Here is a 121,896-nt window from a genome sequence, read left to right as displayed (position 1 = left end):
AAAGAACCTTAAATACCACCACCTTTCACATCACACATCGGTCTCCCGCCCTCCTCTCTCTGTGTTTTTTCATACGCTCCCTCGGTTCGGTAAGGCTGACAGTCACTTCCCAGTAAGAAGGAAACAGTGGGAGTGGTGAACAGCACGCCCCCTCACAGTGAATCAACACATAATAGTTTCTGAGGAAAACCATCTGACTGGTCCTGCCCCCTGTTCCCATAAAGTAAGCAGGGGAAAGGCTTGGTCTACTCGAGGAACCAGGAATTCCCCCACAGGCTATGAACAGCTGTCGAGACGAGAGCCGATGACGAAGCGGACGCACTGGAAGTTTGCCGCTCGGGTATATGCAAACAGAAACTATGTATGGTGTGTTGCAAGTGTGCAGTTCAACACTACTGTATATTTACGTATGTAAGTGGAAATTCTATCCGTGTGTCGTGGGTTTTTGAAATGCATCGTCATATTTGAGTCGGTGACACTGTGTTTCCTAGAAAAGTGTTATCGTCTTTGCTAAATATTTATCAGAAGGGCAGTGTGCAACACTTGCGTCACGGGCGTGTTTATGATGAGATCGATTCATGTGAATATTTGAGTAGCTGGAGTTGTTTATTCAGGTGAGGTTTGATAGGCATGTATTCAATAGCACAGCCTTTCTTAAACAACTCTGTTTGCTCTCTGGTCTTTGTCAAACATGACAGGGATGTGATACCAATTGTATTAAATCAGATGAACATGAGGGGGACTGGGACAGCAGGGTAAAACTAGTTGTATTACAAGCCAGCTGACAGTACTAGACACAGGTTTGTTCAGTGACGATGTGAAAAGAAATAGGTCAGATATCTGCATCCTCATTAACTAGTCAAATACGAGAAACTCGTGTGGATTTCACTTCCTCAGGCAAAAAGTCCTGCCAGAGTAATTGAATTGATTTCCTTGATGTGGCCGAAAAAGGGGATTCCACACGGTGCTGGAACAATTACCGCATAGTTCCCTTCCTGTACTTGGATGTGTATTTGCACATATTTCCTGGATGTACACCGTCATTCTAATGTGTCATGTCGTTCTGTTTCGCAATGGACCACACCCAGATTATGTAGCAACATTAACTTAATGTAAAAAAAACCCGACAGAATCAAGAGGAGCCATTAGTTGAATAAGAGGTACAGAGACCCCATAGAGTCCCACCAATGATGTGCAGTGACTCTAGAATCCACTTTCATACTACATCCTTGGGCTGGTAGGATAAGTTGCAATTGACATTTTGTGCTGGACTTCAGAAACAAGCCTGGCTTTCATGCTGCTGTTTGAACACTGGGGAAATCACTCGCAAAAGGTCACTGAGCCCATTTCCTTTCTTCCCTCCCCATGCATCTAAAGACCTGTAACAGCCCCTTTCAACTGCACTTCTCTTACTGGCAGGCATATTCAAATTTCTATATGGGAAGTGAAAGAAGGTATACAGGTAACCAAATAGCAAATAGGGGATGAGACATTATATTTTATTACAGCTTTTCCTTGTTTTACCACTGTTGCCGAAACACACAACTAAGCAAGCAAATAAAGGACATTCATTTATCGTATTCCATTAAACTGTGCATCTAACCCTTTACTTATTCAAGTACCCTTAAAACGTAGGCCTACTACATGTCTCTGAAGTCCTTCTTCCCCATCCCACAGGTGATCCAAAGAGAAAATACCCCTCTGCTCCACAAACGTCTCAAACAGGTGCAGTCCACCACCTACGCCAAAGTAGTGGGATTTGGTGGCGAGGTAGACCAGTCCATCTGGCGCCAGCAGGTTGTGGAGGATCTCGTGTAGCGCCGGGTAGTACGCAGTGTTGTAGATAGTCTCCGAGGTTAATATAATGTCATATTTGGTTTGTGTGTCCTCCTTTTTAACCAAAGCCAGAAACGTGCTCCAGTCACCGGAGAAGAAACGACACTTGGCTAGTGACGGGTGCTGGGAGAGGTCTGGAGCTCTTTTATTAAGTGGTGGGACGCCCTCTTTTACCTCGTGTTTCTCATCCACCTTCATTTCAAATTCATCCTCCTCTCCAATTTTCCCCTCGCCCCTCCTTTCTTTGTCATCTTCACTGTCTACTTCATCATCCTCTTGGCAGTTTACTATTACATTTGGCACAGTGAGCTGTTCAATAACTGTACTGTTATAATCTTGGAAGTGGATCTGCCTGGCTCCTCTCTGCATAGCCAATATCCCCAGTAGCCCCGCACCGCAGCCCAAATCCAAAACTGCCTTCCCCCCAAAGGTTTCGCCGTCTTTCTCAATCAGCTCCAGAAGGTCGTACGTGCACTCCCACACCTTCAGCCCTCCCTCGTACACGCCAGAGATTAGATCAGACCTCTGTTCCGCCGTGCGAGAGAGAATTGCCTCCCCGTCGTCCCTCTCTGAGGCGGTCTTTTCAAAAACGGTCTCGTTAAGGAAGTGTAGAGGCGGAAGAGTGCCTATGGTGACCACTTCAGTGACAGCATCCCTAAGGAGGAACTGTGGGTTTGATAGAGGAAGGTGTTCTTTGGCCTCTTTTACTGGCTCTACTGGTTTGGCATCATCCTCTACCTGAAAAATACAAAGCAGCGTTTATGGTTAAGGAACAAATGTATTCCCTCAGCTACGCATGAGATGGTTCTGTGCTAATATATGATGCATTACATAGACAAAATGTGCTTCAAGCTGAAATGTCATGACTCAAGGCACATTTGGCAATACAGCTATATATATATATATATATATATATATATATATATATATATATATATATATAAGCTGTATACTGCGGCAGTGTAGCTAGACGCTCAGAACACAGGAAGGTGGAGATATAAATGATCATGGTGCTTTTGAGTCTTCATAGTAATTTCCTACACATTGTGGAGATCATCACAGAGAAGTGTGCTGTAAATGTTTTGGAAAGAGACAAAATGTACAGTTTTATGAAAACGATTGAATATCTTTCTAACTCACTTTCTTAACATACTTTAAATTCTTACTAACCAACACATGTAGTGCTGATGTAGAGCTTTTTGAGGCTTTGGTAGAGAATTGATTCACAACTCCCAAGTTTCAATAAACATGGCTCACGTGTCATCTGCTGCCGATATTAATGCTGTGAGGTCAAATGAAGCAGACAATCTGTTATTAGGTTGTGATATTGTGATAACACCATGAAAATGTAATAACTTGGATTTAAAATAAAATCTCTAACAGTGCTGTTTGTTTGGATGATGCTACAGTCTACCTAATTTCATTTTGATTTTCTATATGTATACAATACATACATACGGCTCCTACCTCTATAAAAAAGTGATGTACTAATAAAGACGGTTGATGAACTTCCATGAGACTGTTACAAATCAGCCATGTGATCCACTGTGGTGAACTATGGTGTCAGACATGAACAATACTGTCTACTATGACTCTTTTGGACAGTGCAGACGTCAAGACTGATGGGCTTGTTGTCATGTCATAGTCAACCTACGCCCTCTAGTGGATGCACACCCAACTCTCATTTCAAATGTCATTGTTAATTGTGACGGAATAGTGGAAAATGTACAAAATTTAATAATTTAAGCATTTATCCACAGTGTGTGTTGTCAAAAAAAGTTGATTCCCTTTGCTTCAATACTCTGCTTCATGTTTTAAACGTCTGCAGGAGGTGGAGACGCATGGTGCATCTATATATAACTTACATAGTATATGGTCCTGTTTTCTATTCACTTGCCCCAGCCCTCATTCAATTATACATGCACATATTTTATATATTTTTAGGAGCCTACTTTGACTTGTACTCAACCCACAACACAGTATTAGTGAGCTAACATACTCACAGGTTTAGCAGCGTTGTCTTTCTTTCCACTTTGCAGTTCATTTCCGTCCACGTCGTGCGGGTTTGTTGTTTGTGAAGGAACGTCGAAGTTAAAACAAAATGACATGATGCCTGACAAACACAGCACGCCGCTAACCTGAGCTCGGAAAGTTGGTGTTGCCACTTACTGTAGGCTCCACATGGCGAGTGAGTGTAGCTAGCAGAGAGCCACTGCGTGTAACAACTACAAATCCCAGAATCCCCATGATCATGGTAGCCGAAATCCACCTTCTTACATTTCTATTCATAGAGGTTAACCGTTTCAAGTCAGCCGTGAGTGGTTTTAAAGGCACACCACGCGGGGAATTTAATCAAATCAATGTAAATGTCTGGATAAACTATTCATGTCCGTAATTAATTCCTGACTCACACTACCACAATGCCTTTCGCGGAGATTCTGGCGCACGCGCACTAACTCGGGATCAGGATTCAGAGCCGTTAACGCGAACTCTCACAAGAAGGTCCTTGCTCCTGCTCTTCTTTGCTAACATATCGCCAAAATCTCGTTTCCCCCCCTCTACCCTTTGAAAATGTCGACGGGAGAGGAGGTTTCGACGGGTTTCTCGCCTTCATAGAACAGTGAGTATTCCCCCAAAATAAATCTGAAATGTTATTAAATGTCAACGCAGCACAGAGCATCGGATTATGAATAGGAAACACTTGGAATATCCAAACAAAAGAGACTGGGTAGCATTGGTATTATGTGATACTGCCCACAGCAGTGTGTGTTATGGAAACTTAAATATGAACGCTGTCATGATGCGACGCCTGGTCTTTGAGTAACCTAGCATTTACCTGCGGGTTGGTGTTAACCTGAATGCTGCTACTGACAAAAGTCAACTCCACTTCAGACCCCTGCCCATCGAACCTCAGGTGTTCTGCAAAGCCTCCATTCAGACTCCACCCTGTCTGGAATGCTGCAAAGCAACTAACGTTAGGATTTTACATAGCCAATGAACAGTGTCACCTGTCACAGACAGCAGTGGGGAGTTATAAAAACAATCACTGTCGAGGAATCAAAGTTGACTGGCTCCCAAAATGGTAAGTTTGATATGATACGCTTGAGCTGCAACGGTTAGTCGATGTACCGACAATGGCCTGGCAGATAATTGATTCAATGTTGCAATTTTGTTGCCTTTCTCTCTGTTAAGTGATCATTTTGTTTGTCAAAGAAAAATGGGCATAATGAAATTGCATTGATGTTTGTTTTTTTTTTTACATTTTTTGTGAATTTTATAGACCAAACAATTAATCTTTTAATTGAAATCGAAATGTTCAGCAGATTATGTGATAATAATTGTAGCCATTTACTGGATTGTTTTTCAAAATTACTTCCTGTGTTCTTTATGTTGTAGATGTTTTTTATTATTATAAGTGCAATTTTGTTTTACACTTCAAAAACGGCTGCTAAAATCCAACTTTATTTGAAACTGTGTCTTTATTTCCCTCTAAGGTCCGGCCATATTTCAGATGCAGAATGCGGTGGTGTCCCAGCTCAACGCTCCACCTGCTCCGGTGTGTGCGGTTAGTGTCGTGCACCAGGAGAGGAAGGAACACGCTGCCGTTGTGGATTAGGAAAATATGGGCTTACATGAAACTGCTGGTGCAGTCGTTGTACTTCAACTCCCTCACAGACTCTGATGTGGTTTTCGACTCGGTGTTTGAACCAGTTTTCGGGATCGTGGATTATGTCACCCGCTGGTTTGGCGCGGTGAGTGTGTCTTCAGTCTTTGTCTGTTCGCTGTAATTAGTTACAGGGTGTTTCCAAGTTGTCGGTTCTCTGATGAACACCTTCTGTGTGTGTCCCCTGTCCTTGTCCAACAGGTATTTGTTGGTTTGTGTGTGACACTGACGGGCTCCATCTTGGCAATATCCTACCTGATCCTACTGCCTATGGTCTGGAACACATACTCCGCGGCGTGGATCACTTGGCACCTTTGTTATGGACATTGGAACCTCGTCATGATTGTTTTCAATTACTACAAGGCCATCGTGACTAACCCTGGGTATCCCCCTACTGTAAGATGTCAACTACACTTTTCTGATGAACCACAAATAGCTTTTATTAATCTGGGCTTGACTTGAATTTTAATTTTTTTTTCTTTCAATCAGGGGAAAAATGACAGTCCGTTTGTGGCAGTCTGCAAAAAATGCATGATTCCGAAACCAGCAAGAACACACCACTGTGGTATTTGTAACAGGTGAGTTAATTTAGTTGATTTCTACACATTTCCTAGTCAATGAGTGGTTTGTCTAGAGTCTTAAAAGGGAAAGGCCTGGATAGCAAGAACTCATTTGGTGGCAGACTTTTGCCATAGCCTCATGTTAGGCAAGGATTAAACCCATAAATTCCAGACTGAATATGTTCTCTTTAATTTACAGGTGCATTCTGAAAATGGACCATCATTGTCGTATCCTTTTGTGCTAATGTTAGTTCAAATATTTCTATCGGTGAGATTATGAAGAGTTGGTGATTTTCCTTAATGTCGGCGTCTCAGCCTGGCTGAACAACTGTGTGGGCCATTTAAACCACCGGTACTTCTTCAACTTCTGCCTCTCCATGGCCATTGGCTGTGCCTACTGTAGCATTAGTGGCAGAAACCTGTTCATCGACGCATACAACGCTATTGAGGTGAGAAGCTCTGACTTGCATTGTTGGACTGCTGTGGCCCTGCTTGGTGTTTTTGGCTTTGTTAAGGCTTGTTAGGTGTTTTCTGTTACTTTCCCTCCATGTCTGGTGTTCATTCCTTACTGATACTGCCTTGTTTCTGTCTTTAACACTGGGGTTTCTGTATGCGGGCTGTTCCATTAGCGCTTTAAGCATTTGGATGTGGAAAAGCCAGGGGTACCAGTAACAGGGATGGGACTTCTCATAGGGCTTCTTCCCCCTGGCCAGGTACAATCTCAAAACAATACACACACATTAAAATCAGCTTATGTGTTTCTGTCATCTGTTAGTTACGTAATATGTGTTCTTTTTTTAATCTTTGTCAAGACTAACTATCAGACGGCTGCACCTCCGTACACCTTTAAGGAAAAGATGATTAATAAGAGCATCATCTACATGTGGGTGCTTACCAGGTAAAATATGCATTTTGTGTTGCCATTCCTATCCATCATGTAGGACCATGCCACACCTTCTGTTACACAAGTCCATTTTACAAACTAAGCCGGCTTTGTGTATGTAGTGGGTTCACACCGAGTATACGTTTGCACACCAGTAGGTCGACAGGTGCTTAGAAACCAATTGTTGACAATATAGAACAAAAAACTCCCACACACTCTTCTTCACTTCATCAAGAGATATGTAGTGAAAACGATTCGCTACATAGACCTTCATCAGGTTACTTTACTGTTTTTTTTTTTACTTTTTTACAAAAGGAAAGTAACCCGACGAAGGTCTATGTACTGAATCCTCACTAAATATCTCTACATGCAAGTGAAGAAGACAGTGCAGCTGTTTGTTCTTTACTATACCTGCTAAAATGTTTGAGTGTGTTGACTTTTGTTCCACAAATGCACAAAGGAAATGAAAGAGCTACTCATTCGTGCAAAAACAGTAAAAAAAAGGTTAATCTCAAAAAACAAACAAGTCTATGAAATGTTTGGAAAACCGTTTGCATCCTCTTTATCGAGTAAAATCGGCAGAGGCATTCCAAGTTTGATTAACACGTCTTTCATCACTTCCTGATGGAACAAAACCATAAAATACATTGATCGTTTCACTCCAAACATGGCGTACGAAAGATTCCACAATCTCAGTATGTATTATAGAATTGTGACACGGTGGTTGTCTTTTATTATAGTGGGTCAAATAAAATGTGTTCTGCTCTTTTAGCACTGCGGGATTGGCCCTGGGAGCTCTGACCATTTGGCATGCGTTTCTCATATCCAGAGGAGAGACCAGCATCGAAGGTCACATTAACAGCAAAGAAACCAAGCGGATGGCACAACGAGGACTGGTGAGAGTGTTAAACATGTGAAATGTCACTATAATTCCAGTGATGATAAATTGAGGGAGATTTTTTTTTTATGATGAGCCACAAAACTGCAATTAATATACATTAATTAGCTTGGTTTTTAAATGCGCCTCGTCTTTTTCTCTAACTTTTACACAAATCTGCTCCACCAGGTCTACAGAAACCCTTATAACTATGGCAGGCTGAACAACTGGAAAGTCTTCTTTGGCGTGGAGAAGAGAAGGTGTGTCCCTATGATGTTTAATGCTTTCCTGTGATTGCACCATCTCAGACAAATGCTGCCTTGTGCTTCTTGTAACTTGTTCTTAATCTTTTGTCTCTAGTCACTGGGTGACACGGGTTCTCCTCCCGTCTGGACACGCCCCACTTAGTGATGGTTTGACATGGGACACCTTCCCAGTCAAAAAGGACTTAATACCTGTATGACAGACTCCACTCAGGCATACCTGATTCCAGCAGTCGTTGCTGTGTCCAACTCACTCTGGTCATTTGATCTGCTTGGCAGTACGGATCCTTGCGTCGTGGCTCCATACAGCTGAAGAAATGGGGTCATGTCAGCCTCCAATACCTCAAAAACTTGCAGTGATGTTGCTGATGGTTCGACAGTCGACACTTTTCACCAGTGAAAAGGAAATACGTCATGGTCGGTTTGTCTACTGGGTTTTACTTAGTATAAACTGTTCTAACTTGACTCGGAGCTTTTTGAAGACAGTAGTACCACGATGATGTGTTATTTATCTGTATTTTGTACCTCTTAAGTTAATAAATCTTTGTAAATTGCTTTAATTTTTTAACAATTTGACACAGCAAATATTCAGTTATTACTAAAGATGCACATTCAATGTTATTACACATACACACAGTGCATCTTTGTACATCAAAGGGTTTTTAAGAAGTATATATATTCACTGGGAATTTAAAGAAAGGCCCCTATGCCTGAATAACTCAGTTATGGCATTCAGTTTTTTGTATTCCAGGATCACTTTACAATCCTGAGCAGACAGACTCCAGCTCCAGTGTTATGTAATAAGGTTGCTTACGCAGACAGACCAACAGACATGTAGTAGGGGAGGAGGTGCAGATTTGATCTTCAGATATGAAAATATGACATCATAAACACGCAGGCACAGTTGTGGTCATGCACAACGATGAAAGCGAATGAGCAACAGGAGATAGGAAATGTTTTCCTCCAATTCGAGCAAAATCCTGCTGCCATTGAGGTATTCCCAGGACCTATATTTGATATAATATTTAGCATTTAATGAGCAGAACATTTGAAAAATGACTGGTGATCTTGTCAGTTAAAAACTGAATGCTAGGGAGATGATTAAGGGATGATAACAGATTTCAGTCGGTTTCCAACTGTCTTTCAACCTGCTACTGCCATCCCCCACTCTGTCTGAAACATAACAACACACACACACACACATGCGCACACACACACACACACACACACACACACACACACACACGCACACACACACACACACACACACACAGACACACAGACACGCACACACACACACGACACAGGCCTGTCATTAGTTTATCTCCCAGCAGATGTCAGTGTTCAACATGTCACGTTTGGTAAGAAGCTCTACAGTACGTTTAGACGATAAGAACAATTGAGTAATAATAATAATGACATAATTAAAAAGCAAACGAAAAGCTTTTTAAATAATTGTATATGATGTAGTTTATATTCAGAGGTCATTATCACTTCTGATCATTAGAAAACTGCTGCACTTTCAATAGTATTATAACAATATTGTCTATTATTAATCAAAACCCTACGAGTGTTTGTTTTATTACAAATTCCAGGCGATGCACTTTGCCTGTGGTTATAATAATAAATAGGCCTACTTCCGCCTTGCATTTCAGAATAAAACCCAATACGACAACATAGCAATTTGTATTGCGCAATAACCCCTAACATTTGTTTATTTTTTGTTTGTTTGTTTATCCCAATGACCACTTTATTACTTAAACAATTTTACTAATCTGCAGTAATTAGGTAATTTTTCACTTTCCGATTTTACTCTGACGAGTTCGAAACATGGACTTGGTCCAACCTGCGCATGCGTGCAGACTGATGCGGATTTAATTCTAGATCAGTGCAAAGGGATCGTGCGGTTGAGCTGCATTTGTTATGATTCAGAGGGAATAGGGAATTTTTTTTATTTTTATTTTTATTTTTTTTGCGAAGCTGTCGAGATTTGCTGGAGACTCTGCAGGACCAGACTGGTCGCCAGCCCGCCAGCCCTGCACCGACACGCTGCTCCCAGTCCGCGTCTGTCAACCTGCTGACTCGCCTCTCCGTCCGGCTGCCCGTCGCGTCAGGGTGCTAACTTTACTTGGAAGCAAGTTCGGATGTGGCAAGCAAACTGCAGACGAATGCATAATTTAGCAGACTGGATTTCCGGTAGGCAACATTAATCACGCCTGTTTGTTTTTTTTAAATACTGACAAAGCCTGTGACTAACTGGGAAGTTTATTCAAACATATCTGACAAGCAGCTAACATAAATTGCAACACGTTTTATTTATTTATTTATTTATATGCGATTGGATAATCGCAGCGACGGCGGCATGAGGTGGAGGCGCGTGCCCCTGTCAGCTGGCAGTACACGTGACGTAAACATCGTAGCTTGTCTGACCTCGCAGGCACGAGGACTGCTGAGCTGTCATTATTCCCCGATGATGTCTTTCATATAAGGCACTTCATTTCGCATCATCGTCGCCTGTTTAATTGTCCGACACATGCATTGAAAAGCATGTTTGTACCTAATCTACCTGGCATCGTCTACAGACTGATGGTGCCTGTTTCTCCTTGGTGTGGATTGTAGGGACAGTGATGGGAGGCTGTGTGGGGAGGAGCAGGATGGATGGGCAAGGGAGTGCCCGAAGCTCGACAAGAAGCAAAAAACGTGGAGGTAAGAAGCTGGAACACGTTTGGCCTCTCAGTTTCTGAAAGATATTTGAATTCAACGATACAAGCACTGCTGCACACACGCAAGTGATTTAAGCATTTGTGAGACTAGGAATAAGATGCTATATATTTTTTTTCACAGAGTGAAGTGAGATGGTGACAAAATCAGTTTGAGAGGACCTGCAAATACTCTTAAAGTAGTAGTTATTAAGGGGAAATAGCTTCTCTGGTGATGCATTACACAGGTACACCAGGCATATATCAGGACACACTGTCAGAATGAGAAGATAAAGCATTCATGCATTTATGATCAAATGCAGGTTTGGGGGTTAGCATTCCTAGCTACACCCCCATTGCATCATTGCATTGACGTCTCAGGTGTTAAACGTTTCAGGCCTCGTGGCTTAGTCGTGTGTCTAATCTGTGCTGAAGACCTGACATGAAATAACAGCGTTTCATGTAAACACTGCTCAATGCCTTCCTCGTGGAAAAGAGCGGCTGTGCACTTAGCTCGGTTGTCATGCATTATGTATGGAGCAGCAGCGGTGGGTTTTCATATAGAAGTTTGACCTCAAATATATATTTACACGACCTCACAGATCCTGTTCACAGGCTGAGTCCCTCAGACACACAAAAGTCCTCTGTCATGAAATCCACAGCTATTAATGCAAATGCAGCATCTGAGAGGCAGATTTGCATTTATTGGTATAAATAGCAGTCTGTTGGGGGGCAGAAGTACAGTAGCTTCACCTGTAACAGTCTGACAAGGGTTTATTGTCTGTTAATAGGTTTAGCATGTTGCCTTGGGTAGTCCTATCCTGTGTCTAAATAGAGCTAATAGGATTAGGCCTCTTGTGTAAAGAAGCTACCTTGTGGCCAGGACACACAACTTACTCTCCCCACCTATTGAACCTCTTTCTATGAACGGATTCCTGTGTTATTTCGGGTTGTTATTAGAAGGGATATGTAAGTGGAGGGAGTGTGTGTCATTTTTAAACCAACTGGGGACGTGTCACGACAGCGAACTGAGCTCTTCATCAGGTGGCAAACCAGACCAAGCTGGTTGGACACGGCTGGGCTGTCCTTTTCCTGGGGGTGGGTGTCTTCTGGTCATTGATGTGGACTTTTTTTTTTAACTGACTCACATCCGACCTCAGAGTAAGAACAGCTATGGGAGTACCAAACTCTAGGGAGTACAACTACTACCACGCGCAAAACACACCCTTAAGGATTTTGCTGAAAAGTGAGTAAGGATCTTTGTGTGGGCTGAAAGGAATGCTTTAACATTTGTGTAATGCATTAATTTGTCACAGGGGGTTTTGTGTTTGCTGAGTTCAACATTATCTGTGCTGCTGCTGATGTTGCTATTGTCTGAAGGTTTCTAGGGTAACAAACAATGTACCCTGGAAGCGAAAATAGAACAGCAATGTTAACAACGTCAACATTGCCTGTTTGTTTTTAATGTATTTTCATCCATGGAGATGGAGATGTGAGCCCAAGCCTTAGAAATACAACTAGTAGTAATGGTTATTATAGGGGTTATATAAATGCTGCAGCAATGATAATAATAGCCCAAAAATAACATGTTAATGTATGTGACAGAAACTTAATGCATTCCTGTTGTGGTAGATTGTAGTTTTAGTCGTAGTTCCTCCAGAAATGTTTCTGATTGAGGAAAAACAAACTTGGCTACGCTTCCAGGTGTCTATAGGATTACAGCGGTCAATGCTGAGCTCGCTGTACACAAACACTCAGGCTTACTACACTTACTACGGCAAGGAGGTGGATAAAAGATTCTAATAATGCAGGGTGTCATCACGGATACCTCGTTGTAGTAAAGCACAACACTAAACAGGCACCCACAGTGATGTTCTGTTACTGGATGTAGAACCAGGAGACGCTCTCTGACACTATCTCTGCATCCTTCAGTGTCTGTCAGTCAGAATATTTGCATTTGTTTGTCTGGCATCTTAATGCACTCCGTGTACACTCAGTGTAGAGATGAAGACTAAAAACCCATGTAGTATCAAATGATGGAATATTCATGAGGATAATGATGTCACACAAAGAGTGTAATCTTTTATAGCAGTTTCGAAGCACTTTCTCCAGACTCCCAAAAAAAGTTGAGATATTAAAACCGTTTATTATTAATGTGGAATAAACAAATTTAAATGATAAAATATGTATATCCGATCCGAATCATACATATGTAGGCACACATTAAATACAAATCCATCCTGGCAAACTGAAACATGTGCGTATAGCGTGACAGGACGGCACCTCATGCCCAACTTAATTAACAGAAGTAGACATTTATTCTTACTATGAATCGTTTTGCATTATTGATGGAAATGAGGTCTTATTATGATGATTGACTTGTAGAAGCTTTGTGTTTTTATTAACATCTGCTTGTTGTTTTTGACTTGTAATGGTTTCTGAGTATTTCTACTTGCTCATCTCTCCAACCAATGCCTTACGGGATGGGGGCAGATAAACCCTGTTGCGTGGAACCTGATTACTGCCTATAATCCACTGGTGATGCATGTCACTGCACATGTATGTGTTGCTAGTCTACTGCAGTAATCCAAAGCGCCAGAAATAATCACTTTGATTTTCCTCCCTCTGTGAATCAACTGGACTTTGTTGCTATGCTGGTTACCGTGGATATGACATATATGCAAGCATGGAAACACCTGCAGTAAAGGACAGTCCCATGGATAATAGCAGCTTTACTTCATCTATTTAAGCAACTTAAATAGTGTTGAAAGTATTTTTTAACCCCAACCCCAACCCTAACCCATTCTAAGTGAACAACCGTTTTTTGCTGATATCTCAGGAACGGAGGGTCGTAGAGACTCAGTAGTGGTTGGTGTCAGACCTAATTTGACCCTTCTGAACGCACCAGTCTTGGGCCCTTGTCTCTATGACTTACCATTCCGAAGATACAGCTAAAATTAAAAAAACAACCCTAACCCAACCCTAACCCCAACCCCAACCCCAACCCTTACCCAAACCCTAACCTGTTTTGTTTGACCAGAAGTTTAATCTCTGCTTAGGGAAATATATTAGTAACACCTTTGAATTCCCAAAAGTTCTTGACACCTTGCCTGAGTTAATGGCCAACCTGGCAACCACCTACAAGAAGGTTTCTCAGAACTTCACTACCAGTTACTTACTATCATCCCTTTGACTTAAAGTGTCAGTCCGTAATATTTGAGATATGTTGCTTCTAGTGGCGTCTTTGGCGGTAGATGTACCTGCAGGCGAGCCTCTGGGACCTCATCTCCCTCACCGAACAGTGTCCACTGTCTCTTCCATGGTGATGCCTTCAAATGCTCCACAGTGAAAGGAGGGTCCGCTGTTTTCACTCGTTCGCAGTCACTTTGCGTCTTGATTACTTGCCCTTCTTCACTTTGATTAGTTTTGTGTTTCTGGTCTTCTTTCTCTGGCTGTTGATCCTCCATTGTGAGTCAGCAGTAATGAAATGTACCTGGCTGCGCCGGTCAAACACTTCAGGCTAGAGGGAGCCTGACTCAGCAGTTGGAAGTTACAGATTTCCGATTCCAATGAAACGCAGCATACGCTTCCTTGAGTAACTCCACCTGGGCAGACCAACCGCTGCTGACTGACAGAAAAAGCGTCACTCATTTTGAATTTTGCGCGGGAATGTCACCACAGACACACAGATCCTATTTCTGGGCGAAGCAGCAAGTACAAGCACTTTCATTAGTGGGTCACATGATCAATCACCATTATTTTAACTCATTCTTTGAAAGATAGTAACTTAAAAAGACAAATAAATAGATTTAAATATTACGGACTGCCACTTAAACGGTGATATATATGCATTTCCAGCAGAGAATAGCCCTGATGATATTGGGTCACAATCTTCGGATCAGTTCTTGGATCAGTCTTTAGATCTGATTGAACACTCCCTTGTTTTTCTTCTTCTTTTAGGACGAAATGAGCCGCTCAAGAAGGAGCGTCCAAAGTGGAAGAGTGAGTACCCGATGACGGAGGGCCAGCTGAGGAGTAAGAGGGATGAGTTTTGGGATACGGCTCCGGCCTTTGATGGACGGAAAGAGATCTGGGATGCACTCAGAGCAGCAGCGCTGGCTGCGGAGTGCAATGACCTGGAGCTAGCACAGGCTATAGTGGATGGAGCCTGCATTACTCTGCCACATGGTATGAAAACACCCACAGGCACATGAACACACACACACACACACACACACACACACACACTCGGATGTGAAAATGTGCTTCATGCAGCTATCAATGCAGCACGAATGCTGTAACTCATTGTAATAACGTTTTAAAATGTCACTCACACACAAGAGTGTTTTTGCTTTTAAGTGTTGAGTTCAGGGACACTGGTGTTGTAAACCTAATGTAACTAATAATAAAATATGATGACTCATACTTCCCTTGGTTAATTGGCGTCGAGGAGCGGCCTATGTGCCAGCTTTAAAATGAGTTGCTGTTACTGATCTTTGGAAACCGGTTGTTCATGGAGTCGATTTGTTCCCCCGCAGGCTCCCTCACAGAGAGCTATGACGAACTGGGCAACCGCTACCAGCTGCCAGCCTACACTCTAGCCCCGCCCGTCAACCTCATCTCTGAAACGTCCAGCGAGTGCAAAGTCTCTGACTCCACACTAAAACAAGCTCAACCTCCTCCATGCCGACAAGAGTTCCAGCTGCGGGTGCGATTGTCTACAGGTAAAAATAAACCCAATATGACCTTTAAGATTCATCACATCTCATCTCATCTTGACTGGAGACTAATTTCTAATTCATAGCTTTTTCGGTGCCTCACAGCTTGTTCAGAAATAGGTGTCAACTCTATTCATGCCTTGTGGTTTTCTTAGGAAAGGACGTGCGTCTGACAGCCAGCATGGCGGACTCCATCGCTGAGCTTAAGAAACAATTGGAGGAACAGGAAGATATCGGTGTGACCCACCAGAGGTGGTTCTTTTCCGGCAAGCTCCTGACTGACAAGACTCGACTTCAAGACGCCAAGATCCAGAAGGACTTTGTCGTTCAAGTGATCGTCAATATGAACCCTCCGGTCATCGCCAACTGAGGCGTGAAACCGAGGGCTGGGAAGTACAAGAGGATATATAAACGACGTGCCAGAGAGAGGGAGGGCAGGAATAGGGCTTGAAATATATTTCCAGTTGGCATTGCAGTGGAATTTTGTGTACATTTTATATAAAGAATTATTGCTTTTATATTGCTCCTTTTGTATTTTTTTCCTTTTTCCTAACAAAGTAAGAATATTGCAAAGCACTGAAACACTTTAGATGTAAAAGTAGAGTCCTAAGATGCTCATCCCAGTGTCTGTCTATCTGTCTGTCTGTCTGTCTGTTTGTTTGTGTGGACATCAACTCCCAGCTCTATCGTTTACACGGGTCCCCCTCCTCGTCATGCATCTCTCTCCTTTTGCTTCAACTGAATATGGTCCAACTAAGAAGGGAACTCCACCCCCCTCCCTTTTCTTTTTAAAAGAATTCTATCATGTGGTTTGAGAAGTAGGGTAAGGATTGGCTGAAGCCAACACATGTACATATACGTTTCCGTGTGTGTTGTTTGGTCGTGTAACTTTGCACACACTACATTGTCAATTCACAAACTGTATATTCGTAATAAAGACACAGAATGTAACGAAGGCACCTTTATAAAAGGTAATAAGATGATCAGGTTTTTTGTTTTTTTATTTAATCTCTCCAAACAAGTCTTATGTATAATATGATGCTCACTGTACTTGAATAACTTATCAATAAATATTGTAAATGTAAAATCATTCTCTGCTTTCCTTGTTAGTAATACAATACACATTACATTTTACATTTATAATAGAGTGGAATTATATTGTAAAATATGTTTTTCATTCCTTTCAACTGCATCACAGCAGGATAATGGTTGCTCACTTATCATGAAGATTTTTTTGCTAAACAGCGCCATCTACTGGCAACACGAAAGCCAACACGTGAGGTGAGTACACCCGTGACGTCATTTCGGAAGCGACACAGCTTCATCTGGAGCTGCACGGACAGTTGGGGGGTAACGTGATCATATCAACCCCGAAAAATGGTGAAATCGGGGAAACTTCGATCCGGGACGGGGGCGAAACTCAAACGGTGGAAGAAAGGACACAGCAGCGACTCAAACCCGCAGACGAGTCGTTACCGGCAGGCTGCTAAAAGCCGCTTCTTCAGCAGACCCACCGGTAAGCCTCCCTCCAACCGTTACACGTGGGTCTGCGGCTAGTGCTAGCATTAGCTAGCGTCAGCCATTTAACTTGCAGCAGCTTGAGCTAAGTTTAGTTACTGCGCCATGAATTGTTCATCGACAATGCCAATAAAGTTGTCAGCGGGAGTTCTAACTCCCCGTCTGTCTGTCTTTTGCACTTTGGTCGTTTAACGTAACGTGTCAGTCGGTTCTATCTTCGGTTTTACATGATAACAACTGCTGTGATTGTGGCTGAAAGACATTCTTTAACACTGTCAATACATTAAGCTAACTGGTCTCTGTGGCCGATGTCAGCTGGGTGACACTGAAATATATAGGTTCGACAATAGGTATATAATAATAATCATAATAATAGATATTTGGCCAGATACACACATAGTTGTGTTGGCTCTGTACTCCAAAAAGTTAGAATTTGAATGTATTTGGGATAGTGTGGGAATTAGCTGTATTTATACATAGTCCTCCATTTTCCATGTACCAAAAACAATTATGTCATCATATTTAATATTTGGTTGCAAATCCATTGCACTTATTGACTGCTGATAAAGTAAATACTATTATATAAACATCATCAGATACTTGTTGGCCTCCCTGGTGATGCACTGAGCATCAATTCATCCTTGTTTGAAGACTTACTGCCTTGCAAATGAAATGCATACTTAATAGGATCAAGTGTATGTGCAGACCTAAAAAGACTTTTACTTTCGCCTTATGTTTATGATCATTATGTTGTCTTGAAATGTGGGGCGTATTATAAAAAAGGTGCGTGTATGTGAAAACCCTATGGTTGTCTCCCAGTTGCATTCTAGGGAGGTCAGCTTAATTTAATGGCGGGCCTCTCCGTCTCTTGTCTTCCTCACAGAAAAGAGCGACCTCACGGTTGATGCTCTGAAGCTACACAATGATCTGCAGGCAGGTCCGCTGGAGCTCGGCAGCCGCAAAGATGCCTGCATGGAAGAAGAGCCTGAAGAGGCGTTTTCAGAGAGGACCTCGGGCACCTTCCTCAGCGGCCTGTCGGACTGCTCCAATCTGACCTTCAGGAAGGTGCAGCGCTACTGGGAGTCCAATTCAGCTGCTCACAAAGAGGTAGGTTTAAGAATACTTTATTCACAACACCGCATGTATGGATAGCTTTATGTGGCTGATTTGTAATGCTCACAAACCTGTGGTCAAATAGCTTTAATGCATAAGTTGTTGATGGCATTTCTAGGAGCTGATGTAAGGATACCATGGTTACTAACACATTTATACTTGGAGGTCCAAGAGGCTGAGTTTTTCCTGTAGCTGTAACTGTGATATGCCTCTCAGATCTGTGCAGTGTTGGCAGCTGTTACTGAGGTGATCCGGGGTCGAGGAGGGAAGGAGACTGAAACGGAGTACTTTGCTGCTTTGGTGAGTGTTACCTTTAAAACAAAAAAACTTTTACAAGATCTTTCCAAACCGCTTGTGGCGTGTTGAAGGGTGGAAGTGAACACTGGTGTTGCATGTCTGTGCTTTTTGTAGATGACCACCCTGGAGGTTGTGGACTCGGCAGAGTCTCAGGCTGCAGTGGCGTACCTCCTCAACCTCGTCATGAAACGGTTGGACTTTTGTCTCCAAATCAATTTCGAGGCTACTTAGAAACGACCTGAACCCTTTTTCATATGACCGGTGCTTTGTGTTCCTGCAGCGTTCCTGTTCCGGTGCTCATGTCCAAGTTCTCAGACACCACCAAGGCTCTGATGGACGTCATGTCCAAACAGGCCACGTCTGAAACGGCCTCGGCTCTTCGATGGGTACGTGGATTTCTCTCAGTGTCAGTTTGTCTTTTTACTGTTCACTGTTGAACCGCAGCAGAGATCGAGTTTGTCATGTTTTGCATCTGTAGATTCTGTCATGCCTGGCCACTCTGCTGAGGAAGCAGGACGTATCTGTCTGGACTTACCCGTCAACCCTCCAGGCGTACCACGGCCTTCTCAGCTTCACGGTGCACAGCAAGCCCAAGGTCCGTCCCACCAGTCTGCTAGGAACGGCCTCGCAACTATAGCACGTTGAATGAGGTGCTAAACTCCTACAATGTTCAGATGTTTTATTCCATGTCCACTTCTCCTCTCAGGTCCGTAAAGCAGCACAGCAAGGTGTTTGCTCCATTCTCCGAGGAAGTGACTTCCTGTTTACTGATAATGCCCCGACCCATCACCCCGCTGCAGGGACCACCGCCAAGTTCTGCATGAAAGAAATGGAGCAGGCAGGAGGTAAGGCAACCGTTCGTTAAAGGTAGATATTTGATTTGATTTTTGTGGTTGTCCAGCGAGTTGCAGTGTATGTATTTGTTTTCACACTTAGGCAGCAAAGAGGACACCACCACACTCCATGTGCTGGGTCTCCTGAAGGAGTTGATGGGGGCGTTTCCTCTCGGTGCCGTCAAGTCCTGTTGTGAGACTCTGCTGCGAGTGATGACACTCAGCCACGTGGTGAGAGCACGGACACATTCTTAGTTTGCAGCCAGTCGCCCTTTTGTTCATCTTCACGGATACTCAAATGTGGCTTTTCAACACGGCTCCTGTGTTTCTGGCTGTAGCTGGTGACGGCGAGCGCCATGCAGGCCTTTCATAGGCTGTTCAGCGGGAAGCCGAACGCCGCCACCCTGTCCCCGGAGCTCAATGCACAGATCATCACGGTGAGAGGATGCACAGAAAATCAAATGCAACAAAGTCGCCATGTGGTGCGGAAGCTATAATGATATTTTTGTCGTCCTCAGGCTCTATACGACTACCTGCCCAGTGAGAACGACCTGCAGCCTCTGCTGGCTTGGCTCGCCGTCATGGAGAAGGCACACGTTCACTTGGCGGGGTAATAAAGTGTTTTCTCTTGAATCCTTTCTCATAATCATGTAATTGCGTCTTTTCTACTTCCGTTAGCCAGCCGTTCATGGCTCAACGGTTTGTGTCTGTGTGTAGTCTGCAGAGTTCTCTGAGTTTGGGTCACCTCCCTCGCCTCTTCTCTGCTGCCATGTCCTGCCTGCTGTCGCCTCATACCCAGGTGGTTTCTGCTGCCTCCAATACACTAAAGGTAAAGACATCCACATCGATTAACTCAAGTTGACGACGTTCGTTTGTCAAGGCTTGCTGTATGCATGATCCTTATTGATGATTTATTTCTGTTCATCTGTTTCAGACTTTGTTGACTGAATGTGTTGCCCCTCGGATGGAGGAAATGGGCTCGATCGCGGCCACGGCCTCTGCAGGGAACCCCTCGTATGTCTGCAAGATGTTTCGGTAAGCTCGCCAACTGTCTTTCCCTTTTTCTCTATAGAGACGACATGTAAATGCTCATCATCGATTGTGGCTGTGTGTTTCAGTATCGTAGAAGAAGGACTGTCGTACCGCTTCCACGCCTCCTGGCCATTTGTGCTGCAGATCCTGGGTTGCTTCTATCGAGCTGCGGGGAAACAAGCCCACCCCATCATGACCAAGGTATAACCACAAAACGTTTGTAGATCGCTGTGTGAGCAGAGCGAGATCATAGTTTGCCTGAGTCTTTGTGTTGTGTCCTTTGACAGTCCCTGCAGTCTCTGGCAGACCTGCGCAACACTCCTCGATTCCCCTTCAGTGGAGAGTTGGACCTGGCTGTGGGAGGAGCTGTAGAGAGCATGGGGCCCGAAATTGTGTTGGGAGCTGTGCCTCTGAACATCACCGGCTATGAGTAAGACCTGCACACACACACACACACACAGATGCTGTGGAGCTGTCGTCTTATCGTCGTGTCGGTTTAACTGACGTGTTGTCTTCCAACAGGGATGACTTGGAGTTCCCACGCAGCTGGCTGGTCCCGGTCATACGGGATCACGTGAAGAACACTCACCTTGGTTTCTTCTCTTCTTATTTCCTCCCTCTGGCCTCCACACTCAAGCAGAGAGGTAAACAGACGTGGGACGCTCTGTGACTGTGATGCTGGGTTTTGCTTTGCTTTTTATGTCTATTAACTGATGGCTTTTTGTGTTGCAGCTGAAGAGCTGGAGCAAGTAGGACAGAAACTTGAGGCCAAAGTCTACCGCACATTACAGACACAGGTAGCTTTTACGCTGACTTTACGTGTACTTAGCTTTGTATTTCGACTAAGAGCTCCACTGAGTGATACTTCCTGTTTCAGATTTGGACCATGCTCCCCGGTTTCTGTACATGCCCCGTGGACCTGCTGGCATCCTTCAAAGGCATCGCCCGCACACTCGGGATGACCGTCAATGAACGGCCAGACCTGAGGCTCACAGTGTGCCAGGCTCTACGTACCATCGTCAACAAGAGCTGCTCCACTGGTAGGAAGACGTTCGCAGAGACGGATCAAAACTAACGTCGCTGCTTACTCTTGTATCAAATGGTTTGCGTCTGCTTTGTCCGCAGAGGAAGAAAAAGCTGAAGTGGGCCGCTTCTCCAAGAACTTCCTGCCCATCCTCTTCAATGTGTACGGCCAGCAGCCTGCAGCGGGCGAGTCCGGCACCTACAGGATGGCTGTTCTAGACACCATCAAGGTCTACCTCACTGTCACGGAAACACAGGTATACTTGCCAGAGCTGGATGGCGTGATGGCTGATCATTTCTGATATGATATGTATGAGGATGTCATTCTTTTGGGGTTTCACTTATCAAAACAATCATCCCCAGATGATCTGCACGTTCCTGCAAAAGGCCATCGACAGATTGAGCAGCGCCGACACCACTGAGTTCACACGGTGGGTCATGAATGTGGATCTGTTGCCTCAGAATTATGTCTGCCTTCATCAGTTAGTGATATATTTTAAAAATTGTATAAATATCACGATACTTACTCTCCCATCTCCACCTCTCAGGTTGTCTATGATGGACCTTGTAGTTGCCATGGCGCCCTCCGTCGATGAGGTCACCATGACTCAAACCTTTGAGCTCATTAGGCCATATTTGGAGGTAAGGGTGTACAGAGCATGCATAACAGTGTTTGAACCTAAATGTGTGCATATCTTTACATATTTTTGACCTTTTTCTGTTGTTGCCTTTGTTTCCAGACCAAAGAGCCCGGCATGCAGAAGAAGGCGTACCGTGTGCTGGAGGAGATGTGCGGAGGAGAGCGGGAGGAGTGCAGATCGTTTGTCATGGCTAATCTCGAAACGCTCAAAGTGGTCCTGCTGGAGACTCTGAAAAACGCCTCCTCGCCAGCAAAGAGGGTGAGACGGCAAGAAATAAGATAAATCTGACATTAGATGGAATTGCACATCTTTATTTATGGTGCCATCCGATTTTTTATATCTTTTTCTGTTTGAATTGCACTTTCTCAGCCGAGGCTGAAGTGTCTGATACACATCGTGAAAATGCTCAACGAAGAACACAGAGACTTCATCACAACACTGCTGCCGGAGGTACACACACAAATACATGCTCGCAAATAATCACAGTGGATGTCCATATTGATCGTTTTCATGAGGTGGCTCTCTCTTTCTCAGGTGATTATATGCACTAAGGAGGTGTCCGTTGGAGCGCGTAAGAACGCCTATACCCTGCTGGTGGAAATAGGAAATGCATTTGTCCGCTTCTGTGGGAACACACAAGGTAACACACCGGTCTTCCTTCTATTATGGATGCATTCTCCTTTTTTAGCTCCTATTTGAGTGATTGAGTACCCGTCTCTGCTCCAGATGCCATGGAGCAGTATTTGGTGCTGGTTTATGCAGGACTCACAGGCTCCGTCACCATGATCACCTGCACGGTGTTGGCGCTGACTCGACTGGTGTTTGAGTATAAAGGTAGGCCTGCTGACTTTCAGCGATTCCCTGTTGCCGCTTCAATGCTTATATTTGTGGACTGGATGTAATCTGCTGCCTTTTCTTCCCCCAGATGCTATCGATGCGACCACCAGGGAAAGCCTGCTGCACAACATCTGTCTGCTGCTGTCGTCTCGGACCAGAGAGGTAGTCAAAGCCGCCTTGGGCTTCATCAAGGTCATCCTCTTCATTATGGACGCCAAGATGCTGGGATCACACGCTACTGTCATGGTAGGAATTGACACTATACTCTAGTCACTGGGTTATCAAAGCTTTTTTAACCCTTTTTAAGCACCAAATTTGCAAATATATGAGAAAACAAATATGTATTATCACTGTCACCTGTAATGAAAAATATTCTGCTTACCCTCACCCATCACTTCCTGGTGATTTCCCCCACATGACAATAATGCTTTTCTTTTGGCAGTACCTCTGATGGCCATTAGATGGTGCTGTGAGGGCCCCCAGTCCAGTGGCTGGGAATGGCTGCTCTAGTCTTCTTCATGTAATGATTTCTCTCTGTCCTGTGTTTAGATGGAGGGAGTTGGGAACATCAAAGACGATGTGAGGAGGCACTTCAGAACCAAACTGAAGAACATCTTCACAAAGTTCATCAGAAAGTTTGGGTAAGTGTTGGTTTTCTTTGATTTGTTTTTTTTAAAGACACTATAGGAATCAAGTGAAGCATTCAGTGAACTTGTGGCTCTGAGGGGGACGTGGTAGTGGTGGTGGTGGTGGTGTAATGAGTGCAGCAGGGATGACAGAGTTTTGTAGGCCAACCCAGGAAACTGGCATCGCACTGCGTCTCTCAACAAAAAGCCAATGGATTATTGCAGAAAATAAGCTCTGTGGCAAACAACAAGTTAATGACATCTTTATACAAGAACACTGCTTTTACAAATACAATATTAGCTTTTCTTTATAGATTCTGACTAATTTATAAACTTTATAAATGTTATAAATATAAACGTGTCTTTTTCCATTGTCTGATTAGATGAACTTGTGTTTCATCCAAATTTGTGGGTTTATGTTGAAGACTTCCTTGATGATGTTGTCTGACATCTAATGAAGGATATGACATAATGTTAAAAATAACAAGTAGAAGTATGGCTTTCGTATTACTGTTTTGATGTAATTTCTTGTATACATAAGTATTGAACTATGTTCTGTAAGAGGTTGTCTTTGATCAAAGGTCTTTGCAGAGAAACGATTCGATGATTAGTATGCTTACATTATAATTGTTAACATTGACAGGGCTGCTGTGTTTAATAATGTCAGCTGCTATTTAAGACAGCTGACTCCACTTAAGCTGTACAAAACAATCAGCTTTTACTCAGATTTGTTTATGGCTGAAGATCGGTCATATGTTCAGACACTCCTTGCATGCAGCCAGCTCTACACTGGATGTCTTGGTGCCAGATGTACCGTGTTTATATCTTTGTGCATGTGTCTCATTATCTGTTTGCAGCTTTGAGCTGGTGAAGAGCATGCTGCCCGCCGAACACCACAAGGTGCTCGCAAACATCCGCAAGGCCGATGCTCGCACCAAGAGGAAGAGGCAGGCCTCAGAGCAGCAGGACGACTCGGAGAGCGAGGAGGAGGGACCTAAAACAAAGAGCCAAAGGTAGACCACTGTCCCCCACACTGACTTCCCGCCTTCCCTCAAACATTTTGCCGCATTTAAACTCGTTTCTCCTCTCTAGCATTGAGGACATCCTTGCAGAGTCGGACAGCGATATGTCAGAGGATGAAGGAAAGGCTGGTAAAGCCCAGAAGAGAGCAGGCAAACCACAGAAAGCCCGGGCCTGGCTCAAAGAAGGGGAGGACGACGACCCACTTAACTTCCTGGATCCCAAGGTTTCTCAGAGAGTGCTAGGTAACGGACAGCTGCTGTGAGTCTGCATTTTTGATGTGTCAAGAGAGGAGGTGGAGGTGTTAACGTGTGTTATTGTTGTTGCTCAGCCACCAACCCGTCGCTGAAAAAGAGTGCCAAGGTCGAGCACGGCTTCAAGGTGACGTCAGACGGACGGCTGATCATCAGAGAGGACGACGAAGAGGACGCAAAAGACAAAGGTAAGCGGAGTCTTGTAGTTAATCTGCTACATTGTGTCGTAACGGGCTGTGACAACGTCCTTTTACTTGTCCCACAGATGAGGGAGAGATGAAGGATATCCTAGAAGAGGCTGGAGTCAAGAGTGTAAGTACTTACTGTTTATATGTGACGCCATAATGATGTCGCTGTAGAGACATTTTTATTGCTGTGGCATTTATCATCTGTCTTTTTTTTTTAAAATCCCCTTCAGAAAAAGACACAGAAAAGGAAGTTCAGAGACGACTTCGATGAGGACATGGACATTGAACCCGGACAAAAATATAAAGGTAAGACTAGGGATGGGTGATATTGAAATTCTCCTACTGACGATATTGATTAGAAAAATGATACATGAACTTATAGTAGAGAAAGATGAGCATATCAATGTAAATGTCTATGGGGTAGATCCATAATATAGGCTATTTTACACAAGGACATGCCGGGATCAATAAATCAGATCAATCTGAAATAGTTATTTAGACTAAGCAGCACTTTTCTGTCTTCTCAGCTGGGGGCAAAGGTATCCACAGAGACCTGGGAGCGAGAGGAGACGTCGGAGGAGACTACAAGTCAAAGGTCAGTCCGACCGCATACACACACACTGCAGGTGTTGTTGCTTAGGAGCGTTAGTTCTGAGTGTCTGTTCTTGCATCCTCCGTCTCTCAGAAAGGAAAAGGAGATGTGAAGAAAAAAGGGAAGCTTGATCCTTATGCTTACATCCCTCTGAGGAAGGCCCAGCTCAATCGCAGGTTTGTTCCGCAGACGTCATAAATCTCTCTCTCAAGGAATTTATTTATGTTGGAATGTCAGATGTTTTATTCACGCTTTATTCTCGTGCTCACAGAAAGCGTGCCAAACTGCAGGGCCAGTTCCAGGGCATGGTGAAAGGAGCCCAGAAGGGGGCACTGTCTGGAAAGAAAATGCAGAAGAAAAAGAGGAAAGCCTGAAGAACAAACTTGTATTTACTCCCTGGACTTTCAATGCGTTTGCGTGTATGTGATGGTGTGTTCATAAACATACTAAAGTGTAGACACCGTAGATGTGTGTGTGTTGTTGAAGGTGAAACCAGTTTGTTTTTTAAACTGTTCCATCTTTCAAAGCTCTCAAACCCTCTGAGTGATGTCATTCTGGACCGTCGGCCTTCGGCTGTCAAATAATCACTCATCTGTTGTTTATGCGTCCGATAAAACTCCCTCTTCTGGAAAACATAAATGTATTTATGTGTGAACATTGTCTAGATGTGCAGAGAGACAATAAGACTGGTTTGGGAAGAGAAATGTCTGCTTTTGTTATTCTCTCTGCCGGGAGGATCATGTGATCGGGTGAGTGAGTGAGTGTGCATCTGTGTCCGTCCGCGGCTAATCTCGCATTCTGCTGCAGAAAACTGCATTATATTTTGGGAACCCAGGTATGGTTGCATTCTCAAGGACCTCCTGTCATTTCTATAATATATAGTGTATAATGTATAGTATATATCGGTGAGTCTTTTGCCTTGAGTCGACGAAGGAGCTTTTCTGAAAATTGCAGTGCTTTTGCCGTGCCGTTCGAACCCGGTGATAGTTTGCGGTGTTGAGCTTCAATCAGTTATACAATACAGCCGAGGTCGTTGCAGACAGATATGCAGATCTTCTTTAATAATCCTCATCAAAAACCCAGTTTTCTGCAGTCTGGGTTAGTTTTTCATGTGAGCGTCTGCCTTGAATGCAGCTCTTTTAAGACATTGAGAGGAAAGCTGTAGGTTGTAGGGTGTGTGTCAACATACCATGAGCCTTGTGTGATTCAGTTCCCCAGATGGATTGCAGCAAAATGAGTCATGTAAGCTAACGTTACCTCCTAATCGTATCCTTTTGTGTCTGAGGGGGGAAGCAGATGTCCTGGACTGATTCAGGACATTCTCAGACCAGCCATCATCATGCGGTTAAATGTATATTCAGTGGCTTCACAAAGTGTTTGAACACCATTTGTTAGATATTTTATTTATTTTTGCTTACTACACTCAATGACCCATAATAACGAGGTAAAAACAGGTTTTTGGAGATTTGCTTTGAATACTTAAAAGACATAGTATTCATTTTGCAGGCCAGCTATATATAAATGGCATGATAGATTATTTGTGTTCTGATTGGGTTTAATTAAAGCATTGCTTAATGAAGAACTCATATTGCTTAATGTTGCATCTGGTAATATCCATTTAACTAATAAATATAAGGTGTCTATTTCAGTGTTTGTAAGCTGATTCACAATGACTGCAAAAAGTAGTCCCCTTGAAATATAATACCATACTTAACACTTTTCATAACCATGAAAGAAATCACCGCCAAACAGTGCTTGAAAAACATTTGTTTATTGAAGACTTGACACAAAAAGGTTGTTAGTAAAGAAATGATGCAAATGATCATTTCAGTCGGTAAATGCAGTACAATACACATTTCCACTCGATGCTATTAAAACCACGAATGCATCTGCTGCTTGATATTCCCCTCCCACAAAGATTTGAAAAAAAAAAAAAAAACAGAAACCAACATGATACGAAGTAGAAAACAGATGCAGACAGGGCTTGTATTATATGCATGTGTTATATTAGTGAATAAAATAGGGAAACTGCCCTGCAGTTACAATAAGATCACTAAACTTTTGCACTAAAATGGAAATGTAACTAACTAGAGTAGAAAAAAGGTTGCTTTTGTTGAAAAGGTAGTCTAACTTGTAGAAACCCAAGATTGAGAAGAGTGTACATTAACAAACCAGAAACAAAACTAGCACCGTTGCTATTATCTTTCACTGCATGCTGTATTTTTGTCACCACACCCATGCTCAACATTAATATTCTCCTCCACCAACCCCGACTACTTCCCATCATCAGACACAAATTGCCATCATCTAACTTTCTACACATACATCCTTTTTGTTGGATTTCCAGAAAGGATTGAATTCTTCCTCTTCAGTCAACATGACATCGAATACTGTGCATACAGGTTTAATCAAGTTAATGCTCGTTGTTTCTATGTTTTTTTTAAACATTTTTATATATATAAATGTTTTATGAAACTCAGTAGCGGATTTTGATTCTAGATAAATATTCTTTGCTGCGGTAACGAAGCACAGAGCCTCTGGCTTCTAAGATGTTTTGCTTCTTTGTTGTCTGAGACCAAAGAAGGACATGGATGTTTTATGGAACGAGTTGATGTTTCAGTTGTTTATCGGAGGCCCCCTCTTCAGCGTCAGAGTCTGGGTGGGGGTCGAGATGGCGGTGGTCCTGGGGGCCCCGGGGGTGCGCGAGTCGGGGGTGGACCTGGAGGCGGTTGGAGCATGGGAGGAGGCGAGCGGCAGGGTGGCGTGGTGCGGGGCCCTCTCGACGGAGGCTTCGTGCGGGGGACGGAGTTGGAGACCAGAGGTCGCTGTTCAGCGGGCGGGCTGGCGGGAGGCGGGGGCGAGGGAGAGTGATGCGGGGGCGAGGGAGGGTGATGTGGGTGAGGAGGAGCCCGGTGGTTCGCGGTGGACTCGTCATCTTTGACCCGCTGGAAATTAATACAGCGACCCTGCAAAGACACACGCAGGTGGATGAAGGTTTACACCACAACTACACACCATCATTTCAGTGCAGAATACAGATTTAATGTGTCGTCGTGCAAAATCAATGAGCTCTGCTGACAGAGGGACGTGTGTTCGAGGCCCCCGGAGGGCTCACAGAGCTGCTTCTGTCTTCTGTCCACACCTGCACCACAATAGCTGTGATACTAGCAAAGACGGGCACTGACAATGTTATCACACACACACACACACACACACACACACACACACACTCTTGCAGCCTGCAGCCCCCCCTCGGTGCCACGGCCGTGCCCCTCTTGATGCAGAACAGAAAGTGGTTTATGTCTCTTTATGTGTTGGACTTGTTTGAATGTAAAGGGGGATTTCAACATCTCTACAATAGTTACCAGAGGCCCCTTAGAGTTTAACATAATTTACAAGTTGTGGAGAATGGAACGCTTCTCTTATTGTTCTCATTGATGGCTTTCCTCTCTGTTCCCTGTTTAGCATCCTTCGACACACACACACACACACACACACACACACACACACACACACACACACACACACTCTTGTCTTGCTCCGTCACTGTGTGAAGGATGGAGAGTAGGTCTCTGTGTCACAGACCCTTGGTGGTCTGATTATAACACCTTATTAAACAGAGAGGCCCTAAAGTCACACAGGGGCCAATAAGAGGACCCCAGCAGCAGTAGCTTTGTGACTGAGGGGGCCCATTGTGTGTGTGTGTGTGTGTGTGTGTGTGTGTGTGTGTAATTGATTGGGGGCTGCCCCGTTGGGGGGGGGTGACTGCTTCGATCTTGTCGCAGGGCTGCGGTGAAAAGGCCAGTTTGTGAGCAGCAGAGCAGCAGCAAAACACCAGGGAGAGCATATGGACACAATGAGAACACAAGCTCATGAATATGTGTGTGTGTGTGTGTGACTGTAAGCATGCCTCCACCAGAACATATGGCCTGAATGAAACCTCGGTCTCATGAATAACCGAAACAGGGAGAAAGGTTAAGGAGCTGGCTGTAAGTGGGCATCCCAAAAAAAACACACTAAACAAGCAAAACGAGTAGATTTCCTCTTTTAAGTAGACTATATGTACATAGCTGAGTTGTGTGAGAGGTCAGCACTTATGATGATCTCTCTGTGTTTCCCCTTTTGGCTGTGATGCCTGTCACTCCTTTACTTCCCCTGTTGGCGATTGTTTACTTCAAAACTCCTTCCAAGGAGAAAAACAAAACCCTAAAAACGCCTTCGGCACCCCCCCTTCACGCCACTCCTCCGTCTAGTCCGTTTCTCCTTCCGAGCCCCAAGACGTCGCCCTTCCCCTCGCAAACACAGAGCCGATACGTTGCGGCCGTTTACATGGAACCGAAGCACGCACACATTTGTCACTATTATAGCAAAGAAAATGGGAGCGTGGAGACGCACATCTGACCTGACAGCTCGGCCTGTCACCTTGCATGACAGTGCAGCGATCCACTCGCAGAAGGAAAATGCTCCGTGCGCTCAGAAGAGTTGACACGCTTCAGCTCATACGCTGATCTGAAACATGGAATACTTAGATGATGTCAAGATAAGACATCTGGAACGCAGAGATCCAAGTATTTTATGGCTCGTGTAGTTTAGGTTTTTAGCTTTTCTTCACATCAACACGATAGAGGTAAATTAAATTTGTGCTGCTTCATGCATTTAAATAATTACACTTTTAATTCAGTAGTAACATGTTTTTCTAGAATCAATGGCTTGGTTGTTTTCCGATACAACCCCCTGACTCTGGTTGGTCGGCTGCATTCACTGCTGTCAGCCAATTGGTTGAGAATTTCTTTAGTCACAAGTCAAGTCACAATTTATTAAGAAAGCACATTTAAAAAGTAAAGAGTAAGAAAGTTTTCACTGGAACTACTTTCTTTGGAAGAACTAGTCCCGATGAAAATGTGTGGATAATGTGGATATCAGTAAAACTGTTCTCCAGGACAACTCCCTACTAATGCAAACCATGTGAGATGGTCGAAAGCTCTAGAAAAAAACAAGAAACCCAAACAACAAAATTGTCAATTTGAGGGCCACAAACAAAATGTCATTCACCTGTAATTAGAGACACAACCTTAGTTAACCTAAAACTGTCTGCATGGCCAGATACCACTAAAGGTAAGTGAGAAAATGTAATTTGGGTGAACTGATCCTTTAAGCGAAGTGATGGGGTGAGGAAGGGGAGGTGCTGTGTGTGTGTGTGTGTGTGTGTGTGTGTGTGTGCGTGTGTGTGTGTGTGTGTGTGTGTGTGTGTGTCTGTGTGTGTGTGTGTCTGTGTGTGTGTGTGTGAGGAGGACGGAGGGATGGTGGCCCTCTGGTCTGGTCTGTGCTGTGTGACGGGGGGCCATCAGAGCCATCAGCTCTGGGGACAAAAGAAGGGAATCTCTTCTGTCACAATATGGCTCGTGGCCTTTCAACTCCCCATCTGTTTGTGTGACGCTCACTCGGGAGAGCTGACACACACGTTGTAGTGACACACACACACACACACACACACACACACACACACACACACACACACACACACACACACACACACACACACACCGTAGAGAGATCAGACACAAGCGGGGGAGTGTGGCAGAAACTGGCAGCCCCGCTGATGGCCGTTTGCAGAGCCAGTGAAGTAGGAGTAATGTGGGGAGAAAGCAGGACGAGCTCCTCCTGAGCCGCTTGTTAACGAGACGTCTGATCGGCGCTCGTTATTGCTGTGCTTTTCACCACCTCGTTGGGATTTTTGCAATCCAGCTGCTGTTTCTTGCTTTTGCAGAGATGTTTGATTTTCCCCGCTGTGGGGAATTTAGATCCGTGCTTGTCTTTTGTCAACAATAGAAATCATCGGCGTCTTTCATGTCTGCTATGGCTTTTAGCACCAGTTCTTAAAAGCTATCTGCTTTGCAACAAAGCGGATTTCCCCCCCTCGTTCCGTTCACGTGAGAAGTGGCATCTTATTTTCCTCAGTTAATGACTCGTGAAGGGATTTGTGCGGGTCATTGTTGAACCACAGCCTCACAGAAATGGCTGACAAAGACTATAGGAACTTCTCTCTGACAGAGATGAATTGGCCCGCTTCAAAAAAAAAAAAAAAAAAAAAAAAAAATCCAAGATGGAAATGGGGGGAAAAACCTATTGAATGACTATTTCTCGACGCCACATACAGAAGACACGCACACTGCTACTGTTGCATAGTAAAGATGAATCGGGCCATTCAAAGAGCCAATCAATACATTTTACAGTACAATCTGGCCAAAGCTATGGGAGGGGACAATGAAACCATTTACAACGGAGCAGCTGTTTCACCATGACAACCAGTGTGATGATGGAAACATGTTGGTGGGGGTTATGGGATGCCATACACAGGGTCAAGGTTAGATAACGGAGGTCGTGATGTCATGCTTTGGGACTTTTCAGGAGCTGCCAGTAATTCAGTACAATAACATTTTCAGCTGAAATATATATATATATATATTTTACTATAATAGTCGTTATATTACATTCTTCTCGGAAACCTGATAGAAACCCAGTAATTTTCTGGGAGTCGGAGGGAATTCTGTAAAACGAGCACAGAAGACTAGTCGCCCTTGTGCATGAACAATGGCAGCTTTGACGAAGAGAGCGTCATCGGTGGCTCACTCGCTAACAGCGGGTGTGTCGGTGTGCATGTAGAGAATCACTTGGCTGCCAGTGGAAGATCGTACATGTGGCCCGGTGACACGCGTTGTCTTTATGCAGTGTGACAGACGGCATGCAGATGCTCAATTGTCCACACAGAGAGATGGAAAACGCATAAAAGTCTCCTGTGCCATCATAAAAAGCTTCTTTTTTTTTTTACCCACAGAGCACACATAATTACCAAATTATAGTTTCGTATCAGTCATCTTGCCTGTTTGTGGTACATCAGATTTTCTACTCACGTGTCGGGTGAGAAGAAACAAAGAGTCGGGCTCACCTCGTCTCCAGCCTGCGGTCTCATCAGCGATACCTGGTCGTATCCGCGCCTGAACAAAGCCCACAGAGCGTCCAGCTTCCCCTGGAGGAAAGAAAAAAGATTTTAAAACTCGAAGCATAGCCTTAAATACACATTTATCTTCTTTAAGTCAACATAGAAGACGAACCTTGATGGGCGAGTACCACCTCCCCTGCTGTGTGGGGCGGCGTGGGCGTTTTCGAGGCTTGGGCTCGTACGGTTCAAATTCCTGCTCCGGCATCTTTACGACTGCGTTTTTCGGTTTGTCCAGCTTCGCACCTTCTTCGGTGGACCCCTTCTCCCCCCATCGCACCTAGGAAAGCCTCATTTACAATGTATGTTTCTTTTTAGAGCGTTGAAAATGTGCGGTTGTGTGTTTTGTCTGTTCGTACCTCCATGCGTTTGATGCCTCCCACTCCTCTTCCTCCATAGTAAGACGCATCCACTGTGGGCCACCTCTTCTTGGGCATCCCATCCTCATCATCTGATTCCTTCGAGAGAAACTCAATTACATGACGAAGCAGTTTTCCTCCCCAACATACCACCATTAATCAACACCGATACTACCATGTCAAAACCTGCACTAATGATTGGCTTGGAGAGAAGTACTTACTGGCTCTGGAGGAGGAGGAGGTGGAGGTTCTTTGATCACCTGAAGTTTGGGAAACAATAAATGTCACGAGAGAGAACCGAAGATATAATCGAACAAATATCTGAAGTTCATACTTACCAGAGTGCAGCAGAGAGGCCAGAACCACCACATCAGCAGCAGAGCCAACAGCAGGAACACCACCAGCAGCGAAACCAACACGATGGTGCCGTCGAACTGCACGCAAACACAAGGCAACGGCATTCAGATTAAACTGGACTGGATGACTGAAAGGATGATCCATGAGAGGAAAAAAAGTGAAAAGGAAAAGCAAAAGTACTCACAGCCTCCTCTGATGACTGAACACAACAGAGGAGACCTCAGAGAGGAAGAGGAGGAGGAGAAGAAGAAGACTGGAGAACCGAAAGAAAATAAAAAAGGTTGCAAGAAAGCTTATTCAAGGGAAATGATCGACACGGGTTGTTGTGGAAGAGGAGACTTTCTACACGGGATGTACTCACACATTCAGTGGTGGTGATGTGAACGGAGCTGGTGATGTAGGAAAGGCCCTCGTTCATGCTCACCTGCAGGTAGATCACCCTGCAGAAACACAAGCCTGTGAGGGGTCTTATCACGACGCTCTTTGCATTTCTGCGTCGCCCGCTCGGGTGCGCATGTTGTTTCAGCTACTGTACCAGTCGCCCCAGGGTGTCGAACACATTCCTCTCCATCCACTTTGTCCATACTTGCTGCCTTAAAAGCGCACAGTGCTGACATACACACAAACCCAAAAGTCTCTAAAAAGAGGTCAGCGAGTTCTCCGCCCACAGAAGGAATCTCCTCTGTTTTGGATCAGACTCAGATCTGTGATGTGGAAACCATAGACAGCTAAATGACTTCTTATCCTGTCTAGCGCTGATATCTGCAGCCATAACTCCACACAGATATGCAAGGGCAGGGAAAATGTGTAGTTTCTGGTTTGGGTAGATAGCAGCGTTGATGGAAGCAAAGATCTGACAGGATTGAGGTGTGAGCGGAATATTTAGTTGACGTGTTATTCATAAAGCTCTGAACAGAAACGTGTTAGCCAAGTAGGCGTTTGAGGGTTGGAAACGCAGACAGCTGGATTGTAGTTATAGGTTTTTGGAAAATAATGGAGGAAAAAAGGCTTTTTGTGCTGTTCTTATGGTTTGTGGGGGGACAGAGACAAGGGGGGCATTGAGCTCTGGGTTTCGATTTGAGGAGGGGGCGACACGGGGGGAGGTCACTGGGGGGCAGAGGAGAGGAAACAGAGTGGGGGATGGTAGGAGGAGGGCCTTTCCTGTTCTACATCCCTTCAGCACTGTCCCTCCCTCCCGAATCCCCCTCTTCTCTTCCTCAATCACCGACTCTGTGTTCGCCTCCTCACCCTCTCCTGTATCCTCTCCGCACCGCCCTAGATGGTCTCATAACTCACGCACGCGCTGACATCAGAGGAGGAAATTGGCAGTGCAGGTGCCACACGTCTTCCCTCCCTTCTCTGTCCACCAGCCTTCCCCATTATTTGGTGCAGGCAGGCAGGGGACACGGTGCTATCAGCTCCTCTCTGACAGATAGATCTCAGCCCCTATCAATCATCAATCTGCCCATTATATATGTCTTTGCCCTGTGTGTGTGTGTGTGTGTGTGTGCAGGAGGGGGAGCTGCATCCAGAAGGTTCCCAGTCAACACAGATTTGTGTGACGGCAGCATCAATGACTTCATTATATGCGACAAGGCTTGGGTGGAACAGGAGGTGAGTGAGGGTCTTTGGGGTTTGGGGAGAAGAGGTGATGCTGGGAGCTGAAGTCCCCCCATGTATAGATTTGAACAACTCCAAGACAGGAAGCAGTTCGCCTATAATGTGATCTGACATTTTAGGGCTGGAGCCATTGATTGTTTACATTATTGACTCAAGTCTGGTCAGGAAAATGGCCTGAAAACAAATGAAATATTAGCTTTGTAGTAAAAGAAGGCAATCTCTATACTATTGGTGAAATCTGTACTTCAACAGCGTTGGAGGGATGTTGCTGCTGTCTTATTCTGTGGTGTTAGGTCATGATAATGGTCTTATCCGCCATGCTTTTATGGTTCTGCACCAGGTGACAGCTGTGGCCGGAGGCATATTGTTTTCGTGTTTGTCCGTCCATCCCGTTGTCATGAACACCATATCTGGAACGGCTCAAAGCAAGCTCTTCAGTCCACTTGGACTCAAGGAGGAACTGATTAAAACTGGTCAAAGGTCAAGGTCACTGTGAAATAACTCAATAATTCATGTGTTTAAATATGGATTTACAGGATAAAATGACAAGAGGGACAATTCTTATTTCCATGTCTTTCTGCATATTTTTGCACCGCAGCCCAAATCTGATAAGCCAGCTGTTGACCTCCTCTCTGGGCCCTTGAGCCATTCACAGCTGATTTCCTCTTTAGTAACACTCAGGGTGTTAAGGCAGTGCTGCCTGTGCACTAATGGGCTTCTGTTACACGGACGCATGCCTCCTTCAGGCACCATTGCGGTGTGTAATGATGCTCCCTGTTCCGGAGGAGCAGCCCAGCTTGCACCAAAAGCCACGCTGGCAATAAGCTCCGTCCAGATTGTGAATTAGCAGTTTTTGTCAATACCCAAATGCCTGAGTTACAATCACAAAAATTCCATGTGCCACGTCTGCATCCGTGTGAGAGAGAACTGCACTTTAAGACTCTTAAATCTCCCTGTTGCTGCAAAACAAAGCAGTACTTTTTACTGGCATGACAAGACGAGCTCAAATCAGGCAAGAAATCTGAGTGACAGCGACAAGACAGATGATGACTGGGAGGTGTCTGAGGCCACAGGCCCGAGTGTATAATTATGCACAGGACCGCGGGGCGGCAAGGACGGGAAGGCTGCCGGGCCCTCGGTCCTCCCCGCGCTCAGGCTGCTGCATCGCCCCGTCGGCCACCACAAGAAACTTCTGCTCTTAATCAGCAGCAGCGAAGCCGGAAGCCACTAAGAAGAAACTTAACACTGCCCCGCTGACTCCACTCACACTTTTGCTCTCACAAAGTGTCAAGACAGGGATCGGGATACATCACACACACACACACACACACACACACCCATGCAGGGTAGCGAAGGTCCTCTCCAGCAGGCTCTCATTAAGTCGTGTTCCTGGGCTCTACTCCTGTTGTCCCCTTGTGATTGGTGTCTGGCTTCGTTAGCTGTGACAAACACTGATTGATCACAGACACTCAATGACTTTGGCCCTAATTTGTTCAAGGACAGCGGTCTTCTGTGCCCACGACAAACTTGCGTGCAGCTGGCAAATATCTGGGCTCGGAGTGTTACAGCTGAAAACGGGAGAGTTTGGCAACGGAAGGGACGTCTGAGAAAGAGGGGGGGGGGTGAACAGGAAGTACGAGCTAAAAGAGAGGTGCAGCTCACCTCCCGACCTCCTCCACGACCGGAGCAGGACAGAGCAGGAATGTGTCTTCTATTCCAGCCGGTCGCTCATCTGCACGGGGAGAAACAAAACCACATTTTTCTTGAATGCACACGCCAAAACCAGAATCCCATGATGCATCGAAGTGTACGCTTGTGTGACACAACTTACCCACGGTGAACGTATCGTTCAGTTTGAAGCTGCAGAGGACCTGGTCGGTGTTTCTGGCATGGAGAAACCCGTTGCCTCTCACCACCACCTGGAAACTCTCTGAGACAAAAACATGCAGGCACCATCAGAATGGAGGATCAATATGCACACTCACGCAACGATAAGACGCATATTTCCAGCTGCATGTGAGAGATGTAGAAGATCAAAATCGGTCTCCTATTTTAGTTTGAAGTAGAAGAACATTTCCGGTGTGCCATTATGGTGAAAGCTGGCAGCCGTTCTCCCGTGCACGCCTCATTACTGCTCGTTTATATCCGTGTACTTATGGGTGTATGTGTGGAAAGGCCATAATAAACTTGGTGCTAATGCTAAACGTGCTGCTACTCCCAAATAATGTGCTGTGCAGTCGCCAGAAGGTGTGTGCGTATGCATGTGTGTGTCGTTGACCTTTAGTTTCCCCCGGGCGCCGTTAAAGCGCACTGACAGAGGCTTGCCAGCATATGCTGGAGTGTCTATGTGGCTGCTACCCAGCATATGTTAGAGAGCGGGAAAAAAACACTTGCTTAAAAACATGCCTGCAGGGCTGACAACAGCACAGCACTGTCAGAGTAGGTCTGACCTTAACTATGGCACCATTAACACATGTCTGGGTCTGTGTGCATCTGTATGGAACAGGGTGTATTTTTGTCTGCACCGCCTTTTGAGTTTTTTCCAACACAAATGTGTTTAGCGTCTGCATGGCTTCGGTAAGGGCATGTGTGAATGTGTGCAGGCATGTGTTTGAGCGTAGATGTGTGTGTGTGTGTGTGTGTGTGTCTAAGCTTTCCTCTAGCATAATCCTGGCTAATAGAAGTGAACACTTGCCACACCTTTAACATTTAAAGCTCCAGCGTGAAGATCACTAGATAAAACCATCACAGGCTGTGGGTCTGCGTGACAGTATTTCTTTAAAGGTCAGACTGAAAAGACGTAAATATAGAGGAGCTGTGTGGAGGAAAAAAAACCCTCCACTTTACGGGTGCTGTTTGGTGTTTGGAGGAGCTCAAGGAGGAAAACTGGCGATGTACATGACGATGAAAATTGAGTTTATATTACATTAAATGCTGTAAGTATTGAGGTGGTTAGTATTACTTTGTACTTTGTACGGATAAAGGAAATCTCTAACTCAAACCTGAACCACCCATTTCATTTCATTTACTGTTCACCACGTCCTCCTGCACTGATTTTTACTGCAAACCTACCACAACAATTACAACTATATAATATATTATTGGTATACAACTTGGATTGAATATTTTTCACATAAACGGATGGTTTTTGTGGTTTACAGTAACAACAATATGCAACTTAATCACAGGTCTTATACTAATATAATAATACATATCAATCATTCCTAATGCTCTGTGCCGGGATCGTATCCCCCTTTAACACAAAGCACCATCAAACAGGGCATATGTGCACACACACAAAAACGCACAAAATGCTACATGGCAGATATTACTCTGATGACAACTGTGTAATTTGGAACGTATTATTTTCCTAAAAGTAGATAAGGAAATAGAATATTGCTTACCGGCTTTGCTTTATTCATCAGAAATTAAGTAGTAGATTACAGTATAATAACTACATGTAACAGTTCAACATCTAGCAGAGTAATCTGATTCATTAAAATATAAAATCGTGAATATTTCCAAACCAAAATGTTTGCTAAAAATAAACCTTGTTAAATACACTGTATCGATGGCAGATACATACATCTAATCTTAATAACTCATTGATGAGTATATAATAAAAAAGTCTTATAACACACACACACACACACACACACACACACACACACACACACACACACACACACACACACACACACACACACACACAGAGGCTTGACGGGCTAAAAGGTCAGTGCTGTCAGATGCATGGTGGGCAGGGACTGGTGGTGCCCCGCTGACATGTACAACACGTATGCTTCTGCCTCCGCCGCTGCTTTCTGCCTGCCTGTGTCGCCCGTGTGCGACTATACGCGGGTAAACGCTCGTGTGCGTGGAGGGAACGGGCGGCGGCTTGTCCGAACGGCGGCTCTTCAATCACGTTAGTGCGACGGGACAGTGAAGGGCAGGGAGGGGCGAGGGAGGACGGAACGACGGGGAGGAAAGGGTCAGACGTTAATGAAAGCAGCAATCTCTGCTGTCATGTTAGATCTAAGGCCCAACTCTCACTGTCCTCTCAGTGTGTGTGTGTGTGTGTGTGGGCAATCAGTGCTGTCATGTCTGATAGCGTGGCCCAACATTCACTGTCCAGTCTGATGGCCTGTTTGCAGGCAGCTCGGTCTGGTCACTTCACATCAATGTGAGGGACGTGTGTATACATGTGCTTGAAGTGTGTGTGTGTGTGTGTGTGTGTGTGTGTGTGTGGAGGCAGGGAGAAAGATAGTGAGAGAGACTGTCACAATACCTATGCAATATGTCAGCATTAAAGTGCACTTAAATGCATCCGGATGGAGGGATGTGCATAGATGTTTATATTCAAACCTCTGGGGAATCATGTGCTTGTCAAGTGCTTGACAATAACATTATATCACATTATACTGCAAGAATACATTTTGAGTAAAAAAAAAAACCCTCAGCATATGATGTAAGCATTGCATATCATATTCATACACAGTGTAACAACTAAGGCAGCATTCTATCGGCATGACTTCAGCACACTGCAGTCTTTCTGCCCCTTCATTAATTAGGCTAGAATCAGGCTTCTGTTAAAGTGGGTCCTCGCTGAGTTCACTGACCATTAAGCTGTTCATCAATCGAATAATAAATGAGGCTGTTGGAGGATATTTGGGCACACGACGAGTGACACATGGACCGGAGAATGTAATTATCACATAGTGACCACTGTTATACTTTATTGTTCCTTCCTAATTTTTTAAATTTCAAACATTTTCAGCACGCTATAAAATCCTTTCCCCTCCCCTCATTTCCCCTCTACGTATCCTTTGTCGTCCTTCATATCCCTTAATGGACGCTAATCTCCCTTGGTTGTCCTGGTAGCAGCGCTGCAAATGCACTCTCTTAAGTGATTCCTAATAAGGTCATGTCAAAGCTCATCCATCCTGCTGGCTCTCTCTCACCGTCTCCATGTTTCTTACTTCCTGAAAAGGAGCTGGACGCGGACGAAGAGGCGAGGAGGAGGAGGAGGAGGACGGGATCCAAACGGCCATTTAACATATACGATGTGGCAAACTAGGCCAGAGAAGCAGCCATGCTTAAAGATTCACGGCTAATTCCTCTGACCAACACCCGTGCACCCCCCCACTCCTCGGTGCACACACGCTGTGCCGAGGCGGCTATGCTAATTTCCCCCGGCCGTGAATGACAATACGCTCCGTGTCACGCCGCGGTCATAAGCGTCCATGCGATTACTCAACCTCATGTTCCACTCCAGAGGCTCTGCATGACTGTCATCTGACACAAGGAGGGGAAACCCTTTGCACCTCACACCCCTTACCTCCTGCACACACGCTGGACGGCTCTGCCGCCAGGATCTCGATGCAGGACTTCTTGATGATCTGAGAGATCAGACAAAAGAAAAAAGAATAAAAAACAGTCACAACACAACGTAATGAGTGTGTACGTGTGTTATGTGACGTATCTTACCGAGTCAATGATTCCCCTCAGGGCTTGAAAGCCTCCCCACACAGGAAACACGTGTTCCACAGTGTCTGCAATCGTTGCAAGCTAGAACAACAAACAGATACACAAAGTATTGTATTTGTCTTTTTATGCACCAATCTTCAGTATCCTTCTGTGGATCCTACCTGGGTCTGGTTGAATTCTTTGACCCCTACACAGTAAACGATGGCTCCCATAGACCTGGCCCTCTGTGCCTGCAAAAATAGAACAAATAAACCAAAAATGCAGTGCGCTTTAAAGACTCTCCTAGGCTTATGGAGCCAAATAAATCACCCCAAAAAAAAAACACTCTCAGTCCACACAGTCTAAATGAGCAACAGTATGTACATTAGCTCGGAGGAAGCACAGTCATATTTGTTAAATTAGATTTGAAAGGAATCTAACGAAGAGCACTTGACAGAAGCTAAAAACATCTACAGGGATTAGTGAGCTTTTACCACGTGTGTTCAATGTGGTTGTGTGGGCTAAACGAAGCTAATTACTGGCAATAAAGTACTAATTGTTGACTCTTTAAAGTTTCAAAAAAACTTGAAATGACTTGACCTGAACCTAACAAATAGAATAAAATGGACACAGTAACAAGTCCCATTCCTGTGCCAATAGAAGTGACTCTAAAACCTTTTTTTCATCAAGTGTCTAACCGTCTCAAACCCCTCTTACCTTACTCTTACCTCTCGCTGAGCCGTGTCAAACTGCCACTCGTTCAGTTCTCCGTCCGTCAGAGCGATGATGACGCTGGCTGTCCCTGCAGGACACAAAACCTTCATGTTCTCTGAAACAATGCACTGAATGTAGGCTAATGTCATGAGCATAATCCAGCACTTACCCTGCCTCTCTTGATATATCTGCGCATTAGCCTGCAGATGAAAAGAAATAAAACGAACACGGTTTCAGACGTTATGATAGCATGCACTGGTTTAAAACATGTTGATTTGTGACTCCCATCAAAGCCCACCTTCAACGTGGTAGAGAGGTCTAATCAGTGAGAACAACTGCACTAGATGTGGAAGTGTGTTATCATGCTTTATTTGGCAAAGCATCGCTTGAATATAAATACTAAAAGCTCAGCAGTTTCAAGAAGCAGCAAGTCATTCGTGCTCCAAGCCACTCCTCATACTAATTCCATTCATACTCCATTTAATCCTCGGTGGATATATTCCAGAGTACATTCTCGTAGTGATAATCAAAACTAGTGTGATTAAGGCTGGTGTGGCCTGCAGCTTCATCCTTACCATCTCCAGGCCTAAGTTCATAAACGTGTCTCCTCCAGGTATAACTGTTCTCAGAGATGTTAAGCCCTTTGTGATGGCCTCCCTGTAGGGAAGACGAGGAGTGGAGATGATCACAACGAGAAAGGACATGTTTTAACACTAGAACAGTGGGGAAACGGTGACAGTTGAGGTGTGGGTTTACCTGTTCTCAGTCAGTTTCATGATGATGTTTCCTCGCGTGGAGAAGACGATGAAGGACATTCGCAGCATGGGGCTGCAAACACATACGTTTTGTATTAAGATAGGAAAAACAAGACAAATTCATGAATGACTAACGCTGCTTGTACCTGATGAACTTCTCTGCCAGCTGCTCGACAAAGGAGTAAATCTCTATCCAGTGATGCTTCACACTTCCAGACCTGAAAAACAACAAGAACACAAGCTTGTAAGGAAAAGAATGTGATGTTGCCACAGACGACCAATGAGCTAATACTATTCTACTGAACTGAGCAGGATGACTGAGGTTCGTGGCCAGCTCTCACAGGAAGTTTGGGATTATTCACACAAAAATGTTATTCTTTTGTCTGATAAATAATAAACATAGCTGACAGTGATACTTTGGCAGTTTTTATAGTCTGTCCACCATTTTGGTGCAGATTATCTCAACATTTTTGAGATGGATTGACATGAAATTTGGTGCAGACATGCATGGTCCCCAGAGGATGAAACCTAAAGACTCCTGACTTTTGATTTATTTCCAACATGAGTTCAACTTTTGTTGTTTCTCCTCGACTTTTGGACTGCCATGTAATTCATGGTCCCCACAGGAAGAACTGTATGAACTCTAGGATTGAGCGCCATCGTTGGGTCAAAGTTTTAATTTGTCGAAATATTAGATTTATGTCCAATCGCTCTAAAACTAAGGACAATCTTCAACTATAGTCTTGTATTCAGTAACATATTCCACATTCGTATGGAGAATCTGTAGGCAACAGGACATGTTTGGAAGTGTTATGGTTTCCATATGGTTTTTCATTCATAGTCCAAGTTGACCAATCGCAGTTGAGCAATCTTTGGTTGAATGCCAGTAAACGAACATTAGCTTGTAAACTGGCCACTTGTGAAACAATCTGGTCATACATGTCATCTCTACTTCAACTCCAGTCCCACATCTCAGGTTGTTAATCGAACTGTAAACAATGAACAGCACAGGAAAAGGAAGTCTCGGGCTGGATATCCGCTGGCTACGCTTGAATCCCACAATTGAAGCCCCTCGTCCCCAGCTGGCATGGCAGTAGACTCGGTTACGACAAAATTAGGCAAAACCATAACTAATACCATATCTATATCCTCATACATTTCACACACAATTCTGAAAATACAAACTCATGGGATGCGACTCAAAGGTAGTGTAGGTTTTGAAGAATGCGTACGAATATGTAAAAAACGACTGTAAGAGTTTATCTTCTCCACATTTCCAGGACAATCCTCTGGCCACTCAGTCACATTCCATTAGTTGGGACTGTAACCTGTGAGCGGTGAGAGCTGCTGGTTAGCCTGCTGCATGCTGCTGTGTACATGACAGTGGCCTTAATGAAGCCCAGTCCCAGGGGGCTGCTAATGGGGGCTAATTGCTGCTGGGCCAGAGGGTTGAGGTTAGACAGGGACAGATGTAGCAGGCTGCCTCTAGCAGGGACCATGTACCAGGCAGCTGGCCTGTGTGTGTGTGTGTGTGTGTGTGTGCATGCATAGTATGTGTTTATGTGATTGCACGTGACTGTGAGCGGGAACAGATGGTCCCAGTGAGCAGAGCCGGTCTAACAACAGGTTGGCCGTCCGCAGAGTGAAAAAGGCTGCGACGTGAACAGCGGGGGGGAAATGTGTGTGTGAGGGTCTGATTGTATAGACTGTATGTGGCGAGTGTCTTTTGAAGGATGCAACAACAAACGGCAAAAGGCAGGGATGTGTGTGTGTGTGTGTGTGTGTGTGTGTGTGTGTGTGTGTGTGTGTGTGTGTGTGTGTGTGTGTGTGTGTGTGTGTGTGTGTGTAACAGGGCCATAAACAGAGTGACAGTCTAAGAGCTTCACATTTAACCAGTCGCTTCCTGCTGCACTTATCCTTTCCCCTGGGAGGGAGGGCATGATAAAAGCCCTGATCCAGGAGGTCTCCTTTAACTTATGTTAATCTGAGGAGTCACACAGTTTACGGATACACGTCCACAAGAAAAAGTTCATCTCCAAACCAGTGTGAAGGACAGAAAACACGTCTCTAAAGTATCCTTTTCATCAACCTGAGAGAGTCTGAATCACAGAGGAGGGGTTGACCTTATTAGCAGTATTAGTCTGTGCGGAAATTATTAATTATCGCTGTTTTCCCTCAGTTTTATATCTTTGGACTTTTGTTAAGATAAAACAAGCAATTTGGAGACATTTAATTATTTTCTGATATTTCTTGGAATTAATTAATCAGAAAAAATTAGATATTTATCACTTATAAAAACAATCCGTTAGACAGCGAGTGAATTTAATTGCTTTTGAATAATGCACTGGGAAAGTTCTCATCCTTAATAATAATAATAGAAATTCAAAGTCAGTTCCTGTACTGTAAACACACTTTCATTCAAATACCTGCCATCATCCAACCCATTTAGCAGTTAGTTCTTTCCCTTCCTACATTCCTCAGTTTGCATTGTATTAGTGCAGGATCTCCTTTAGTCTTGGATCAGTGAGAACAGAATCTCTGCTCAGAACTCAGCCATAAAGCACAACACCTATTATTCTATTTGCGGGCAACCAGAGAGGAAAAATGCAGCCGGGTATTTGATGGAGGTCAGACGTGGAGTGTAGGAATGTTTTCTAATGCTCATTCTGTGTGTTGGGATGCTTCCAGTGGAGGACACACACACATTCTCTACCCAGCATGCCTTGTAACCTTCCGGACGGTGATGCCAAAGCCAAACAGTGAAGAGGTGAAGATCAGTTTGGACACGTAAATTATTTTTTACTCCGTTCTCGATTACTGAAGATTACGTCACTGTGTGGCATTTAAGATCTGAAAAGTACCATCTCGGGGGGGGGGTAGACGCTTCCTGAAGGCTTGCTGAAGCATGCAGGTCCAGACAGTCAAACAAACAGAGGCATGCCAGAAGCTTGGCCATGCGTGGCGTGCCAACGCTCCCCGGGCTCTTCTGAAACTTTTTGGAAGCAAAGGGTAAAGACCGAAGAGCAGCTGACAGATGTTCGAAAGATCATCAAATGTGTCTGAACCACGGGGGAATGTCAGTCAACGTGTCCGTTTTACAGACGTGCACATAGGGCATCTGAGAACACACAGTTTATAAACCGTTACCTCACCTTATTCCCAAATGTTACACACGTGTACCACAGTGTTTAACAGCCTCACCACTAAATCACTGCTCTGTCATTCTCTTGACGTCATAACAGTCTTCTTTGACACAAATTCAACTATATTCGTTTGTTGTCATTCTTTCTCTCTCTGCTCTCTTAGCGTGTTGTGACATGCCTGATTGTTGTGTCTGCAGACCTGATCTCACCTTGCAACCTGAGCCCAGATATGACAATTATAATGCCTGAGCGGCTATGAAGAGAAGCACAGGCTGGCTGCAGAGAGATGACTGGTGAGTCAGGCGTGTCGGGACCAAAGCGTTAACAATAAAACATCCTCAATGACGTGTAGCCTGAGAAATCTCTAATAAGTAAGTGTGTTTGGCTGTGATGTGGCCTAATGTGCACGGATACCATTTGTGCCACCATAAAAGTCCATTTAGGTCCAGGTGGTAAAGTGTTAAAAATGGTGTAATTAGTTGATTAGAAACAGGACAATGGGAGTGATCAGGATCAGGTCTCTGATTTAAATCTGGATGGGGTCCTTTGTCTTTGAAGCAGTAACAAGTAGTGTATTACCATCGGTGACGTCATTCGGTCAAACTTTGGAAAAACATGCCCCAGAAAGTAGTGCCAATAGGTATTTTCTGATGTTTGCCTCAACACTTTTAACCGGACCGAAAGAAAAGAAAATCATCCCCTCTGTTCTTACTTCTAAATGCAAATCTGTGAATCTGTGCGAACAACCAGACACCGACATCTTACTGAGAATGATACAAAGAAAACTTAAAAAGCAGGACCGAATCTCGAAGCTCCAACTTGGAGTTGACTTTTCTTCAGCAGCGTTCAGCAACAACAGACCGAGTCGGGCTGACGCGCTGCGCGTTTCCACACGGCTGCATGGCGGTCGCATGGCGATGCGCAGCGATGAGAAAGTAACAAAGCCGTAAATAATGTCGGGACACTCACTTGTCCAGGACAAAATAGAGGTCGAAGGCGCCCTGACAGGACCTCTCCTCCTCCTCCGCCTCCTCCTGTTGCTCTTCCTGCAGCTCCCCTTTCACAGACACGCCGAGGAAGAAAATTCCCAGCAAAGCCAGGGCGACGAACATGCGAGTCTGCGTCCTCGCCATCTTTCCCGGTTACTGTTGACTACTCCGACACTGTGGCAGATAAAGACCTTCACATTTTCTCTCATCGTCCGCTTCTCGATCGATGGCGTGCGCGTAAACGCGTCGTTTCCCCGGCGTCCAGGCTCGTCCGCGTTGAGTGTTTTCAGCCTTAAAGACGTCCTGTTCGGTTGGAGCCGGCCTCTCCAAGTCTTCTCCCTCAGCTGAGAGGGGAAAGAGAGGAGTGGAGCAGGCAGGATGGAGAGGAGCGACACCCGAGGAGAGATACAAAACTCCACTTTTGCACAGGAAAAAAATAAAAAAATAAATAGTGAGATATGTGTCTGGGTGGGAGCACACAAAAGAAGTTTGGGAATGAGGAAAAATCAAGTCCAAGAATAGGTTTAGTTTTGGTTTGAGGACCAGAAATATGCAAAGTTTCTCCTCAATACTTTATATTCATTATTTATCTTTTTAAACAAGCAGGGTGTTTTTTTTTTAGTGTGGCCTCTGATTTAATGCAATTTAATCCATCATTTTGCGTCTCATTTGGTGCGTTGGCTCTGTTTCACCCTCAAATGAAAACTGCAAAGACAATAAAAATGATGGGCCTGAATCCAAATCGATCCATTACAGGATGTGACGCTGTAGTCAACAAACTACACAAACACAATGTAATGTGATAGGATATTAAAATGAGAGGAATGATGTATATCACTGTTCCTCAGCCTATAGCTGAGACAGTTAGAAGCTTCATCCCCACTGAAGGTTTTTTTATGTGTTCCCGCTTTCTCATTACAGGAAGTTGGCTCGCTTACCACGAGGACATTTACCCAAATCAAAGCTGTGATGCAGAATAATCCATTAAATGCTCATTAGAGAGAAACATTTGGTTTATGAATAATGCATTTTGCCCGTTGGCAAACCCAGAACACCCTGCATAATGTCATGTAATAGTGGGCAATTTTACAATTTACAATTGCCCACATTAGCCAGCAACCGTGTTGGACTTATTGTTTCCAGAAACGTGACCAACAATTGTCTCTGAATCCCACATAGCGTGTGTGGACGATATAGTCTGAACATCACAAAAGCACAATTAGTGGAGGACAAGAAGATACTTCCATGCACATTATAATGATGTCTATCTGACTAACTGGTACAGGCGCTGGTGGTCTTGTTCCGCCTATAAACTGATGGTTTTCATTTTGGCGCAAACTGTGCAAATGATGCGCAGTGCAGAGCATCCTATTCCAAACGTTTGCACACCACCTAAAAGGTGAACATGTGATCCATCCACATGATAATAAAGACCCCATCATGAGTATTTACTCACTAGCACCAATGTCTCTTTTCTTCACAGGAACGACTGGAGCTAAATCAGACAGGGCAGGATCTGCCAAGGGACTCAATTCAAGGCGTGCGTGCGCGTGAGCGCGCGGGCGTGTTTATATCAATGCGCCACGCTTCAGCGCGCTCTCTGGAGGGGATAAGTGGGAGAGGGAGAGGAGAGGGACGACAGTACGGAGGAAGACTCGGTCGGATAAGTAGCTCGTCGCTCAGAACCGGGAGGGCATCGTTACCGAGGTTACCGAGGACCACCTGCATCCCGCTGCCTCGCGGCACAAACAGCCCCCTCGTGTCCAGCGGGTGAGTTCACATGCGACAACACTTCTCTTGTTTTTCCTCACAGGGATACGATATTTCTCTTATATGTCATTTTTCAGGAACCACTTTGGCACCAGATCATTCTGTTATGATGCTGCGTCAATGACAACGTTAAAAAACAGATTATTGACCTGAGATGGAAGAAAGGAAATAGTTACTTCATCTTCCTGCGTTAAAGATGTTGTTGGTAAATCAGGCAAAAAGCATTAGAGAACTTCTCCATCGCCCAGAGGAGGCAGTTGGGCTTCACGGCAGATGGGGAGACAAAAGGAGAAACCGAGTGAAAAACTGAGACAAAGGATGTTAGAAATCATTTTTGCATCGACACCGGCTGCCTCAGATTCACAATTACGACGCGTAATTTTAGCAAAAAAACATTAAACACTGTTTTTTTAAATTTATTTTCACCAGTAGTCTATCCAGCGTGGAGCATCTGAATCCAAATCAGCAGACCGGCACAACCTGTATTATATTTCACATAACCACTGTCTTTTTTTAGTCATATCCTATTAAAACACTAAGTTCGGCATCGTAATTCGACCTTCCATCTCGATGAACGACTCCAAACCGTCTCCAACCCGCATCGTTGAGCCGCTCATGAACTAACGACATGCCGTTGTGATTGATTCCAGTTGTAACGATGGATCACACTTTCCTGCCTCGGTCCATCTGGACCGGTGACACCAAATACCTGCAGCATCCAGCGGACCTCTACACCAGCAGCGTGGTGGTTACGCGCAGCATCCCCGCGGGCACGTGCTTCGGTCCATGTGTGCTCCACAACACTTTCTACGACACCATCGCCTTCATCGCGCAGAAATCCTGCGACAAGAGAACGAAATCCTACGTGTTCAGGGTGAGTTATTTATTATTATTGACTTATTATTTATTATATCAAACAATGTGATTTATCTGGTGGTGAAGCTGCTGTCTTGGGTTTCACATTAAAGGAGACTAATGTAAAAAAACATCGATTGCTCCTGCTGATTAACAGTTTTCACTTTATTTAAAAACATATTGTTTGGAACCGATTGAAATGTCAATGCTTCCTGTCACCAGTTGGACCCCGAGGCCATGCGTAATTCTGCGCTCGTGCTCTCCTGGCTGCGGCTCGTGCAGGCCGCGCGCAACGGAGAAGAGCAGAACACGGAGGCTTTTCTGAAAGCGGGTCAGCTGTATGTGCGGACCATCCGGGACATCCGGCAGGAGGAAGAGCTGCTGGTGTGGTACGACCCGGAGCTGTCTCACCTGCTGGGCTTCACAGACATGAGCAGAGGGTCGAGTGAAGGTGAGGAAGAGGATCGGGATCCATCACTGGACATGGCCATTACATAAAAAGCACCTGTTATTACAGATTGAGCATTTTCTTGCAGAATAAACCATAATATTTGAGTTCTATGAGGATGTAAATTTGATTTAATAGTATGTTATATATGGATGTATCTGTAATCAATTTTTCTTCTCTTTCAGAGTTAAAATGCGGAAGATGTAACCAGGTCTTTAAGAATGAGTATCCATTCCTGGCTCACTGCCGTTTCCTGTGTACTCAAGTAAAGACCGACGCCTGGAGCCGCGAGATCTACGAGCACAAGCATGTGGAAATCAAGAAGCAACGCCGAGTGACCGATTTCCACAACATCGCAAGAGATTTGGAACACAAAAAACCTGGAAACAACGAGGACGCGGAGATTTCATCCAAGAGAAGGAAATACGAGGACAGCCTTTATCCCAAGGGGCGGAAAACGGTTCTGTTGGAGAAAACGAACATTTCCAACGATGACAATATTACGCCGCTGATTAAAGGCTACGACCAGGCAGCCGGAGACGCGTCTCCCTCTGCGGGGAAGGTGAAAGCCAAACCGGATCATTTGGGATGTAAGAACGACGCGTTTACGCACGACCGGGATGCGGGGGAGAGCTCCGGCGTGCGCTCAAGCAGCAGCAGTGCATTTTCCCTGGTCGTGTCCGGCAGTCACGGCGAGCAGAAAAGCGCTTTCTGTAAACCCAGTAAAAGAACTTCCCCTCTTGACCCCGAAGCGCATCTCAGCGGCGCCCCCTCCGGCCGCCTAGAGGACATGAGCGACGCCTTCGCGTCCAGGACTGTCGTGGGATACAACAACCTCATGCTGGGCGGTGACGTACAGACTGTTCCGTCCCCGGTTGCGTTAAACAACGCTTTCCATTACGCGCCGGAGCACTGGTCCCGGAGCGTCGGCGTCCAGCTGCAGACCGCGTCCTCCCTCACGGTCCTCCCGCCGACCTTCACCTCGTTCGGCGTGTCGGTGCAGAACTGGTGCGCCAAATGCAACCTGTCCTTCCGCATGACCTCCGACCTCGTCTTCCACATGCGCTCCCACCACAAGAAGGAGTTCGCGGCGGAGTCGCACGTGAGGAGGAGGAGGGAGGAGAAACTCACCTGCCCGATCTGCCACGAGTACTTCCGGGAGCGGCACCACCTGTCCAGACACATGACTTCCCACAACTGAGACAAGAATGGACACTTTTATTTATTTCCCCCCAAATTCTGCTCGTATTTAAAAACATGTTTAGACTCCAGATTCACGACGAGACCGTGGTGTAGTAGTGAATGTAGGGTAGCAGTAAACGGACACACGTGGCCATCACAGCATGTCCACTAGATGACGATAGAGGTACGTGTAAGCTGATCTCACAGCAGTGTGTTTCGTCTGTCTGTGTGTTAGGTTGATGATTATTTTGTGCCTTATGGAACTCAGGAGGGAAGAAAGAGGAGGAATCTCGAGGGCAGCTCATGATTGTCGGACGTATCTCGACGAGATCCTCTTATTCATCAGCTTTTCTCTGCTCTTGGTTTGTACAAGAGGTGTGGATCGAGTGTGTTTGCACATTCGTTTTCGAATCTAAAATGATGAAAATGAAACAAGACGCGTCGAGTGTTTTGTTCCACCGTCGTGTTGGGCGTGAGGTTTTTGTCTGTTCCAACAGGCGGCGACTGAGACCAACTTTTCTCTTTCAGTTTAATGAAAATGTATCATTTATCAGGCTGTCCTGGATGATCCCAGTGTGCTTTATAGAAAGCAAGAATAGTGTATGAACTGGAGGGGGTTTATCTTTCATAAATGAAGATGCATCAGCTCAATATTGTGTCATTTGAGATGTTCCAGCAAACATCTCAGGAGGCGAAAGCAGCAGATTTCCAGGCTGCCGGTCAAAACATTAAATCAAGTTTAAAAAGCATCATGATATTCTTTCGCTTTCAGACCTGGATGGAGTCCACACGAGCCTTTTGATTTCTGTGATTCCATGTTTCTCCACCCACAGCGAGCCGCTTACGTCCCATTCAGGTCTGGCTGCCGACAGACGGACATAAATAGCCGTCTCTGTTGCAGGTAAATGAGGCGGCAAGAAGGCATGAAGTTCATGGGAAAGTCAAGCCTCGACCCTGCTCGCTCGCTCTGTGTAACGTAAGCAGGGATGTGAACCCGCCCCACGCTGCTGATCTACTTTTGTTTGAGTAACGGGGTTTATCCTCCAGTTTCTTCAAGATGATGACGTTCATGAAAAACACCCTGCAAAAATCGTAAAAACACTTAAACGTCATCATATTTCACTGACTTTCAAAACCTCATTTATCTTAAGCACAAATAATATTGACTTATTGGCTGAATAAAAGTTCTAAAGGTGGAAACTAAAAGTATATATTTTTTTACACTTTCAGGAGCATGATTAAATGGGCGATTAAGAGTCACCATTAATTCTTTGTCCTAATGACCACAACAATTAGTCCTCTGAGCTCAGTCACCATGTGAGGAAAGAGCCGTTTGAGCTCAGACACAGAAATTCCTCTGTTCTCTAATAATCACTGTATTGCTCTATTTTTAATTGAACAGTCATCACGTGGAAAAACAAATATTGTTCTTGGTTCCCCGCTCGGTTCTGGCTCCGAGGCATGTTTGGGCTCTGAATGCGAGCCGAGACTACGGCGGTTTTCTCGGCTGGAATTGACCATTGTAAGTACTCTCCTGTGAGCGTGATTGCGGTTGACATGGGGTTCACTTTGTAATAGCAGACTGTGGGTCTGGACTGTAAAAGGGATCAGTCAGGAAATGAGGGGGGGGGAAAAATGAACCTAGATGTGTTCATTACAATTGGGCCAGCCTACTCTGAAGCAAAAACGTCTATTAATATAAATATGATTTATTATAAGCGTCATTACAGCCATCATTGATTTAAATAGAGGTTAGACCTCATAAAGGGTGCATTTGTACAAAAGGGTGTTCAAAATGAAGTGGAAGAGATCATGGATTTATTATTCCAGACATTTCTGGTCATCCTCAAATATGGATCATATCTTTAGGATTGCTTATCATCACATCATCACGTTACAGTTTAAACAGCAGCACTTTGTCAGTGAATGCTCAACGTTTAGCATCGAGCTACAACTTTAAGATGTCTGGTTTGATACACAAGTGTTAACCTTTGGATTTTATTTGAATCCAGGGTGATTTAATGTGTTTTTTTGACACCGATCAACAGGAACAACAACTTCCAAAGACGGTGAATACTTTTAATAGTCTCTAGACAAAGCAATGCAGACGGGAGGGATGGCACCGTTTTAGAGATGATAACAGGTGACTCAATTGCAAGTGGAAAGACTTGGCATAGTCGACTGCAATAAACAGCTCAAGGCCTCAAGCGTGTTCCGCCCTCCTCCACCTCCCCCCCATTTCTCTGTCTTGGAAACAAAATGACTGTCCAGTCTTGAACTTCAGAGCATTCTGTTGTTGCAAACAGATGTGGGTTTGTGTGCCAACTTTTTTCAGGCTCGAGGCAGAACAACCACAGAGTAATGAGTTAATAATCAAAAGGCTCGCTCTGTCGTTTCACTGTCAGTTTGTCGCCACATGGGCCACCTTCTTCCTCCTCCTTCCTCCTCCTTCCTCCTTTTATTAACAAAAGTGACGAGCAGTTGATTAAAAGTGGTTTGAAACAAACTGCGCAAAACATCTGTGTAAGAAAGACCATTGAAGAGAACATCCTGCACTTGGAAAACGTTCCTCTTTTGAATGGAGGCGAAGAAAAAGGGGAAGTGCACCACGTTTTTGAAGTTCAAGTGGCTGACGTCCTAATAGGTGCGTGCCTGCTTCCTCCATCAGCCATTAATCCACGGCAGCTGCATCAGCCACATTATTTGCAGGACAACAGACATCTGAGCCTTTGGTGTGGGGTAATAATGGGTTCAACGGGGCTATCGGTGAGTGGAACCTTCCTGCTTTTGTAGGTTATTTTGGAACAGTGGTGCCCTTTAAGGTTTGTTTTGCCAAAAGAAAAGGTCCCCCTCCCCCTTATAATCAAATGTTATAAGCAGTAATGACCAAGAACAACACAAAGTGTATGAAACAATAATATTCTGCTGTTGGATTAAATTAGTTTTTTATTCTAACATATAGAAGTCTACTTTTTTTCATAATTTAAACAATACACATGTACAAAACAGCATCTCATCTAAAATATAGTAATACATGACCTGGTAACCATGACACATTATTTTTAACCAAGTTTCACATTCAAAATAGAAAAATATTTCTGCTTTCATTATAACATTCTTGAAGTGTTATGAGGGAGCTGGCGGGTGTAAATGAAATCCAGATGCTCTCTACGATCCATTGGATATTCCCTTTTTAAAATAGGCAGAGCAAGAAAGAATGTACAACAACCTTCCATTCTTGCAAACACACGAGCGTCGCATGTATGTACACTGTGGCGTGTGATTCGTTTGAAATGAACAACAGCTGTTAGACGGTATGTACGAATGAAGAAATACGCTTCATAATCTCTGTCGTCTGTGTGTGACTGTGTAAGCTGCCCGATGACACATTGATAAAGTCTTTTATTTATAGCCTTCGTGTCCAAAGAAAACATGAACGCAAAGTCACCGCGAGCTGTTTTGAAAAGCAAGTACATTCTGAGATAAAAGGAAGAAAAAAAAAACGCTTCTGTCCATGAAATCCTCAATATTATCTCGAACACAGAATCCAAACAACCGAGCTGCGTAGACATGTGGAGCCTCGACTTAACAAGTGTGATTCTGTTCCTCTCGCTAAGTCACCAAGACGCCAGACAATGTGTCTCTTCCAGACTTCTGCCGCGGGACAGAAGAGATGGAAGTGATTTCTCTACAGCCTATGTTCCCTTGAGGAATAACGACAGCCAAAGTGACTTTGCTTCTCAGAATCAGGAATCCACTTAACAAACAGAGGTATGGTTCTGTCTCCTTTAGTCCCGTTTACTGTTTCCCTCCATGTCCACCATGCTTTGTCCTCTGCCCCCCCGTTGACCTCCCCTTCCTATCTGCAGGAGCAGGAATGGACGGACATGTTTGGGTAAACCTTGAGTACCGGGTTCCTGGACTCATCCTGGTAGAGCACAGCAAGAGGACTCATCTTCTCTGGGACACAGCAGGGCTCGGGAACCCCGGGGATGATCCCGACGGCGCGGACTATGCTCTGGATGGTGGCGTGGTTCGACGGCCTCGCCACCTTGAGAGGTAGGGAGAGAAAATCAATAAAAAAGGGAAGTTACAGCACACTATTGTTACTCAGTAGAACTTGGTTATGCCTTTAGATGTTTGTACTCCTACCTTGGCCATGGGGAAGCCGCACGTGCCAGCGCAGTAGTAAGCGTCAAAGGCCTTGGGTGCTATCACCCACTCGCTCCAGCCGATGTCGGCAAAATCCACTCGCAGGTTCCTCCTGGAGCATCCTCTGTGCTGGGCGTCTCCCCACTGCCTCCTTCTGGCCTTACGCATCGTTTGTTCATCAAAACTCAGGAGAGGTGACTGAGCGTTAGCGCCCGCCTTGCCCTTTTTCCCATCCTTTCCCTCGTTCCTCCGCTCATGCTTTCGTCCGTCACCGGTGGTCAGCACGGGACTGTCTTTCAGAGTTTTCACGGTCGAGTCGTCGGGTTTGTGCCCTTCTTCATGGTGCGCTCCTCTACCTCGCTCCACTCCTTCGTCCTCCTGGCCCTTTCTCTTCTTTTCTTTCCTTCCTGATTTAGGTTTGAGTGCCAGGTACCAATTGCTCTCCCAAAGGTCGTCCTTCCTGTACCCATCAGGCCTGAAGTCAACCTCAGGCAGCTCATTGTTCTGGATAGGGTCAGAGAGCAGAGCTGCTTCCCTTCTCTCGCGTCCTTTTGACTCCGGCGAGGAGTTAGGCCTGTGAGAGGAATGCAAGGCCTCTCCTCCATCGTTGAGCGGGTCATATCTCTGAAGGCTCGCAGCCACGCTGTTGGGCTCTGCCAAAGCTCGATCATTGGCATACAGCAACAGGTAGGGCAGGCTGACAGCAGGCAGCGCCCCGTCTGGTTTCCTCTGGTACTGTTGCCCTAAGTCCAGTTCCACTGACACCAGGAGATGACCCTTGTCCCGTGCCTCCCTTATGACCTGGGTCACATCTTTCATCTGCCACACCCCTCTCTTGTGGGGGTGGAAGGTCACATTGCATAGGAGTGACCCCATTGACCCAGATCCGGCCTCTGGCCCGGAGGAGACAGAGCGAAGGAGCAGGCTGATGGACGGAGACGGTTGGACGGCTGAGGAGCGACAGGACGGACTTTTGAAGCGTTTACAGAACCAGGGTTTCTGATGAGGGTGCCGATCGTGGAGGAAGTGGAATGTGGCAGAGAGGATGACCTCTGAGTCCTGGAGGGTTGTAAGGTTCAGTTGGTACGCCGTCCTGTACTCGGAGGAGTCTGCAAAAAAGGATCAATCAATCAGTGACAGTCTGTCAGGTGAACAACCTGACAATAAACCATCCCACGGAAACGCAGAAACTGTTCTAACTCAAAGGATGTTGAGCTGACAGGTCTATGTGGGATGAAATATTTAGCATAATTAGATAGGAATTGAACCTTTTAACCTTCTTATTTATCATTTAAGAAGAATGAAACAGAAACAAAGCATTTGGTATCAAATTGCCATGAAAGTGCTCCTGCTTTACAATCTCAAGTGCAACTGTGAAACATCGTTGCTTGTTCTGTTACGGCTGGGAGGCGGCTGCATGCCTTGGTAGGATTTCAGAAGGTGCCCTTAAGAGGAACCAGACTCTGGGGATCTGGCTGGCAGGGGCGGAGGGTGGGGGTGAGCTACATATTCATGATGAACATTAACTTCAACAGCAGAGTTATTGTTCATTGTATAAGAGTTCAGCGGAAGTATGGACTGACTCAAGAGATATACATTACCTCGGATTCAGCCTGCATATGGAAATGCTTACCTCAGTTTCTCTTAAAGCTTTTCCCTTAAGCCTAATACAGCCAGCACTGTCTGCCCAGACACCAAGACAAAAATCAACTGTTTTAACAGATCTTACATTGTTGTGAAAACTCTCTTACATCCCTCCTTGGATTACACTCAGCCTCTGCAGTAAAAATACACACGTGTTATGATATGCCATCCGAGAAGTATGTGGGATATAAATGTCTACGAGTTGTGTTTATAAAAACAGCATCAGACGGGGAGCAGCGACTGCGCTTTAAGCCCTTTGACTCCGGGTCGTGGAGTCACACATGTCCCGTAGCCACAACAGGAACGTGGAAGCCGCGACGGTGACCCCCTTACCGCCGCTGAGGTTTGTCTCTCTGCGTTGAAGCTAGCCCACATTGCTCGCAGAGGGGGGAATCGCGCGCATTCTTGCGCGTATTTGAGCGTCCGTCTGCGGTAATTGATCAGACCGCGCGCAGAATGGGGCACAGCTGCTGCCACAAAACACAGCGGTGCCCACAGCGTCCCGAAATCATTTCAATGCATTCTCAGACTGTTGCAAAACAATCCTACCTATTTAGAGCGTCTGGCCGAGCAATGCAGCCCCAAACTGAGCGCTCGCACTTTTAATATCCATCCGTGGAAAGGATCAGGGGAGCTTTCTGGCTACTGCATTTATTTTTTGCTTTTTGTGTCGGATTACTGGTGCACTAATGGCACAGGCTTTTTTTCTTTTTTTTTTTCCATAATGAACTCTAAATTCTTGCGATATCGATTGCCCACTGAACGCAGCATAATCAATGTCTTCACACACCTTGACTGGCTCTGAAACTCCTCACGGTGTTTCCCTCTCTGAGGCGGTTCTCCCTGTTGTATTTCTCGTACAGTTTGGACATGTGCTGGGAGACCATGTCCTGATCCAGGTCATCTGAGAACGGGTCCGACGGGGGCTGGAGGAAGCTACTGTCCCGTGCGCTACTCCCAGAGCCCCCCTTCACGATCCGAGCTGATGCGGCACCCAGGAAACTGTTCAACATCAACAGGAACAGGTGCGAACAAACCATACCCAGAGCTGCCATGCCTGATACAAATTCTAAATCCACGCGGCGAAACAGTGCATAAAAATGTCCCAAAAAAAACGATCCAAGGTGGAGTTTTAATGAGGCGCCAAAAGAATCCGGGCTAAATAAAGCGCTGTGCGTAAATGTTCCACATCTGCGCTCACTTTTCCGCTCCGCGCTCGGTGTGCCTCGCTCCTCTGTGTCAGACTGTGGGGACGTAAATGCTGAATGGGTTAGTCCGGGCAACAGTTGGAGCTACTTTTACACTTGCGTCTGTGTGACCACCAGAGGCTTGAGGGGGGGTTATACTGGAGCGTTGAGAGGTGCTGACGTATACTCCTGTCAGCCAACGAGGTCTCTGCAGAGCGCACAGCCAGAGGTGGAGGTCATGATGCTGACCCCCCCCCTCACACACACACACACACACACTTCTCTCTTTGATGATGATGATGATGATGATGATGATGATGGTGATGATGATGATGTCTTCCTTATGTTCCTTATTGGCGGAGTAATAACATTGATCCAGTGGCTTTGGCACGGCGTTTCAATAAGTTCTCATTTGTTTAGCGCTGGTCAGACAAAGCCACTGTTGAAACAAACTGGGCTTTTCTCTCTCGTCTTTGCAGGCAAAGTAATTCCACCTCACACTTTCCAGCTCACCACATTATTTCCAGTAACTGCTTTTGACATGCTCTCAGTCACACATCATTTGCATAGGAACACCTACAATAATAGTACGACCAACCACCCAGGGGCTATTGTTAGCGACAGAGATCCACACTTTGGAGTGTGTGTGTGTGTGTGTGTGTGTGTGTGTGTGTGTGTGTGTGTGTGAGAGTTTTGAAGTGAAAGGCTGCGAGGTGAGACCCCTCTGTACTGTGATTTTATTCTGTTTATTGCTGTTTTATCTTCTCTGGTGTGTATGTATTTTTACATGTGTGTGTGTGTGTGTACATACGAGTTGTTTCCAGTGTTTGTCTCTGGTGTCTGGAGCTCTGTACCAACAATGCTTGTTTTGTGGAAGTGGTGGTCTCCAGCAGAGAGGCTGTAACTAGCTGGGCCTCTCGGGTCACTCTCTGCCACTGCACACACACACACACACACACACACACACACACACACACACACACACACACACACACACACACACGCCAGCACACATACAGAGCTGCATAGAACTTTTCTGGCCCCCAAGGGCCCCATAGGATACTCTTTTTCACTATGTTCCACACCAACGACAGGTCTTAAATCTGGACTATTCTGGAGATGTTTTTGAAAGTGTGTGTGTGTGTGTGTGTGTGATAGTGTAGGAGTGAAGGAGTTGGCTCAAGTGGCATGCTCTCTGGTTTGGTTACAGCACACAAACACATGGATGCTTTGCCTTTTTCCCGGAGCCGTGTTGACTTACACTCTGATGAAAAACAAAATATGATTAATTGTTGTGGTTATTTGTGTCTTCCTCTTGGTTTTCACGTCGTCTTTGAAAGACGCTGTGAGAATTCAGAATGGCATTTGAGAATGACCACTGTCTAAAACAAACCCCATGACTACACAAACACATATTGAATGATATGCGGTTGTTTCTTTGGAAGTAATAACACTTGAAGACAAAACAATAAATGCCCAACAGTAAGCTGTCCTCTGTTATTAACAAGCCATTAAAAAGCCCTTGTCATTGCGACAACATGGGAGGATCTTGTTGTGGTTCTCTGAAGTAGCACACTGTAAAAAACAAACAACAAGCAAACCATTTCTTTCAGTCAACAAAATGCTGTATTTTATAGTGAAACACCGTGTTGTGAACAAACCAAACATACGTGTGAGCAGGGAGGGAGGGAGAGTGAAAGTGATATCTGAAACCGGGACATTAAGGTCATAATAAATAGTCCTGGGGAGGAGACAGCCCGATCCAAGTTCAAGCGTGAGGACCACAACATGAAATGGCTTTGACCTCCGACCCTGAATATGTAGGGCAGAGTGAGATTAATGTTGGGCATTATCTACAATAACGCTCCTCTTTCCATCACGGCTGCAAGGACAGCAGCATCACTGCGACTAGATCTAATATAATACATATATTTAAAAAAAACGCAGTAAATATTTCTCAAGAGATCTCAACAAGGCGCATAATCTAAGGCTATGGTTACGCGTGTCATTCCAGTGTGACTTTAATGTTTGAAGCGCGGGTGTATTCAGTGAAAGGTCGTAGTGCACAAAAAGGGTGTTTTTTTATGCTCATGTTGCTATTGGAGCTTCAAAGTCACACATGGAAGTAGTCAGGCTCGCATTGACATCAGAATCCCACACGTTTTGACGCGGATGAATACAGCCACATCAGAACATAACAGACACGTTCAGGCCAAGTACAGACATGCAGCGGTGAGACGTTTCGAATCAGAAATCACATTATGAGGACAAACCTGAAACTGCAGCCGCTTTACACGGCATGCGTCGGTGCACCACGGAGCCACCGAAAGAGACCTGAAACAGGAGTTACCAGCCGAAACGCCGCGTGGATCGTTGCATAACTGATATATTCGCCGCATGAGTAGCTGCCCTTTGATCTCTGCCGCCGTACTGCACTGTGAAGCCTCGGCTACTCGGGCTAGTTTGTTCAACATGGAGGTCCCCTCGTAGGGCCATCCAAAGCAAACAGCAGTTGTGTTCTACTCTCTGTGGGGGCATGGAGGAGCGCGAGGAATTAACATGCCTCTGTGTGTGTGTGTGTGTGTGTGTGTGTGTGTGTGTGTGTGTGCAAGGACCGATGGTCTGGAAATGCTCCTAGTTTAACACCTTTGCATGGTATTGGGTGAGACTCTCTGGTTCCAGAGCTCAGCGGTGGGGGTCTGATAGATGTTTGTGTGAGGGCACAGGGGATTTGGGGTTTGGATCGACTATTGGCCAATCGTCCTCTTGTGATGCGTGTTGTCATGGTTTGTCCAAAAAGAACAGGGCCGTGCACGTACGAGGGGAACGGACTGTCTTGTGCTCATAAAAACAAAGAGGGGGAAGTCCGAGCCAAATGCTTTTTACGTTGTGCGTTCCCCCAGGATGTTTACAGCTGCTATGAGTGACTTGCCTGTACCTCAGGAATATGTTAGGGTTGGACAAAACGGGTACAGGTACCTCTAATGTACAAGAGGTCAATCAGATTGGACTTGGTTGAGTAGGTGATTCTATTCAGAAACACTTTCTGTTATATTTCCCTGAAAACTCGTAACATACGGATAGCCATCAATACATTAAATGTATTAAATGTAATCTGTTGCCGAGGCTGGACTGTAAAAACCCCGACCAATCAAAAAAGTCGGGCTGGGGAAAATAATTGGACGGCCTGCCTGTCTGTCAATACTTACTTCCTGATTGCACTCTGCCGATCTGGAGCACTCATTTGGTGTTCTGGGGGAGCGGCTTTGAACAGAGGTCTTAACGAAGGGGGCGGGACTTTTTCAGTTCGGTGATGCATTCAAAGTCAAAGTTTCTGTGGTTTTTCCTAATGATATACTCTGCCTTTAAGTGGAAAGTGCCAATGTTATAAAACTAAAGACAAATTTCAAGGCATTTAGCTTAGCTTATAGCATAAAGAATGGAAGTAGGGGGAAAAGCTAGCCTGGCCCAAACCAAACTAAAACATTCTTCTGTCTTATTTCATTCATTTCATTTGTGTAAAACAAAATGTAAGAACAAGAACTTGTGGTTGTGGTGTCTTGAAGCACCATCACACTTTATTACACTCCAAACATTAACGGCAACTTCTCTTTTCAGAAACCAATTTCTGGAGAAACACTTTGGTGTTGAATTTTACTGCCACAGTCACCACACAAAAAACAGCAGGATGCCACCGGAGTCTAGTAAAACACAAACTGTCTACACCTGGAGATTCAACGTTTCGGAGCCAGATTCAGAGACAGGTTGGAGGATTATGGAAGACCAGGAATCCCACCGCGTCAATGTCATTCACTCGACTCCCGTAGGTAGGTGTGAGAAAGAGCAGTGTGTTTTTGTGTGTGTGTGTGACTATGGAGACTATGCCAGGGTGTGTAACTCTGTGACCCATTCACATGGTTAATAAAACATTCATAGAAGCGGAGGAATGTTATGGTTTTTGTGTGAGTGTGCATGCATGTGCAGGCAAATGTCTCTGCGCGTGTGTGTGTGCATGCATGCATGTGTGTGAGAGAGGGCGAATGTGTGTGTGTCCTTGTGTCTGTGATGTTGGGCCTCCTGCAGTGACCCCACGGAGTGCACCATTCTGTCCGCAAACAAAGGGCCGGCTGTTCCCCCCCACTTCAACCGTGGACCGCTCCAACACCGCCGACCGTTCGCCGCCAAGCTAACCAAATATTTCCCTTCCTGCTCTGAATTTGTCTCAATAAATAGTTTTGTGTTTTGGGGTTTTCTTTTTCCTCTGGCTCTTTGCCTTTGATAGATGACTCCTGAACACACAGGTGGGCGCATAATCTCAGAAGGAAGGCGTCTTCTTTTCAAAAAGAAGGTTGAAAAGAACCCGACTTCTCAAGTGATATTCTGACTTTTGTATGGAAAAAAAAAAACCCATCCACCAGTGCACCGAGAGTATTATTTCATGCTTAATTGACATCTGACTGATTCGTTTTGGTTCACTTCTGACTTCACAGCCAGCGGAGAGGTACAGAGAGACACATTGTGCGTAAGATCTCACTGACTGACGGAGTATTTTCTCCGAACGCGGCTCAAACCACTTGACAGGAGGGCTGATCGGTGATTAAGGAAAATAAATGGAATATGCGTGTCCGTGAGCGTTTCAAACACGGACCTGGGAGAGGATTGAGGTCCCTTCCCGGCTCTGACATGCAGCCTTTGTTCTGTGTCTCCATCTCTCAATGACCACGTTATTCACCGGCAGACACATCAACGTCGTACTATGTACCCCGACTAATAGCTGATAGCTTTTTTTTTTTTTTCACATTTCCCGTGCCAAATATAATAACCCCCCATGACAGCGTTTTTCTAAAAGTTTTTTGTTGTCAGCTTATCCATTCATACGATACCGTCTCCAGTCTGACTTATTTCACAGACACTGAAGCGACTGAGTGTGCAGTGTATTAGCCGGGAATGCAGAATATTCTAGAGAGAGTGTGATTTGAGCTGTGACTGGTGGTGTTGTGTTTACTCTGACGCCCATGATATTCATTACAGGCTGCGCTGTGTGCTGCTACTTCCTGAACACGTCCCATAGGCCCGTGACCTTCACCTCCATAGGCTGCCCTTAAACCCCATTGGGCTGGAGCCAGGATGGAGGAAATTGCACCGGGAGATTGATTGGCTAAATCCTTTAATTATGCGGATTTCACAATGGGGCCTGAGTGACTGTGCCTTTGGTAGTCGACTGTGTCAAACAAAGATGGGAATGTTTCGGCCGTCTTAGACCAGACTGTGTTTTTCTTTGATTTTATTCTAAGATTCGAGTGAAATTTGAGGTATGGGAATTGCAGTCGGGTTTCCTAATATTTACAGAAAACAGAGAGGAAACACTTGGGAATGAGCTCGAGTGTTTTAACTGTAAAATAAATCAAAGGGCACTGATTTGTCACTTCCTCTACACTTCACATTTCTTTGCGTTTTTTAACTGAGATGGGAGGAATGGACGAGGGTGTGTTGCTTCAGTGGGATGTGATCATTTTGTGGACGCATGCACGGCCGTACCAGAATGTGATATGCCCGCACACATTCAGTACAATATCCTGCAGAGACTTACATGAGGTTTGTCCCTCAAGGTTCCTCAAAGAGAGCGAAAAAAAAACCTCCAGCTCTCTAAAGAAAGCAGATATGTAATATGTGTTGGGAATATGATGGCAGGGTCTTTTCATAGCTTGATGGATCTGTCAGATTGACCCTTGCTCTAATTTGCTCCTGTCTCCATCGTTTAGCGAGGCGCCGTGTGATATTTCCCAATAAATTCACCCTCCTTGCAGAGTTATAACTGCAATATCTCTTTCCCATTAGTGGGGGGTTCGAGCTTCCTGTCGCTCTCCGGGCTCTGATTGGACGTGACCATTGCTCCGGTGATGTCATCTTCGAGGAGGAGAAAAGTCCAGTAGAGGTAAGTGACCTTAAAGTTAGGGAGGAGTGATATTTCATGATACAAGAGTAAACATTCCATCCAATGAAATCTATTGTCTGGTGGTGTTACAGACAGGTCAGCCTTCAGTACAGTAAATGTGTATTATGTCGCAGCGCTAGAGAGCCTGCTGTAAGGTCAAGGTCAGAGCAGCGGTGGCCAATCTCACAGGAACACAGATTCAATTAATATCAGGGAAGGCCCTTTGTTGGTAACTTCCTGGTTTTAAACAAAGTGAACCTTCAGGTTTCACTGTGTTATTGCTCCCATACTGGGATCAGATGGGGGGGACTTTTTTTTTTTTAATTAACACAGGCAACCAGCATCACAACTTGCTCTTCGGGGAGAGCTGTTCAATATAAATATTGCACAATGGAAGAACATGCGAATATTAATTCAGCAGATATGTGAATTCTTAACTGTCAGGCTGATCTGCCACCTAATTAAATGAAATTGGTCGAACAAAAAGTAATTTCCACATAACAGCTTGAGAGGGAAAAGATGAATTCATTAATGATATCACAGCATAACAATGTGTGTTTTGTTTCAAGCGGTTTCCTTCTTGCAACATGCAGTGGATAGTTTAAAGTTTATCCTCCTATTTGAAGGCCACAAGGTCGCTTTCTTTAATAGTTTCAGGATGTTGGCATCGTGAAATCCTCTGCAATTGTACATTGTTATTAAGAGTTATTCAAATAAGCTTGACTTGATCACCAAATCAATGTATGAGTAATAGTCCAAAGGAAAATATGCTGCTATTAACTTTCCGATCAATGTCTCAATAGCGTGGAATTACAGTTATCCCTCCATTCTAACTCTACTGTGTGTGTGTGTGTGTGTGTGTGTGTGTGTGTCCGATAACTGATAACGATAAATTACCTCTGGAAAAAGACTCTAGATTTGGTTTGTGAACAGGAAATGCTAAAAGGGTCGTGATAACTGATACGTCTGCTAGTTGTGTGCCTGCTGCTGAGTCGTCCAGATGAAATGCAGCAGATTGTGTAAAATAAGACATCGGCTGCTTGACTTCCAGACGTGGTTAACCCGAACAATGGCAAATTTCACATTACCTTCCTTATACGGTTCAAAGGAGCCCACGGAGCCTCGTGATCGATGGTCCCGGTCCACCTTATCATAGCCTTTGCTTTTGGAATCTAAATATTATTTATGAATGGTTTCGGATGTTGCGGACACAAGCTGTTAACATTCAGTCTCCATGTAAACTGAAACCTGCAGTCCTGGTTCAGAGTTTTTCTGATTCACAAGCTTTTTTTTTCTTCTTCTTTTTCCCCTGAAATGACTGGACTTCCCCTCCCGACACGGTGGGAGCAGCGGGGGAGCGGTGTCAGATGTTACAGTGCATGAGTACCGAGGTTGTGTGTGTGTGTGTGTGTGTGCTTGTATTGCACTCCTGTTGAGGTCTTCACATCATCACAGACTGACTCCGCAATCAACTTAAAAGCGTCCAAACCATTGGAAACTCCCCTCTACCTGATGTACACTTCAGGCATGAGGTAGACACCGATGATAGATTTGAATAGGAGACTTCTGATGTCATGCTTGGCAGCTGAATGAGTCTGGCGCTAAATAATATTTTGTCTGACCAGCCGTTACCGTGATTCGAGTGGAATGAGGAGGAAACAAGGTAATTTGTTGGAATTGAAACACTGGGAATCTGTATGTTTCTGGATGCAATGAGTATAACTCACCCTCTTCTGCCCGGGAAAAGTCATTAAATATCACTTAAATCGTCATTAAATCAACATTTTTGTCAGCGGTAGCAACACATCCTTTTTTTTAATAGAGTTGTGATGCCATATTAGGGAGATAAAGCTGTAAGGGAGTGCAGATTGGGTGGTGACAGTGTCAGGGGTGAGACATGTGGCACACACCGGAGTATGTCCGCTAACACCCAGTTGGCTGCTGTGCCACACAGAGCTGATTGTTCCACAGTCATGGGCCCTTCCATTCAGGATGGAGCCCTTCTCCGGTCCATCCCTGGCTCAGAGAGGACTCCCTGCTCCTGGGGTGACTAATGCTGAATGACAGGCAGACACTGATCAAAGCTGCTCCTGGAAGCCCCCCCCGTCACAGTTCGTAGGGGGCAGAGAGGAGACGATAAGTGGAGAGACAAGAGCAGTATGCCCGGTTTGGACATAGGCCAGATATCAGGGATCAGACGGCATGGCTGGACTTTATTAGCTTCATCACAGACAATACACCCTCCACAGTGGACCTCCACCACTGCCAGATTATCTCATCTCTCTTTATGGCCCCGGTGGCCCAGAGCCACACCACACAGGAGCCCTGGAACCATGAGGGGAAGAGATGCCTGGTTAATAGATGCTGAATTTGGCCTTTACACTTTTGTCTGCTCTCATCGTCTTCATGTATTCATGCCTCAGACACATGCCCGTCCAGAGTATTTATCATAGTTGTCATGCCAAGATTTCTGTTTTATGTTTTGAAGAAAAAAAAACAAAAAAAAACAGATTTGATTTGAAATGCAGTTCTCAGATTCCCTTGGAGTGCGTTACGTTTGATGTGCCTCGAAGGCAGCAGGCAAGAAAAGCCAAGCCGTGAAACGTGAAACATGACCGAGTGAAGTCCTTTGTGCATGTTTGTGCCTTTGCATTTATGTTTGTGTGTGCACATCTATTCATCTTAGTCCATTACATACCCCCCCCTGCACATCTTTCATGTCCATGCTAACCTCTGATTAACATACGAAGTAAGCTCTTGTTTGATAAAACATGTTTATATTTGTAATATAAAATGAAGTAGAACTTGTCATGGTATATCCTGGGAGCGTACTTTTCTCCCATGTTACTCACACTGGAGCCAAGGAAAACACTCTGCTTGGCCTGAAATGCTGCTCTGAGCTACTCTACCTTTTCTTTATCATGTCAAAAAAAAATGTGAAAAAAAAGTGTTCTTTTCCACACAGAAAACATACTTGCAGCCTTTCATTAATCTGCTGGGCAACATACTTTGTCAGGTTGTCTATTTAAAAAGATAAAGTGGGATTTTTCCATGAACTCAGAAAGGCTTTGTCTGAACTACTCCTCACCTTTCCTGAGGACACAAAAATTTTCTCAGCTGTATGAAGGAAATCGAAGCTTTTGCGCAATCAGTGGAGGCTGGAACGGGACGTTGCACCAGGGGGGGTTTATGAACGTAATAAGAAAGCTTTATCTTGATTTGACACTGCTTTGATGCCTGTCTGTTGTTTCCACTACAGGGGCGAGGTTAAGGTATAGGAAGTTCTCGGTGACCTCTCTGGTCTTCGCCTGGAGGCAGCCTTTACACTGAGCAGCACCCGGCGCTGGAGCTCGGTGGCATTCATTTGCTCGCAGGAGCTCTGCGTTCAGAAAGCCCCTTGATGTGATGGATGAATAAAGGGCGCAGAGCAGCACTCTGGGCCCCGATTGTGTTTCTCTTCAGTCACCACGTTGCCAATACAAACCTGGACAGGCAAAGACAAACAGGAGGAAGGCCAATAAGTCACTCTCCATCTGAAAAGAACAGGCCGTGGTCACCAGCAGTTACATGCAGCTTGTTAGGCCGCGAAGCGGAGGGACAGCTAATAATTACCTTATTCCTTATGAACCAAACACATTCATTTTGTTAATGTACTCAGGGACTAACACCAGGAGGCTAATTGTCGGTGGCAGTCGGTAATGTGGCCATTTAGCTTTCCTCCAAACAATCACATTTGCAGCAGTTTGGGGTCATGGGGGTCACAAAGTGATCCATTTAGTGTGTAAACAGGGAATAAAACCATCCTTCATGCACTTACATGTGTAAAGTTGTGGCTGAAAATGCCCTTGAGCTGCTCCTCAAACTGAAGGTAAAAAGCAAGCCGATACATCTCTCATCATGCCTCAATATATATTATTAGGATTGTTTATGCTTATGTGATTATTTCCTTTTTTTGTAATAGAGCCAGAGGAGTAGCTCGATGCTCAAATATTACATTTGATCTGGAAATCTTCAAACGTGTTCCCATAAATCCTGAAATGCAAATCATAGACCCGGGAGGATTTCTGTGGTGCCTTGAGGTCTGAGTGCAGTTTTGATGGGGTGAAATTCAAAAGAATAATCATGGTTTTTGGGGAATGAAAACTGAAACCGTAGCCAAGCAGGATCCTCTGTGAAGTGCTTCCGTATGCCTCCTGAGTCCAGAGGCCTGTGATTTCATTGTGCAGCCGGTGCAGTGCAGTATGTGCTCTGAATTCATACCGTTTGCCATTATCATCCCACCTCAAATCCACCTCATTAAGTAAGCCTCGCCTCCCAAATTGTTTCAGTGAAGCTCAAAAGTGGCTCGTTTCACTTCAAGCTCCATCCACAACAATAAAAAGCTATTATTGTGGGCCCCCCCCAGGCCTGCTCCTGAAATAGCACAGTAAGTGTCTGCTTTAATAGTAGAGATCAGTGTGAGCGGCTTTGAAAATAGATCTCGTCTGTTGCTCTGCAGCTTGGCTGACCACAACAAGCAGCTTTAACAGATTGTTGGGGCTGATCCATATGGAACCAAACTGTGTTCGGGACGTTTATGCTGCTTGACTCCAAATGTCTGTCTGGTTACCTCTGTCAGGGAGGGAGGTGCTGCTGTCAGTTGGGGTTGTTTTTCCTGTTTGATGACAATACTCAAACTATTTTTCACTTATGTTTACTTTGCATGGCCTTGGCTGAGGTATGTGCCCTCTGAGTGACCAGTTATAACATATAGGTGCAAAGGTAAAGCATTTATTCTGATTTATTCTTTATTTTTATAGAGATATCTGTCATTGCAGCTCATGCAATTTACCCTAACCCTGGGACTGAGACTCTCTTCTGGAAAGACATGTTTTTGAATATTTCATTATATGTAGTAAAATAAGTATTTTTTTAATGCTGTGAGCATCACAAATGGAATCCCATTCACCTCCTTCACAGTGTTGTGGGGGCAGACATTTCCCAGATATCCCAAAGCCAAAGCAAACAAACCCCAAACTATCTTCTAGACACCACTAAGAGTCATTTTTGTAATTTGAGCAAACCCAACGCTTTAAAAATGATTTAAAACAACCAGACGCTGTGGAAAGAAACGCCAAATGCAAAGTCTGGATGACACAATAATCACAAAGGAGACTTTGTGGAGAGAGAGAGAGATGCATGTATTCTGGGAGGGAACATTTTGGAATGATGTGTGTGGGTAGTTTCGAATGTTCAAGTGATGACGTGCTGTCCTGTATTTAACCTGACGGTAAAAGATGCATACATGATATTATGGAACCTGAGAACAGATTGCTTGTTAAAGTTATATTAACAGCGGCCAAGAAGACAATAGTTGCTGAAAAGATGCATGAGAATAATTTTAATGAAACAAATATTGTTTTTGGACAGCATCAGATAATGTGTGTCAGTTCTGCTGTCAGTTTGGCCATCTCAAGCAGCTCTCAGCCTCTGCAGCATTCCAGTACTATTGTGAATAATCATAGGGCTGTGTGATGAGCACCAGAGTGTCTTTCTTCTGAAACCTGGCTGCTGCACAACGCCTGGGAGGAAGGAAGTGGACTCCTTTTTTTATTTTTTGGGGGGGAGGAGGACTGTGAGACTTTAAAGACGATGACAGCTGACAGATGCATCGCTCTTGGTGGCCACTGGTGCTGTTTGAGGACCGGGTTGGATCAGAGGGTGATGCTCATCAACCACTTGTCATTGTCTCCTTCACAGAACACAGCTGAGCCACGTCCAGAGGGCGTGCGGCATTTTGATCAAGAAAACAAGAAACTTGTTTTTTGTTTTGTTTTTTGTTTTTTTTTAACATACAGTCAATAGTATATTGTTTGCCAACAGGGAATGCACTTGAATGGTCTGTATGTTCTTATTTTATTTTATTTTTTTATTATACTGATTTTCATTTTTTGCTATATATTGACATGAAAAATGAATAAAAAATTGTTAACAAAAAAAAAAAAGAAAACAAGAAACTGTTGTCCTTCATTTTCCCCCTGCATCTTTATTTTATTTATTTTCTCCTGTCTTGAGAACTTCACGTCTTTTGACGAAGGCCTTCATGGTGGGCGGGTAGAACCATTCATTTTATTTGAAATTTACTCTTACTCTTACTTTTACTTAAAGTACATTTAAAAGCATGTACTTTTGGATACTTAAGTACCTTTAAAAGCAAGTACTTTTTTACTCTTACTCGAGTGCCATGTCGACTGAGCTACTTTTACTTGTAACGGAGTAAATTTTGACCAGCAGTATTTGTACTCTTACTCAAGTACTGGGGTCGAGTACTCTGTCCATCTCTGCTCCTCTTCTTCTTTGTTTACACATGGGGGCTTTTGAACCATTCTTAGTCTGGCCCCTCGCCTGAGACCAATTTGCCATGGGAAACCCTAGCAGGAGCACAAAGCTCCAGACAAGACAGCCCTCAGGGTCGTAGGGACACACAAACCTCTCCACCGCGTTAAGGTGATGGTTCCCGGAGAGGGTTTTTTTTTTGTGGGAAACCGGAGCTCCCGGAGGAAAACCCACATGGACAAGGGGGGAATATATCATATCAATTTAGGGCCAAATTGGTTTGTTGTTGAGTGGTGGGGGGAAACCGGAGCACCCGGAGGAAACCCACACGACACAGTGCAACTCACTGTGCCGCCCTTTTTTTTTTTAAATATTAATATATTTCTTATATTATCTATTTTTTAGGAATTATAATACAGCATGCATTATTTTCCAAATTATACATTTTGGGCCAAATTTCGTGCGTGTGTGCGTGTGTGTGAGTGTGTGTGTGTGTGTGTGTGTGTGTGTGTGTGTGTGTGTGTGTGTGCTGTCATCAGTGTCTATGTCCCGTGAAGAGCTTTTTAAACCATGGCTTCTTCTTCTTCTTCTGGATCTGGCTCAGAGCCTCGTCCAGCTGGGACCTCAAGGAGCTTTCTGTGGTCTTCAACTCCTCTTCTTTTTCTTGGAGAGCCTGTCTGAGGCTCTCAGTGGCCAGAAGGAGAGATGACTTCTCCTCCTGATCACTCTTGAGCTGAGCCTCATAGGAAGCTTTGCCTTTCAGGTTCTGCCTCTTCAGGGAGGCTCTCTCCTGCAACCATACCAGGCGGTCACTCTCCAAGTTTATCTCAAGAACAGCCACGACGTTGTTGTTAACTTCATCCTGCATCCTCAACTCGGCCACATGGTTGTTCTCGGATTGTTCCAGCTGTTGGAGGAGCAATGACTTCTCCTGAAAGCAGAGACTCTGAGTTTCAAGCAGATCTTTGGATTTTTTCAGATCTGCTGCGATCCTGCTGGTCTCCACTCAGGGTCGTAGGGACACACAAACCTCTCCACCGCGTTAAGGTGATGGTTCCCGGAGAGGGTTTTTTTTTGTGGGAAACCGGAGCTCCCGGAGGAAAACCCACATGGACAAGGGGGGAATATATCATATCAATTTAGGGCCAAATTGGTTTGTTGTTGAGTGGTGGGGGGAAACCGGAGCACCCGGAGGAAACCCACACGACACAGTGCAACTCACTGTGCCGCCCTTTTTTTTTAAATATTAATATATTTCTTATATTATCTATTTTTTAGGAATTATAATACAGCATGCATTATTTTCCAAATTATAAATTTGGGCCAAATTTCGTGTGTGTGTGCGTGTGTGTGTGTGTGTGTGTGTGTGTGCTGTCATCAGTGTCTATGTCCCGTGAAGAGCTTTTTAAACCATGGCTTCTTCTTCTTCTTCTGGATCTGGCTCAGAGCCTCGTCCAGCTGGGACCTCAAGGAGCTTTCTGTGGTCTTCAACTCCTCTTCTTTTTCTTGGAGAGCCTGTCTGAGGCTCTCAGTGGCCAGAAGGAGAGATGACTTCTCCTCCTGATCACTCTTGAGCTGAGCCTCATAGGAAGCTTTGTCTTTCAGGTTCTGCCTCTTCAGGGAGGCTGTCTCCTGCAACCATACCAGGTGGTCACTCTCCAAGTTTATCTCAAGAACAGCCACGACGTTGTTGTTAACTTCGTCCTGCATCCTCAGCTCGGCCACATGGTTGTTCTCGGATTGTTCCAGCTGTTGGAGGAGCAATGACTTCTCCTGAAAGCAGAGACTCTGAGTTTCAAGCAGATCTTTGGATTTTTTCAGATCTGCTGCGATCCTGCTGGTCTCCACTTTCTGCTTCTCCAGCTGGACTTGAAAGATCTTTGTAGCCTCCAACTGTTGTGTTCGAAGAGAGGCTACAAACTTCAGCTGGTCGAGGTACTTGACCCGGACTTCTTTCAGCGTTGCAGTGAGGGATGACTTCTCCTCCACCATCTGGAGGCGTTCGGTCTCCAGATCCTGCTGATCCTTCTTTTTCTCCATCTCAGAGTGGAGACGCTCAGCCTCCAGCAGCTCTTCTGACTTTTTCAGGGCTGCTGCAATCCTGCTGGTCTCCACTCAGGGTCGTAGGGACACACAAACCTCTCCACCGCGTTAAGGTGATGGTTCCCGGAGAGGGTTTTTTTTTGTGGGAAACCGGAGCTCCCGGAGGAAAACCCACATGGACAAGGGGGGAATATATCATATCAATTTAGGGCCAAATTGGTTTGTTGTTGAGTGGTGGGGGGAAACCGGAGCACCCGGAGGAAACCCACACGACACAGTGCAACTCACAGTGCCGCCCTTTTTTTAAAATATTAATATATTTCTTATATTATCTATTTTTTAGGAATTATAATACAGCATGCATTATTTTCCAAATTATAAATTTGGGCCAAATTTCGTGCGTGTGTGCGTGTGTGTGTGTGCGTGTGTGTGTGTGTGTGTGTGTGTGTGTGTGTGTGTGTGTGTGTGTGTGTGTGTGTGTGTGTGTGCTGTCATCAGTGTCTATGTCCCGTGAAGAGCTTTTTAAACCATGGCTTCTTCTTCTTCTTCTGGATCTGGCTCAGAGCCTCGTCCAGCTGGGACCTCAAGGAGCTTTCTGTGGTCTTCAACTCCTCTTCTTTTTCTTGGAGAGCCTGTCTGAGGCTCTCAGTGGCCAGAAGGAGAGATGACTTCTCCTCCTGATCACTCTTGAGCTGAGCCTCATAGGAAGCTTTGCCTTTCAGGTTCTGCCTCTTCAGGGAGGCTCTCTCCTGCAACCATACCAGGCGGTCACTCTCCAAGTTTATCTCAAGAACAGCCACGACGTTGTTGTTAACTTCATCCTGCATCCTCAACTCGGCCACATGGTTGTTCTCGGATTGTTCCAGCTGTTGGAGGAGCAATGACTTCTCCTGAAAGCAGAGACTCTGAGTTTCAAGCAGATCTTTGGATTTTTTCAGATCTGCTGCGATCCTGCTGGTCTCCACTCAGGGTCGTAGGGACACACAAACCTCTCCACCGCGTTAAGGTGATGGTTCCCGGAGAGGGTTTTTTTTTGTGGGAAACCGGAGCTCCCGGAGGAAAACCCACATGGACAAGGGGGGAATATATCATATCAATTTAGGGCCAAATTGGTTTGTTGTTGAGTGGTGGGGGGAAACCGGAGCACCCGGAGGAAACCCACACGACACAGTGCAACTCACTGTGCCGCCCTTTTTTTTTAAATATTAATATATTTCTTATATTATCTATTTTTTAGGAATTATAATACAGCATGCATTATTTTCCAAATTATAAATTTGGGCCAAATTTCGTGCGTGTGTGCGTGTGTGTGTGTGTGTGTGTGCTGTCATCAGTGTCTATGTCCCGTGAAGAGCTTTTTAAACCATGGCTTCTTCTTCTTCTTCTGGATCTGGCTCAGAGCCTCGTCCAGCTGGGACCTCAAGGAGCTTTCTGTGGTCTTCAACTCCTCTTCTTTTTCTTGGAGAGCCTGTCTGAGGCTCTCAGTGGCCAGAAGGAGAGATGACTTCTCCTCCTGATCACTCTTGAGCTGAGCCTCATAGGAAGCTTTGTCTTTCAGGTTCTGCCTCTTCAGGGAGGCTCTCTCCTGCAACCATACCAGGTGGTCACTCTCCAAGTTTATCTCAAGAACAGCCACGACGTTGTTGTTAACTTCGTCCTGCATCCTCAGCTCGGCCACATGGTTGTTCTCGGATTGTTCCAGCTGTTGGAGGAGCAATGACTTCTCCTGAAAGCAGAGACTCTGAGTTTCAAGCAGATCTTTGGATTTTTTCAGATCTGCTGCGATCCTGCTGGTCTCCACTTTCTGCTTCTCCAGCTGGACTTGAAAGATCTTTGTAGCCTCCAACTGTTGTGTTCGAAGAGAGGCTACAAACTTCAGCTGGTCGAGGTACTTGACCCGGACTTCTTTCAGCGTTGCAGTGAGGGATGACTTCTCCTCCACCATCTGGAGGCGTTCGGTCTCCAGATCCTGCTGATCCTTCTTTTTCTCCATCTCAGAGTGGAGACGCTCAGCCTCCAGCAGCTCTTCGGACTTTTTCAGGGCTGCTGCAATCCTGCTGGTCTCCACTCAGGGTCGTAGGCACACACAAACCTCTCCACCGCGTTAAGGTGATGGTTCCCGGAGAGGGTTTTTTTTTGTGGGAAACCGGAGCTCCCGGAGGAAAACCCACATGGACAAGGGGGGAATATATCATATCAATTTAGGGCCAAATTGGTTTGTTGTTGAGTGGTGGGGGGAAACCGGAGCACCCGGAGGAAACCCACACGACACAGTGCAACTCACTGTGCCGCCCTTTTTTTTTAAATATTAATATATTTCTTATATTATCTATTTTTTAGGAATTATAATACAGCATGCATTATTTTCCAAATTATAAATTTGGGCCAAATTTCGTGCGTGTGTGCGTGTGTGTGTGTGTGTGTGTGTGTGTGTGCTGTCATCAGTGTCTATGTCCCGTGAAGAGCTTTTTAAACCATGGCTTCTTCTTCTTCTTCTGGATCTGGCTCAGAGCTTCGTCCAGCTGGGACCTCAAGGAGCTTTCTGTGGTCTTCAACTCCTCTTCTTTTTCTTGGAGAGCCTGTCTGAGGCTCTCAGTGGCCAGAAGGAGAGATGACTTCTCCTCCTGATCACTCTTGAGCTGAGCCTCATAGGAAGCTTTGTCTTTCAGGTTCTGCCTCTTCAGGGAGGCTGTCTCCTGCAACCATACCAGGTGGTCACTCTCCAAGTTTATCTCAAGAACAGCCACGACGTTGTTGTTAACTTCGTCCTGCATCCTCAGCTCGGCCACATGGTTGTTCTCGGATTGTTCCAGCTGTTGGAGGAGCAATGACTTCTCCTGAAAGCAGAGACTCTGAGTTTCAAGCAGATCTTTGGATTTTTTCAGATCTGCTGCAATCCTGCTGGTCTCCACTTTCTGCTTCTCCAGCTGGACTTGAAGGATCTTTGTAGCCTCCAACTGTTGTGTTCGAAGAGAGGCTACAAACTTCAGCTGGTCGAGGTACTTGACCCGGACTTCTTTCAGCGTTGCAGTGAGGGATGACTTCTCCTCCACCATCTGGAGGCGTTCGGTCTCCAGATCCTGCTGATCCTTCTTTTTCTCCATCTCAGAGTGGAGACGCTCAGCCTCCAGCAGCTCTTCGGACTTTTTCAGGGCTGCTGCAATCCTGCTGGTCTCCACTCAGGGTCGTAGGGACACACAAACCTCTCCACGCGTTAAGGTGATGGTTCCCGGAGAGGGTTTTTTTTTTTGTGGGAAACCGGAGCTCCCGGAGGAAAACCCACATGGACAAGGGGGGAATATATCATATCAATTTAGGGCCAAATTGGTTTGTTGTTGAGTGGTGGGGGGAAACCGGAGCACCCGGAGGAAACCCACACGACACAGTGCAACTCACAGTGCCGCCCTTTTTTTAAAAATATTAATATATTTCTTATATTATCTATTTTTTAGGAATTATAATACAGCATGCATTATTTTCCAAATTATAAATTTGGGCCAAATTTCGTGCGTGTGTGCGTGTGTGTGTGTGCGTGTGTGTGTGTGTGTGTGTGTGTGTGTGTGTGTGTGTGTGCTGTCATCAGTGTCTATGTCCCGTGAAGAGCTTTTTAAACCATGGCTTCTTCTTCTTCTTCTGGATCTGGCTCAGAGCCTCGTCCAGCTGGGACCTCAAGGAGCTTTCTGTGGTCTTCAACTCCTCTTCTTTTTCTTGGAGAGCCTGTCTGAGGCTCTCAGTGGCCAGAAGGAGAGATGACTTCTCCTCCTGATCACTCTTGAGCTGAGCCTCATAGGAAGCTTTGTCTTTCAGGTTCTGCCTCTTCAGGGAGGCTCTCTCCTGCAACCATACCAGGTGGTCACGCTCCAAGTTTATCTCAAGAACAGCCACGACGTTGTTGTTAACTTCGTCCTGCATCCTCAGCTCGGCCACATGGTTGTTCTCGGATTGTTTCAGCTGTTGGAGGAGCAATGACTTCTCCTGAAAGCAGAGACTCTGAGTTTCAAGCAGATCTTTGGATTTTTTCAGATCTGCTGCGATCCTGCTGGTCTCCACTTTCTGCTTCTCCAGCTGGACTTGGAGGATCTTTGTAGCCTCCAACTGTTGTGTTCGAAGAGAGGCTACAAACTTCAGCTGGTCGAGGTACTTGACCCGGACTTCTTTCAGCGTTGCAGTGAGGGATGACTTCTCCTCCACCATCTGGAGGCGTTCGGTCTCCAGATCCTGCTGATCCTTCTTTTTCTCCATCTCAGAGTGGAGACGCTCAGCCTCCAGCAGCTCTTCGGACTTTTTCAGGGCTGCTGCAATCCTGCTGGTCTCCACTTTCTGCTGCTCCTGCTGGGCTTGATGGATCTTTGTAGCCTCCTCCTGTTGTGTTTGAAGAGAGGCTACAATCTTTAGCTGGGCGTGGTGCTCGTCCTGTGCTTCTTTCAGCGTTGCAGCGAGGGATGACTTCTCCTCCTGATCACTCTTGTGATGCTGCTTGGCCTTTGCTATAGAAGCCACAAGGAGTTTCTTCCTCTGCTCCTGCCTGTGGAGCTGAGCCTGATGGGAAGCTTTGTCTTTCATGTTCTGCTTCACCAAGGAGGCTCTCTCCTGCTGCCATACCAGGTGGTCAGTCGCCAACTGTTCTTCAGAGTTTTTCTGAAGGGTTGACTTCTCCTCCTGATACTGCAGCTGCAGCTCTTCTGACTTTTTCAGGGATGCTGCGATCCTGCTGGTCTCTGCTGCCTGAACATCAATCTGGGCTGTGAGGGAGGATCTCTCCTCGATCGCCTGGAGACGTTCGGTCTTCAGCTCCTGCTCTGCTTTCTGCAGATCAGCCATGAGCTTACTAGTTGCCTCTGTCTGTTCAATGATTTTGGCCATACAGAAGTCTCTGACAGACTCCATGTCCTCTTCACTGGGGCTTTTGGATTGACTTTGTGCCTCTTTTAGGGCCTCTGCCAACTGGCTGGTCTCTGCCTGGCATCTCTCCAGTGTCTGCCTCACCTCAAACTCTTGCTTTTGCAGAGAAGCAATGACGCTGACGTGGAAATGATGGTATTGGCCAGCCTTTCCCAGCTCACCTGTGAGGAACGATGTCTCCTGCTGCCGCAGGACACGTTCAGAGTTCAGCTCCTGCTCTGCTTTCTGCAGATCAGCCATGAGCTTACTAGTTGCCTCTGTCTGTTCAATGATTTTGGCCATACAGAAGTCTCTGACAGACTCCATGTCCTCTTCACTGGGGCTTTTGGATTGACTTTGTGCCTCTTTCAGGGCCTCTGCCAACTGGCTGGTCTCTGCCTGGCATCTCTCCAGTGTCTGCCTCACCTCAAACTCTTGCTTTTGCAGAGAAGCAATGACGCTGACGTGGAAATGATGGTATTGGCCAGCCTTTCCCAGCTCACCTGTGAGGAACGATGTCTCCTGCTGCCGCAGGACACGTTCAGAGTTCAGCTCCTGCTCCGCTTTCTGCAGAGCATCCCTGAGATTTTTGATGTTCTCCTCTGGGTCGCTGATGATTCCCTGACAGGAGTCTTTGACCAGCTTTGTGTCCTCGTCGGTTGTGTGTGGACTTTGAAGGAAAGCCTGGGGTTTCTCCAGGGCCTTCTTAGTCTCCTCAACCTGCTGCTGGAGAGCTGCCTCGACCTTGCTCAACTCTTGTTGTAACTTCTGGGTTTGAGCCCTCTCAGTGGTCAGGAAGCTCTCCAGTTCCAACTCCACATTGGTTTTAGCAACTGCAAGGGGCTGCCGTTCAGCACTGAGCTGCTGTAGAAGGGTCTCTTTCTCTGCCTTCATCTTTTGCATCTCAGCATGCTGGTCCTTGTTGATGGAGATCTGCTTCCGCAGATCTCTCTGAGCTTTTTCCAAACATGCAGATGGACGGGGGCCCTTTTGAGCCAGAGCTGTATTCAGCTTGGCTTTCAAGTTGCTTATCCACATTTGCATCTGTCTGTCATTGTTGTGATCTTTGTGCAGATCAAGGAAATTCTCCATCAGGTCTTCATCGACTTCAAGAAGAACTCTCCCTTCTATTTTGCTGGAGGTGAGTCTCACCTTGTCGTACAAAGATTGAAGGTCTGCCTCCAATACACAGTGATACCAGTTCAATGGGTGGTCACGTTCAATATCTTCCATCAGTGTGTTGTTATGGTAGTTGCTCTGGTAGTTGCTCTGTGCACTTTCCATCGCTACAACTTTCTCTCCGAAGTAAATTGGCTTCTGACTGTAAGTTGTATAAAGAACAACTTTGGGCATTTTTACTTATAGACTTCCACTGGCTTTGATCTTGATGTCATCAAGACATCAAAGATCAAAGATTCCATGGTCTATGACATCACAAATTCTGTGCTTCTAAACCTTATCCAGGTGACATGTTCTGTGGTTGCTATTGGATACTGGTTTGATTTGTTGTTTTTTTAAATGACCTTATTTGGAGTGTTGATGCACCTACAATGTTAGCCTAGACTAGCACCCAGCTACAATGTTAGCCTAGCCTTACACCCAGCTACAATGTTAGTCTAGCCTTACACCCAGCTACAATGTTAGCCTAGCCTAGCACCCAGCTACAATGTTAGCCTAGCCTTACACCCAGCTACAATGTTAGCCTAGCCTTACACCCAGCTACAATATTAGCCTAGCCTTACACCCAGCTACAATGTTAGCTTAGCCTAGTACCCAGCTACAATGTTAGCCTAGCCTTGCACTAGTAATCGAGGTTTTCAGTGATTTTAAAGGAATCAATAGTCTTAAAATGAATTCTGGGGAGTTTAATACAGATATGACTGATGTGTGATGTGCTCCCTTCATCCAGAGCAGTCCCGGCGGCATGGGCGGGCATTGGCGGGCCGTGCCCGCTCACAGAGTCAGCCATGCCCGCCCTGGGCTGGAAGCTGTTTAAATTATTCGGGTTTTGTTTTTTACCTCGGAGTGGCCATCGCTCTACTATTCCTATCTCGGTTGGTCGATCATACAATTCAACCAATCCAACCAACGGACCAAGGCAACTAGCTGGCCAATTACAGGTGTTGGGGGGGGCAGGTCACTGAGTTAACAACAAGTTATTTAGCTGTGGTGTTCGGCATGGATGTCCGTATTTTTCCCCCAAAAATACGCAGACAAGAAGTGAGGACGCGAACGGGAGCGAGCAGGAAGCAGCGATATTTACTTCTACTGGAAACGTCAGCACTGAAGTCAACCGTAACACAGGAGTAAACATTCATGCTAGGAGAGGTAGCTGCCTAGCTGCTGTAGCTACCTCTCCCAGTATGAGTTCAGTATTCAGGTTGACATCAGTGCTTCTGTTTCCAGTAGAAGTGAAGCTGTATGGTGCTATCTGCATAACACAATCCTTGTTGCTGGTCTTCTTGAATAAATGCTCGAGTTGCATAAATGGACACAGCACTACACTATTCTGTTTGTTTTTAAGATGTTGGGATGAACTGCCCCTTTTTAGTAAGAGGAAAATTACTTCTCCGCACTGTAGCAGTGGTCACGAAGCCATTGTTCTGCCTGAAGCAAATAAAATGTAGGTTGAAAAACTTTGCCCACCTGAAAAAATGTGATGCCCCCCCCCTAAATTTTTTTCTGCATGGGTCTGATCCAGAGTCTGTGACGAGTTTGCTGCAGCAACTGTAGATGGCCTGCTGCGTTGTTTAGGTAGATACCTTCATAAGTATATTTGGTTATAAGTACAAACCAACAGTAAATACACAGCAGAATACCCACGTCTATAAGGCTGCAGCTTATAGGAGTGAACCATGACTGTGAGAAAGTCCTGTCATGGTTCATTATTCAGTGACAGTAAGGTTATTTTATATTTTGTCGTGACTGTTTGTTTGGATTCACAGTTGAATTGATTTCAAGCTGATTAAAGCAGTTTTTAGCAGGTCAGAGCACCTGTTCTCATTTTAGAAATGAGTTTCAGTAGTTTGCTCGTCTCTCTTCTCTCTGGCCACCGAATAGAGCCTCAACCATCCATCCATCGTCTACCGCTTTATCCTGTATTCAGGGTCACGGGGGGGCTGGAGCCGATCCCAGCTGACACTACAATTTTCAAGTACCTGAGTGGGGAGTTCTGATCAGACAGAATTGGAAAACCAATATTCTATGGCCTGAACGCCGGTAGAACAGATTTGACGCAAAATGTAAACAGATAAACCGTTTCAGATCTGAAGGCATGTGATAAATGAAATGCATGATTATAGTAGTATAACTAACATGTAACCGAAGGTACTAATATGAGTGTGTTCACCGGGACCATATGAGTTCCCATGGGAATGGTTGATCACTGCTCCGGAGAGGTGATGTAGTTCAGCGGTTCCATTTTCTTGCTGTACTAAGTAAGGCTCCCGCATGACATGACCCACAGTTAATTTGGATTCCTAAAACCCCAAAGCCAGTACTTTATTCTTTCTTTGTGTTTTATGTGCTTTTCTCTATAGCGGAGCTGCTACTGAGTCGAGGTGCTTTATCAGCCTCGCTTGCCTGCTGGGGAGATAAAAAACCTGCAGTGCTGGGTCTAATGAGTCCAGCTTGTTGATTTATTTCACCTCAACATCCAAGTCCTACACGTCTCCCTCCAAGTCCGTTTCTTTCATTCTCCTCCTCCTTCTCCCCTGGCTAGGTTAGCGGCACCGGGAGGAGGAGATAAAGTCGTTTTTATTAGCACAGACATTTTCTGTTTCCCTCGAAACATACGCTTACACTGGACACTCTCACCAGCTGGCAACCTCGGACTGTGGAAGAAGAGGGCTTTGTGATGGAGGGCGGCCTGCTGGGCATGCTCTAAACACACCCACGGTGCTTCAGGGGAGAGGAGCTGGGAAAGGAGAGGCCTGAGGGAACACAGAGGCCTCAAAACAGCAGCCAGTGACCCGGCCCGCTGCTCACACTTTACATTATCGCCCCGACACCGTTACAATACACAAGAGAAGGAAAGATCCCAGTCTCAGGCTCGGACTCTCCTAAGTAGGACCTAGAAATAAGAGGTATAAATGCTGCAGAAATGGGGGCCTGTCGTGAATGAGAGGGGAGTGAGAGAAAAGGAAAGAGAGCAAAGGTCGGAGGTTTGACAGACCTCTATATAATGTGTGTGGTACCTCATCTAAAAGTAAAGCCAAATAAACTGAGTGTTGTTGCCAAATGTACAACTGGATTTAAAAAAAAAAAAAAAATCGCTTCGTGCATTATTCAAAGATAAAAGAGCACATAACATGTCAGAGAAAGAATAATAAACTCCCTGCAGGAGGAGGCCTGAGTGCAGCGGAAAAGGAGGCCCGTCGGTTGCCTCGAGTGTGTGTGGGTGCATGTGTGATTGTGTGAGTGTGTGTTGGATGAAGATTGATGAGGCTGTCGTCTTTGGTGGTATCATGGTTGTCATGGCAACAGTGTAATAGTTGGACTGGGATGTAATAGCTGTCAGGTGTGCCTTACCGATCACATTCTTCTTATTTTCAAAGTCTTTAGGAAGTTAAACTAAAAAGTCGATACCAATTATATAGACAGAGCCAATATTGACCATTTAGCAAAGGGATTTTATGGAATGGCTTCATAGATTCTGTAAATCTGACTGTCTGACTCATGATAAAACTTAAGTTGTGTTTACTTTTTGATATGAACGCAATCAGTCATTCGATGTGATGGCTGATAGAAATCGAGAATCGTGTTTATGACTCAATTCCCTCTCATTTCATGCTTAAACAGCTCTCCAAACCAAGCTAATAGAACATAATGATAAGATCCTGCCTGTGTTTCACTTTTCCCTGCCAGGATAGAGTTGATGTGTCCAACATGTTAACAAATGGGACGCCTATTTAATCAGACTCGCAGCAGCACCGTTCAAACATTCATTTGGGGTTGTACGAACTGAAGCCTATAGCCTCCCCTCTCACCACCAACTCCTGAGATAAATAACTGTCTCTTTATAGCTGCTAAATCCTTCACTGTGTTCAGCAGTTGGCTGCTATCTTTGTCTACTGTTTATAAGAGCTTTTTTTTCCCTTTCGCTTGCTCTGCCCGAAGACAAGACCGATGGGAATGGTGAGAGGGAACTAAGACGGTTAAATGGGCCATAAAACCAAAACAGTGAACTAAAAGATGCTGCGTAGAGCTGGCAGGGAACTGGAGTCAGATGGTTCTCTGTGGGCTCATCCCGACGAGTGGCCCCTTTCACATTACACATAATCATTTACTTATATAAAATAATTGATTACGCAGCTTTAAGTCCTCAACTCATTAAAAAGATCACTTGGTTTAGAGGGAGTTTTTTACGCTCCATAATGTAGTTGCTGTAATGGATTTTCCACGCTGCAGAAAAACAAAAATGAGAGGAAAACAGTTGGAATTTGGTGGGTATTGTGTGCATTATTTCCTCATTAACATATATTAAATATGAGAGCAAACTATCAGTTACCCACCCATTCAGTCCTTAAGGGCTATAATCATCCAATCCTAGTTGACGAGACAGCTCCTTCTTTGCATTTATCCAAATTATAGTTGAGAAAATGGTTGCTTTTGTTACATCAAGTGACATCAACTGCCAAACAATCCGTCATATTCAATCACACGGTTCATCTCGCCACCCAGGATCAGTCCGTGTTCTTCCTGGATGTGTGACGTTATGGAAAGTATTAATGCTGAGATTGTCCGTTATGAGCAGAGGATGTCAATCTTCCTGTTGATCTGAAATCCCACGTTTGGAACGAGTCGTCATTGTCTCCTTCCCTGGAAGGTCAGAAGCTGTTGTGTTCCACTACCTCTAGTGGTTTCCATACACTCTCATCTAACTTTCCATTCTGTGTTCTCTCTGGGGTCTTGACTTGCTAAACATGAGAAACATCAAAATCAATGGAAAATGTGCCTCACGTTGTTCTGCAGCGCTGCTCCCCTTCTGTCCAGCAGTTCTGCAAAGGTATAAACCGTTACAAATATGGATCTAATGGGAGGGAGGATGGATTAATAAGACGTTTACGTATTTAATGAGACCCACAACTGCATTTGGAAACGCTACAGAGTGAGCTGAGCCACTGTGGCAGGTGTGTGATGGCCTCTTGGAGTCACAGTGAAGATCGGTGCCGCCTCGCCCCTCCAGCTATTTGATGTCTTAATGACACCAACGCCGACTTCCTGCATGGTTTTTATCTTCGTCCAACAGAAGCAGGAATGAGCGCGCCTCGCTCTCTCTGCATGCATCCATGTCGCTGTCTGTTAGCGTGCATGAGCGTGGGTGCCCGCCCGGGCATGTTGAGGAAAGCCCTTGTGAGGTGTTTTCTTTTTTTTTTCTTTCATGGAATCCCCCTCTAAATGCTGCTCGTTAGAGTTTCCAGCCACTGAAGAGAAATGCTGTTATTTTAATACACACAGACACGCTCATTCCTGCTCGGCCACATAACAGCCTACACGAACACAAACGTGCCAAACCATACACAACCTTCTTTTGATGAAAACAAGGTATTTATGTTCTCTAATGCTCTCAATTTTTGTTCTTGGCTTGTAATCGGATTCTGGCTCAACATGGAGCAGAAAATTGTCTGCATAAACCAGACTGTGAAATTGTTTGCGACTAAAGCAAGGTGATAGGATACCACTGTTAAACGAAAAAAAAAAAGAAAAAAAGGTGAATAAAAGCCTCCTTATGTGTTTTACAGCCCCTGTTATAAGGTCACCGGCACTGAGCGGTCACGGCTCGGTAGCAGTTGCATGGCCACGGTTGATTTCAGGGGTCTGATTGATGCTCTCCAGTAATGATCTCCATGTCCCATGCTGTGAGGTTCACTAATTGTTAAATAGACTGAAATATGGGTTTGTACTTTAGCAGCAGCATGACGGACATTTGACCCAGGGCCATCTGTTAGTTTAAGCAAATCCGCAACTTTCCTTGGATTTGTCGTCTTCAAAGGATTTGTTAAATGTCTGTCTTTGCAAAAAAATCGCCGAAGCTCCTGCACATACATGAATGTGTAAGGATTTGGTGTCTGATTTAAAAAAAGGCTAGGCAAAATGGTCTTCTAGCCTCCATGCCAGCCCCTTAACGATCAGAAATCTCACCGATAAAAGAAATGTTTGGTCATGTATGTGATGGAAAGAGAAGGATAATGAATTTATCAAAGTGTTTTTGGTTTGTCAGCTCATAGCTTGCTTGATGTGTGTGGGAAAATGTCAAAAAGTTAGGGTAAGGTCACACTCACCCACTCACAGCCTCCCACACACACACACACACACACACACACACACACACACACACGAAAAAAAGCTTTTTTATTCAAAGATGCTTTAGTATACAGTGATTAATGACCGTTCATACAGTCTTTACATAACTTTGATGAATACCGATAAGAATGAATGATTTCCATAACGCCTCACGTGAGAATGAAGATATTTAGCTGTCAAACAATCCCCGGGTATCGGCGACACTTTTGTCTTCCTCTGCTTGACGTCTCATTAGAAATAAAAAGGAAAAAAATGCTGCTTTCCTGCACAGATTTGCATCCACACGCAGCTTCAAACTAAACATGTTTTCCCAATCCCATTGTCTGCGCATCGCTGTCAGCGCTGCTCCATTCACACATCCGACCGCACATTTACTCAACGGCGTGCACATGCGATCGCGATACAACCTCGTGAAAAACACGCACACAAATCACAATAGCAACCTGCGCTTCCAGATATACACGTCTCTATCCTCACCCGTCTCTGGCACGGCCCCGCTGCCCTCGCTTTGTGCTCCAAACAACATCTTCCCGTCCTGAAAGAATGCCTCTGATGGGCCTCTTTGACATCCATTGTTTGTGCAAGAGAATTTAGACCCTCAGCCCCTGGCCTTGGCCCTCATCTGCAATCCAACCATAGGCAGGGCCGCCACTGTGACTAATGCCTTATAGACCTGCCTCTCTGAGTGTGTGTGTGTGTGCAAACATGTGTGTGTGTGTGTGTGTGTGTGTGTGTGTCAGAGAAAGAGAGAAAGTGTGACTAATGCCTACAGAATGCTATTTATACATTAGGGGGCCATTAGTAGTTTAGGCTCCTGGGTGGAACAGCAGGGAGGGAGACAGGCATTGTCGTGGCCCCCGTCACCCCTATCACAGCCAGCCACCGCCGTCGCTGCAGCACACACGGCCATTTTACAGCATGTTGGAGATAAAAACAACAGCTGCCAGTGCAATGGGAACATGCTAAACGAGCATGCTACATTTGTGCTGTGCCTTCAGAAATTCACATTTATGTCACGCTCATATTTCCCAAAAGCAACTTAGATGAAACAGCTAGGTGATGATTAAACTGCCTTTCACACTGCTGCATCACTTTGTTTTTGTCATATTTTTTTTCCGGAAATCACTGTGGAGCCTCCGGCGAATGTTGCCCTAATTTGCATGGAGTTCAAATGGAAAGTACATAAAAAACAAAGGGTGCTGATGTTGGCTGCATGTCAAATGACTACAATGTCCAAGTAAATTTGACTGCAATAGATGATTTTATGTACAGTTATGTGAGCAGATGCATCAGACATGTATGTAGAAATGCAAAAATGTGGGCATATTACAGACATATCCATATAGAAAATGTTTATTTCATTGTATCTCAGAAACATGTAGGTCTTTCCTCTCTCATGCTGACATTGAGAAAATCATGCCTTTACATAATCTTGATTATTGTTGTTTTTTGTATTGCCTTTTATTTTTTATTAGCATGTGCAGATCCTACAGCTGCCCAGTGGAGGATCACAAGATGTTTAAAATGCTTAATACCAGGACCTGCAAAGGGTACAGTTCAACACACCACACACATATGTCTTGCCAGTATGTCAGAGCAGTACGCACCCATGTTACTACTTTTATTGTTGGTTTAATGTGTTGGTTTGGTGCAGAATCCACCAGAGAGGAGGCATCTACAACCCCTGGATGTGGTACCTGGAGAACGTGGAGAAGATGCTTCAGGATTACCTAAAGGTAAGAAACGCCTCATCCATTCACATCACAGCCGACTGTTATGATGTCATCATATGATGCAGAAAACGCCGCTGCTTGTGTTCTGCAGGAGACGGAGTTGGAGTACAGGTGTGAGTGTGGGGCTTCCACTTCAGGCCAGCGCTCTTCATTTCTGACTCTGCCAAGGTGAGGGACATTACTTCCCTCACAAATGACCAAACGCCCCGTGACACCATCTTTTTCTCCAACACCATATATTTGTTTTCTTTCTGTCTACAGAGAGCTGGTGTTGCACTTCAGGTTTACTCCGTCCTTCCAGCTTAACAAGGTCCACGACCCGGTCATTCTCCTCAGAGACTTGGTGTCGTCCAGCCAGGTCCAGAAGAATGAAATGACCCGATAGCAAACAAAAGCCTCAGACTGATGTAAGTACATGTGTGTACTCTGTATGCACTAACTCTTTGTTGTTTCAGTTTTGTGCCACACTAAGTTCATATGACAGCTCTTTTCGGCTAATATGTTTCTTGGCTCTAAATTAGCGTGGCCGCTAACCCCTAGCTGAAATGTTTACGTCAGATCAGGAAAACACCACCTCTCAGAGGAGGAAAGGTTATCTATTGACAAAAAACACACTGAGTTTTTATAACACAGAGGAAGTCAGAGAGTCCCTGATGGTACAAGCAGAGAAAAGCTGTACAGACAGAGATTACCGATGAAAAAAACACTAAAATAATTGCAATAACAGCATTATGCAATAACAAGAAGAAATACAAACACATACATTGCCAAAGATATGAATTCAAAAACTTGTATCGAACTAAACAAGCCCCATAAGCCTCTTTTTCACCTTGCAGAGGTTCAAGTAGTGTTACCCATCATCGTGCACACTGGCTCCCATCGTGACATTTGGTTGAACATGAAAGGCATGGAAGGATGTCTCGGAGCATAAATCCTCAACTGTTTTGATGCACAGTGAGGTAGAGCACCAAGGCCAAGGTTTGCCCTTCATTGGTGGGCAGTGTTGGAAGAGTGTGTGTTTGTGTGTATGTGTGTGCGTGTGTGTGAGACGGTCCGTAAGGAAAGGTGTAAAAATACCATGCTGCTCCAAGATAAACCCTCTCTCCCACGGTCTGACATTTACAGAGGGCTGGAGCGTGGGAGTATGTGAGGGGGTTGCCCTGCGAGTGTGTGTTCTGTGCATGTATGTGTGTGTGTGTATGTAATTGTGTACGTGTGTGCATGTGTGTGAGGTTTCCCTTCACCTAAGAGAAAAGCTCCATTGATGTAAGCTGGTGCTCCTGCCCCTGTGTCAAGTATGGACCAGGGTCAGAAAGAAACTCTGGGATTTTCCACATATATACAGGTTGTGTGTGTGTGTGTGTGTGTGTGTGTGTGTGTGTGTGTGTGTGAAATCTATGACGTTTTAAAGTGCGTGATTCATGCGTAATCGAGAGGGGAAATCTGTTTTGGTGCTGCAGAGCTTTAGGAGGAGGTGAAGCCTCTCTTTAGGCCCGACTGTGTCTCGGATTGAAAATGAATCATAGTGAGTTACTTTGGCTGATCTGAGGTCCCGAACACACGCCTTCACAGGGATTCACATAAATGCTTTCAACATCAATACATCCTTTCAAAGATTTGTTGAAGAACACTCCTTTTTGTAATGCTTTTTGTTCATCTCCATCTAACATCTCAGGGCAAAATGTATTGTAATCCAATGACAGACAGGCTTCTTAGCTCCATCTACTGGCGTCCCCGCTGCATAAAGCATTACATAAGGAGTGGTTCTGGACAGAGCCACGTTAAATATCTGCACAATCATTTCTGCAGATGGGGACTAAACTAACACAGAACATTTGCATGTGGCTTGAGTTCATAAAATAGCAGAGAGAGAGAGAGAAACAAAGTGCCATGTTTGACATTTTCATATCCAACACAAACACCCCTTAACCATCAGCCTTTGCTCCGGCCTTGTCACCCTTTCCAGCAGCAGGCCCCCCCCGCCAGCGACCTGTCAGGTCAATAAAATATGACCTTTGGCGGTATCTGATAAAGTTCCTCACTTTACGCGGTGACAGCCGGTATTGGAGTAATTTACTGGCCTTCAATAAAGGAGCACTCAGCTCCTTTGCCTCCTCTGGCTCAGTGGTTTGTGACAGGCGGGCAAGTGGAGGAGCAGCCCAGTCACTGACCCGCCATGGTTGATGTTCATCACAATGACACTGACCTACTTAACTGCCATCTCTTGGATGTCAAAGAAATCACTGCCTGACATTTAGAGAAAAGCTTGGTCAATATTAGTCAGGCATGACAAATGATAACCTGCGCTGCCGCTGATCACGGCGACTACCGGCTAAATAAAAGAGAAAAGAGAAGACTGGGTGTTTGCTGGGTAACCTCCATGTCCTTTCCTGCATATGATTGCTGTTGTCTTTCAGAAGGTAGGTTCATTTGCTTTCTAAGTGTGCTCGGAGCACACACACACACACACACACACACACACACACACACACACACACACACACACACACACACACACACACACACACACACACACACACACACACACACACACGCGCGCGCCTAACTAGAGGCCATCAAGGCTAACGTCTCAACTCGAATCAGACACAGATTGATGGTGCTGAGGAAAAGAAGGCTTCTCCGCTGCGTACTTAGTCAGAGGCGAATGAGGGAGGCAGTGACCCGGAGCAAAGGTCCCATCAGTGCCTGTCCCTGTCTGAGGCCCCTCTGCCTGTCAAAGTCACATTTTAATCACAAACATAATTTGAATTTACACTAATGAATACAAATGACTCCCAGGACTCCACAAGCTGAGAGTAATAAATTATTATCGCTGCTAACAATCGCATTTCTGAAGCCCTTTTTCAATTAGCCGCCCCTGTGGAGATGATCACGGAGGGCCCACGCAAATGAAGATAAACGACGCCCCTCGCAACGGCGTGCGTCTGCTCCTCCGATTTAATAGCTTTCTAATTCAGTAACATCTTCGACGTGACGAGGCGTGAGGCCTTTTTTTTTTCTTTTCTTCTCCTGTTTGCGACCAGAGCTTGATGAGAAAGTCACTTAATTGAAAGCAGGTGTTAATCAACCTTGTTCTGATGCGCCGCCGCGTGATTTAGGAGTTTGACAAAGAGAAGATCGTCCTTGCCACTCAGTGACACAGATCATTCAGTTCACAAAGAGGGCCTTTTGCTGCAGTCTGCAGTTTTTTTTAGGTGCTGTCTATCCACCCTTTAATAATAATAAAAAATCCCTATTACACGATTAACTCTCCTTAAATATGAACTTCAAGGGGAGAAAGATTAAAATAAGCATGAGTGAGGATCTCATTCATCCTACATTTAGCAGATTTGTAATTATTTTATCTGTTTTTGGTTAAGTGGTCTATGCCCATAGACAGGTGCTCATTGACTCCGGGCTCTTGGAGAGGTCACATGATAATTATAGTGAATTATGGTCGCGTAAAACAGCTTTTCTATCGATAGACTCCGGAGCACACAACCAAACCAAACACCCAAAATACAACATTGTACCGGCCCTTGGCAGGAATAAATAAATAGCTCCGTTGCTATTTGCTTTGGATGTAGCTGTGTGATGGAAATAATTCATTGGCTGCCTGATGTCTTATTTTAGACCAAATGTTCTGTTCTGCATCCCATCTGGAGTTTACACCAGTCAGGCTGCACGTGTGCATGCAGCCTGTAGGGCTTCACTTGGTAATAATAATGTATAATAATGCATCTTACAATGAGGCCATATGTTGTGTGTTGTTTAGCAACCATAGCAAACTAAATCCTTTAGCACTGTAATATTTGAATATGCATCCTAATGGGTTTTTACATGTTTTTTTTTAAATGTAGTGTGTAAATGCATCCTAGAGTGCATTCTGGGTACATGAACACTCTTTTCATTTTAATATGCATCTGATAAAGCAATTCTACAGAGAGTATTAAAAATAGTACCCTATTAAAGATGCATCTAATAAATAATGGCTCCCCTACATGATATTTCATTAAAATAATGTATTAATATCATTATCGGTCATTCTAGTATTAGTTGGTATTGTTCGTTATTGTTTTCTTAGGCTGCCTTCTTGGCCTTCGTTGATATAAAAGATGCAACAATGTTTATGTGAAGCCTTCAGAAAATTCTCTTCTGGATTTACTTACTTACTTACGTCATCATGGACATATGTATTTCAAAAACCCTTACAGAGTGAGCTGTAATGTGTTTTACTGTCCTGTGTTGTATGTTTTGTAGTTTTAACCAAACACAATAGGACAGACCAGGAAATGACACACTCTTACTGGCTGACAGTCTCCCAAAATGTAATCCCTTTCACAAAGCACCACCGGATGTAGTCCTGGACCCCGACTTACAGCCCACCACAGAAAACCCATCCAGAGCCCTTTACATAATCAACGTGAGATAATTACAAGTGAACATACAAGAGGAGACCTTAATCATAATCGGCCTCCTTTGACAAGCTTGTGGTTGTTGAAAGTCTGGAAAGCCACAAAAGTGACATTCTGCTCAGAGAAGGGATGAATGGCTCTGTTGTGTCAGTGGGTTGTCATCACAGAGGAGCCAGTGGGGTCGACTTACATAGGGCACAACAACTCAGGAAAACACATTGATGCTCACTTATTTGCTGCTTGAAAGTCAATCAAATACCGCATTTTGAGTCTAGAGACAGTTCAGTTAGAAAACAAGGACTGTGTAATACAATAGGCATGTGTTGCTTGAGGAAACTCAAGGCTTCTAAAAAGTGACTGTACACCAGCACCAAGTGACAGACGACTTACTAAAAGGAAAACATCATCTGAAAAGTTTAATGTATTACATGCAAGTTTATCGTCCCTTACAAGAACATTTTTTATATATGTGTCTTACAAATGGGGAAAATTGTCTATATGTAAATGTATATATTGGTGAATGTGCTTTTTTGGTAAGATATGTTGACTTATTCTCAGTAAGTCTTCTCTGTGTCTACCCCGATGGCCAATCCTCTTCCATGAATGCTCTGTGGTTTCTGATAGTTTACTCACAAGCTGATTCATCCCTGTGATGCATGCGACTATAGAACTTTCTAGTTAATCTAATGTTTCAGTTATGAAATGTTTGGATGTGAATTAGCAGGCTGCAGCTTCACTGATGTGTTGAAACAAGCAGATACTAAGAGCAAAAAATAACATTTTTTTATTCCAAATGGAAAACCCAAGTGCTTTCTTCGTCCTGACACTTGAATTTTGCTGATTCGACCACACAAAGCACAGACGTTGTTCATCCTTCTTACAAGGACTTGCAGATGCCTGTTAGAAACTCAAGGTGATATTTGACAGCGAAGGAGGATGGGACCAACATTAGGAGGGGGTGGTGGGTTGGCGTGTGTGTGTGTGTGTGTGTGTGTGGCAGCACATAATTTGTATGCTATTTTTAATTTCACAGAGAAAGGAAACAGACGTGTGCCTGTGTTACACCGTGAGCCCAGCAGAGAGGATTTACTGAGAGCATGTGAGCTCATTTCTACACCTTTCTCAAGCCTTTAAATCACACTCTGACTGAACAGCCTTCTGTTGATGACTTTACCGTCAACTCTCTTCCCATCTCTCTACATCCTGCTACGTTGTCAGACCCTGGACTCTACTCGACATAATCCTGGTCCTTGCCATGATTCCTCTAATGCTGTTTTTCAGTCATCACCCTCCCTACTTTTCAATATCACCCCGAATCAGTAATTCTTCCCTCGTCTTGTGACGAAGAAATTTAAAGGGCAACCGCTTAATAAAATGACAGAACCGTAAATGGGAACGGGCCTTGAATATCCGGTTTGCTGTTGTCCTTCCATAACTTATAGCAATAACATGGCCTGAGTTAGGAAGCGAGGAGAAAGGGGAGGGAGGGAGGTGGGTGATTGGGGCCCGTCGTCGTAGAGATAGTGCCCAAGGGCAGAGAAAGAGAGGGAGGGAGTAGAGAAAAGGCGAGGGAGTAAATCTGCACCATGGCTTCCCCCAGCATCGGGTTTATGTGTGAGCGGAGCGTGCAGTGTGTTTCCAGGGGTTTCCATGCTGTCACAAAGACCCCTGTGAGACCAGCTTATTTACCCTGCAGTAAAACCCGAGAGGGAGTATACCCTGCAGTAAAAGTGGAGAGGGGGCTCAGTGGAATTAGATTTAGGGCCGCCTCCGGCTCTCTGTTCTGTGACCGCCGTCGGGGAAAACCCTGCTCTTGTTCCGTAGCTCAAGTTGAGTTATGTTGTGTTCGGAGTCGGGGGGGGGGGGTAAAATGTGTGTATAACGTGCAAACAAGTTTTCAGAACAGTTTTTAATTAAAGAGAGAGGTATTACATTGTTCTCAGTTATTGGTTACATAGTGGCTGGTACAGTGACAAGAGAGTCATTTTTAGCATAAATAAGCAGTTGTGCCAGTAAGGGTTATTACATTTCACAATGCTACTGCGTAAGCACTTGCTTGGCTGTACAAGATGCATTTTCACAGATGAATGCAAAAATGTGCTTTTTGTCCTTTCAGGAATAATTCTTTTTTTTTTCCCCCCCCAAAGATCTGTGGGAGAGAAACAAAATGAATAGGATCTCAACGAGAACATGAACTTGCACATAACAGAGGGGTTACCTAGGGAACCAACCGACCAGCATTTATGAAAAGATGTTGCATACACAGTACAGAGGCTGATGGCTCTGCGTAGCCATCCTCATGGCGAAGGTACAGTACTGCATGTGTCCTATCAACATGCTCCAAACAGCTCGGGAGATGTTTTCAGATACGACGTCGACATTCTGACCTCTCCTCCTTAACGGAGAGTATTGCTTTGTTACATTCCACATTTTGATCATGTTCAAGTCATTCAACCAAACTCCAGGCTCAGACTTCTGTACTTAAAGAGTCTGCATGCATTAAGAGAGCTGGTGTGTGTGTGCATGTGTGTGTGTGTGTGTGATAGCAGCTAAAAGAACAAAGCTTACAAGCAGTTGCATCCAAAGGTCGAGGTTCAAACCAGCAGCTATAAATCCTCTGTGACTTGGAGATGCAGCTCTGTTGCTTTCTTTGTACATCATATACAGCTAAAGTGGCAAAATGGGAAGTTTGTAAACCTCATAATGTTTTTATTTTTGTTTTTTTTTGCATTTTTTGGCTGAGTTTGTATTAAAATAGCTATGGTATACAGATAAAGGATGTTGTCACATAACAAATTACACATAAAAGCTCAGCAACTAACCACTAACTGTTGAAATCAGTTCTGTACATTCCACAAAAACTCTGAATATTTAGTGTTGATGCCAAATTTTAGTAAAAGGGTGAATTGAAAATTCATCCGAAAAATGTGTTAAGTTGAACCATTCTTTATCTGTATCAAGATTATGTTGTGATTATGTGTTGTGTTTTGTATAAAATGGGCCCACAAAAAAAAAAAAAAAAAAAAAAAAAAATTGACAGACGATGTGCTTCTAAGTAACAATCGAACTGAAAGGTGAGATGTAATCCTCCTCTGGTTTGGATCAACCAAACATCCACCTCAGACCACAAACAGACTGAAAGCTGCACATTCAATCTAGCCACCACCGGGTGCTCTCAAATCAGTTTCTCGCTCTCCGCCCCCCGACCCCTCGGGGTCAGCGTGGAGCAAGCGGTGTGAGTCATTCCAAGGCACTTGATTCTTTTCATTTCCGTTGACGATGAACTGAAAAATCAATAGTGTTCTTTTGCTAATGCCCTTTCCTCAAGGGTACAAATGCACTTAATGAAATGATGACACAATGCTTAATCAAATGCTACTCATCAAGGTTACAAACAGATACTCCTTTGGTATGATGATGATCTTATGTGCACTTTGATGACATTTGTAATATTACTGCCAGATAAAAGATATGAATATTACCAGATTTTGAATTCCATGCAGTGTGACGGTTAAAAATTGATGCAATTTGCAAATGAATGGACATTAATAAGGAAGAAAATGAATGAAGAGAAAAAATAATTGAGGTACATTCAGATAGTGACACAAAATTAAAAAAAAAAAAAAAAAGATGCTAAAGACAGAAGGCAAATCACTAAGCCTGAAAAGGCAAAACAACCTCAGTGATCTAAATTAAATTGACATAATCACAGCATGGAGTCATTGTCATTGTAACTAAACAACAGGCCTCCTCAACACAAAGTATCAAAACAGAGAAGAAGTACAGGTTTCATATTATAGCTAGCTAAATGATCTACAGCCAAAGGAAAAGGTATCACCAGCTGTGATGGAGCACACGTGGTTGCTCATACAGTCTGTGCTTTACAGGTGAACTGGAAACATTCAAACTACGTTGTGGTCTCGGGGACTTTCTGGTTGCCAATCGTTGCCGTGAAGCTGTAAAATGCCCTGTAAGACCTCCAACCAGACTTTGTAGCAGAAGAAGTACTGTTCCTGAAACGAGAGAGACAATGGGCACTTCTAGCTTTTGGTAACAAACTTTTTTTTTTAAAAGCTTGAACTTTTAACTCTGTTAGTACCTACCTTGGTTTGAATCATCCCATGCCGCTGAAGTCTCATCTCTTTTACGACGTCACTCACGTTGATCTGAGGAGAGAGAGACAGAAACAGAACTCGTCTATGGATAAAGTTTATTTCTAATATTAATAATGAATGAACCAGCAGCAACCTCCAAGTCTGAAAAGCAGAACCAATGTGGAAGTGCCTTAAACTTGCATTCTTTCTAATGGCCACTGGGGGGTGACTATTCTGGTTGCAGACTCTACTTCTCACTTGATTCATTACCACAGCTAACATTGTAAACTTGAGTTAATGGTTTCAACAGCTAGTCTAGTTAATATTAACATTTTGGTCGATGTTTCCATCCTCTGAGGACCATGAATGTTTGTATAAAATGTCATAGCATGTAACCCTGGACCAAAGTGTTGGACTGTCTAAGCCATGCCACTAGCATTGCTAAAAATACAAAAAAAAAAGGAATTGTAAACTAATAAGTAAAGAAAAATGGCTGCACTTACAGGCAAATCGTTCTCAATGAGGCTGAGGATAACGTCGGTGCAGATGAGAACTCCCGTGCGTCCGATGCCGGCGCTGCAGTGTACAGTGACTGGTCCCTCGTGGTGCCCCGCTCTCAGGTAGCGGATGAAGCGGACCAGCTGCTCGGAGCTTTTCGGCACTCCGTGGTCGGGCCAGTGTGTGAACTTCAGGTGACGGACAAAATGTGTCTCACCGGTCTGGAATAACAGCACGTTTGAGAATAGTCCCCCCTTCTAGAAGGACTTCAAAGCTAAGGGTATAATATGCGGGTGTCCCTCACTAAGCTCTTACCTCTGTCTCTACCATGCGGATGACCTTAATGTGAAAGTACTCCAGGTACTGTTGGTTCTCCAGGTGGAGCTGGTACCTGCCGGTGTCCAGGGGCACGCCCAGCCTCTCTGGCCAGTACTTGTGACATTTGATCCTTCCCCGTTCTACTTCCTGGGTCATCATGGCAATGACGTCAGATTTATTTTCCCAGATCATCTGCCAGAAGGCCGGCACTGTGGAAGGCAGAGGGCCCTGGCAGGAGATGTAAAAGAACTGTTCTTTGCCAACTTGCATGCGGATGTAGCTGGCGTTGATGTAGTCCTGGTTGTCACCGATGGAAACACGGGTTTCGTCGTCTGTGCGGGGAAAAAGAAGGAGGAAAAGAAGCCCTCTGAGTGTGTGTGTTGTTTTGAATGTGAGCATGCATCACTGCATCAATTGATAATTGGAATAAACTGATTACACCTCCAGCAGCATCCTCCCTCAAACAGAACAGACGGACATGCCTTAGGGTTTCTCAATGTTTGGTGAATCCATTCATTTCCTTGCCACAAACAAGAAACACTCCTACCTTGTTGTTTTGCCAAAAGCAAGGCATTTAAGTGTACAGTAAATAAAGGCAAGTAAACAGCTCTGGGGTCTGAAGTGGGGCTCAACAAACCAGCGCTGTTAAGGAGTTTGTTGGTGATGAGAGGGGTGATAGACCGAAGGCAATTAGGAATGTTTTTCTGGGTTGGTACTCCACCTCCTGCTTTTGAGGTCAAAAAAGGCACAGACTGGAAAAAAAAAGGTTTTCTAAGTAAAAAATGTAAAGGCTACAGGCAATGGATCAGATTGGTGAATAACATGCCCCCTTTTTTTCTGGCTCTTTTACACAAACAGCTTCTGTAACAGGCGGCAAGCAACAAAACATTGAGGTGAGGTGGCGTTCCACTGGGGGGGATCTATCCTTTTCATCACGCTCATTCATTCATGATTACCATTTCATCCCACCGCACACACACACACACACACACACACACACACACACACACACACACACACACACACACACACACACACACACACACACACACACACACACTCCACCCCCCCTGTTTTATCCTTTCTCTCTGTCCCATATAATTACAAGGTTGGTAACAAATGACATCATCTTCATCATCACATACTTGGCTGACTCCGAGGAAATTATAAGTGCAGCACCCATGAATTATTGATAATAATGAAAGAAATTGTTTGCAGACAAGTGTTGTAAACAGACATCTCCCCTCGCTTCTGTTAAGAGCTTAGGACTTAAACTGAGCGTCTCAGGAAAGTGCTAACAAACAGGCTCTCCTATAAATGCCAAGTCTGTGAGTCTCCAGCTTTTACAAGCTTCAGCTCACCAATAAAGCATCCAACATAAAGTCAAGTGAAGGGGTTGGAACAAATGGAGAAAGTAAAAAAAAATTAAGACCAGAAGAACTTACAGGGTAGGATGTCTCTGTAGCGGTTCTTGTCTCGGTTCTCGGGGGCCTTTCCCACTAGACAGTTGTCAGAGGGCTTCAGATGCTCCAACGCCTGTAATGTGCACAATGTAAAAAACGAAAATGTAAGTGGCATATATGTGTGTATATATATATATATATATATGGGAAAAGGTTAAATGGCAAATTAACTGTTAAACGTGTACTTCAACCTTCGTTTTACACTGATCGGTAAATACATAGTACATGCTCACCATGAACTCTTTGACCAGTTCCTGCTGGTCCACTTGATGCTGCAGAATCTGGATGAGAGCTTTCACCCTTGTACCTGAGTACTGGCTGGTCCTAGCAGGGCTAATGAGAGCTAAACGGGCCAGTTCCTCCTCCGACACTATGGGTGGGCCTGAGGACAAGAGGACAAGAGTTGCTAGTACAGAACAGACAACAATTTCCACTCTGACACTTCAGCACAAGAGTAGAGGAATAGACACCTGTCTGGGGGGAGGATTTTTCCAGATCGGTGGCGTCAAATACATCATCTTCTTCTTCGGTGCTCCAGCCGTCTGACTGTTTTTTCCGGATATCTTTGCAGGACTGGTCCAAAAGTTTGCTCACAAGTCGTTTCCTGGGGGAGTCAGGGGTGAGACCAGACCATTTTTACTCTTCGGTAGGAGGGGATGAAATCATGCAAGGCCTGAGCTTCCTTTCCCTGCGACTTTTCCACCTAAAATACAGTATAGACAAGATGCTAAAATATCTTTTTGTCATACTTTTTGTTAGTACTATACACTTCCTAACTGCTACACAATGTTTTTGTTTGTTTTTCGAGATTCACAGCCCATAAGCAACAGCATTTATCCCAGAATTGTTCTTTATGTATTGCTCTCTGTTGCCTCCTTGTGGTTAGCAGTGGAACTTCAATGAAACAAAAGAAGAAGCAGAATAAGGAGGAGGAGGAGGAGGAGGAGGAGGAGGGGGGCGAGAAATAAGTAGACAATAAAAGAGGAGAGTAGTTTGGGAAGTTACTACCTGTCAGAAGCTCCATGCAACATGTCAGTGACATTGAGGGATGGGCAGCAAGCTTGATGAGAAGGGGAGCTGTTACAGCTCTCCTGTTCCACAGACAAGCAGCCAGAGGAGGCAGCAGACAGAGGGGGGGGGGGCAAGATGTTAGTAGTACATGTTAGTAAAGAGGTAAGGAGGGGTGTGATTTAAGTCCAACATAAGATTACATCATAATTACTATACCATAGTTCATGTACTTGTGTATGTATGCTTGTTCGTGCGCTTGTTACCTGCGTGATCGCAGTGTCATCTGTTACAATGGTCAGTCGGCGTGGTGGAGGAGGTGGTGAGGTGACAATCAAACCAGCCTCATTGACCACAGGGTCTGCAGTCGCCTCTGAGACAATGATAGTGGGATACAATACATTTGCAATATGCACATGTAAAGCATTTGAATGCATTTAAAAGACGCAACATATGTGTTTACAGTGTGTTTTACGTGACTAAAAACACAGTTTTTTTCAGTGGATCTTATTATTAAGTATGAGTATACAGATCTTTTTTTGTTTTTTGATTTATCCAGATCAAAACCTAAATATGAACTGTTACGTCAAGTCTTTAGGCTTTATTTCAGCACTATTATGCTTAAATAAAAGGAAAGACAGTTGTCAGAGATGTTACCTGGGGGCCTCTCAACTGGCTTATTCAGCATGACGTCAGGTGAGGAACTGCTATCCGGACTGGACACAGGAGCCGGCTGCTCGGCTAAAATAGCTTCAGCCTGAGCGGACATGTTGAGCGGCGGAGGTGACTCGGAGTAGGTCAGGGGCAGGATGTCTCTGCAGATGGTGAGCTGCACACTTCCCTCAGCTTTACGCAGGATATCTACCACCTTACTGTGGCTCAGCCCGGACACAATCACACCGTTCACCTACAATTACACATAGTGAGGATCAGGGTTTTCCCGCAATAGGAGGGAAATAGAACAGTCAAGGTGTATGATGGGTCGTTAACCTCCAATAGAATGTCCCCCACTCTCAGCCGGCCGTCCTGCTCAGCTACTCCACCAGAGCAGATTTCTTTCACTCGGAGCATGCTGCCATTGGTTCCCCCAATCAAAGCGAAGCCCAGGCCTCCTCCATCTGGTTTTGTGAACTCCACTTGCATGATGCAACTCTGTAAGAAACGGAGGCGAAAGTAAATGAGGAATCTGTCACTGTATTTGTAGAAGTACTGTATGTTCTGCAGAAAGGCCATTCTGTTGTTAACACATGAATTGGGTGTAAAGAAAGCCTAACACACACACACACACACACACACACACACACACACACACACACACACACACACACACACACACACACACACACACACACACACACACACACACACACACACACACGGACAGCGACACCCCCAGCAGAGAATGCATTCGTACACGGTCACACAATAGACTCATGTTACAGTGGGTGTTAAAGAAAAAGAGAGGATGAGCTTCTGGACAAAGATAAATAATATGTTTGGAAACTTACATCGTGTTCTTGTGAGAGAGAGAGACATCGGACATTTCCAGCGATCCTACGCACATCTTCAGCTGAAAAACAATGAAAAGAGTGGATCAATGAATCAGCAGTACGAGCTTAATGAGGGGAGACGTCGGGCGTTCGGCCAGTAGCTAACAATGGAACATCCCCCTCTACCAATTTCCATCGATGCAACTATTTGCAGCCAATTAAATTTACATAACAGACACATAGAAAAAAAAACAACACACACCAACCTCCCACCTCTTTGGCCATTTTGAAAGAGAAGTGTTGATAGGTACGTCTCTTCTATGACAGGTGAACAAGGCTGGTCTTTGTAGACTGACCCTCTCCACTGTCCCTCACCGCTGCATGCACCGTCACCCGGCAACAGAGCTACCTGCCCCTGTAGACCACTGTCTGTATGGCACTGTGTGTGTGTGTGTGTGTGTGTGTGTGTGTGATGGCTACAGCCCCGCAGTCCAATACACCAGTGGAGGCCCTGAGCCTTGCTAATTATTAATCCTGCTGTGAGAGCCCAGGATCTGTCTGTCACCATCCAGATCAAACACACACACACACACACACACACACACAGACACACACACACACACACACACACACACACACACACACACACACACACACACACACACACACACACACACACACACACACACAGGTGCAAAGAAAAGCACCAAGCTCCGGCTTCACGCAGACAAAGCAGCAACAAGCAAAAGGGTGAAAGGGAAGCAGGAATGGTGCTGATAAAAACTCACCATCTTCAGTGGGAGAAACTCTCTCTGGAGAGGCTGGCTCTTCAAAACGAGCAAAGAACTTCCTGTCCTTTTTCCAGTCAAACAGGCCTTCAAAAGAAAAACGTGTACAGAAATGTTTTACCATATACTGTATAAGGAAACAATTATTTTGAAAAAGCCAGTAACAACGTGCCTTCCCAGAACTCTGAACACTTTCTGCTAATGATTGAACTAAAATGATCATTGCTCAGCTGAGCACAAACATATCTGGTTCCTAGGCAATCAATCAGATAACAACCAAACTATTCTGTTTATGTGTCCTTAGTCCAATCAGGTGAAACCATGCGATAAATCTTCCGAAGCCCTTACCATTCCACTTAGCCCTGGGGGGCAGCGGCTGGTCTTCTCTGCAACACAAACAGTATAGAGTCAAGAAATGCAAAACAAACCTCCTTCAGCGTGCGTCTCTCCAGCCTTTGAGGGCACTTACCTAATGATCTTCAGTTTGACTTTACGAGGGGCGATCTCACAGGCTTTGACCGCATCCTCCAGGGTCATTCCCAGGGTGCATCTGCCACAGATGTAGAGGATCTTGTCATTGGGCTGGACGCTGCCCTCCTCGCTGGCGGGGGAGCCTGGCACCACCTGCAGACAGTAGATGCCCTGCCATTTGCTGCCAATGCCTCCTGTCAGCTTTATACCTGGAGAGGGCACACACACACACACACACACACACACACACACACACACACACACACACACACACACACACACACACACACACACACACACATACACACATATTAGACACAATCAAACAATACTGGTGATGTACCTGTGTTTTGGAAGGAGGTGCAGCGGCCCACCCAGCTGTCCTGAGGCGGTCTTGTAGAGAACTATATCAGGCAGGCTGTCACATGAGGGAGCAACCACCAGATTGGTAACAGCCCTCCCCAAAGTCATACTCAGTCTTCTTGGAGATGACCTGAGAATCGTCATGGCGACATCATCCGCGACGCTGGTAACATCATGCCCATTTACCTGGAAACAAACGACAGAGAAGGACTTGCTTGCAGTCACCTTGAGCAGCACCTATACTCTAAATAAATCAAAAATATACTTTTTAAATATGCAGAAATGTGTGTGTTGGCGCGTACTGTGATGAGCCTGTCTCCTGCCCTGAGGCGTCCATCTGCCCTGGCTGGGTTGTCCAGTATTTCCTGTATGTAGTAGCAGTTGTCCAGCTTGCTGCGAGTGATGGTGAAACCAAAGCTTCCACTCCTGGACTTGGTCAGAACCACCGTCAGCTCAAACTCTTTGACCAATCCCTGACAGGCAAACAACAATGACAGATCATCTATTTAATATTTACATTTTCATGTAGCCAAATAACCAGCTAACTTCAATTCACCCAAAGTCTGAATCTATCCAAATGTATGGAAGTACATTTTAAATGTGTTCATGTATTCTACTTGCAGACAAATCTACTAGGGTAAAGTGAGCCAAGAACCTTTCGTCGACTCTCTTCCTCATCCTCGTCATCCTCTTCATCATAATCATCATTGTATTGCCTTTCTTTCTTCTCCGGTTCGTCCCTCAGCTGTGTGTGGCTCTGGGCTGGAGGGAGCAGCGTTGTGGGGGGCAGCGTCGGGGCAGGTGGGCTGGCAACGCGAGGCACCGAGGGGCCGACCTGAGCTGTGATGGGGACCAACGGGGTCGCAGGAGGCTGGGGCGGGGCCGCCACGGGCCTACTGTTCTTGGAGATGGCTTTGCAGTGACTTGGAAGAAGCCCCTGCTGGATTGGGTGGTGCTTAGCTTTCGGTGGCTGGGTCGTGAGGGGTTGGGATAGGTGGGCCAGAGAGCAAGTGGTCGGGGTGTCGGAGGAGAGGCCGTGGGGCAAACGCGTGGTGGCGGGGAGGTGAGGGCCGAGGCTCGGATTCTGGAAAATGGAGGAGCTGTTGGAGGTTTGAGAGTGGAGGCCTGTGAGGTTGGTTGCTGGAGGGTGAGTGGCCAGACTGGAGGGAAGGCTGTTGGGAGGCTCTAGTATGGAGCTGATGGTCAGGTACTCCTCATCTGCCATGATAGTCAGTCCATTTCCCATCAGGCAGTAGGTCACACTTCCATCTGCTTCCTCTCGGACTCCACTGCAGAGAAACAGACAGTTTATAGGTATATCATATTACTTTCAATGTTTCTTTCCTAAACGTGGGACTTAAATCTTATTATTCTTCATCAATTCATCATTGCTTTTTTTTTAAAGGATGTGCATGCATGCATTGTAACTGTACACATTTTGATTCTATTTTGCTGTTGTTAAAGAGAGGAATCATTCATACAAACATTTGAATTATTGTGCAATAACAGTTGTGATACATTACCTGGCATAAACGTTGGAACCAGTCTTAGGACAGACATCCATAAGCATCACAGTTGAGCTCGTTGTCGTGGCAACCTCCTCTTCCCCGTCCTTGTTCTCCTTCTTTGCTTTGACTTCCCGCTGTTCCTCTGCTTTCCTCGTGGTCGGCTGTAACTCGGGTGAGACAGGTGATGCTGGGGAGGTGGGGGAAGCTGGCGAGACAGGTGACGGAGGTGATGTGGGTGAGGTGGGCGACGGGGGTGAGCGAGGACGGGACGGGGGAGTCTGGTTGGCCTGCGCTTTGCGGTCCAGGCTCTCCTGGGTCTTCGGGAGTGCTGGAGCTGGTGGAGGATCTGGGCTTTTCGCTGCTTCGTTGGTCAGATCTTCTTCGTAGGTGGGCGCTTGCTTCTGAGCACGTATTTTGTAATCATATTGAAACTTGAGGAGCTGGCTGTAGTCCTCTCCTAGACGGATGTCCAGGGAGCGAGATCGCACCTCACGGAAGAGTGCAGGACTCTACAGAGTCAGACATGAGGAAAGACGGCCTGTCAGTAATACAGTTTTTCTCCTATAAATGTGTGTGTACTTGCGTGTGTGTGTACGCTCACCAGTGTGTTGTCATCTACATCATACAGCACTCCAGGACCCGGTCGGCAGACCAGCAGGTGGACTTCAGACGGAGCGCCACGTAGCAGGAACAAAACCCTCTGAAACAATACATGCAGGGACGTTTGGGTACAGCTGGACTCAAAATGTGCACTTTTGAATTGTTCTATGTGTGAATTGCAACTGGCTGGCAACACAAAAGATTAAATGACACATCACACACTGTGACACAGCCAGCTTGCTATTTTGGGTGCTACGGGATTAAAGGATTAGTGGACCAATGACGTGGCTGAGATCTTAAGAAAGAGCAGGGCCACTAGTACTGTTCTTGACCTCACCAGCCCATTCACAATTATTCATCTACAGACAACATCACCCAGTGCTGCCAATAGTGAATACAATTTCGGACTATTTAGGCTGTATTTAGCAGCTTATAGCATATTAGGCTATTTACATTGTGCACCCATTTTTTGTCAATGTCGTAAAAAAGATGAAAAGAAACTGCAACCACAAAAAAACCACTTAAATACAACAAACAAGCTCGATTTCTGAATGTGGAAATGGACTAGCTTCATAATGTTATTATTTTAACAGGATTAATTATATACCTGGTAAGAGAGGTCCTTCACAGGCTCTTTGTTGACGGACAAAATGACGTCCCCCTCGCGCAGCAGGCCACTCTCTAGGGCCGGTTGCCCCGGGAACAGGCGCTTGATGCGGACGACGCTGCCGCGGTCGGGCCCCGAGCGCAGCTGTGATATGTTGAAGCTGAAGCCGAGGCCAGACAAACTCTTCTTCAGCACCACTTGGTGCGTGTTTTCTAGGAATGAGAGGAGACGGAGGGGGGATCTCTGAGCATTAATGTGTGTTGTGTAATCTTTAATCAGGGGGCTGCGATTTGGTACATTGCGATAGAAAGAACATGTTTATAAATCTCCCCGGCACGCATGGCACCCTGCGAGAGGTATTTATTTATCTCTGATGACAAGATTTGAACAAGCAGACAATCCCTTTTTTTTTGGTTGACATTATGTCTCACATCTCTGTCAGGAAAGGAGGCTTTGCAGCGATGAGGAACTGTCCCTTTAACTAAGCTCGGGCAGTGAACGGGCAGCTTCAAGGTTTCTGTGCATGCTGTCCCGGGGGACTGAGGGAGCGTCAGCCCTGGATGACTCTGACAGCAACCACAATGTAGCTGTCAGATGGCTCACAGTCACCTCTGGGCCATGTGTGTGTGTGTGGGTGTGTGTGTGTGTGTGTGTGTGTGTGTGTGTGTGTGTGTGTGTTGTCGATTTGTTCTCCCTGTTTTCCCTCCCGTGTGAGCGTGTGTGCCCCTTCCTCTCGCCTCTCACCATCAGTCACAAAGCTGTAGTCCTTGGCTCGACCACTCAAGGTCGTTTCCATGGAGACTTCAGTCCTGGGGGGCTGTGTATGTGATGAACTGTGGGCCAGGGGGGGGCAGGGTGAGTCAGGTCTGGGCTCCAAAACTATTGTGGGTTCCCTTTCCAACAGGAGGTTCACCACCTATGGGAACAGATATACATACAACCCCTTTATGTTCAGTAGATATATATACTTCAACCAGCACCACCATTGTGTGTACAGAACATATTGTACAGTATCACCCAGCTTTGTGCTTTTTTTGGGTGGTGATTCATAGCTTTGAATGGAGTGAAATGCAAAAGGCTGAAGGGTTGAAGGATCCAACAATTTCATGCAACTTAATGATAAAAAAAACCCAAAAGAGAGTTGTCTGATCCATCACCTCTTAATGGTTCAGTCAAGTTTTATGATTTAGCCAAGATTAGGTAACTAAAACTACTTCATTATGGTTAGGAAAGCATACTAAACATAAACAAATGTTGTTTTCTGGAGAGTACTGTCATATTGTATTGATATTAATGCAATTATACCAGCAAAAGAGAGTGTGTGTGTGTGTGTGTGTGTGTGTGTGTGTGTGTGTGTGTGTGTGTATACCTCCCCAGTCCTCTTCAGGCATTCCACAGCTTGATGGTGAGTCACGCCCCTCAGGTTGGACCCATCAACCTCCAGCAGTCTGTCACCTGTCATATGCACGAACACAAATCTCATCATCATTAGCAACATCAATACATAAACGGTTTGAGTGTGTGTGTGTGTGTGTGTGTGTGTGTGTGTGTGTGTGTGGGTGGTTGATGGTCATGTCAACACATGTAAAAGTCATTCTTGCTCACTGAAGCATGAACCAAGCAAACAAACTCATATTCGTACAGTGTTTTGGCCTTTCATGTTACAGAGCCTGGTTCTATCCACATTCAGGAAGTTCAAATTTTGTCTAGGGAAGTTGACAATGAGGACACTAGTGAAAGAAAACCTCCACAGACAAGAAAATGCAAACACATGACAATGGCTTTTGCGACTTTGACCCTTAACCAGAAATTAAGTGAGCATTCGACACATAATGAAACCTTTCATCAAAACTTTTGGCTGCCAACTGATCGCATAACGAAATGACAAATACAAAGATTACCGATCTGAATACGCCCGTCCTGCTCTGCAGCACCTCCAACCACGAGACTCTTGATGTAGATTCCCCCATATTGCACATTGGTGTTTATTCCTCCCTTTTGGCAGAAAGGGAGAAGTAATTATTCAATGTCTCCAGCCTCAACAGTAGAAACATACACTGCCTCAGCGAAAAAGGGATCCAAGTTAATGTGCATCGTCACTGGTTACCTATATATTGCAGGACTGTTGTATGAGTTTTATAAGAGAAACGCTGTATAATAAAATGGAAACAATTCACTCACAGCAACACTGATGCCAAGACTTCCAACGCTTTTCCTCAGCTCCACCGTAAACCGCTCCCCAGCTTTCATACTTAAGATAGAGGGAGACCTGGAAAACACGTCCTGGAAAAAAACACACACAAAAAAACACACAAAAGAGGAACAGAAAAAGTTTTAGATTGAGAGCAGAATAAACGAAGAGTGTAATTTCAGCACACAGAGTTTTATCACATTTCTTCAGAGCTTTGCCTCCATGGAAACAAGGTTAGTCATCTCTAACCTGGGCGTCATGTATTCGCACAACAGGAATGTGAAGCCTCCTGCTCTGCTTTGGGGTGGCCATGTTGGACAGAGTGATGGCCTCCTCCAGCTCCTCCATGACGGGACGGTACTCTATGCCACTCAGTGTGGTCTGTGATCCGAAGCCCCTCTCCAACGCCAAGCCAAGAGTACTTTGACTCAAGGAACTCCTACGGTCTCTCAGAGACTCTGATAGGGAACACATATAAGTATCAGTACACATATAAGCTGTATTAACTATAGAGTGATCTTAGAGTGGTCTTACGTTTCGGCTGGGACACAATGAGCTCCACCTCGTCAGGGCTGCTCTGTAAGATGGCAGCGGCGTCACTGAATGTCACTCCTTCCAAACTGGTCTTATTTAGGGAGATGAGACGTCCACCTGATTATTAAAAAAATCCTCGTTATGGGTTGTGACATGCACAATTTTGTCTCTTGCCGTGTTATGTTGCATGTAAAGTTGCAAGCCAGTGTCTTTGTTTCCGGTTCCCTTTGTTGGCGCTCCGTACCAGGTTTGATTCGTCCATCTTTGTCCGCAGGCCCATCAGGCACAATGGAGGCGATGAAGATCCCAAGGTCAAGTTTGCCTGTATTGTCCTCGCCCACTATGACAAAGCCTGAAACAGGACCAGAGAGGACGAAGACAAAAGTGTCCTGTTAAACCATCAGGTACGTGGTACTCCGCTCATTAACTTTGCATCGCGTTAAACAGCCGCCTTGAACTCACCGAAGCCCAGTTTGGGATCTTTCTTCAGGGTCACACAGACTATCTCTCTCTCTGGTGGGGTCCTGGTGGGGGTATCAACTGCAAAACACGTGTTTTAAATGGGCCAGTGTATAATTCATTTATCTGTTTTAAATACCCAGGGGGCCAGGTCAAGAGCCTAGCAGAAGGTTGGCTCACATAAACAAACAAATTCACACCCATGGGTCATTTATTAAGTGATCTAATCTGCAAATATTAACATACAGATGGGTGACGAATTAAAGAAAAAGCTTCCATAAAACAAACGCAGATGCAGCATATGAAAATGTAAACCATATTTGCTCAACCCAACTAAACACCTGACTTCTATGCCAAGGATTAAAGTAAACTAAAGATGCTTAAAGATGTTGATTTTCCCTTAGATTCATCACCCCTCTGTATGCATTCACGAAACATATTCACCTCGTATGGAGGAGGAGGAGACGTCAGAGTCCTGCTTCTGTAGTGAGACGCTGGACATGATTCTGGGAATCGGCTCTGAAGTGCTGCAACACACGTGCACAGTTGCATTACATAGCTGTTTCCTTAAAGTTGGAGATTCTGTACGTTATATCATAGAGAGCTACCTCCAACACTGTCGCTCTTTCGGGTCTCCTGTTTCAGTGAGCTCCTTGTTCAGCTCTCTGCTCATCTCCCTCCTCATCTCCCTCTGCTGGCGCAGCCGGGCCTCCAGCCTCTCAGTCAGGTTGTCGCAGGACTTGGAGAGGGAGTCTGGCTGACCAGGTGTCAGACCTACGTGGTTCAACATGCCCTCTGAGCAGGAGATCCGCTTCAGGTTCAGGTTGCGACTCCGGTAGACAGACATGTACTTATCCATGTTTTCATCTGGAGGAAAACAGACGTCTTATTTTATTCTTAACCTTTGTGAGAGAAGGTCGAAAAAAACAATGAATTCCACATGCAGTCAGAGTTGCCCACCTGGTATCATGGTGTGGTTAAGTTGTCGTGACGTCATCTCGCTATGAAACTTGTGCTGCGCTGAGCAGAGGTTCAACAGGTACTGTGCTATTTTTGAGCTTTCTGTTACAAAAGTGTGCTTTTTCCCGCTGGGCCCGCCACACTCGATGATCAGTTTACGCCGCTGAAAGACAGTTTACGTCACCACACATCTACTTTGAGCATTGTAATAAAAATGTACTATCTGAATGTAATGCCGCTTGTTTTCTTACCCCGGTGGCTATGGTGTCCGTCTCCCTCCAGAGGAAGCGTCTGGTGACGGTCCGGAGGTGATTCTTCATCTCGTACACAATGATTCCTTTGGAACAGACTCCCAAAACCAACTCTCCCACCACCGGCCTTTTCTCTCTCCCCACACGGTGGAACATAACACCATACTCTGGTAACTGCTGGGCGATCTGAGAAGTACATACTTCTATTTTACATGCTTTCAATTTAAAATAGTAGCCGTAGATGAATTAACGTAATCATTTAGTGTATGGACTGGTAGTCTGGATACCTTTAGGTACTCTATTTCTGCCTCTTCCGGCAGTATCTGGCTATGTCTTGCATGTAGTCTTGGCAACTCTTCCTTGACATTGGGCAGTGCCAGCTTCTCGAGCATCCTCATGGACACATAATGTTCTGGCTGGTAGTAATTCTTACCATACAGCTAAAAAGACACACAAAAGTGCACTCCTATAACACACACTGAAAGATGATGGTGGTATTTAGAGACATAAGGTGAACATTTTTCTTTTTTTTTGTCCTCTGTACCTCGGGCATGTAATCCCCAAACTCAGCCTGCAGCGCAAGAGCAGCCAGAAACAAGCCCGTCTCCTCATTACAGTAAAGCCGGTCCTCCAGGAGATCCCGACGTAGCTGTAAGTAGTACTGGTGACGAGTCAGTCTGTGCCTAGGAGACAGCAAATAAAAGGTTCAATACAAAGTATTCAACTATGCAGTAGTATCAGTAAAACACCAGTGCTGTACTTACAAAATGAAGGACATGTCATCGACAAAAAATTTGACTCGAAGAAACACCAAAAAGGAGGATATCTGCCCTTTTTTCCAACTGTCAGGCGCAATTTTGGAGATTTTTGTTTCATGGTCCAAGAAGAAATATTCATCATCTGCAAAATGATAAAAAATAGCATCTTATGAAGTGACCAAAACAACATGACAGGCATTATAAATAAACAAGTCCCCCCTTCATGCCAACAGTGAGGGAACAATATCACAAGTATGGTTCTGGATTTCTTGAAATGCATTTCCATATTGAATGTTGTAATGTGATGTACAGCCAGTGCTGTCCTGATAGGTTAGGCCCTCGTATAATATGTCACTCTTACCATCTATAAAGGCAAGACCAAAGTAGAAGTGTTCCACCAAGTTTGCGTGAGCCACCACCATGTCAAACACATCTCTCGCTTTCGACTTAATGTCACAGCGAACCACCACGTACTGTCCGGTCGGCAGCACCACGGTCACCTCCCGCTGAGACGAACACGAACGGCCCTTTCTGGACTGTGGCGGACACGTACAAACACACACACACACACACACACACACACACAAACACACACACACACATATTTGGACATAACAAAAAAAAATGACACACTGACATGCACATAAATTTACAAATACTGTACATGCAATAATGCAAACAGACAGGATGCAAGAAAAGACAAATAGGGTGAATATACATTGATATTGATCGTATGATTAAATTTACCACAATAGATCCTGGAAGCTCGAGAATAATATGTTGTTCATCTGGCATTCTGATGAATTCGGGACCCAAAGACTGAGAAAACAAGCATTCATAATAATACAAATATTAAGCAACAAACACAGAGGCTTATACTTCTTTCAGTGATGTTAGAATTCAATTTGAGAGTTCACTGTCATTCTCGATACGTTGCAGCATCCCGATGACACTGTGGAAAAAGCTGCTTACTCTTTTATGTTCTCCAAAAACATCTTCTGTCACTGAACAAGCTCTTAAATAATAATAACCCCCGATCTTACCTTGGCTTTCTTCTGGCTCAGGCTGAGCGAGGACTCGCTGAAGGTGATGGAAGGACTGTGAGACCTGGCTGATGTCTTGGGAGAGATGTCGTGGTGGGGGCTCCTACCAACCCAACTGCAGTTGCTGTCCCTGTGACGGACCCCACGAGGGAGACTGAGAGGAGCGAGGGAGAGAGGGGTGGGGTAGGACGGATTGTGTAATAGTTATTGCAGACAAGTTGGAAAAGTCAAACTCAAATGTCATGTCAGCTTAAAGTCACTTCAGACAATGAAGGAGTGCAAGCGGATGGGTTTGTTTATGTTTTTCCACAAACAGCATTAGTGATGTGTGTTTGTATCCATGCATATCGTACGTACCGCTCTAAAGAGGATTGGTACAACGGTGTGGGAGAGCTCCTTGGTCTTTGTCTCCAAGATCTCTGAGGTAAACTCCCTAGAAAACAGCCATAAAACGAGCATGCATTGACATGCATGGTGAAAACCTTACTGCTGGAACACACATCCAAGAAGGGTTAGTGTTAGTTAAAGGATTACGTCTGCACACCAGAGTTAGGGATTTAGTTAAGTGGATGCAAGACAAATGAATTTGACAGTAGTCAGTGAGAATCCCCTCTTTATGTCATTTTGCTCTTTCCCGTACCTGACTTTGAGTCAGAGTCCGTCGAGTATCGCCTCCCTTCGCCACTGCCTTCGCTGAAGTCTGACAGCGGCCCTCTCTTCCCTGTGTGAAAGATGACAGCAATGTTTGCTTCCCGTCTGCCTCGGTGCTCCCAGGAGACAGTGACATGTCTGGAGAGGTTAGCGAGGGGTTTAGCTCGCAAGCACCCACACTCTTCTATCTGATTATTGGCTCTCGCAGCAGCCTAATCCGGGGCTTGCTTTATAGGTTAAGATTTTAATCCTGATCACCGGTACGCTGTCTTGAGTCAAAAGAGCAACTACTTTATGTAAATATGCAGGGTCAGAAGTAAAATAGCAGAAGAGCTGAAGAGGCTAAAACTCCCACAGACACAAATCTGTGTTTGAGAACAGTACAGTTAAATCGTGTCCAGTTGTGCTTATGCTCAGCAACATTTCTTCTCCACTCTTATGTGATGCTCTGGATGTAACTTGTATTTAAAAACTGATTTTATAAGGACTCCAGCATGCAAGCTCACCATGAAGTCTCTCCCTGATCATCTGGCTCCTCCCACTCAAAGGGACGTGACTGTCTGGCAGAGAGCCGTGGTCCATCTGGAGGCAAAGAAACCACTCGTGTTCACCATCACTTTCACTTACTCACGATGCAGATTATGCTTTTATATTCTGACACATACACAATGGCCCGTAGATGAGCAGAACATGCCGTCGATATGGAGACTCACTGATTCATGAAAAACCTCCTCCACCAGTTGTCTGATGACTTTGGCGGGCGGCGGCAGGACGGTGGCTTTGTGCTGAGATTCGCAGGCTTCCAGGATGGAGTTGAGGTTCACCCTGCGGTGGGCCAGCTCCTCACACATGCTGAGCAGGAGGCTGTTTAGATGGTCACTCAACTGGACCGGCTGTGGAGTGGAGTTCATATATTTATGGCATTATATATATATGGTACTGGATTAAAAAAGCGACAGCTTTGAATCACCTGTGTTCACCCACCTGATTTTGAGGTAGGTGAAAATCAACTGACCAGTAGAGTGTCATACCTAGTGAATACACCAGCATCTGTGCAACAAAATTAATTTGTTAATGACGAGACATATTGCTATACATACCATCTGATTCTAAGATAAAACCATGTTTGTCTTACATAAATGTATTTGTGCAAAATGATGTTAATTATGTTTTGTTTTTCGACAAACATATATTATATGCAGCTCTCACCATAATTAAAACCCTAAGCTGAGCATCAATCATCATCATTACAAATATAATATTATGATTATTACTATTATGAAAGACAACATTCATAATGTGACTGTTAATCTACAAAGTGTCTGAAAAATCATAGACAAATAATAATATAAGCATGATAAGTGAAAGGCAACAACGGTTGTGGTTTCTATAAATAACACAATAAATGTTTGATCTAAATGTCATCTTTCAAACAGAAATACTTGACTATCTATGGGTTATATAAATAATTATGAATAGGACATATTGTGAATATGTGTGTGTGTGAGAGAAGCACACAAATATTTTATAACCCAATAAAACTATTCTAATTATCATTTCAGGGCAGTGGTTACTTTGCTCAGCCACTAGATGGCGAGCTTACACCTCAGTCGTCCTTCAACTCCTGACATCCAGAGCTTTGATCAGAGGAAATGACAGCTACTGATACCCTCCCCCTCCCCCTCCCTCCCCCAATACGAACTGATACTGTTAAGTGTTTGACAAGTCTGCCGTCGACTTCCACGTGAGCTGTTAGGAACGGAGGAAGGGATGATGATGAATGCACTGACCCTCTCCATGGCAGGTTTGGTTGAGCTGGCACGGCCCTGCAGCATCTCTGGAGCAGTGAAGGTGGATGCCTCATCTGATAGGCCACAATTCTTAAACGCTAAGGTACCAGTGGCTGATAGCAGCAAGGAGGTGGGACTTATGATATAACACATATTGTTCTGACCTGAAAAAAAAAAGGGAGCAAGTCGTTAATGGATGTGATGCTGCTGATACAGGTCTAAATGCTGCAAGACATATTCAAATGTGTACAGTGCAATAACATAAAGGTGTGGTTATAGTATGAAGACACTGGGGTGGGTGGGGGGTATTTAAAGGCATTACCCTTATAAGAGACATCCACTAAAGACTCTGCAGTGCCCAGCAGCAGGGACCAGACCTCCTCCTCCAGCAGAGGTCCTCCTCGTGCCTCCAGTACTTCAGCTAAAGTAACAAATGTGCTGCTCATCCTGCACACATTCCAAGCACACACCTGAGGATGTACGCACATAAGAGTACACGTAAGACACACGCACAAACACAAAACAACACTTATTACAGGCTTTCTTTAAGGCCACATTCTGAAGAGAGGTTTAATTTTGCTCTCTGATGTGTATACACATCTAATATCTACAGCTGGAGCTTATTTATATTTCAATACATATAAAAACTATGTTAATGCTGTATCAGTTAATACACTTTGCTGGGTGTCAAGCTTCTTCTTCTCTTCATCACCTTCATTTCCACTCCACTTGTCCCTCTGTGAGGATATAACTGGCGTTGAGCCTGTCAGAGACAGTTATTAGAGATGGTTCTGAGAAAAAGGACCATTCTTTGAACTGGACACTGATTAGATTATCTTCCTCCATTAGTCCCGCTGCCTCCCGCGCTCTCTCCTCCCATTTTCTAATAGGCTTTCTTCTGACCAGAGAGCAGTTCTGACGGAGCTGTGCTTCTGGCACCAAAGAAACTGTGTCATGGTGTCATGCTATTTTTTGTTTGTTACATGCTGGCTATTACCATGGTAATATACCATTGAGAATCTATGTAAAATACATATAATTAAGACTACATTTTATATGTAATCCTTTATTTTAGTTTCAGTCAAATTGAATTTATATTAACACATTAAACGAGGGAGATAAATTAAAACAGAATCGATGACACAACGATTGAATGTTGCTGTGAATCTGTGCAGATCAAAACAACCAATTAGACTTGAAATAAAAATTCAGTTTGGCGATTACAGTTAAAACTATCATGAACATTTTGAATCCTTATCACTTGTTTTTTATTGTGACTGCCTGTTCCTGTGACACAGCAGGCTCACCAAATACGAAGCAACATGTACCGATGATGCAAACCAACCCAATTACTTTAGGCCTGATTATCCTGCACTCAGAGTGAATTTATCTTCTACTTGTGACACCCAGGTTGTCGACTGAACACGGGGAGAGTTGAACAACAATAAGTGACTAAAGACAAAAACACCAATGCAACTGTGAGGTTATGAGGTTTCCTGAAAATGCACAAGGTCTCCTAAATCATTAACTTATCATTATATTGGTGAGGAATGCAAAATACTCCTACAATAGCCCTGCAAGCTAGTCTCTGTGATGCACAGGCCCGTAGGAGAAAGTAGGAAGCCAGCCAGGTGCGCCCACCCGTCCACTCTGGAGCAAAACTTTTACAGCTGCACCCCCTCAAAGTGGCCTGTCTACAGGTGTTGTGAGGCCCTAACCTGCTGCAGGGACCAACACAGAAAGGTTGCTAGTTATATGAAGACACTGTCATGTTGCTGGATTCCTGGAGGGAGAAAAACCTAAAAGCAACTGTTCCGTGCCTATGACAACATGGCTTTTACCTAAACTGACCTCCCCTGCCCTCTCTCATCATTAACATCCAACTTTCACATCCTATTACAGCATCTGCACCCCCTTTAAAACGTGATAATCAAGGTTCAATGATAGAGCATAAAGACGATCTAGCATATCTAGAAGCAACTCTTTTTAGTATCTAATGTTGCCACAGTTTTTGTTTTTCTCCTGGGTGTAAAAGCATCTCTATTCATGATGTCAGAGCATGCCGTGTAAGTAAAGAACCAGTCAACACCTCGTCTTATTATCCTGTTACACACAGACCAACTTAGTGAGCCATTAAGCAGACAGCCACACGGAGTAGACACAGACAGGAGACTGGACTGCAGCCTTTGGTATTTGGGATAACTCTTCGTGATCTATAGGTCTCTTTACAACCTTCTCCCTCACTCCACTACAAAGTGACAATACATTCCCACGTCCATCTACCATGACATGCATAATGTGATGGTGTGGACGTTTAAGCTGCTGTCCACAGTCCAGCTTGTGTGACCACGGCGTATAAGCAGCCTCTAAGAAACAACACTAAGATGAGGCAGGCCTGAATATGAAGGCTGCATTCCTCTTAAAGGTAACTATCATTACAGTCATGTGACTGTCACTTCTCACCTGACATCTCAGAACAAATGTATCCAAACATGAAGACACACACACACACACACACACACACACACACACACACACACACACACACACACAGCATTACAGGGAGGCGGAAGATGATGGAGCTCGGTGGTAGAGACCTTACCTGATACCATATGTAACCTATGTGTCTGATCCTCTGTGTTTGTCTTCAGTGCTCCCACCACGGATCCGAGAGAATCCTCGCGATCATCCCAGCACCGCCGCTCCGACGTCCCCTCGGTAAAGGTTGCTCCGCTCTGGCAGGTAACTCCTCGGCGACATTAACGAGACATGGTGCCCCCCCGTTCATTTGCTCTATGACCACCGGCAAACCACGCTCGGGGATCAGAAACTTTTGGACTGTAATTGGGGCTATTCTTAGCGTCTCGCCTTTAAACACTTAATTGGATTAGCCTCGCGGTTTGACGGCGACAGGTCAGCGCCACCAATAGCGGGGTGGCGTGGGATCAGCTACACCGTAACCGTTTCTTTTTTTTTTTTTTTTTTTTTACCTAATCCGCCTGACGCCCAAAGGTGCGGTGGATCCCCCCGGCCGTATACGTGCGCTAGAGAGACGCCTGGGAAGGACGAACGACCTCGGCCAAACGCGCGGATTGTAGCCTGCTGCTGCTGCTGCTGCCGTAGGGCTGCTCCCCCACGATGATCATAACACTGCGGGCTCTCCTCGAACAAGGGGTAAGACACCGTAGTAGCCTCGTCTCGCTGCGGGACTCGGTGCTGGGACGTTTATCCATGCCGCGATCCCTTCGCTATTGCGCGCAGCGTGTCTCCGCAGGCCCCGGGGTGTCTGCGCAGGGACACGGATGATAACAACCGGGATGTCAGGTGGGTGCAGGGAGAATCCAAAACTACTAAGTGAACGTATTTTTTTTTTTTTTTTTTACCTTAATGTCCTCATTCAGTCACATGCCTTCGCAGAGCATGGCTCCGTGCGTGGATACACCCGCTGTTGTAGTGCAGCCCGTATAGAGACTAGATGGTGCACGCTGTGTGTAGCTATGGGTTTCTGCAGAGCCTCATATGCATGTCACACAGTCCTCAAACGATCCCGAAAGAAGATGTCAGCTAAATGTTGTCCTGATGACTCTGAACATGCAATAGCCCTCAGTTCATTAGGTGTCACTGCAGCATCTATCTATCTATCTATCTATCTATCTATCTATCTATCTATCTATCTATCTATCTATCTATCTATCTATCTATTTATGGCATACAATATCATCAAATTCCATCTCTATGTTTACATTAAAAAAGAACACATTTAAACACATATTAATGTCAGATGTGTCTATATATAAACACTTTTTTGCTTGAAACAGCATGCCTGTCTCACTATATAGGCTACCCTTCATGTGGACATTGGGCTGTCCTTCCATTTACCCCTGTGAAGGATTTTGCAACAATGACAGTTTGAGAGCATCCGTTTCCAAATGCATTTAGGTTTAGTTACAGAAAAAAAATACTTTTTTTTTTGACCTGTGTGAGCTCAGTGGTCCATAAAGCAAACCGCCTCTTTATTGTCACCACAAAACAAATATGTTATGAAATTTAAACCAGCAAAAAAAATGTGCAGCTTCATTTTTAATTTCCACGCTTCAATTATAATTATTTATCATTTATAAATATTTCACTCAACAGGACGTGTGCAATAGTGGAACAGACATATGACCAATCACTATCATGCTGTAAAGGGTCTATATTTTCAGTGAGGCCAATCAGCCCGAGCATAAAATAATATGATCATGTTTTGAACGGAAGTGGACCAAACACGATAGATAGATAGATAGATAGATAGATAGATAGATAGATAGATAGATAGATAGATAGATAGATAGATAGATAGAGCAGAAGAAAGGAAGGAAGGACGGAAGGAAGGAAGGGAGGAAGGGAGGAAGGGAGGAAGGAAGGATGGAGGAGGAGGTGGGTGTGTCTCTGTGGATGAGTGACGTACTGCTGGGACGCATGCCCCGTGCGCACTGCGCGTCCTGGCCTGTCAGTAGTAGCCAGATGGAAAACGTAGGCAAGTGAATTCGGTGAGGTCATGTATTTTTAAGCCGCACAACGGAATAAATCGCTCTTTACCGGCGGCACAAACAAATAGTCCGGAGCATTTCGCCAGTGGTCGGATCGCAGGGCGGATCGATCGCTTCGTTCGGGAGGTAAGATGAGGATTCGCACCTCTCTGCACCTCAGACGTGCTTATTGTTTGGCCGTGGGGGAGGGTCGTTTCGTCGCCGTGTGCACGCTGCTCCACCGTTGTTGTTCGAGGCTGTTACATCGCGGCTTCGTCGTGTTAACTCGACCGAAAATGCTGCCTTTTCTTTTGTCCGCGTCGTTGCACTGATCCGTCCACCACGTCGCCTACAGACCGTGAGGTCTGAGCGGCAGCTGCTCCGACTGCGCACCGTGTTTTCGGCAGCAGGCCCCGGCATATCCCGGTATGGCTGTCATGATCGCGTCTTCTTGTTCAGTGTCCGGCGGGTTTTTTTTTTTTTTTTTTTTTCAGCTCTCTGCGGCTTTTACAGCCATTTTTTTTAACCTGCATGCTCCCAGTGTCGCCGACGTGACGAGGGGTCGAGTGGTCAAGGTTAACACGCTGACATCGAGTTGCAATAAACAAGGGGTCGATATGATCCATCTGAGAGTGGGAGATGGAGCCTCTGTTTCTGTGGTTTCTACGCCCTGCTGACAGTTTGCATGTGTGGAGTAAAAAAAAAAAAAAGCATGTCAGATTTGCATTGGTCTTATATGTGCAGGATACACAGAGATGAGGGTCATATGTCAGGGATGCATGCACATTAGATATTCCACCTATGTAAAATCATATTATACAGTATTCTACTTTAAGGTGGGCTGTTATGGTTTATGTTATATCATTGCTGTGTTGATATGTGAACCGTTTTCCATAGGAATGGGTTTAATATAATATGTATGTTAACCACTGTTGCCAGGATGTGAATTGTCATTTATGTATGTGCATTGGAAGCCATACTTTAAATCATTAAAGTGTATCAGCTGAGAGAGAGATTAGAGTGCACTCTAGTAATGTTCATTTCAATTCATATTTATTGTGTCACAGATAAGATGCACAACTTTTTTTATAGTGAAAAATCAAATTACCTTAAATAAATCATATGGGAAAATGTATTTTTTTCTGTATCCTGTATTTTTACAGTCTGGCTTTCCACATGATAGCATGCTAGACATCACCTAGATGCATTACATCTCCCTACCATGAGGTCCAGACCTCTGAGGTGCTGCTGAGACTACTGATGTGGCTGCTGCTTCCCTGCACGGTGTAAATGTTGCAGCTGACACACAACTGCAATCTAATAGTGTGCCGTCGCTTGTGGAGGTATTTGTCGATGCAGCGTGTCGTTGTAAGCATCAATACTAGTTATTTCACAGCAGGGGCAGTAATATTAACACTTATGGGAATAAATAGGAATTAAGGCGATCAAGCCAGCCTGTGATTCTCTCCATACAATGTCCTGACCTTAATTATCCTCATGGACAGCCATTACTCCAGTAATTACCCTACCACAGAGTAGCAGATAACTGGATATAGACCGCGAACAGTACTATGCCGTAACTGCAACACCATTCAAGCTGCGATAGTGTAATTGTCTTCCTGTCTGAAATATAACAGAGGCGGCATGTCTATTTTCATGTTGTGAGGGAGGTGGATGTTATGTACGTCTTTGTGACGTTGGAGGAACAGAAGGAGAGCTGACTCATTTTATTCTGGCAATTAAATCCCTCATATGGGCCGTGTGTCGGCAGGCTGGATGTGTGGGGAGGGCGATTACGTTGCTTATTATGGCATTGCGGAAAGGGAAAGGAAGCCTCCTTTTTCTTCTTCTTCTTCTTTTTAGATTTCCACTTGGTTTCGCTTCAGTGAGACATGTTCGACGGGGGGACGTGATGCACACAAATTGGTGTCTCTGTGTTGCGTCTTATCTGGGCTCACAGCCGCGTGGTGCAACTTGACCCAGTTAACATGCGTGTGTGGAAGACCCGCTTGTAGAACTGGGCTGGAGTCCTGGGCCGGGGTCCAAACTTATAGGAATTATCACCAGGCTTGGTTTTCCAGTGTGGCAGAGCCATTGGGAGAGTCGTGTTTCACACGATAGGAGTAGACCTTCCCCGTCGCCTGCTGTTCTGCCACCACTGCTGATGGTATCGAGTCTTCCATCCTGGTGCGTTTTTTGCCGAGTTGCTGAGATAAAGAGCCGCAGCGCTGGCCTGAAGTGTGACATTCAGCAGCGGCTTTTCTCCTATTCTCATCCGTCGTCTTGGGAGCAGGGATTTGAACTCTCTGATTTTTGGCTGGTTTTCCAGCTTCATTGGTGTAGTCCAAGAAAATATTTAAAAGTGTGCCCATTTTTTTGTGTACGCAGAGGACATTTTTGGATGCGCAGAAAGCAGTAATCGAAGATTTCACCATGAATAAAAACAAGCGGGAAAGAGAGTTCTACAGCCTAGATGTTGGGGATTCGACGTTCACAGTACTGAAGCGATACCAGAATCTAAGACCCATCGGCTCGGGAGCGCAGGGGATCGTCTGGTGAGTGTTTGCAACCTCTTCTGTATTCAGTCAACAGCTTCTTGCTGAAATATGGCTCACTGTTTCCGATACGTCACTGGAACATTCATGAGAACCAACAAATATTTGCCACCTCGAGATTTATATTAACTGTGAATTGCTTTCCTTCGTTTGCACTTTTGTAACCTATAATCTCTAATACCAATTATGCTGTTATCATATTTTGAAATGGTCTGCTAACTCGGTTCCTCAGCTCCGCTTACGACCAGAACCTTGAGCGAAATGTTGCCATCAAGAAGCTGAGTCGGCCATTTCAGAATCAAACCCATGCCAAGAGGGCGTATAGGGAGCTCGTCCTGATGAAATGTGTCAACCACAAAAATGTAAGTATGCAAATGTTTTTCTGTCACATGACCAGCGGGAGGCGTGGCACTTTCAGAACGGGAACATTTCAAGTTTTATTTGACGTATAAATGATTTATGTCATTTTATACCCACAGATCATTGGCCTATTAAATGTATTCACACCACAAAAATCATTAGAAGACTTCCAAGATGTGTAAGTAACTACGTGTATTTGTGGATGTGCTTTGTTTTATAGCATACAGGATGTAATGTTCATAAAATTGAGTTACCTTCTTGCTGAAACCCATTTTCTGCGCTGTCAGGTATTTGGTGATGGAGCTGATGGATGCCAACCTGTGCCAGGTGATTCAGATGGAGCTGGACCACGAGAGGCTGTCTTATCTGCTTTATCAGACGCTGTGTGGCATCAAACACCTCCACGCCGCCGGCATCATTCACAGGGTAAGCATCAGATCAGCTGGCCGTGACGGCATAGACCGATGCCAGGCCAGTGACCCGGAGACGAACCGTTAAACCTGCGGTGACACTTGACACTGAAGTGTTAGGGCAAACGGTCAACTGGCACACCGTGAGGTGATGAATATAGTCTTTTAATTAACCAACAAAATTCGCCCTGAAAATATATCGGACATTCTGAATGAAATAACACTGAATTACTGGTAACTGAAGCTGATGTGATTTACGATTGCTTAGTTTAAGAAACATGCAGCCAGGTGTGCGTCTCACCACAAATTATATCATGTCTAATCGCCTATATTATATTCAATATATATTAAGAAATGGCCTTTTTTAAGGGAATGATGCATCTTCAACAAAACAGAATTTCTAGGAATGAAGAAGCACTGACAAAATCAGTATTGTAAAATGCCACTACTGTAAACTTTAAATGCATTTGCCACGAAGCAAAACACCTTTAATAAGGAAAATAGAGAGAATACTGGGTGCTCTCGGTTGTATAAGAGGCTTAGTTCAGGTGGACTCACACTTAGTCAAGGATGTAGTTAAAATGTCAGGACTCCTCTTTCCAGCCACGCCCAGAGAAAGACCCGGCGTGAGTGCAAACCGCTCGGTGTTCTCCTGTTGTACTCTGATATGCCGGAAAGCAATGAAGCCATTTTCCCTACATCCTTGACTCGGTGAGAGGAGGCTGGTTGTAAAGCCAGGCGCTTCCCTATTTCTACACCTTTAATGAGCAGTGTTCACTGCAGAGAAACATGAAATAGCTGCTGCAGGAGCTTGAACCTGGACCTGGACTAGCAGCTGGATTCTAGTCATGGTGGATTATGTATCAGGCTATTACTAATATTGTGATCATTAAAAAAATTGGTTGAAAAATGCACCATTTTACCTCAGAATGGTGTTTCCCTCCCCCAGGCCACTTTTCTTGCTCTAATACAATCGTATTTTTTGTCATTTGTCATTGCTTCCTATTAAGAAAACATGTATTTATTTATTTTTTGGTGTGTGTTCCTCTGTAGGACCTCAAGCCCAGTAACATAGTTGTCAAGTCAGATTGCACACTGAAGATTTTGGACTTTGGCTTGGCTCGGACGGCTGCCACGGGCCTCCTGATGACACCGTATGTGGTAACGCGCTACTACAGAGCACCGGAGGTTATCCTGGGCATGGGCTACCAGGCCAATGGTTAGTGATGCTCTATGTTCTGTATCCGTCACTCCGTCGAGCTGCACCCTTGTTGATTTTCACTGATGTTACACTGTAGTGGACCGTGTACTGTTTTCTTGTATTATGAGCCACATATAGGGGCCTGAAGATGAATCTTGCTGTTAACACTGTGTCAGCTGCATGGTGCTTCTGCACATGATGGGGTTTATTTGTAAGGAAGTGCTCACTAACTGGCGTCCTACGTGTCACTAACCTGCGTTTCTCTCATCGGCTTTGTTTACCGCGGCCCACTTCACTAGTGGACATATGGTCTGTGGGCTGCATACTGGCGGAAATGGTTCGCCATAAAATCCTCTTCCCAGGAAGGGACTGTATCCTTGGGTCGTTTTTTAAATTCTTCTTCACGTTTTCTTCAATCTTTCAACAGTTCTTGTGAAGTGTTTTTGCCGTGTCAGATCTGCACTAATTATCCATTTTTGGCTTAATTACAGCATGTTGTGCCAGGCTTGTTGCAGCATGCCTTATTTGAGGCTTTCTAGCCGGCGTGGGTTGTAAACATGTCAGTTTTCATTTGCTTCAACACTGCCTTGCTCCGTCATAGATCTGGCTGATGCTGCATGTTTCATTTCCATCCCACCACTGCCATTCTTGCTTGCGTTCTTCTCACTTTTGTTTGTGCTTTTTTTTTTATTTAAAAAAAAAAAAAATCTCACCATTTTGTCTGCATGTCCACCTCCCCGTCATCTAAACGTCCACCTCCAGTGGACGTGTGGTCAGTGGGCTGCATAGTGGCCGAGATGATCAGGGGAAGCGTGTTGTTCCCCGGCACTGATCGTATCCTTCCCCATCATTGATTGTCGTCACTTCATTCTGTGTGAAGAGAGAAAGCAACGCCATGTTGAATGTTTCCCTTCTGTCACTCTGCTTTATTCATTTTCAAGTTTTCCTCCCCGTCCTCCATCGTTGCTCTGCTGCACCCACCCACTGTGAGAATATCGAAGGCAAACCAGGACATACAGGGCAGTAGTATAATATAATATAATATAAGATAGATCCTGAGATGGAAGTATGTGTGTGGATTACAAAATGCAAGCTGTACAGTTACATGGTTGCCCTAATGGTGTGTTACTGTATGTGTGTGTGTTTGAGGGAATTCTCTCGATTTCCTTAACATTTACACTTCAGACATCGACCAGTGGAACAAGGTCATTGAGCAGCTCGGCACGCCGACTCAGGATTTTGTAATGAAGTTGAACCAGTCAGTAAGAACGTACGTAG

The 121,896-nt window shown here is 44.9% G+C and overlaps 9 protein-coding genes across 20 annotated transcripts in view; 5 read left to right on the top strand and 4 right to left on the bottom strand.

The window, feature by feature from the left end:
• Positions 1 to 365: 365 nt before the first annotated feature.
• Positions 366 to 4,168, bottom strand: mettl18 (methyltransferase 18, RPL3 N3-histidine). The gene is made up of 2 exons (XM_084020610.1): positions 3,840 to 4,168; positions 366 to 2,574 (listed from the first exon to the last, which is right to left on the bottom strand). The coding sequence occupies exons 1-2, from the start codon at positions 3,942 to 3,944 to the stop codon at positions 1,615 to 1,617; spliced, it is 1,065 nt and encodes a 354-aa protein (XP_083876736.1). The 5' UTR covers positions 3,945 to 4,168; the 3' UTR covers positions 366 to 1,614.
• A 151-nt stretch (positions 4,169 to 4,319) lies between these two features.
• Positions 4,320 to 8,646, top strand: zdhhc16a (zDHHC palmitoyltransferase 16a). 3 transcript variants are annotated; one of them, XM_084020608.1, is made up of 11 exons: positions 4,320 to 4,456; positions 5,331 to 5,588; positions 5,702 to 5,896; positions 5,990 to 6,078; positions 6,260 to 6,288; positions 6,376 to 6,509; positions 6,690 to 6,773; positions 6,873 to 6,958; positions 7,716 to 7,839; positions 8,010 to 8,080; positions 8,181 to 8,646. In XM_084020608.1, the coding sequence occupies exons 2-11, from the start codon at positions 5,355 to 5,357 to the stop codon at positions 8,281 to 8,283; spliced, it is 1,149 nt and encodes a 382-aa protein (XP_083876734.1). In that variant the 5' UTR covers positions 4,320 to 4,456; positions 5,331 to 5,354; the 3' UTR covers positions 8,284 to 8,646. The 3 variants fall into 3 exon arrangements, with proteins under 3 accessions (XP_083876734.1, XP_083876735.1, XP_083876733.1); XM_084020609.1 differs by lacking the exon at positions 6,690 to 6,773; XM_084020607.1 differs by having other exon boundaries at positions 4,325 to 4,456; positions 6,690 to 6,958.
• A 1,318-nt stretch (positions 8,647 to 9,964) lies between these two features.
• Positions 9,965 to 16,555, top strand: ubtd1a (ubiquitin domain containing 1a). 3 transcript variants are annotated; one of them, XM_084021128.1, is made up of 5 exons: positions 9,965 to 10,279; positions 10,703 to 10,789; positions 14,743 to 14,970; positions 15,321 to 15,506; positions 15,656 to 16,555. In XM_084021128.1, the coding sequence occupies exons 1-5, from the start codon at positions 10,228 to 10,230 to the stop codon at positions 15,868 to 15,870; spliced, it is 768 nt and encodes a 255-aa protein (XP_083877254.1). In that variant the 5' UTR covers positions 9,965 to 10,227; the 3' UTR covers positions 15,871 to 16,555. The 3 variants fall into 3 exon arrangements, with proteins under 3 accessions (XP_083877254.1, XP_083877253.1, XP_083877255.1); XM_084021127.1 differs by lacking the exons at positions 9,965 to 10,279; positions 10,703 to 10,789 and adding an exon at positions 11,651 to 11,880; XM_084021129.1 differs by lacking the exons at positions 9,965 to 10,279; positions 10,703 to 10,789 and adding an exon at positions 11,738 to 12,028.
• Positions 16,556 to 16,820: 265 nt separating this feature from the next.
• Positions 16,821 to 27,097, top strand: rrp12 (ribosomal RNA processing 12 homolog). Its single transcript, XM_084020552.1, has 34 exons — positions 16,821 to 17,016; positions 17,902 to 18,125; positions 18,348 to 18,431; positions 18,543 to 18,619; positions 18,709 to 18,814; positions 18,907 to 19,023; positions 19,135 to 19,273; positions 19,365 to 19,492; positions 19,600 to 19,698; positions 19,780 to 19,871; positions 19,979 to 20,090; positions 20,196 to 20,296; positions 20,380 to 20,494; positions 20,581 to 20,723; positions 20,816 to 20,937; positions 21,026 to 21,090; positions 21,171 to 21,333; positions 21,419 to 21,573; positions 21,680 to 21,747; positions 21,865 to 21,958; positions 22,057 to 22,215; positions 22,327 to 22,407; positions 22,492 to 22,597; positions 22,684 to 22,791; positions 22,883 to 23,040; positions 23,344 to 23,435; positions 24,278 to 24,433; positions 24,513 to 24,685; positions 24,772 to 24,882; positions 24,960 to 25,006; positions 25,113 to 25,188; positions 25,410 to 25,477; positions 25,568 to 25,650; positions 25,746 to 27,097. The coding sequence occupies exons 1-34, from the start codon at positions 16,878 to 16,880 to the stop codon at positions 25,846 to 25,848; spliced, it is 3,864 nt and encodes a 1,287-aa protein (XP_083876678.1). The 5' UTR covers positions 16,821 to 16,877; the 3' UTR covers positions 25,849 to 27,097.
• Positions 27,098 to 27,229: 132 nt separating this feature from the next.
• Positions 27,230 to 46,229, bottom strand: antxr1d (ANTXR cell adhesion molecule 1d). Of its 2 annotated transcripts, XM_084020559.1 has the most exons (18): positions 45,852 to 46,228; positions 41,886 to 41,957; positions 41,741 to 41,812; positions 41,560 to 41,641; positions 41,154 to 41,184; positions 40,999 to 41,072; positions 40,453 to 40,521; positions 40,292 to 40,372; positions 40,143 to 40,203; positions 36,639 to 36,737; positions 36,470 to 36,539; positions 33,549 to 33,627; positions 33,169 to 33,264; positions 33,052 to 33,090; positions 32,831 to 32,929; positions 32,587 to 32,751; positions 32,421 to 32,501; positions 27,230 to 28,440 (listed from the first exon to the last, which is right to left on the bottom strand). In XM_084020559.1, exons 1-18 carry the CDS (start codon positions 46,013 to 46,015, stop codon positions 28,123 to 28,125), a joined length of 1,752 nt encoding a protein of 583 aa, XP_083876685.1. In that variant the 5' UTR covers positions 46,016 to 46,228; the 3' UTR covers positions 27,230 to 28,122. The 2 variants fall into 2 exon arrangements, with proteins under 2 accessions (XP_083876685.1, XP_083876684.1); XM_084020558.1 differs by having other exon boundaries at positions 36,470 to 36,737; positions 45,852 to 46,229.
• On the bottom strand, positions 44,244 to 57,336 carry gdf10a (growth differentiation factor 10a). 2 transcript variants are annotated; one of them, XM_084020562.1, is made up of 4 exons: positions 56,713 to 57,336; positions 54,279 to 55,387; positions 53,948 to 54,177; positions 44,244 to 44,253 (listed from the first exon to the last, which is right to left on the bottom strand). In XM_084020562.1, exons 1-3 carry the CDS (start codon positions 56,975 to 56,977, stop codon positions 53,986 to 53,988), a joined length of 1,566 nt encoding a protein of 521 aa, XP_083876688.1. In that variant the 5' UTR covers positions 56,978 to 57,336; the 3' UTR covers positions 44,244 to 44,253; positions 53,948 to 53,985. The 2 variants fall into 2 exon arrangements, with proteins under 2 accessions (XP_083876688.1, XP_083876687.1); XM_084020561.1 differs by lacking the exon at positions 44,244 to 44,253 and having other exon boundaries at positions 53,045 to 54,177.
• znf488 (zinc finger protein 488) lies at positions 47,510 to 50,996 on the top strand. The gene is made up of 4 exons (XM_084021262.1): positions 47,510 to 47,641; positions 48,292 to 48,515; positions 48,719 to 48,947; positions 49,130 to 50,996. The coding sequence occupies exons 2-4, from the start codon at positions 48,300 to 48,302 to the stop codon at positions 50,143 to 50,145; spliced, it is 1,461 nt and encodes a 486-aa protein (XP_083877388.1). The 5' UTR covers positions 47,510 to 47,641; positions 48,292 to 48,299; the 3' UTR covers positions 50,146 to 50,996.
• A 34,301-nt stretch (positions 57,337 to 91,637) lies between the features above and the next one.
• ptpn20 (protein tyrosine phosphatase non-receptor type 20) lies at positions 91,638 to 114,322 on the bottom strand. Of its 3 annotated transcripts, XM_084020548.1 has the most exons (47): positions 114,184 to 114,322; positions 111,904 to 112,051; positions 111,582 to 111,745; positions 110,776 to 110,841; positions 110,505 to 110,684; positions 110,298 to 110,373; positions 109,781 to 109,861; positions 109,498 to 109,573; positions 109,141 to 109,294; positions 108,845 to 108,916; positions 108,459 to 108,633; positions 108,104 to 108,239; positions 107,884 to 108,022; positions 107,627 to 107,779; positions 107,340 to 107,525; positions 107,089 to 107,251; positions 106,737 to 106,995; positions 106,573 to 106,655; positions 106,132 to 106,209; positions 105,914 to 106,021; positions 105,670 to 105,786; positions 105,385 to 105,593; positions 105,126 to 105,227; positions 104,846 to 104,939; positions 104,314 to 104,399; positions 103,689 to 103,860; positions 102,945 to 103,156; positions 102,339 to 102,437; positions 101,753 to 102,246; positions 100,885 to 101,518; positions 100,532 to 100,702; positions 100,241 to 100,415; positions 99,865 to 100,075; positions 99,744 to 99,781; positions 99,396 to 99,482; positions 98,626 to 98,687; positions 98,108 to 98,269; positions 97,775 to 98,024; positions 97,384 to 97,490; positions 97,118 to 97,200; positions 96,580 to 96,713; positions 96,343 to 96,491; positions 96,092 to 96,182; positions 94,644 to 94,978; positions 94,334 to 94,549; positions 93,840 to 93,902; positions 91,638 to 93,749 (listed from the first exon to the last, which is right to left on the bottom strand). In XM_084020548.1, the coding sequence occupies exons 2-47, from the start codon at positions 112,025 to 112,027 to the stop codon at positions 93,639 to 93,641; spliced, it is 7,137 nt and encodes a 2,378-aa protein (XP_083876674.1). In that variant the 5' UTR covers positions 112,028 to 112,051; positions 114,184 to 114,322; the 3' UTR covers positions 91,638 to 93,638. The 3 variants fall into 3 exon arrangements, with proteins under 3 accessions (XP_083876674.1, XP_083876676.1, XP_083876675.1); XM_084020550.1 differs by lacking the exons at positions 91,638 to 93,749; positions 93,840 to 93,902; positions 94,334 to 94,549; ... (1 more) ...; positions 96,092 to 96,182; positions 97,118 to 97,200 and having other exon boundaries at positions 96,370 to 96,491; XM_084020549.1 differs by lacking the exons at positions 91,638 to 93,749; positions 93,840 to 93,902; positions 94,334 to 94,549; ... (1 more) ...; positions 96,092 to 96,182; positions 96,343 to 96,491 and having other exon boundaries at positions 96,686 to 96,812.
• A 288-nt stretch (positions 114,323 to 114,610) lies between these two features.
• Positions 114,611 to 121,896, top strand: part of mapk8a (mitogen-activated protein kinase 8a) — an 11,186-nt gene continuing 3,900 nt past the window's right edge. The window contains exons 1-8 of one of the 4 annotated variants that reach the window (XM_084020566.1): positions 114,611 to 114,755; positions 118,481 to 118,647; positions 118,880 to 119,009; positions 119,127 to 119,185; positions 119,295 to 119,433; positions 120,471 to 120,636; positions 120,918 to 120,989; positions 121,804 to 121,896. The exon at positions 121,804 to 121,896 is cut by the window's right edge and continues 90 nt beyond it. In XM_084020566.1, the coding sequence (XP_083876692.1) occupies positions 114,720 to 114,755; positions 118,481 to 118,647; positions 118,880 to 119,009; positions 119,127 to 119,185; positions 119,295 to 119,433; positions 120,471 to 120,636; positions 120,918 to 120,989; positions 121,804 to 121,896 (862 nt within the window). In that variant the 5' untranslated portion in view covers positions 114,611 to 114,719. Of the gene's footprint in view, positions 114,756 to 118,480; positions 118,648 to 118,879; positions 119,010 to 119,126; positions 119,186 to 119,294; positions 119,434 to 120,470; positions 120,637 to 120,917; positions 120,990 to 121,380; positions 121,453 to 121,803 lie in introns of all 4 variants that reach the window. The other 3 variants (XM_084020564.1, XM_084020563.1, XM_084020565.1) reach the window with 3 other exon arrangements.

This window comes from Eutrigla gurnardus, assembly GCF_963514095.1.
Source record: "Eutrigla gurnardus genome assembly, chromosome: 11".
NCBI classification, from domain to species: Eukaryota; Metazoa; Chordata; class Actinopteri; order Perciformes; family Triglidae; genus Eutrigla; species Eutrigla gurnardus.
The sequence above is the reverse complement of the archived record's forward strand: the minus strand, read 5'-3'. Positions and strand labels throughout refer to the sequence as shown.

Coding starts and splice junctions, on each gene's coding strand:
- mettl18 (XM_084020610.1), bottom strand. CDS start 3,944: ATGTCATTTTGTTTTAACTTCGACGTTCCTTCACAAACAACAAACCCG. Junction 2,575..3,839: donor AAGACAACGCTGCTAAACCT/GTGAGTATGTTA, acceptor TGTATTTTTCAG/GTAGAGGATGATGCCAAACC.
- zdhhc16a (XM_084020607.1), top strand. CDS start 5,355: ATGCGGTGGTGTCCCAGCTCAACGCTCCACCTGCTCCGGTGTGTGCGG. Junction 5,897..5,989: donor ACCCTGGGTATCCCCCTACT/GTAAGATGTCAA, acceptor TCTTTCAATCAG/GGGAAAAATGACAGTCCGTT. Junction 7,840..8,009: donor GGATGGCACAACGAGGACTG/GTGAGAGTGTTA, acceptor CTGCTCCACCAG/GTCTACAGAAACCCTTATAA.
- ubtd1a (XM_084021127.1), top strand. CDS start 11,706: ATGAACGGATTCCTGTGTTATTTCGGGTTGTTATTAGAAGGGATATGT. Junction 11,881..14,742: donor GGGCTGTCCTTTTCCTGGGG/GTGGGTGTCTTC, acceptor TTCTTCTTTTAG/GACGAAATGAGCCGCTCAAG. Junction 15,507..15,655: donor GCGGGTGCGATTGTCTACAG/GTAAAAATAAAC, acceptor TGGTTTTCTTAG/GAAAGGACGTGCGTCTGACA.
- rrp12 (XM_084020552.1), top strand. CDS start 16,878: ATGGTGAAATCGGGGAAACTTCGATCCGGGACGGGGGCGAAACTCAAA. Junction 19,024..19,134: donor CGGTGCACAGCAAGCCCAAG/GTCCGTCCCACC, acceptor TTCTCCTCTCAG/GTCCGTAAAGCAGCACAGCA. Junction 25,478..25,567: donor GAGGAGACTACAAGTCAAAG/GTCAGTCCGACC, acceptor TCCGTCTCTCAG/AAAGGAAAAGGAGATGTGAA.
- antxr1d (XM_084020558.1), bottom strand. CDS start 46,015: ATGGCGAGGACGCAGACTCGCATGTTCGTCGCCCTGGCTTTGCTGGGA. Junction 41,185..41,559: donor TGAACTTAGGCCTGGAGATG/GTAAGGATGAAG, acceptor TTTCATCTGCAG/GCTAATGCGCAGATATATCA. Junction 33,091..33,168: donor GGCCTCTCTGCTGCACTCTG/GTAAGTATGAAC, acceptor CCCAAACTTCAG/GTGATCAAAGAACCTCCACC.
- znf488 (XM_084021262.1), top strand. CDS start 48,300: ATGGATCACACTTTCCTGCCTCGGTCCATCTGGACCGGTGACACCAAA. Junction 48,516..48,718: donor CGAAATCCTACGTGTTCAGG/GTGAGTTATTTA, acceptor TCCTGTCACCAG/TTGGACCCCGAGGCCATGCG. Junction 48,948..49,129: donor GAGCAGAGGGTCGAGTGAAG/GTGAGGAAGAGG, acceptor CTTCTCTTTCAG/AGTTAAAATGCGGAAGATGT.
- gdf10a (XM_084020562.1), bottom strand. CDS start 56,977: ATGGCAGCTCTGGGTATGGTTTGTTCGCACCTGTTCCTGTTGATGTTG. Junction 55,388..56,712: donor GAGTTTCAGAGCCAGTCAAG/GTGTGTGAAGAC, acceptor CCTTTTTTGCAG/ACTCCTCCGAGTACAGGACG. Junction 54,178..54,278: donor GCGGCTTCCCCATGGCCAAG/GTAGGAGTACAA, acceptor CTACCTCTCAAG/GTGGCGAGGCCGTCGAACCA.
- ptpn20 (XM_084020548.1), bottom strand. CDS start 112,027: ATGAGCAGCACATTTGTTACTTTAGCTGAAGTACTGGAGGCACGAGGA. Junction 101,519..101,752: donor GGTTCCAACGTTTATGCCAG/GTAATGTATCAC, acceptor GTTTCTCTGCAG/TGGAGTCCGAGAGGAAGCAG. Junction 98,688..99,395: donor AGTTTCTCCCACTGAAGATG/GTGAGTTTTTAT, acceptor ATTGTTTTTCAG/CTGAAGATGTGCGTAGGATC.